We start from the raw sequence: 104,740 nt of genomic DNA, 5'->3' as shown, positions 1-104,740 counted from the left end.
GTTGACCGTGTCCAAATACGACTTACTGACGGGCAAATAGTGAGGATGTACAAATTCGAGGTGGACGTGATAAGTGTTTCCACCTTCCTGGTCATCGTTCGTGGCAGAATCCACTTTGAAAGGAATGACACGCTGTAACGGTACGGAGGTGTGTCCCACCACGTTGTACTCCACCACATCGGAGTACACAAACATCAAATTCAATCCCTGGTTCAGTTCTACCGGGAAACGAAAATACCTCGCAAAATGCGCGTTGTTCTCAATGTCTGCCATGTGAATCTTTTTGGTCTGCTTATCCGTGACCATACTGAGGTCTCCACCCAAAATGTCATACAATTGAGGGCAAAAATTAATACGTATACTTTTTTCCTCACTTTCAAATTTAATGAGTAGACGGTGAGACAGTTTGTGGTACTCAATGGTGACACGTTTATTTAGTTTGGTCAGAACTTTGTCAAATGCTGCATGGAATTTGGCAGCGATTGCCTCCACCAGATGTTGACCACTAAAATCATGGCCTGGGTTAATTTTAAAGTGATAAACGTAAAAAGGAGGAGAAGGGTCACTGCTACGGGACATTGGGGTCTTCGGAAGTGATTTATGTTGATGAGTGGTTGTCATGGTTTGCTGCACCGTTGGGTCCAGAATTTCGACGTCAAAATTGTTTTGAGTTTCAGTGATGTTTTTGGTTTGTGTTGGGTAAATCATTTCTACCAAAGCCACTTCCCAATGGGCTTCGTGATCTAATGGAATGGCCCGAGGTAATTTGGCCGTGTAACAGCACAACGTGTTGTGCGGAAACACCTCCATGGAACTGTCACTGGGTAAGGTTAAGTAAAATTGGTTTTGGTGACTCATAATTCCAGAGTTCTGTGGCTGTCCGAGGGGTTACTGGACGTCAGAGGTGTGTCTCCGCCCAAAATGGGGTTGTTGTTGTGGTTGGAGTGGTGACTGGCACTGACACTGGACACAAGGTTTCCGTGGTTCCCGTTCGAGGAGAAATTCAGGGAGGGATTGGGAAGTAGTTAACCGATGCAACTGCTCAATAAAATGGTCCACAATTGTTTGTCTCCTTGTTGCAAACTCAAATTGGCAATGGCTGCCCCGATGACACAATACACCACGAAGATTTGGCAGAAAAAGACGATTTGCGTATTAGGCACACGTTCTCCACACCACACCCACAAGGGTTGTTTTTGTAAATCTTGCAAAGAAGAACTGGGTGAAGGAGTGGTCGACGTAGCTGCTTCTGTGTGAAAGGGCATGATGGTCACTTCTTTTTATAGTCGATGACTTGCGAAGCGTCGATCCAAGAATCAAAACTGGGTGGATATCCTTTCCAACGTACTTTGACTTCTTTGACACGTCGTTTGCCCACTTTACGGGTTCTGCGTTCGAGAATGCTTTCGATGTCGTACACGTCGTCTTCTTTTTTGGTGACACGTTGTAACTCGGGCAAATAAAACGTTACTTTGAGCACTTCTCCGTTCATGTCTTCCAATTTATAGACGGCAGGATCACGGCCATGCACTCGTCCAGTGACACGAACCAATTCGGTCGTCCAGTTAGGTAAGTAACCTTTGTCGAAAGTGCGTTTGGTTTTGCCAATGCGCACCCAATCTCCTACGGCCAACACTCCACTTTTCTTGGGGACAGCTCTCGTCGGGGACGTACCAAACAGGCGCTCAAACACCAACACTTCGTTCTCGGGAGTCACTTCTTGCGGGGCACGTCCGATGCTTCGATGGTAAGATTGGTTGTACGCTTGCACCAAGTGCGGTAAGATGTCGATGTACTTCAGAGTGTGGTGATGCGTAAAATATTTCCACATGCGTTCTTTCAAAGTGCGTTGAAAACATTCCACGATGCTGGCTTTGGTTTCGGGATTCTCGGTGGTAAAAAATGAATATCATGTTTCTTTAATTCTTTTTGGAAAGCTTGGTTCAGAAATTCGGTACCTTTGTCTGTTTGCCATCGAAGAGGGTGACGACCGCTTTGTTTCAACACTCGTTGCAGGGCTCGCACTAACTCGCTGCTCGATTTGGAAGTCAAGGGCACGACCCAGGCAAATTTGGAAAAGACGTCGATGACACAAAACAAATATTTGTAGCCACGATTGTAGCTGGCCAAATGAGAGACATCGGCTAAATCGGCTTGCCATTGATGATCGATGCCTTCCACTCGGGTGCGACTTCTGGAAAACTTGCGTCGAATGGGTTTGTGTAAAGTGTAAGTAGCTTGTTCTTGTAACCATCGTTGCACTTGAGGTAAACGGAGACTTTTCAGTAGAGTTTTGGCAGCACAATACAATTTTTGAACTCCTGCGTAACCTGCAGGATGGGAGGGATCGTAGCAAATGCTGGCTAACACTTTTTCCATTTTTTTTTTATTTGTGTGTTAATAAGGCACCCACTCTTGGAAGATGCTACTCTTCTTCTCTTGGGGTACTTTCTTGGATTGCAATGTTTTGCGTGTGCGACCGGCAATAGGTGTCAAGGAGGAGGAGGAGGATGTCGGAACAGGGAATATTTTTTCTTGTTTCACTTCTGTCTTCACTTTCTTTTTCTCGTGTGATGAAGAAGAGGTGGTCATCATCTTTTTAATCCATCCAATTCTGGAGGTAGGTGGTGTTGTTAACTTGCGTACTTTTTCTGGTGGAGTTTGAAACCCTTCCTCTTCTTCTTCTCCTTTTTCTGTCTTGGTCACTGGTAGTGGTGGTGGTAGTGGTACTGGTAATGGTGCTGGACTTTTCATCAAGGTCTTAAAATCTTTCAGAGTGGGTAGAGCTGTTTCGTCTAAAGCTTTCTGGTGAAAGAGTTGCAGTCGTTGCAAGAGTTGACCGTACTTTTGCGATTTTTCTGTTTCGGACAAATCTTGGCGATCCATCAAGGACTGCAATTCGTGTTGTATCTGGGACATCTCGCTCAAATGGGGATTGGGAGGTAAATGCGGGGTGCGTTGTTCTTGCCAACGATGGTATTCCATCCATTGTTTGTAAGGCACTAAAGCTAGTATCGTCCTTCCATGGGGTTGTCATGGGTCGATTCTGAGATCTTGGGACTTTAGAGCGCCTTTTTATCTTGCTCCCACCAGTCCTCCCAACATGGTTCCCAAGACTCCTTTCAGCAATGGGTCTAACAAGAGGGGTAAAATACCTCCACGTTGGACCAACATCTTCTTCTTTTGACGAATGGGAATTTTCTTTTGAACCATTTGGCGAAGAACGTGACGATGTTTGCCTAAGCATTGTTTCTGGTGTTTGGACAAAGGGATCGTGCCTTTCAAGACGTTCAAACAACATTCGCACACGGTATCGATGACCTCTTTGGAGGCCGATTGAATGAGTTTTTTTCGTAGGGGTGGAGAAGCTTTGGACAGGACAGATAACATGTCCCCATGTTTGACTAAACGAGGAGGCAGTCCTTTCCTTTTCTTTCCTTGGGGTTGTTTAGAAGAGGGATGTTTTCTGGATGGGTGACATCTTCAGGAGCACCAAAACACTGATACCCTACTTGGTCACACACCTTTTTTTATACTGGAACGCGTCGCCACTGATTGTCTTTACGTCGTATCAACTTGAGGACAAGCATGACACGTCGTGCAGGGGTACGTAACGGACTAAATCGAGCCAGTTCTTGCTTGGACAAATCCAGTAAACTTTGTAACATGCCCGATCTTTCTTGGACTTTGATTTTGGGAGAAGGTACTTTGTGAGCAGCAGCCACTGCCGCTAAATTGGAGGGTCCTGCCACTGGGGAAGTTCTTGGGGTTATCAACGGAGAAGTTCTTGGTGTAATCAACGTCTCCAAATACTCTTCAGTTCTTGGTGACATCAACGGGGAAGTGAATGAACCTGAGGGTACCGGAGACGCGGTCACCGCCGTTGCAGGTCGTGGTTTGCGAGTGTAAGGTTGCGTCCTAGCCGAAGTGCCTCTCTTGCGACTAGTTTTCTTCTGTGGGCTTTTCTTTTTCTGGGGACTTTTTCTCTCTTTCTTTTTCTGGGGGCTTCTTTTCTTTTTCCGGGGTGGTGACGTAAGAGGAGGGTCCCGACACTGGAGAAGTTCTTGGAGACACGGGTCTCCTTGGGGACCTGGTCTTTTTCTTCTGCTTGGAACTTCGTTTGACTTATTTGTTGGGGAGAACTTTGGGGGCATTAGGATCCCATCTTAAGAGAGGGCGAATGATGACCCCTCCTAGAGTAACGTTCCCTCCAGGTTTCAAAATGATTTGTTTTTTGGTTTGAGTGTCGATGCGGGGATCGGCCAGCTGGGTCAAAGCGACTTTGTTTCGATCAAAAAAGCGTTTGGTTTGATGAGGAATCTGAATGATCCCTTGGAGTAATTGACGTGCCGTCACCGTGAACCATCGTAAGACTTCTCTGAGACTAGCTTCTAAGACACGAGCTCGTATTTGTGGATTTTTTTCTCGACTGATGCCATACAAGGCACGAATCAATTTGACGGGAAGATGCGACTGAAGGGACGTCATGTTGACGTTGTGTGAGACAGACGAAAAGGGTCTGAGGTTTTTATAGGTTGTTTTGTGGAATGAAGTTAAGTCGAGGACGGAGCCGTGTACAGGACAGGCCCTCCGTCTTGGCACCAGTGGTGAAACAAGTATGTACGAAATCGCAAATCATCGGGGGTCGTAGGTTTCAAATCGACGAGTAAATAGGCGTGTGGAGTTTGAGTGGCATCGTCGTACGCCTGAGTCAGCCAAGGTGTCCCTAACTGTTTATCTAAGACTTGCACTTGCGATTTATCTCGAGGGCTTTTAAACAAGACCACGTAATGCGCATTTTGACTGATGGTGCGATGGACTTTACTTTGTTGAATCAAATTTTGAGTGATGTAAACGACACTGGCATTACGATGATGCCCTTTGCGCGTGAACCACAGTTTAATTTCTTCTTCGTCTTCTCCTAACATGCCGTCGAAAATGACCAAATGGGTTTGACGGGAGTCAGAGACGATGCCGTCGTCTTCTTTAGGAATGCCTTCCACAAACACGATGGAATCGCCTTGACTTTCTCGCAAGAGGCTGTACGCCGATTGCCACTCTTTGTACACCACACGATGCGTTGAGGTGGACGATCGATCAAATGATGTTTATGTTCGATCAAACGTTTGACGATTTCGGTTTTGCCTGAACCGCTAGGTCCAGCAATGAGCATGTTAAAGGGATGGCGAAGATACAAAGCCTCCCAACTGGCACGATCTAAGTGTTCGTCGATGACTTTGACAGTGGAGGAAGAGGGAGTAGAGACAGCAGAGGTAGCCATAGTGTGAGGAATGTCACTTGCGACACGAAAACAGAGAAGACGAGAGTTTATATACTTTTTTCAGAACACGTTTATTGAATGTTTTAAACATGAACATGAAAGACAAAAATACATAAAAGCCAAAGGTTTAAGTACAACGATAAAAGGCACATGATAACCACTAACGTGGAATAAAAACAAGTGTCTGTACAACATGTTTTGGGTAATGTTCTGACCAGTTCTCTAGGGGGTAAGGTCACACAAGTGTCCTCCCGAAAGGGTCTTTCAGGCCTGTCCACGACAGTCCTGTCCTGGGTGACGGGTTCTTCTGGTACTGTCACTAACACAGGTTGAAAAGTAACTTTTTTCTTTGGACGTTGAAAGGAAGGATCACAACTTTCGAGCATAGTGGGCCACTTCTTGGGTCCAAGCCTCAAAATCCCATTTTTTCCAGGCACGGACATCTGTCTAATGGGGGTGTAAGTCACAAGCTACACACACATCGTCATACACGTCTTGGGTAGCTAAAAGTTGACGAATCTTTTTTTCCCGTTGAGGTCGAGAAGTATCCAGATGAAAACGTAAGGCTTTGAGCAAAAGGAGTCTCTCGTGAACATTTAAAGGCACCACTTTCATGTTGAATGGGGTGGTAAATACTGTTCGTAAAGAGTCCACAAGGAATTGGCTGGTAAACGAAATCCCAGAAAACAAGTCACTAAGACACACACTATGCGTCGTCCCAAATTGATTGGATACAGTTCTTGTAATAATTGATGATATTGATCCACGGTTTGAATATGGTCATTGAGTTCCTTCCACGGAATCTGTTCAATTACATGTGACATAAGTCGTGGCATGGGAGCCTGTTTTTATAGTCTCTTTGTTTCGGAAACAATACACGTACTTTCTTGCCAGAGATTTTCGTTCTCCAGTAGGGAATCTAAATCTTGCATACTGTAACCTAAACGTCAGAGTTTGTTTAGAAGTTTCCTCTTCCGCTAAGTAGATTCCACGTAAAATATGTTGGTAACCCTTTAACTTGTCTTACTCAATGCATTGCACTAGGTGAATCTCGAAGTAACCAAAATGATCAACACGTGGATCATCGGGGCCCTGGAAGTATTGAACAAGGTCTGACCACTGAAACAATTTCTGACGAATCAGTTGTCTTATACCATTCAGGTACCAGTGGTTAAAGATCTGGTGACGTAACGGATGCAACTGTTCTTTACGTTTGACTTGTATTTTGACCAGCTCTCGGTAAATGCGTTCTCTGAACTCCACAGGCAAAGCACGAATGTTCTCTTGTAAAGTATCCATGAATAGGGCATACTAAATCCTCTTTTGTCTGACACAAGAAATGTACCGTTTGCACAGACATGGTTTTAATTCATTGTCGAATCTAAATCGTTTCATCACTAATCTACACATTACAATTCGTTCAGAAGTTTCCTCTTTCACTAAGTTGACATTGCGTAAAAGATGTTGGTAATTCGTTAACTCTTCCTCTGGAATTGGATCCAGTGCGTTTACAATGTAGCAGATAGAATCATCCATACCAAACCAATTCTTTTTATAACCAGGGGGTCGTTGATCAACGTCTGTCCAATGGAACACTTTCAACTCAATCAGTCCTTGTATAGCATTCAGGTACCAGTGGTTCAAACACCGGTGACTTAATGGATGCAACTGTTCTTTACGTTTGACTTGTATTTTGACCAGCTCTCGGTAAATGCGTTCTCTCAACTCCACAGGCAAAGCACGAATGTTCTCTTGTAAAGTATCCATAAACAGATTATGGTAAGTTACTTCAATGTCTCGGTCCCACTAAGGGTAAGTAATGACAATTCGGTGACCATCGAGCATGTTCTACGTAGACCGAATCTTGTGGTTCCCAGTGGTGAAGTGACACACCGCAACTGAAGCACTTGACTTTATCTCCTTCGCCCAAGTAGAACAATCCGGCTCTGGCTAATTCTTCGGGGGTCGGTCCTCCCAGATACTTAGGCCATTTTCCTTTCAACGATTGAAGACGATTTTCAAAGTCGCAGTATTCCGACAAACGCACAGGAAACGAATATTCGTCTTTACAGGTTCGTTTCGATGAGGTTTGGGTGACATGGACAGGAGTTTGTTCAGGGCTGGATGACATCCGTAGGGAGGTAGACGTGAAGGTAAACATCCACCTTTAAAACGAAACCCAGTAAAATGTCCAAGAGGACGAGCGGCATCGCTTTCGCATCCCTCAGGTTTGACACGCACAGCATCACTTTCCATGATAGGGGTAGTGAGAACAAAGTTCCCATGATGCTTTACGGCATCGCTAAGGTCACAGCGTACGGCATCGTTCCCATCGCAAGGCTCACAATCGCATTCCACTTCAGAAGCCCCAAACTTGAATTGTGCCTTTCTAAACCTGTTTTGTGTTTCTCTGAAAGTATTCATCTTGTTCACTTGGTCTTGGTAGTCACAATGAACTATCGATCTTGCCTAGGGTTCCTTTTTATATACAGACCAATACCGACGTGTCCATACGGTAAGGTGAAATGATTGGGAAGTCGCACTCGTTTCTGGTACACGATTTGATAGACTTTTTCCAAGGGTCGACTGACGATGTGGTGAGTGGGTAAACGTACAATCTTGTTGGGTTGATAGGTGGTCACTTTAAAGTGTTCATCCTCTCCAGATTGCAAGGCTTCTTTCAATACCCCAAAGTTGACCACTCGACTGGTACGATAATTCAGAGTCAGTCCTTTCACTTTACACTTCGTGTGCACTTCTCCTTGTTTGTCCCGGTATTCGTAGCCGTAATTTTTTGGACCACCACTGACGAAACTTAAAATCTTGTCGTCGGGGTGATCGTCTGTCCAGGCTCCTAAACGGTCTCCTTCGATGTCAGGGTGCTGTTGACTCGGGTGATCGATGTAAATGCAATTGTCCGTGTCAAAGTACAGGACACGTTCCCCTAACAGTTCTAAAGCTTCGTACAATTTTAAGCGAGCATGAGCTGTCACGTAAGCCGCAATGATGACATTTCCAAAGGGGTCGACTTGTACAAAGTCCAGATCTTCTTCGTAATTCACTAAGATCAAATTTTCGCGAACGACGTCCACGTGTTTCATGAATTTGGTTTTGTCGTGAATGATCTGGAAGTAGCGGGAAGGTTCGGTCAAATATTCCGTCTTGGGTAAACACGGTCGTTGTGCCATTTTACCCCACAAGCAATTTAACATCACTTTGGCAAACGATCGCCTGCCTTCGTTTTTCTCGATGTCATCTAAAGTGATGCCTTCTTGTTCCCGGTATTTCTCTTTGAATTTTACTTGGTCTTCGGGAGTGTGACACCAGGAAGGATAGCCACTGGCTTCTTGCTCCAGTTTCAAAAAGGCATCGTCGGTGGTTCTTTCCGGGGTTTTCCCGGGTTCTTCCTCCACCATTAATACTGGCCGCCATGTATAGCCTATCGTGTGCTGAAAAATGGCGTTAAACCCTAAAACAACAACAACAACAACAACAAAGAAGCATCCACGTAGTCTGCGAAAATGCCTTTCTGCGTGGGGTCCCCCTTGTGGTATTGTTGCGTCTTGGGAAAGTGACAAATTTCGTACACTTCTAACAGTTGGTATCCCATGTCCAGAGCTTTGAACAATTCTACGCTGACCCAGGTTCCCGTCAAGGTCCGTTCTTCCTGGGTGTGATGACAAGGTTGGTCCTGGTTGCACGTTTCGGCACAAGTACGGCACAAAGGAAACATCAGTTTGCCTTGGCAATGGTGAGGTAAGACGGGATGGTACAAGTCCGTGGGAGGCAAAACTTTGCACTTGATCAAGCCTTCGTATTGTCGAATGTTTTTCAGGTCGATGTGTTCGGTGAACAATTGTGGGTGCCCTGCAGGAAAGCGACAATATTTGCACACGTAGGGATACAGCGAACACACGTCCAAGTATTTGATTTCTTCTCCTTTCTCTTCGTCAGCTTGGTACAGCAAACAGGTGGCATTGGTCCTTCCTCCGTACAAACTATTCCTCGGGTTCAGGGGGTCCATGAACTGGTAACTTTCCACGACACGTTTAAACTCGGGATCGGTTTTCAAACGGTGATCGTATTCGTGTTCCCACATTTCCACCACTTGGTATCCTTGCTGTTCTAACTTTAGGCGTCGCTGACAAGTGTCCTGGTACAAGTCTTCCATGGTTCGTTGTAAAAACTGATTTTTAGTGCCACGGGCAGGGTAACAGACGGGACATCCGTGAAATAAGCAACCGTTAAACTCGTACACGATCTTGGGGTTTTCTAAGTCCCATCGATCGACCGAATGCGTTCCGATGGTCTTTTCGCCCCCTCCGTTGCGGGCATGCTGAATCCATTTGTCTTCCTTGTCGCACAAGTAATGTAACCAGCGTAGGGCTTTGACCGAGTATTGACGTTTGACATAGTTGGTCGTTTGAGGACTGATGACAGCCACGGTGTTTTCAGGCATGAATCGTTGCCGGTACACTAAGGAACACGCTTTGGCAATGGTGCAAGCTTCTTTCAAAGGATCGACCCCTCCGTGTTCCATGAACAGTTCTCGAAATTTTCCACAGCAACGCCGTAAAATGTCCACGTCGGAACGACAATACTTTAGCATTTCTTCCTGAAAGTCGAAAGGGTCGAGGCGTGAGCCTTGTACCAAGCGTAGAAAGCTTCTCGTTGTTCGGTACGCATGTTGTCAGGGTCGTAATAGTGAGCCTCGGGCAAATGGGGTAGAACGGCATGTTGATTGGCTTCCGTATTGAAAAAGTGAGGAAAATGACCTTTAGCCATTTCTGTCATTCCGAATGTTTTAGGCATTCGACTCAAAGGCATGGCCAAGTAACTCATCGAATCTTTAAACTGTACTTGTCCCACTTGCATGAAAATGATTTTGGCTCCGTTCAAAGTGACTTTAGGACGTTCGGTGCCATGTTCCGTATAGTATCTCAAAAGAAATTGTCCATCGTATCCGGAGAAATTGTGAGCCATCACCGTGAAATGACGATGACAGTCTCCGTAACGTTCGATGTCCTCTTGGCTCCACGTCTTGTCGATGGGGTCTAAGACCCATTGTGCAAAATCGGCTAACGTGTTCGGTCCTCGAAAGATTTTTTCACGCCCTCCGGGAATCTTACTGCAGTGAGGGCAATGACTGAAGATAGGTTCCTGAATGCACTTCTCGCACGCTCGATGAGCCACGCAGAAATTAGGAATGTGAATACCGGTCTCTTGCATGCATTCGAAATCGAAAAAGATGAAATTGCCTTTCTTCTTGTGTCCATCCTCTTTCTCTGGTTGGTATTTTTGCACGTAGCACTTGTGTTCCAAGTCCACGATGTGATGACAAATGTGACATTTTTTCTTTCCTCGACATACGTGTGGCTTGGCACTATTGGTACGTATGTCTTGTCCACACGTAGGGCACAATCTCAGCAGTTGACAAGCGCATTTCTTCTGTGAACCTTTTGTTTTCAAATGCTGTTGGTAACAGACAGGGCTGACAAACGTGCGCAGACAAGTGAAACAATGCACTGGTTCTTGTCCTTCGCGCAGACAGGGTGGAGAGGCCAAACATCTTGAGCATTTCGATCCGCAATGCTTGTGTTGCTCTCGATTGTTATAGCCATAGTCACATTTCTCACAATAATAACCGTATCCCAGGAATCCGGTGATACTGGTAATGGTATCAAAATGGTCATCGTGATGATAGACGTGAATGTATTTTCCATCCTTAAAGTCTTTCCCTCGAAACAACAGAGGCCCACGCATTTCTTGAGGGCGCACTTTCAAGGTGTAGCGTGGAGCTAGGACATCTTGCAATTTTTGCATTTCAGGAATGCTGCTGGGTGTGACTTTGGGCAAGTCGGCTTGTTGCAACAGGAGTTCTGCTTCAGTTCGTTGTTTGGCTCGATCCGATTTTCGAATATTCTCCCAGGCTCTTTTCCATTCTACCGTGTCGTTTTTGTTGGCATAGGTTCGTCCCACCTCGATGGCCCTGGCTAAACACATCTGGTCTTGAGGGTTGTGAATTTGGACGAGGCTACGCTTAATGCTGCGAAGGTCGTTCACCAATAACATCTTTTTGCGTCCAGTCCCTTGAGGAGGAGAGGCGTGGGTCACAAACAGTGTGGCTTTTCCGTCGGTGATGTCAAACTGGTCATTGGATTGTTGTACGTGTTGAATTTTGTCCACGACTTTGGAAGGGGTCAATTCTGCAGGGCTACTAAACTCGATCCAAACAGGGGATTTCAAGCCGTCGTGTTGTATGGAAAGTCTCAAGCGATCGTCTTCTTTGGCTTGACATTGTCACTTGAGTGTGGTAAGCAAAGAATCCCACATCTCAGTGATGAACCCTTCTGCGGTACTTCAGCCTTGAAATCTTTAAACTTCACCGTGTATTTGTAAGCCGTGGTTCTAAATTTTCTAGAGGAGCGCTTTTCTGTCTCTCGAATGGAATAGTAATTTTCAGGGTTGACTAAGGGTGGTGAACTTTATTTAGAGGAAGACTCTCTGGGTTTGAATTCTGGTTCACTCATGTCCTCTTCAAAATCACTGGCATGAATTTGTGCCAAGACTTCAGCCCTGGTACGAGGCGATAGATCACGTTTCTGCCTCTTACTTTCTTCGTCTTTCTTCTCAAATGAACTGGATCGTTTCATCTTGATAGCAAAATGTCAAATGACTAAAGTTAAAACACCATGGACTAATTTATAGTCATGGCAGACAGCGTATATAAAAGGGTGTGTGTCTTGTCCTTTCACTATTCATTTCACTCTCAAACCGAGCACAACAGTGGAAGAGACTACCCAAATCGAACGTTTCATCAGAGCGTTGCGAGGGGTCATTAGAAAATTCTCTTCAGACCAGCTGACAGACTAGTCTCCTTCCTTGCGAGATAAAAGTGAAGATACTTGCTATATCTGTCAGAAGAAAGGGCATTGGTCTTTAGAGTGTCCAAACCGTCAAAAAAAGAAAAACAGGGATTAGAAAAGACAAAAGTCAAGATACCTGTTATTATTGTCAAGAAAAAGGAATTGGTCTCCAGATTGCCCAAAAAAGAAACAAGAGGAGTCAGAAGAAGAGAGGGATTCTTCAGAGGAAGAAGAGGAAGAAAGCAGACAGGTGAAGAAAAAGAAACAGGAGAAGAAAAGAAGAAGGGAAGAAAGTGAGGAGGAAGAAGAGGAAAAGACTGTGACGGTGAAGAAATTTAAAAAACAGAGAGAGTAAATAATGAGACAGAAGAAGTCTATGAACTGTTTTAGAATGTTTAGTTGTGAATTGTGAATTTAATTGTAAATATTTATAAAAGAATAAATTAATTATAATAGGTAAGTGTCTTTGTGATTTTGATTTTAAAATAAGAACGTACACTCACGCACTCATACACAGACACGTACTATAGGGGTAAAATGTATTTTTTTTTTTTTTGTTTCTTTTTGAGTTATTGGCAATTGAAAGTCTATCTCTTTTCGAGAGACGTGGGTGGCCCTGAAAAGGGCCTTTTTTCTTGGTGTAGGAGTGAGTTTAAGCAATCAACTTTAACTGCCTTAAGCCTTCGCCATGGCCAAGGCCTACTTCATTGATAATTGTTTTGCGATCGGTATTGCTTTAGGGGCCATCCTCGCAAATAAACCCCGAACAACATCACCGAATCCATTTCCGTAAGTCATCCTGTATACTGGCAATCGTGAATTTACCACCCTAACCATAGCTGGTCTACGATGAGAATTGTGTACGATCATTTTTATTTAATTATTTATTTATCTAACAACTAGTCACTATGATAGTCATCAACGAGCTCATCAATAAGTTCTCGGTAGATACTAGTATCCATGATACCTCCTTGAAATAATCGCCAACAGATATCAGCTGCTTCATTAATTATTTCTGGTGAGTTATTCACAGCTCGTTTTCCCCCTATGAGAACTTCTAACCGTTGCACGTCATTGAGGATATTGTCAGGACAGTCAATAAAACCACTTCCCAAACCACTGCCAGTTGCTCCTTCTTCTATTGTTTCCGCGCCTTTCTTACTTAGTCTTAAGGGTGATCTTTCTTCTTTTGCCTTTTTAAGTAGCTCCTCAGACCTTTTAAGTTCCGACATCAACTTTTGCTGCGGTGAAGAAGACTATTGTTGTTCTATCTGTTGCAGAGGCGGAGGAAGTTGATATGAAGGTTCCTGCTGGGAGAGTTGTTGTTGTTCTAGTTGTTTCACACTCTCTTTATAAAGTGTCTGTATTTCTTCAAAAAGACCTCTGTATTCTAAATCATCATCTCTGGCCTGTTTTTTGTTTTTATATATGCGATATATCCATTTAATAAGATTATCATCATTTACTTTTTCAAAACCGGGTTTTAAGATACTAGATTTATTAAATATACTAATTAATATTTTTTCAGGCAATTTTTCTCTTTTAGTATTTCAAATATCTTCGACAAAACTCTCCCTAAATTTTGCAATCAGTCCAATATTTTCTTTTATTGATTTAGATGCAAGTTCTTTTTTCACGTCGGCAAATTCAGTACGAATTTTACCAATACCCTCAAGTATTTCCTCGCCGACGGGTGTAAGTTGAGCTGCAGCTATATCAGTTGGAAGATCTCGTAGAATCTTTTTTGTTTTTTTAGTTCTCGCTGCTATTTTTTCAGTCTGCTCAGCGGTTTGTTTTAATACTGGAATAATACCCAGCTTTTTCCTCTCCTCCTCATCCGTAATATCTCCCCATATAGCTCTTTCAGTAGTCGCTGCAACTTTTTCAGTAGCTGTTGTTACGGGTTTAAAGAACTGTTCTGTACCCGTAGCAAATTCAACTTATGCTTGCTGACGTTCTTGAAGTTTTTTCTTACAGAATTACGAACAGAAAGAAATTTTTTGATTGCTTCTAGTCGCTCTCGAGCTAGTCTAGCGGAATGTGCTTCTCCGATATTTGCCATTATTGATATAATGATGATTTAATTCATAGCAGAGAGGGCGCGCCTCCAAATTGTCACCGACACTATCGCGTTTTTCCTTCGATGTATCGCAAAGAAAAAAAAAATCAGCGATAACCGAGTAAGACAATTTGTCATCGACGGAGTTGCCTTACGCTGGATATCGCGTTTTTTTTGCGATCTCCCAGGAAGGCGTATTTTGCGAAAATACGAGTGACCCATTTAGAGGCTGTTCGCCCTCTCTGCTGCTAATGCTATGCTATAAGATAGTCATTTTGAAATGGGCTGTATTTTACTTATTCATTCCTTATTTCTCATTGAGAAAATCTCTTTTTCCCCATCGGCCTGTCATCAATGTTAACATTTCGAAGGAAATTAATAGCTGTTTGTTTTAACTCGTACTGGTTCCACTTTGAGGTAATATTGTCATTCACCACATTATCACACGCATTTGCTACGTCGACTAGGTTTTCAGTAGTTTCTTTTTTTCCACAATATTTCCTAACATTATTCTCAGTATCTTCTTTTGTATAACATTCTTTGTCGTTTATACTGACCGCGCCGGTGGCCTATTGGTTAGAGCGTCCGCCTCGGATGCGGGAGGTCGTGGGTTCGATCCATGGTCGAGTCATACCAAAGACTTATAAAAGTGGTACTAACAGCTGCCTCGCTTGGCGCTCAGCATTCAGAGGTTAGTGTTAGGATTGGTCACTATAAACTGTCACACTGCAGACATCATAGCGATATGACTGAAATGTGTTTGAAGTTACGTTTAAAAACACACACACACACACACCTTTATACTGTTCTCTGTGGCATTTCTTATAGTTTGATTCAAGTAAAAACAGCATTTGCTTTCCATTGTTACTAACTGAAATTCCAAACGTAGCTGGCTAATTCTCAACAATTCTCGCTGATGCCTGAAATGGGTACTGTAACGTTGCATAAACCAGCATACGCGATGATGACGATAACGATGATACCAACATCCTGTTTTGCGCCTCGAATACGCCATTGGTAACGAAAAGATTTAAAGCTTTCCATTCTCCCTCTCCTTAAGGCGTGAAAAGATGTATTTTTCTTGTTGAAATATCCGCGACGAACCTTTTGAAAGCTAGAGCATTCACTAACGTCATGAAGGCTTCCGATCATATAAACACTTTGACGCCAGCAGTTCCATTTATATATGTCACGTTTCTACCAATAGATAAGACGCCGGAAAATGTGTGGTTATTTAAGCAAATCAGACAAAGGGTAATGTCTATTGTGAAACCTTGTGTCAGTTGAAAGGTGGGACTTCCAATCTGATTAAAATCAGATTTGAGAAACCACCTCATCCAAAAAGATCTGCAGCACAATAACTTTCATTTAAAGTTTAAAATCTTCTTTTCATATAATATAAATTATTAAATATGTCGCCAAGGTATATAATTGCTTGCTTTTTAAATCAAAAGTCTGTATTCGATACATCGGCTGTCACGTTGCCGCTGTCGGCGATTTTCACAAGTTATTGTAATCAAGCAAAACCGTAGATACTTGCCAAAAAAGCACATAAAGGAATTTGTTCTTCTAGTTTAGTGAATTTGCAATCTTAGAAATTGTGTATTACAATATTTGTATGGATAGAAACCTGCTAAATTACATATATATCATAACACTAACAGGAAAGAAACTGCAATGATGCTCATTAAATAAATGAACGAACTTTCGCGAAATATTACAGAGAATTTATTAATTCGTTAATCAAACTTAACATGATTACTTCGGGTATTAATTACTAATAAATCAATTTGTGAAATATTGGCGCATACTGTGGCAAGTAAATATTTTGTTATAAATTATGCAGTACATGTTGTCAATTGTCCTTCCGTGCGTTTGCACCTATATAACAGTTTTAAACAAAACAATTAATAACATATGAATTTGAGTGTCTGTAGATGATTATTTAAGTAATATTCAGACAACGGCTGACATGATACCTGGCATATAATGGAGAAATAGTAAGTTACAAAAACTTAGAAACTACCATAGGTTTGTCACGTGACGAGGTTTAACACATACAAAAATTAGCATAGTTATAATGTATCGCGCACATCTCGGTTATCTATGCAACAAACGTGCAAATAATTAACAACAAAAAAGTAAGAATAACGCGAATGACGTCTGATCTGATTAAAACGATCCAACCAGTGTGAAGATGTGACTGAAAATTAACTAAGTAACAAACCATAAGGACATAAATTTCTAACAAATATGAGTTATTTCGTATTAAAAAATCACTGAGAAAAATATAAAAATAATTTCGTGTGGGATGAATAAGTTTACTTGGAATCACGCATACCATCGTCAACAGGAGAACATTCGGAGCAAATGACAATTATGTTGCATTCCTGACAATGAATCTTTTATGTAGCTCCATGGCTCTGCTGCCATGAAGGTGTAATGAGCAAAGAGCCCAAAATACAAATGTCACATAAACGGCAAAGCCAGGTTAGTGACCCATTTTTAGCACGGTTAATTTACTCTTCCGAGAATGCATCAGAATCCAAAGCTTGAGGATTTTAGTTTTAATAGAGATGATGACACTGAAGGTGCAACGAACGACTTGGTGAAAACAATTTAGTCACTCAAGCGTGAAAAATATATCATAGTAACCTTGTTTTGGTATGATTTGAGTAACTCCGCTATATGTGCATCTTTCACAAAGTTTGATAAGTTTAGATACAATGTAATCAAAGATACTGAGAGTGTCAAGATCCATCGTTGCAAGCCATGAACAACAATCCCCAAAGCTATTGTCTGAAACGTGGCTGCTTGCGACAAGATTTCTTCGTTTTGAATGAACATGCATTAACAACAATATTTCACCAACATTCACCAACAAAACAAAGAAACTAGTTCATAGATATCATGGAAAGTGACAACTTTATCGAGTGACTGTTTGGAAGAGAAACTTTGGCTCATTCAAAGAACATGAATTGCCATTGCTATGCATATTTAATTTGCATTGTTTGTTAGTTCTTTTTAAGTTCTTTTTTTTACTTATTTTTTTCTTTCTTCATTATATGCTAGTGTAATAAAATATTGTCTGTTGGACATAACCTTGTCCAAAATCAAGTTTATTTTCTGCTTGACCTGAATTATTTATATTTGCTATTCTGTAAACAACTAATAAATAGTTAAATTATTCTATATGTTTATGGGTTTAAATATCAGAATCATTATTAATAGAAGTAAACATGTTTATTTGGATCTGGGTCGAGGTTATTGGAATTCCCCTACAATTTACCTGGCGTACCTGACATTGTCCAGGTTATATATTATAATTTTAATAACAGACATTCTAATTATAACTAACATTTTACTTTGTAAACATTAAGAGGTTTATAGAAGGTTATTTTTATTTATGTATCAGTATATTTTTGAAAACGCGAATTGTGACTTGAGGACGAGTAGATGACTAAACAATCTTGGCACTGGAAAGATTATTCATTCGTACTTTAACATCCGAGCAGAAACAAGTTATTGTTGCGTACAGTATTTGATTTTAAATTATTAAAAATTATTTCTTCTCTGGAAATACAAAGTACTCTGATAACATTCTTTGAAATAGAGACTTTAATTTATGCTGAAATTTCAAATAAGGATTTCTTCTTGGATTGTATTGTTGTGATCCAAGAAAAGGCTGTTGGTACATCAGCACTTTACGAGTCACCACAGGCACATCAATACTTTCATCTTTGGACCTAATTTCTATTTCCACTAACGTTTGTTCAGAACTTTCATTATTAGGACTCGTGTCTGGAATTCTATAATTATTTGGGATTTAATTCGCAATACCGTAAGTTCCCTTTTTGTACATTTTCACTTTGTATTCTAGGGAAATAAATTATTTGTCGAAGTTTACAAAGCTTGTTGCTTTTCACTCGTTACTGTTACTTATTTTAAAAACAGATCCTTAACATCATAATGTGTCGATCTTGCCATAAAATTGTACTGGGGTTCGTAACAATTGATTAAGCAGATTTATGAATATTCATTACAAACAATACAATCGTATCACAGGTAACCACGAATGAAAAAGAAACGTAATCGATTTTTCTTCTGACTATCGTAACGAGCAAATAAATTTGGCAAATTTATTCTGGTTTGGGGGTAGGGTTGTTCTCCAAGAGAAGCTGACACGCACAAAGCTTAGCGAGTGTAAATGTAATAGGGTTGAAGCTATTGATGTGTAAAGAATAAATAGCTGAAAATAAAACTCATCCGTGCAATGCAAGTCCCAGTGACCAACATTATTACATTTCAATTACTCTCTCTGAGATGCATCCACATATAAATGTTCACGAATAGAGTGCAATATATCGGGGTTGTAATGAACTCATAATGAACAAACATAAACGAACGAACGAAGCACTATATCTCACGTAGTTAAAAATGTGAGGGGCGAATAAACTTCTCTACTAAATGAAATCTAATAACACGTAATTTGTAGAGTAACCAAATTAAACTTTTTTTTAGCATGATAATGAGATTTTAGTCATAGTTGGGGGTAAAACCACGTATTCTTATTCAAGGAATTAATTTAGCACCCTCTTACTATATTAGAGACATTTATTTTTCTTCTGCAACAACTGTTAAATATTTTAAATGTAAAACATTGAAAACGGCTGATTTCACAAACACTACATTTAGATCAGACGGACGGATGGAAGGAAGGATGGACAAGTGCACTTCTGTATGGTTCCTACTCTTGGACGGAGTCCAATAGCACAATAAAAACCCCGAAGGTGTGAAAACTTTGGTTATGGGAACAGAGATTTCGAAAAATTCTGAATCAGGGTTAATGTTTTAAACACAGTAAATATAATTTTAATAGGTATTTAAATGTGTCCAAGAATGAAAAAAAAAAAAAACTCTAAATTTGACGAAAGGATCTTCGAGTTATGCATATGCCATTCCATGGAATGAGTTACCAAACCACTTTAGAGAATGATCAAGTTTTAATTCATTTAGATCGTTAATTTTTTATCATCGAATGAGAAAGACTATAAAAGTAATATCTGCAAATAATACCCCATCCTGTCATAACGACGACAGCTAATGTTTGTGTTGCTGTTTTATTTTTTTCTGTCCTTGTCTTACGTACTATTAAGTACCATGATGTTAGCTCCTTTCTTTTAAAGAAAGGCATAAGCTGCATGGCAGCATAATGTTTTGCTTGCTCATGTGTTTTGTCCAATTTTATCTATTTTTTATATTCCTTGCAAATCGGGATTGTTTTAATGACTCTTATGTTTTATGTACTTTCGGTAAATAGTTTATTAGACCTTATGTTGAATTGTTTTAAATCATGCCGACCTTAAATAAATATTGTCTTAGTTAAATGAACTCTTACCGGATCCTGCGCGCATTCTGTTTCTAGCAATATGATAATGCATTGTGGGAAAGCCTGACATACTTCCTCTGACGTCACATGTGTAGAGGCTGGCAAACTTGACGTGGCACGCCTATAAAATTACGATTTTTGAGCGTTTATACGGTCCTTAATCGAAAAGAGCACAAGTAAACTTAGTGACAGATCCTAGTGAACCAAATCGTTGTTAATCTTATCATATTTATCAAGAATGGGTCTCACTATATCAAGCTTGTTCAACCGGTTGTTCGGCAAGAGACAAATGAGAATTCTTATGGGTAAGTGCTGTAGGACTGTACATTTTATACTTTGTGCCCGAAATATGCTACTATAATTCGGGACGCCATTTTCCTATGCATTCTCACATAATCTGTCATCTAACAACGACTATATTTTGTTGAATAGGGAAAGAGAGATTTAAAATTATTGCACTCGTGACGAAGTACGATTGTTACACAGGTGCTCAACGCGAGCTTGATGTTGAGAAGAAAGAAGAAGAAAAAACAAAACCAATAATCTGAAGGGAAAAAAAAAGTTACAGACTGGCAAAATACATTAGATTAAACCCATGAACCGGTTCTGACATAGGATCCTCTCTATCATTATATACGAGGGAAGGTACGTAACTTCCAAATACTTCGTTCCACCCATTCCTCGATTTCCTTCTTGATTCTTTGTACACAGAGTTTACAGATTTTGATGGAAGTATGAAATGGTAAATATGTATATTTTTGTTGACAAGCTGATGGGTGCCTCACTTGAAATACAGGAGGTGGACACTGGAGTCAGGCTGTCAGATTTTGTAGAACTGCACACATTTAAGCCAAACCTATGTTGGTTCCAGGAAGTTTGATCATGTGAGACCTGACCACCATGATAGTAATGTGACATATATTTCTAAAAGGAAGAAATCCAAAATAGTTGAACCAAGATGAAAGTATAATAAAATGTTGATTTTTTGGTTTTCCTCCAGTATCTTCGGTAAAGCGTTTTTTATGTATAAATTTCTTGTTAAATGATATGTCAGTGTATTCTTCCACAAGTAAGCTTACATGGAATATCCATAAAGACATTAGTGAAAAACAATTGTGAAAATATCCCAAAAATGTAAATAATGATGTTCAAATTGTGAAGGACTGAAAATATCTATAACCCATATGTTTTGGGGAATTTCCCCCCCCCCCGCCCGTGTGTTACCTATTGCACTTTTAAAATTATGGTAGATAGTTTTTTTTTTTAAATATGTATTTTTCAACGTTATATATTATATAATCATTAGTATGTATGCATATATATAATGTACATAGTGCTTCAAAGTACTGGATAAAGCTGACATGATTAGATGCACAAATCTTGGGAATTTTGTAAACTGTAGTTTATTTTTTACCATGGGGATTATTAGGGTTGGCTGATGGAAAACAGGGATGGTCAGCCAGCTGGAAACACCTTTTTTTACCATTGTAATCCAAGTAGTTCTGGTTAAATTGATTTTAAATAATCAACTAAGATATCTCAGTTTTGAAATTATATTAACTAGTATACATTACGATTGAATTTCTAAATTTTACTCCTTTAATTTCAGTTGGACTTGATGCAGCTGGAAAAACAACCATCCTTTACAAGCTCAAATTGGGAGAAATTGTAACCACCATTCCAACTATTGGTAAGCACTCCAAAGAGGAAATCACATTGGAACAATCACCTTTGAATGCTATACATTTCACATGTATTACCTACCAGTAACACAATTAGAAAATGTGACCAAGATTGTAGAAGTTGATAGCATTCCTTTCTGCACAGCAAGTTAATTTTTATTGGATTTTAACCAAAATAGGTGTACAGTTTTGTGTTGACAAAACCTTGGATTATTTGAATTTGCATTGCTTGATCTGCATTATCATTGAGCAGAGTTGTGACACCTGCTGGGTTGATTCAGTACATTAACTCTCATTATCTTTTTTAAATAGCTGAGTATGTATGTATGTGTGTATGTATATATATATATATATGTATGTGTATGTATATATATATATATATATATATATATATATATATATATATATATATAGTGTTTTATATACCAATTTCTTCATGTAAATCCAAACCCATGAGTCTTATTCCAGTCTATGATCAGTTTTAAGTAGTTTTTAAACAATAATTATATTGTTTAAATGCACAACAAAATATTAGTTATATTATATTATGTGACTAAAGCCAATAAGGCAATTCCCCTACCAGAAGCATCTGAACATTCTATATTTGTTAAAAATCTTGCTGATGGTTTCATGTCATCAGAAATAATCTGAGCACATATGACAAGGCGTTTATTGTTGGCTGTGCCAGTGCTTTCATCAGCCATTGCTGTCATAAATGACAAATTTTGTAGGTTGTGTATAACAGCATCCTCAACAACTTTTTATAGGCTCTCCAGTAACTCTGAACAGGTAGTAGCCGAGTTACGCTGATTCTTCAAAATGCCAATTACATAAATTTTGTCACCTGTTAAGACGTGTATTAAATTAGGAAGAGATTTGTATTTTGAAAACGGGATGTCTTCTGCATTCAGCTAATGTACACACTTAAGGAGCACGTTCACTGCTATGTATTGTTTGCAAGAATATTTATGTAAACCTGCATTAAAATCTGCCTGGTGTTGTGGACCTTCAATCTGCATTTTGTGTTCTGGCTACCCAGAATGCCTTTCTAGTGTACTATTCTGAAAGTTATTGTTTTTTGCACATTTGGTCATGGATATTTTTTAGCTTTTGTACATATATGGCAAAACATAAAGGCATCTTCACTGTCACATTCTTCATGCGACTTAACTTCTTTTTGAAAAACATAGCCAGCTGTGTTCTCAACCATTACTGCACCAATTATGTTTTATCTTACGAGTAAGCGTTACTTCATCTTTGGACAATGAAAGCTCCACTCTGGGATGGTCCTGGGTTTTACAAATTTATTGCCAACCTCAGTATTTTCTCATCAATTAAAAAAAAAATGTTTGCCATGGCCACTATTTTTAGTCAAACGGCGACAGTATCTTGGAACAATACAAGGCACACATTTGAGCGAATGGAAATTGATGCTTTGTTGCTTGACAAAGGTGCCTCATTAAATAATAGGTTCTCGTGAAAATTACTTTAAAATCACTTGTTTATTTTCCACCTCATTCTTGGGAGGGGTGATTATATGGTTCTAACATCCTGTTGTTACAAATGTGACAGTGACAGGTCACATAAGGTCTTCTCCAGGCTCCATGCTTAGTTGTTTATGACAACCTTAGCGTAAGAAACTGATAGTGTTTTCCCTGTTTGGGAGAGTTGTAATCTAGCCTTTAAAGTAGTTAGAACCAACCTTAATTGTGTTAATCAGCAACACATAATATCAGTTTAAGTACCATCAACAATATTTAGACCGAATTTTTATTTTTTCTTAATCAGCAAAACATCACATTGGGGTGCGTCAATTTATGTACCAGGGATGATTTTATGCATCAGATTGGAAAAGTCTGCTTATATGATGCATCGGTAGATAAAACATACATACATATATATATATATATGGCGAAAAAGTTCTTTCAGGTGCTCTGGATCCAACAAAGGATCACATGTCTGGGATTGATATATGCAATAAACTGACAACAAATAGTGCAAAACAGTACATTACTATTACTACCGGAATAAAAGCTTGAAATTTTTTGTTACAAGTTTACTTCAGCTTGATGTGGATGCTGACATATTTGATACTGACCTAAAACTCGATGAGCCATATGGCCATCTGTTTTTATGTAAATTTATGTAAGCGCAAATTATATCCCGGCTATTTCAGATTATGATTTTGTACTCCCAACCCACCCACCCCCAAACGTTGTCATATTTTGAGAAAACACAATTTCCAGTAATCTTTATTAAAAAAAATGACAAAACAAACACAACACCACTTTCAGTATATCCACTTACATGTAACATGTATAAATGATAACAGTCGTGATTGGAGCTGATGTAAAACTGCCCCTTGAGCAGTTTAATTAACAATTAAAGGCAAAGAGGTCAGTTATAAACCACATTTTAACATATTACTTAATTGGCTGACGATATCTAGTGAGCTGTGTTTGAAGGCTGCAATGGGTGAGCCCACTGTGCTAATACGAATAGGTAGGATCAGGAAGTGAAACAAACCGTTACAGTTAAATCAAAGAAATGCTAGATATATGTAAGAACAAAAGTTATTATATAGTATTGCCTTGAATTAGAATGTTTAAGCCATATGTATTATTTTTTTGAAAAGTTTTGTGAACAGATGCAAAATTTCTTGGAAGTTGGATTTTGCTGCATATATAGAATACAAAAGTATCATCATTTAAGTTGTCGGAATATTATTCAAGTATAATTCATTTTTTAAGCTGATTTAGGTTAGCTATCAGCAACCCCTCCCCCCCCCCACTCTTGGTTGTTAGTTTTACATTGTGAAGCACGCCAGCATTGCAGTAAACACAAATGACACTTGCATTACCTTCATTGGACATTTTAGTCTGCATTTTATCCAGCCAGTAAGCTTCTTTAAAAGAAAGTGAGGCAGTGTTTTTGCAGATTTCTACTTCTCTGTACAGTTTCTATCTATACACATTTACCTTGTGTTCCCAACCATTGTCTTAGCTAATCAAATGGAGTTGGACATTTCTGTCATTGAATAAATTTGGTTGTCTTTTACTTTTTTGGCAACGAGTGCCATTTGGGATGTGTTTGATGAAGTTGTCAAAACTTGGCCATAATCTTTTTTTTCTGGTGTCTTTTGTGGAGGAGGGGGGTGCAGGGCATAGAGGCAATGGTATTGTACCAACAATAAAAATAAAACTAGAATAGCCTAAAATGAACCCTGTTTACCATATCACCATTTTCACTTTGCCATTTCCTCTAAAATGTAAGGCCTAGTGAGCATATATTATAGACATCTGTTTATTATCAATCAGTAAACATTCAGTTATAACCAAAATGGAGGCAATGGTTTTGATACCATTTGGAACATAAGTTTATATATCGTTAAGCTGTTCAGTGAGTTCATATGTGATAAGGTTTCATGTATAATAATGAGGTTATGATCATGGATCTGATTAGCTGAGCTTGTTACCATTCTGGAAGACATATTTCAGATAGTTTTGATCCGACTTGAAATACGAGCTTATATCATCAGAGGTCCAGAATTAAAATGGTGGCGGTGGGGGGTCAGAGTTATTCATAGACCATATTATCTGTGATAATAATTACAAAATGTTGGTGTTCAAGAAGGTGGACTAACTGCACGGCATTTACATGTAGATTGCTGAAAGGGTCCTGGGTGGTTGAGTGGTCCAAGTGCTTGCCTTTTTTGATCATTGATTTGATTCTCGGGTAATGCCATTGTGGTTATCTCGTAGGTTCATCTTGTGTGTTTAACAGGTTCTTTCTCCGCCAATTATACTGGCTGTCATGTGTTGAAAAATAGCATCAAGTAAAATATCATTTGATAAAGTGAGATCTGAGCATATTGTTGAGATTATCTGATTGGTTGGTTTTGTTACCTTCGTGATTATATTTCTCATACAGTATTTTTCTTTTTTATGTCATGAAGATCGTTTCTTTGATCATGATAAAGTGACTATGTTAATTACACTTTTATCTTGGATAAATAGTATGTGAGACAACTTGTCACTATTTTCCCATGGGTTGAAGATTCTTAATGGCATTGTCCTGAGTTTTTCCAGTTATACTGGTCACCATGTATAGTCTATCATGCACTGAAAAATGGCATTAAACCCAAAACAACAATAACAGTCTTGGATAAATGATTTTTTTAATTGAACCACTGAAGAACATGTAAAATGAACCTGATTTAAAAGTGTGGACTGTGTACTTAAAATTCTACATAAACCTGCTTAATGAAATGATCAGATGCTGTGTAAGCCAGCTGTATGATTATTAGGCCCACTTGTTTAGTTTTCAAATGGGGACATGAACTGGTTATAACAAATTATAGGTGGTCTGTGTCATAATTCACACACATTCCATATGTAACAACAGTGAATGCAACTTAACATATATTTGTACCCCTTGAAGTTCAGAAGATCTTATTCCAATTTTTCTTTATCCTTTAGGGTTTAATGTGGAAACAGTAGAGTACAAAAACATCAGCTTCACAGTATGGGATGTTGGTGGTCAAGACAAGATTAGGCCGCTTTGGAGGCATTATTTTCAAAATACACAGGTAAGTTTATGTTGTAATGTATGTGTAAAGAGTAGTGATGTGTGTACAATTACAAGCTTATTCTGAATCGCTGATATTATTTATTGTGGTTGCTCTTGTATAAAATCATACAAAGACTTTGAGATGGGTGATTTGTGTTGAAGGGAGACTGCTGGGCACTCAGCATTAAGAGGTTAGTGTTAGGACTAGTTGGGTCTTGTATCAGGATAATGTGACAGGTTAGAAAATCATACTACATGTCTCCAGTATAATGCCCCAGTGCTAGACATCCCTATAAACTGCTACACTGCAGACATCAAAGCGGTATGACTGAAAAATGTTGAAAGCTACATTAAAAATCCAAATCACACACACACTGTTATGGGGAAAAGAACTGTAAAAAAGTACTGTCTTAAAAAAATTGGTTGAATTTTGTATATGAAATATTTGTATGAATTAATTGATGACTAGTTCTTTCATTGAACTTGGGAAGAATGCTGATGATGTCCCAAAAAAGCTTTACTCTAACACACATGCCAATCATTTTGCTTTTGATGTAATCATTACATTTTTTTCCCCCACCAAATTACATTGACCCTTTCCTGTATATGGATTACGTTTTTTGGGTACATTAAAAATAAAATAAAAATTTGTTTTTATCATTTTATTATCACTTTTTTATCACTTTTTTAATTCCACTCATAAATTTGAAAATATTCTTAAGGTGATGGATTTGGAAGTATAGCATAATTGCACTTTCTTATTTGCTATTTACAGCAACTGTTTATGCTCCATTTCCAAGAAAACAGATGAGTTCTTCAAATTTGGACCTTGCCTCACAGATTCATTATATTGATAAACTAATTAATTAGTAGACCAGTCTGTACTTTTACAGAAAATGGCAGATGGGTATTTTAAAACATAAAAACATGTCAGATCAGAAAAAAGGACAAATCAAACCACATTACAAACTTGAACAGAAGAATGTGAGTGTACTGTAATACATTGCCCATAGCACATGATCATGATCATTCAGTGAATATTACACATGTAGACTAATTAAAGTGAGTACTGAATACAAATAATTTTTTAGTATATTTTGTGTTTGCATTCTGGTTCAAATCCATTCAGATTTTATCCTTTGTATAAAAATTTTTACCAGCTACAGAACTAGGTTATTAGCAAAAATAAAAGTATCCTTTACATACATGCTGTAATTTTGGCATGTAATACACTATTTACACCTAAATTATGATACATACACCTCTCCTTTGATAACTCGTGTGCAATGGGGTTCTAAAACTTACTACACTATAAGTGAGGGCAGAGTTACTGAGGGATCTTACAAGAGCAATAATTACGCTTATACCACTTTGGTGGGTGGTTGGGGGATGGTGTTTATGCTCTACAGACAGTTTTGTTTCTTCATATATTCATTACTGGTACATTCCATAATGAGAAATGACTAAAATAAAATGCATATAGTTTAAATTTTAAAAAATTAAAATTACATGAAACATTAATGTTCAGAAGTATCATTGGTTGATTGGCTCATTTTCCCTGAACTCTGACAGACCACACACTGACCCCAAATTGCCACTAAATTGCTCATTTTCATGAAAAAAGTTTTTGTATGTGTGTGGCAGAAATGCATTAAAGTGAAAAACTACTTTAAGATGAGAAAAACAAATCTACACTTCAAAAGTCATTAGGATCCACGTTGTCTCTTAAAGAATTTTTTTTATCTTATTCATTTTTATTTTTCCATCCTGTTACATAATGAACAAACTTCTCGTGGTAGGTATAGTTTGGGTTTTTTATGCACAACAAACATTTTGAAAAGAAAAGTAAAAACAAATGGCAGTTGGATTGAGAGTGAGATTCTTTTTAGTTGTGTATTAGTCATATGTAGTGTAATAAAAATATCATGAATATATTTTGTACCATTGTTGTATGACTTGCCCAGTGGAAAACCAGAAACTCGCTTATGTAGAATAAGTCTAATAACAAAGATGTATTGTCCTGACTGAATAGTCTTAAGTTTATATTTCTTATTAAAATTACTGTCAAAAAGGTTTTTGAAAAGCATTTGGGGGTCATGATAAGTACAAGTGTTTATTCTATGACTGTTCAGTTGCAAAGTATTTTTGGCAACTATTGTATGAAATGGAGCTTCTACTTAAAATTGATTCCTGCCAAAACTGGTTTTCATAGAAGAACAAAATTTTGACAGGTTGACTAATTTCTTCCTACTATGCAAAAACATTAGCCTATCTTTGTAGTGACATCTTCTGAGAGGTACCTAATAAGAGGCAATTCTACTGTACTGTATACAACAAGTACTGAATTCATTATAACGTTATATTAAAATTTCATCCAATATGACATTAGTAACTTTTGAATCTTGATAAAAATTTGCCAGCAAAGGCATCCTCAGAAAATACTGAGTAAGTTAGTATGAATGATCTGTCCTTTCTCATTGGTTCATAGAGCATTAACTTTGGTTTATGCAGGGATGGTCCTGGCTTTTAAAAAGCTGTCGCCAAAAAAATCGCCAACCTCAATATTTTGTCGCCAATTTTCAAAAAGTGTCGCCAGAACAAGTAGTGTACATTTTTCCAAGGGTTAATTTAGTCTATTAATGTAACAGGCAATGAAAATTACAAAAGATGGGTTACTTAATTCTTTAATTACAACAAGCATTAACAAAATGTTACAAAGTGTTACATGAAGATCCGTCGCAATTTTAGGGCTGCCCACTTGTTGAATGCAGTTTCAAAGTCTAATTTTTCACATCTGTACGTGCTGATTCTCATGAAATTCTCGAGAGACGAGATGCAGAGTTTATTTCTGATGTCAGTTTTTATGAGGTTCATCTTACTGAATCTACGTTCACAGCACTGACAGGTGACACCAGTAGTCTATCAGCAGCCCCCCCATGGCTAGCTTCACAAAGCTTGTAGTGAATTGCTTCCTAAATCCCAAGAATGATCACTGAATGCTGTATAAATTTTCTCGACAAACAAAATATGATCTCCATTCCCACGAATGAAACTTACACGAGTCAACACCTGGCAATATTGGACCGTATATATAAGCATAAATTCACACCCAATTTAGAGATTCTTTCACTCTTGTATTTTGAGAAATAAATAATTATTATTAATTATGCAAAACTGGTTGTTTTTTTTGTGCTATTTCTTGTTTCGGAGTTTAAGTCTCAGCAGCCGTAACACTGATTGATGGCCAAAGGAAAAGAACAATGAGTAAAATGCTGCACTGGCGACAGACATAATTGTGATTGAGATTTTTCCATTTGCTTTGTATTTATACACAGTAGTCGGTACTTCAAAGGTTATCGGTTTTCTATGAAGGTTCAGCAAAACTATTGTACTGGTATATGTAAAAAAAAAAAAAAAAAAAAACAACAGAAGATTTAGCCATTCAATTAATTGTATCTGTTCTATTCACGTCTTCAGAAGTCGGTCAGTTGTAGGTATAGTGCGGTAGCATGATTGACTGTATCGCAGCATACAGTACTCAGCCCAGATGTCAGCATAAGCAGATTATGATGTAACAATGCACTGTAAAGATGGGGTTGTCAATACGAACAAAGGATTGTTTGTGTAACAGATTGATTCCAATGCATTGCTTAGTCAAGTTTGTGGCTTCCTTTCGTTCTCCCTTTTAATTTATCCAGTCCAAATCTATGATTGTATGTACAAATTAAATAACCAAAAAGTCTGTCGCCAAAAAAATCGCAATTTGCGACATTGGCGAAGCCCAGGACGATCCCTGGTTTATGTATCAATTTTTGAAAGACTCAATTTAAAACATTTGATATGGCTAGGCTTGCTCCTTTTATAAATATAGTTATTTGTATTTGTGTAGTAATAGGAATTCATCTCACTAATGAATCATTTGGTGTGGGTTTCAGCTGTAATAAACATGTACAAAGGATGGATCACATTTACTCTTCTTAATGACTTATTGGAGGCTGATTTTCCTTGATAATATATTTGAATGTCCCAGAAAATTAAGACTGATTAAGTATCTTAATGAAAACAAAAGTTTACAGTCCTGAAAACATTTTCAACACTGATGTTGCTAGTAAACTTCATGCTGCAAGCAGCAAACAGTACATGTTTTCAGCTATTCCATGAATATTGGGGATGGTGAAACTTAATATTTTTAAATCAGTATTCTCATAATTATTAGCCAGCTCATAATTTCAGTCTTTGTATGTCAACCAGCTCTGATGATGCTTGGGCATTGTGCATGTTCAATTTGTCAGTCATTGTGGCTTTGGGTCCCCAGTCTTTTATTTATTTGTTTTAATGATTTCATTTCCAGGGGTTAATCTTCGTAGTTGACAGCAACGACAGGGAAAGAATACAGGAAGCACGAGAAGAACTTAACAAAATGGTATGATATAATCATTATAATTTTATATATTTAAAAAATAGGTGTCTTCCATCGATTTTTTTTGTCTTGCCACTGAATGTTTGGTGAAACATGGTGAGCACTTTTCTCTAAGTGTTGACATTTTTGCATTTAATTCACTTTCTATGATACTATTTGATGTATCTTGATCATTGTATTCATCTTGGAGGGTATTAGTCCAACACTGTAGGTCAGTTACCTATATTTCACTATCCATTGAGTACAGCTCTCCTTTGTTATAATGTCATTGTCATTACCACTGACCACGTTATACAGATGACTGTTATCTATGAAACTACAATATATTGAGAATAGCATAATAATTAGAACCATGATAGCATGCATGAAAAGGAAATTAAATTGTAAGACCAAATTTCAACTTTATACATTGGTATGATTTTGGTTGCAGGGTCCATAGCAGTGCCATGTTATATCCTGAATCATGTTTTAACAATGTGCGTTATAATAGAGGATAGCTGTATTTTCAGTTTTTGTATTTTTTTGACATTTGTATGTTGTTCTCCTTGGTTGTGCAAAGTTGCATTTAATTTACCTCTGTCCACTTGGATTGATCAAAATATGTGAACTTGTTACATTTAAGAGGGCATTGTTGGTTTGAGGTCGAATAATGTCCCCTGGGTACAGTTGTGAAACTTGATCGGTTTATTTATTTTGATGAGTAATACACAAAATGGACCAAAGTAGCTCACATTTGCCTACAATACAAACATGATTGCATGAATTTTTTGCATTTTTCTCTGTATCTCGTACACTGTTACATCTACACTTTTAAAAGTTAACAGGTCTATTCCTCACAGAAGCTACCACTCAAAGTGACACACTTTTCATGCTCCAGTAATTATGTCCATCTCTTCTTGTTGATCTAATAAAGCTTTTTTTATAGCTCAGTAGTAGTCCATTGACAACACTTTTTAAACAACTGTTGGAAGGCAGGAGGAGCTTGGAGATCTGGTTAATACAGTTTAGAAATGAGCCATGTTGCAGCCATATATCAATCATTCTTGCCCACAAATAACTTGAAAATACTTTGATTTGAAGAGGAAAATAACTTCTTATATTCTTTATATTAGTTGAAAATAAATTGTTCCAAGTTCAAGAAAAAAATATCCTAGTTTGATAGAAAATCAGGGTCCTCCCTCCTTAAAATTAAAATAGTCCTAAGAAGTCTGAACTGTGTAAGAAAGTACGGTTCGTACTTGTATGTGTGCATGTATGTGCATATTTGTGTAAAGTTTGGAGATGAAGGAAGTTAAACAAGGTTACATTTAAAATCCTCGTGCTAAGTCCATTTGCTAGAATGTGGAAATTTAGTGACAAATTTTAATAGAGAAAAGACTGCATGAACAGGTAACAAGTAGAAGTGTAGATGTATACTACTTGGATATGATATATATGTCTAAAGTCTGTTCCAAATACAACATATCTCATTTAGTGACTAAATATAGCCTGCAAATTAAATTAATTTGCCAACATGATGTGTCAAAAATGACTCAAACATGAAGTATTAAAACAGGCTGTCTCTGTCTTTTCTAATTAAAATGCACTTGGCCTCATTCTTGCACTTGTGTGAGCTATAACTAACTTGAGACTAGGAATAAGAAAAACAAATATACACATTGGGGGTTAAATCAATGAGTAAAGCTTTAGCAAGCAATCCAGATTCATTTATCTGTACAGATTTAATATTATATTACAACTTTGAGATTACACAACTTTTAGCAACTCTGCAAAGCTAAACTTCATGAATGTCAACATAAAATTCCTTAAACTCGAACACGTAAAAAAGCACCATGATACATTTTATACTTTCAAAGTGTGTTAAATCAGAACCCATTTATTATCATATAAAATAAGAGTTTGAAACATAGTTCATAAAAATGAAAAATAGAAATCAGAACTGTCCACATTAAGAATAGCTTCAGGTGTGAACATAAAAGAAAACATCAATGAATGAACATGCAACTCTAAAAGTTGAGGTTATGGTAAATTTGGCAGTGCAGGCTCAGACTTAGATTGTTACATAATGAGTGCATCCAGTGAAATGGGGGTCAACTTTTGCTTGTCAGCAGCTAGACACATCACAAGCTGATTTGAAGATTTAATGTTTTTGTTTTTGTTTTGATGAAGAAACCGCAGAATGTCAACATTTTCTTGTTCCAACCCCGAGATTGGTAAACTGGACAGACTAGATGGTTATGTGGGTTTGTAATTATTAACTATTAATTGCCAGTTAGCCAGGAAATCAGTTTAACCCTTAAAAAAATAATTGAAGATAAAAAAAGTATCATGTACAATCATTCTGAAGTAGTAAACTTGATTGCATTGAAAATGGCATCTTTTTTTACCACTGATTTAAGCTAGTGTTGGTCTATAATTTTTATTTAGTCTATGATTATCTTAGTTAAAGGCTTGTTTATTAATTTCAGCTTCAGGAAGATGAACTTCGAGATGCTGTGTTGTTAGTATTTGCTAACAAACAAGATTTACCAAATGCAATGAATGCTGCAGAACTAACAGAAAAACTTGGTCTTCAGTCTCTCAGAAGCAGAACTGTAAGTTGTGTGTGTGTATGTGTCAAACAAAATTGTTTGTCTCAGTAACTAGTAACAGTTTTAAGATTTACTATTAAAACATTGTGAAAGTTATAAACAGTTTTAAACATTGCTCAGGAGAACTTTTGCTTCTTCAGACTCATTTTGATCTTGACTTAATCAGCCATTCCAGGCAGCTGGTTGTCATTTTCTTAAGTGTGTTTTCAGCTGGTGAAGGTTTCGTGTCAAATTTTTATCGTTGACACTATTTCACTACTATCATAGAATAATCATAGATTACAAAAATATGGGAGGTCTCTCAAAAACAGAACTAAAAATATAATATATACTTTGCATAAAGGTAAACATGTCAGTCCTTTTTAGTGATAATCCCTGCTTCTTGGATCTTTAATTTTCTATTCACATACTCTGTCTCTAAAAATTGGTATAAATTTTGGTTAGACACTGGACTATAATTTTTAACAATTTTTTTAAAATAAAAATGTGACCCAAGACCTCCATTTCACCTTTATTACATTTAGATTTTATATATTTCTCACCTGCATTGATTTGTAAAGGTTTTTGTGCAGTTCAGTTTTATATTTTTTGAGCATTTACATTTAGTTGGCACCATATAGCCACTGTTGTGCTGTGGTGATATGAAGCAATACATTCCTTTTCAAAATAATACAAAGAGCTCTGTATAAGGTAGTTCTTATAACTTGTACTAACTTCAACTGTGCTCCATGTAGATATTCCCGTGACCAGGTTTTATCTGCTTATTTACATCATACGATGTGCATACTTGCCAACCATTACGCTTTTGGCATAATCATTACACTTTTCACTCAATTACGCCTTATGCGTGAAGTATTCAGATTACACATTTTTGGTATATCCCCCTCCCCAAAAATTAATAATTTGTTTTCTTGTTCTTATTAACATCCCATTAATTCCACAGACCGTATTCTAGAAAAGATGGCTTCTGTGTAACTACGACATAAGAGCACGCTAGTCCATTGACTTAATGCACTTTCCTAACAGTATTATGTTCTATTTATAGCAGTTACCCTATTTCCAAGAAATGGGCAGGTTCTACTTCAAAATTTTTGACCTTTGTTTCTATTTATAGCAATTGTATGGCTTAGTTAGGAGAGAACTGACTGGTTTTCTAATTTGTAATCTTTGCTCGCAGATTCTTTGTTAGAGGTTGCAACTGAACATGTCAGTTGTGCAGCAAAATCAAATAACTACCCTCTGGTTCTTGCCACTGTGCCAGACTTGCGATGCCATTAGAGGTTTGTCACATGGGAAACCAAGCTGTGGGATTGAGGTCAATTATTTACTGGATTGTCACACATCTGCTTTGCACTGAAAAAGTACATGTCTATATTAAAGTCATATTGATAGTGAAAATGTTCTTGGCAATACATATATTTACATAGATACTTTCAAACAAATTAAATGTAAGTTCTTGTCACAGTGTGGAGAAATAGAAAGTACATTTTGAACGGTCATGGAAATGATGCGCAGAAGAAAACCTAGCTACAAAAAATGTCATTATTTTAAGATGATCTTAATTGGAAAAAATGTAAATTAATATTATGAGACTAAGAGAACATAGAGCGAAGAGAAGTATTATAGTGGAGGGCTAAATAAATGTGTTTGCATGCAGTCCCAATACCACAAAAGTGTAATGAAAAAATTCTATTTTTATTATCAGCTAATAGTCCACTGAAAGTTCAGACATTCATTTTAGTGAATCCTCATATTCAGAGAGAGAGGTAGGGAGGGATGGAGATGAAGAGAAAGAGAGACAAAATTGCCAGAAGCACACTACAGAGATGAATTCAAGTCAGGGTACACAAGTGGTCTAGCTCTCACCTAGGAAATCACTGATCTTTTCAGAACTTGTCAAGCTTGCACTGTTAACTGTGGGATGTGTTTTGGGGCTGTAAAATACAATGCTCCAAGTCAGATGGCTTTGTGTTATATTCTTGACACCTTTCAGAGTGGCTGAGTGGTCTAAAGCGCTCTCCATTACAGATCACTGCCATCTCACCTCTGTCTCCGTAGTTTCGAGTCTCGGATTCGTCCAATGTGGATATGTGAGAAAGCTTGCCAGTAGCTTCTCTAGGGTCGGTGGTTCTTTCCGGGTTCTTCCTCCACCATTAATACTGGCCGCCATGTATAGCCTATCATGTGCTGAAAAATGGCGTTAAACCCTACAACAACAACTTGGCACCTTTCTGAAATTGTCCAGTTTTTAAAATCCAGCTGTCCCTAAACAAACATTTATTGAATGTTTTTCAAATTATGTTCTTTTAATTCTTTAAATTACTATTGGTTTTTGTTCACTGCAGGATTTATGTCCTGTTTTAATTACATCTAGAACTATGTACATTTTTTGTACCGAATAATTAATGACTTTTCTTGCATTTCAGTGGTATATTCAAGCCACATGTGCTGTGCAAGGAGATGGCTTGTATGAAGGATTGGACTGGTTGTCTAGCGAATTATCCAAGCGATGAGTGTGATAATGAATTCTAGTCTTAAAATGAAGACTTTACAAAGGAACTGTGAGGGGGGTGGGGGATAGTGAACATTACTTTCTGGGTGAACATTTTTCATTCTGAAATCATCCAACTGACCAGGATATTTGTAATTATTTATTTGTAATAAAGAATCCTTGTATATATGCACTTAGTGTTACAGAAACTTTTGTCACTGTTTGCTTTTCAATAATTTCTTTGAAAGATTCCACAAAAAGGCCTATCGTTTATTTGGATAAATCAGAGGACTGTGGATGGATGCTTAACTAGATCAGCATTCGTATTGATTTTCAAATTATAAATCCTATCCAGTCATGCATACTAAATAACTTTGAGACATTCATTTACTTATGAGCAATTCTTTGGTATACTTTGTATGGAGGAAAGAAAGGTTAGGGTTGGATGAGAATTGTCTGGATGATGTGGATTACACTGTAAGAGGCATTTCTTAAATAAGTATGATTTATAAGTTGTTAACGAAGAAAGAGATGTTTATTTATCTGTATTATATTGTTCTTTGATTATCAACATTTTCAGTACGTGCATGATCCTAGTTGTCGTTCATCTGACTTCATTTTCATGGGTGTTTTTCTGTATTGAGAAATTTATAATTTTGTAGTAAAGTTGTGGTTGGTATTGGTAATTATTGGTATTATGAATAGGTCAGTTAAAGAGGTTAAACTATGCTTACATTGTCTGGAAAAAGCTTAACTTTATAATTCTTATAAGGAGTCTTATTCCCCATTGTTTCCTTGATAGTTTCATGTCTGTTATTCAGACATAGGGAGGTCTAAGGCTTGCTAAGAGACATTATTAGATCCATTTGGGTTTTTTTATTATTGTTTTTTTAAAAATACTTTATATTCCTTTTAGTAACTTTTAAATAATATAACTATTTTTTTTTTTCTAATGAGATAAACTTTCAAAATGATCAGATTATTTGAGCAGTCTGATGAGATGTTTATCATGGGCATGCAAACAAACTATAGCTTTACAATGTTTGAAGTGAATGGATTTTTGGCAGTGTTCACTTGATTCTCATTCATGCAAAAATGTGCTAATTGTGTTTATAGTGTTAATGTGTTACTATGCATGGTAATTGATTTTTCAGCTGTAAGTGTTCACAGCCTTGTGTTTGTCAAAATTCCATTGTTTAGGATGATGAAAATAAATTGCTGTTTTAGGTTTTTCATGTAAGCAACTTTCAGGCTATTGTACTTTTTTTATTATTCGATGTAGCACTAAGAAATGGATGAATTTTGATAGCATATAGCCAGTTTACAGTATTCATTGTTTCTTTTTTCACAACGCAGTTTTTGTGGATTTAGTGGATACTACAAACCATGTAATACTGGGTGTAATTTGATCCACCTAGAAAATATCACCTGATCTTGTATAATCATCAGAGTATCCATGAAAAGTGACAAAAGAGGAATGAACTCACACTATCAGTATGTGATATTCATGTACAAACATTTATTAGAAAGAGCACACATTACTTCTGTTGTGATTCATTCCATTGTATGTAAATAAAGGGATTTCAACACTTTAAGCGTTTATTTTATTTATATATTTTTTTATTATTATAGCATTATACTATCTATTATTAAAGAAACAAAGAGTCATTGGCAGTATTATGTCATGTCAAAAGAAATGAAAGAAAGTAACTATTAATTTTGATTTATCAAGCTGCAGTTAATGAACAGTATTAACAAATAATGTGTGCAGTTAGACCTTTTTATAAATGAAAATACATTTGATCCGATTTTAATACCATTTGACACTGAGATTGAGGGAGTTGACTAGAGGTATTGTTAATGATAACTTGTTATTAAATGGGTTTTCATTTGATATATATTTTTTCAATAATTAAGTAACAGTTGTCAATTCAGAGATTGTATAATTTTTATTAATAGCTGTTTCTAACCAGAGAAGATGTGTCAATCCAGAGATTCTTGATCATATAGTATTGGTATTCTTTCAAAAAATTGATTTCGAGTTCTACTATGATATGATATTATGGTTCTTAATTTGTTTTGTTCTCTAAATAATTGATCAGATCTGCAAAAGATCTATTTCTGTAATCATATTTTGCAGATATTTATCAAATAAGGTCCAGCTTTTGATGGGGAATATTATTGGCATTATTATGAGTGTTACAGTTGTATTGTCTGTTCATTCAGACAACTGGGAGACATGATGCACATTTACCACAAGGCAATATAACTTGCAGACATGCAAACAAAAACTGAATTGGAATGGAATTTGGTTTTCAGTTCTATTGGTCATTGGCCAGAAGAGCTTATTGGATGGTCATTTATCCATTTGTCCATCTTCCATTAGCACGATTTTTTTCTTATTACTCCTCCTAAGAAACTTGGAGGATTGCCATGAAACTCTACACACACATTCATCCCAAGGTTTGGTTGGTCCTAAATGAAAATGATGCTTCTCAGACATTCAGTGTGACAGCCACAGTAGTCATCTTGAAAATCTTGTCATTACTCCTCCTGAATGGATGGTCATATCTCAGTATGGGGTTTTCACTAAAGGTCTTCTTATGATGGTGGTTCCAAATGAAAATAGTGCCAAACTGATGTTTAATGTGGCTGCCATAGCTATGATCTTGAAAATCATTTTAATGTTACTCCTACAGAGCATAAAGTCCTATCAGCACAAGGTTTAAAATTGTACTGATATCCAATACAGCCACTGCAGTGGCCATCTTGAAAACTTTATTCCTACTAAAGTCATATCGATATTGGGTTTCCACCAGAAGACTTTTTGTGTCTAGTTCAGGGTTCCCACGCTATCAGAAAAAAAGTCGGGAGAACTGATAAATATTTTCCCGACCGTGAAAAGTCCTTGAATTTCGCAAACATTTATGAAAGTCGGGAAAACATGGGAATTTTCTGTCTCCACTTGGCGTTCGAAACAATAACATAATTGAGTCATAACTAAGTTGATCATGAGTTAAATTTATCGAGTTCTAACCAGAATATTCTGAGGGTGCAGTATGGATCATTTGGGTGCATGCAATAAACATATCTGCTGAGTCTATCCAAATGCTCAGTGGATTAGATTTGTCTAGTAGACATCTATTTTCAAAGTCAGCTTGATATCCATATCTCTCGTTACATAGAAGGTATGAAAACCAGTTTACATCACAAGAGGCCCCCATGATCATGGCAAAGCGTAGCCACTTACCTTATGGCCAAGCAAACTTAATCTTTGTTAGATCGAGTGATACATGCATGAAATCGATACGAAAATTACCTATTTTCTCAGAAATTATGAGGATTAAAATCGTTATGTTTTTAGTCTGCTGAAAGATGAGATAAAACTACGGCATTGATGAAATGTTACCTTGCACTCGCGATTTGCATTGTCAGTCACAAGAGTACACAAATCTAACAACCCACATTTTCAAATGTTGTTGAGAAAGAAAGAAAAAAATATTAAATTAAAGTCGTATCCTGGTTGTAATAAAAAATAAATAATGAAAGAACATAAAATTCTCCATATTTATATATTCCGAGAACAACTGGAGTTTTGTATCACGTGACTACCACGTTGACCTGTCTCTTTGCTTGATGAATCAGACTGGCCTGATTGCTGGTTTTTACAAAAAGTATCTGACTTTATTTAAAATAATTGAATTTCAGTACAACAACATTAAAAAGGAGTTTGTTGTTGATATCCAGTGACTATTGGATTTCCGATATCGTTGTTTGAGATTTGTGAAGTCCTGTGACTAGTAATGCAAATGGCTAGTACAGTGTTAGGTTTCATTTATGCCGTATTTTCGCCCAGTCTGTCAGCGGATTAAAGACATAACGTTTATAATACTTGCCATTTCTGAAAAAAAATTCTGATCGATTTCATGCAGGTATGAGTCGATATAACAAGTGACTACCAGATGTCGCTACATGACGGCGGGATATTCCAAATTTTCGATATGCAGTTGCAATGACCCCACACCCCAACCTAAATGTTCAACTATGAAAAATGGGGTGGGAATATTCGGATTAGAAAAAGGACTGCTATTCGTTTTAAGCCAAACTTGTAGTCCAAATTGTTGAATCTCAAAGCTGAAATTAGATATTGTCGTTCCTTGTATTACAATGCTGCGAGGCATTTCTGTGCACTTAAGATTTCCGCCTCGAATACTGAAGCAAAACGCATACCGAATTTGATCGATTGATGAAAATAAAATACAGCAATGCTTACCATTTGAAAAGAGGCAGTTGTCACCAGAATACTCTGTTCAAAATAATGTTAATTTTGGACACATGGGGATATCCCACCCCCCAGGTTTTCCTGACTTGCAATGTCTGCCTATTCTGCGCACAGCTTTGAAAAGATGTAATATTTATTAATTGGCCAATAGAAATTAAATGCATTACTTTGAACTGTTTCTGTCAGCATTTCAGTCAAGTAATTAGGTCAGATTTATAGCTAGTTTTACAAAATTGAACGTAATAATGCCAATAAATGGCAAGATATATTAAGCAAACAAAACTGATCTTGTAAAAAAGTTAAGTTTTAACATTTTATAAAATAAATAATCTATTATGTGGAAGAGAAGCAACAATGAATAGGAATATAACGTGTTTACAATGTTTTACTGATGGGGAAAAATTACTTAAGATTTTAGAAACAGACTATACGCCAGTGAATTTATTGAGAATTTATATTCTAGCGGCAAGTTGACATGTTGGGTAGCAGATGATATTGTACGTGTGGGGCAACTTGCAAAACATTAAAAATGGAAACTTGGATTAAAATGCAGTCTTGTTTTAAGGTATTCATTTCCATCTTTAATATAATGTATTTATTTGTATGATTCTAAAAGATTTTTTGGGTTGCCGATTCAAGGAGGCCATGGAGTGGGTCTTCATATTGACATTTAGAAATCACATTTTCATATGCATTTCGAGTTGAAATGCCAGATATTGTGGTACACTATATGAATATAGGAAGACATAGCGTATCTTCTTTATTATGTATTTCATGCTGTGAAGGCATTTATTGTCATTCAAATACATATTGTGTTATTTATTAACAAAATATTTTGCTCCAGAAAATCGTGCAAAACAATTTCTGATTCAAATTTGTGAATTTAAAGACAATTCCAAATGTCTATGCACTTATCACCATTATCAGTGACAAAACAAGCTATATATTGAGCTTTCAATTACTAATATTAAATCGTAGTTTGTTATGCAGTTAAGAGCCTAAAGATGGGTACAGTATATGCTGCATCATTGTTTTGTTTACCTGGGTATTTGACAATTATTATCTTAATGGCCTGATTAGCTTCATGTTTTTAGCCAGATGGAAAGGCTTCCAAGTACCTTGAATTTAAATTTGGTTAAGCATGTACTGACTCTAAGTAAAAATTACTTTAATTGATCAGGAAGTATCAACTAATGACTGGCAGGTTTTGGCACTTAGGGAGCAACTATTACTCTGGAACCAGATAAAGTTTTAGCACATTTGTTGCAAAATCAATGGCGAGTTTTGGATTTGTGTCATAGTAGATGTTCTGTTTTAGGATCTGGTAATCTATTTGAAGAAAATTGTACCACCTTCCCCAGTACAATTGGTAAAACACTCTTAATTAGATGATATAAACAAAGTGTCTCATTGTGCAATTGCAAAAATGTCATTTATTAAACAATTTGTCACCTTTTATTAAACTTGGTGGATTGCTTGCATTTTAGACAAGGAGGACACCTGTTCAATTTTGCATAAAGAAGACAATTAATGTTCTGTACCATATGCTTTAACTATTTTTTAGATGATTTTGCAATTGAGATGAGGAAGACACCTGTTGATTTGGGGGTTAAAGAACCATGGCAAAGGTCAAAAGATGATAAGGAAAATAGGCATCCACAGCTAAACTCAAGTCTATATCACAAACCATGACCAGACTTTGCAGTTGGCTTGCATTCAAGTAAAGACAAATATGATTTTTTGGGGCCAACAGTGCTCAAAGAAAATGTTTTTTTAGTCATAGGCCCAGGACTGACGACTTAAATAAACTCACAAGTCCTAATGAAATTCCACAAGCCCAGACTCCAATTCCCACGTGCCCAAAATTTCCTTCTTTTTAATATTGTCCAACATCGTTGCAATAGCTACAATTCAGATATCAATTCAATAGGGTTCAGATGGGTTTGAAGGTAATGCAAATGTCATTAGTGTTCATCGCTATGCTCATTAGGGACTGGATGGTCCTAGTGTTGCATTTAAAATGAAGATACCTATTCCTTTGAGATTCTAAAGATCAAGAATCAGACCAGTGAAAAAGGGTTTTTCATCAAGCAATATAACGCTATATTATCTTGATGCTGAATGTACCATGAATGGATCATCTTGTCAACACAATTTGCTATCTAAAAGTGAATGTTTTTAGAAAATTCCCCTCATTTCAATTGGCTTCAACAAACGGGGCAAATTCTTGCTACCAAAAAGTCAGCAAAGGGAATGGTGTAATGCTGTTAGATTTTAGAAATGCATTTGACCTGGTCACAATATTTTACTTCTGAAACGATGAATTTATGGTTGCTCAGATTTAGCAATAATTTTTAAGTTAATATTTAAACAACAGATTTCAAACCATGTTTTAAAGGTGTTTTATGTGATCCATTTCAGGTTAATGTAGGAGTTCCTTGAGGGTAAATGTTACGATCACTGTTCTTTTTACTGGTTATCAACAACGTCCCATTGAAATCTCATCACACTAATATGTCTATGTTTGTGGATGACATTGCTGCTGAAGTTGTAGGAAGTACAAATATTGATAAAACTGAGCTCAGTTTAACTTATGACATTTCAAACTTTTCAGGATGGTGCACCAGCAATGCTTGTGCATAAAATTCTTAGAATGTCTAATTGGAAATACTCAAAAGAAAAGAAAATTGCAAATGGACATTTCTTTTCATTGCAGGCATGACTTATTTTGTACACTTTATGAATATCACTTTTCTTAATTAAATTGCGATCGTTCTTTCTTGATACAAAATGGAATTTTGACCCAAAATAAACGTGATCCAATGTTTACAGAAATGACGTATCAGTACACAGAAGTACCCGTCGCGCAAAGTTTGGCCAACATGGTGGTATATATTAAAAAATGATATGAGCCCTTGTATCAATACAAGTTTGGGGACTTGTTGAATGAATTACAAGAAAAGTTGATATTACAGAAAATTCAGTCCTTGTTTATACAACAGTATATAATTTTGAAGGTCTTTTGTCAAATGGATATTTCTTTTCATTGCAGGCATGACTTATTTTGTACACTTGATGAATATCACTTTTCTTACTGCAGCTTTAGGAGTCACCAATGATGATACATTTTCATTTGAAAAAACAAATTGACACAATCAAAACTTATTAAAGTTATTTTCCATTTGAAAGGCATCAAGCAACATTTAACACCAAATTCGAGAATTATTTTGTAAACTGTTTCTTGTTACCATTATATGGTTATTATTCCAATATTGGAGGATATAGTTCATCTTATCTTTTAAAATACACTGAATGCCTCTTTTGGCTGAAAAATATGCAGCATCCAGTGAAACTTTTTTGAAGTTGTCAAATGATTACCCTTTATGAACAGACTAAAATGTGATGAATCAGTCCTCATGTACAAACTTCAATACAACCTGGAACTATATAATTTGAATATACTCCAGTCTGCAGAGTTCTTAGTCAAATCATATACTTTTTAAATAAAAATGAATTAAATATCAAAAACACAGGACTCAAATAATTTAAATTGTTTTATTCTAAAATATTTTTCTCATTTCAAATCACGAACAATCTCTGCCACCTTTTGAACAAATGTAAAACATTCCTTTTAACTCAAAATTGAATTTATAGTTTTTATGAACTGTACATATTTGCCTCCAGTCATTGATAATAAATATATCTTTCTGTAGTTTACATATTTTATCATCCATAATGTGAATACTGCACATTTTAATACAGCTTGACACTGTGTGAGATCAGCATTTGGCTTAGCAGCCACTGAGAAGAATAAATGAAGCCTATTATTATTATTATTAACATTATTGTTATTATTGCTTAAGCACTGCAGTAATGACCCTTGATCCCATGCATTTTCTGTAAAAGGACTTTGATCCAATTGCGATAATAATTTTGTATCTACCTATATTACAACCACAAAACTTGTCCTAAATGACAACCTCTTCTGCTGACAAAAAGCATCACTCAAGACAGGTTGTGTCTCAAAACAGGTACCTGAATGAGGTCTGTTCTAAGATCGAAATTCAACTAAATTTTAGAATTATAATGCCATCAAATACTTTAATTTACTTCTTTATTCATAGCTCTTGTTCATTTCTTACATGCATTAATCTCACAACAGCAGTAAAGATATACATCTGTTATACAACAGTCACATTTTAATTTGTGTTGTGACTTGTACATCAAATAACTCCTGATTTGTGTTAAGTCAAAATATCTGTTTGCTTATAATGACTTTAACTTGTCTGTAATCAGGCCCTGAGTAAATATTTAATATAGATATGTAGAAAAATTAGATCAAAAAAATGAATTAAATTTTTGTGAGAAAAAAAATTAGAGAAAAAATATAAATATTTGATTCACCACCGGTGTAAATGGATTAACTAAATAAACAATGGATGTAAGTGGAATGATACATTGAAAATGTGACAACATCTCTGATGGTGGCACTTTCTGCTAGGTGGTGGTTTGTAATAATTGTTACATTAATAAAACAAAATATCAGGAACCTTAAAATTACTTTAGAATACCCCCCTCCAATGTACGTCTACAACACAGTAAAACCTAATATAAGAGACCAGCCCTTCTGCTGACAAAAAGCAGCCAATCAAGACAGGCAGTTCTCATTAAATGTACATGAAGAGGGTCAGTTTTTAAGGCCAAAATTAATCTAAGTTTAAGAACAATAAAGTCCACAAAGACTGTAAATTTATTTAATTCATTGTTCATAGCTCTTGTTTATATATCACATGCATTCATCTCAAATGATAATTTTATACAGCAGTAAAGATATACATCTATCATCAAACATTCGCATTTTACATTTGTACTGGGACTTGTACATAGAAATAACTCTGATTTTTGAGAAGCTGTCAAAACTTAAGTGATTGCTTATAATGACTTTAGCTTGTCTCTAATCAGGCCTTGATTAATATATATATATATATATAAAGACAGAACTAAATTATTCTGAAATAGAACAAAAAATACACAAAACACAAAGATTTAATTCACCATGGATGTAAATGGATTAACTTAATAAACAAAGGATGAACTGGCATGATACAGTGAAAATGACAAATCTCTGACAGAGGCAATTTCTGCTTGGAGGGTGGGTTTTAATAGTTGTAACATTAATAAAACAACAAAATATCTGGAACGTTTACAATAAATTTAGAATTAACTCCCCCTGAAAATGCATGTAACTTATGAGACGAAGAGGTCATTCACCCCCGGCATTACTTGTCATTACTCCACCAACAAATGATTTACTCGATGCACTACAGTGAAAGCCAAAAAATGTCTTACTATGACATCGTCAATGCTGTACAAGGTTTTTGCAACATGAAAACAATATAAACCTTTAAACTAAGTAACATCTATAACAGCTTCCTTTTAAAAAGGAATGGTTAATCATTTTGTGGATTTGCATGACTTTGGCAATTCAGTGGCAGTTAGTGACTTGTAATTTGGTTTATGGTGTGTTCAGGAAAACCAATGGTCTGACCTGACTACATTCTATTTTCATCTGGTGCATAACAATATGCAGTCCATCTAGAGTTTCCTTAGCAGTTACTGTTACAGTGGATAAAACAAAAGTGTTTATATCTGGTTTTGCAATGCGTTCATTCACAGCAATGTTAATATTATATTTGCCAAATGCATTCAACAAGTGGTTGCTCACAACAATATGTTTATAATGTTTATAATAAAACTGATCTGTGCACTTATCTGGAAATAAATGACAGGTGGTCACTCATACCCGAGGTTGCTCAAATTAGGTTTAACAGTACATCATAAAATAAATGGATTCTGGGGTGGGTCATTTTGGACCCTTACATTACCATTTTCTAACAAAATACATGAATATTGCAAAATTTTCTTGAGTTTTCAATTACTTTTGTAAATCTATCAAAATTAACAAAATTAACTCAAATCATAAATCAACTATACATAATTTGATTATCTGCTCTTATAATAGAACTGAATTTTTAAAAATAAAATTAGAAATATAATTACTAATAATTTGAATGAAAAACAACAGATCCCAATTTCACCAACATATACCTACAATTTAATTCTGGATATAAGATATATGACTGTCAATTAGCCAGTTTGTATTCTGGACTTTTAACGCAAAACTTGAGTTCTGCAGGTGAAACCCAGGCCAGGTTTATTGAGTCTCATTGCTTTGGCTCATAATCCTCCAATGCACACATATTTGATTTCAATGAAGTCATCAATTCCATATTTTCCTCCCTCTCGTCCCAAGCCAGATTCCTTAAACCCTCCAAATGGTGTTTCAGGTGCAGATATAATTCCCTCATTCACTCCCACAATACCGAAGTCTAGACCCTCAGCTACCCGCCATACCTGACCAAGGTCTTGGGTGTACAGATATCCTGAGGATGAAATAGGTATTGAAACTTCAGAATGTTAAATTTACAAAATTGCAAACTCAATAATATTCTGACATCCTTTTATGAAAAACCAAAAGCTGTCAAAGACAGCATTACTTACCTGTTTCCAAATTCAACATTAAATATTTGACCATGACCAAATTATTCCTATTTGTAAGGAAATCCTAGATTGCAAGACAATATACTTTCAAAATATTTTTTTTTTATCATAAAGGTTTAGCATTATAAAACTCTGCTGACACAAATCGCCTTTTTGGCACACTATTAATTAGGCATTTTGTATTGTAATTGAGTAAATACTGAAACAAACCTCTGACTACCTATTATTCTAATAAAGTGCATTTGCATATATCATTATGCATATAGATGATACACAATTTCCTTTTATTGGTTACATTTCCCTCATGTAGGAAAGTTTGTACCCCTGTTTCAAATGCAAATAATATCTGTTTTAACAGTTTTCGAAATGTGAATCTTGTGTAAAAGAATATAACTCATATGACTGATTTATTCAAATAGTCATCATCTGAAGAAATGTTTTTGATGCCTGGTTTGTAAATGATAGCGCTGTAAGCTGTCTTCACTTACTCTGAGCAGAGAAATAGGCAATTACATCCATTTTTTCCAGGGATAATACTCTGAATTTTCTTAATTTTTCCTTACCATTGTGATAAAACTTTGCCATTGAGAAACTACTTTAGTACTAATAATGATTGTAAAACTTCTCTTAAGTTACTCAATGTTTATTTCCCTCGTCATCAGATAAAAGTTTCCAGAGGGATCGGACTGATGACACTGTCACTGTGTCATCATCAACACAGCCATCTACTATCCACTAAAAAATCAGTATTCCGATTGGCATTATCAAATTTCCTTTTGAATTACATGTATCACTCTGAAGTCACAAATTTCTGCCCATCTTGCAGCTTTTGTGTCATTTGGATGTAGAAGTAATCTACACGACACAACAACACACTCTGTCGCTACAAGATGACAAAAGCTTTCTGTGAAAACACCATTTCAATATGATCATCCATTCAGGGATTGTAGCAACAAGGTTTTCAAGATGGCTGCTACTGTTACCATGGTGGAGGTATGATAAGATTAATATTTCACACCATTTACATACGAAGTCTCTTAGTGAAATTCCATATTCATAAAACCATCCATTCAGATTTTCAAGATACCTATCATAGTACAAACATTGGATGTCTAAAGGGAACCATTTTTATTTATGACCAACTAGACCCTGAGATAAACGCCCAAAGTTCCTCACAGTAATTTAGGAAAAGAGATAACAAACTTGTGCTATTGAACAGACAGACTAGTGGACATCAGACAACATGTCATCCCATAAATGTTCTGGTCTTTGGCCAGCAGAGCCATAAACAACAACTCACTGCCACTGAAACACGATAAATAAAATCACTATGATTATATTGTTTCCTTGTTGTGAGTGTGAATACACCTATCAAGCATTTTGTTGTTGTTGTAGGGTTTAACACCATTTTTCAGCACACGATAGCCTATACATGGCGGCCAGTATTAATGGTGGAGGAAGAACCCGGGAAATGCCCAGAAAGAACCACCGACCCTCGAGAAGCTACTGGCAAGCTTTCTCACATACCCACATTGGCCAAATCCGAGACTCGAACCCATGCAGACAGAGGTGAGATGGCAGTGATCCGTAATGGAGAGCACTTTTAACCACTCGGGGCCCCTCAAGCATTTTGAAAAAAGTGTTTGAAAATCTGAGCTACATGAAAAAGCTTAATCTTTTAAGCTTGAAAAGTGGGTTATTTGTTTGGTATAATACTTTATATTTTATTAACTTTAATTGATATTATAAAACCTTTATGGCACTGACATGCCATTTAGCCCATAATACATACATACTAAAAAGTAGGTCACTGTGGCTTATGTTTGCCTTTGGTGTGTATTACTCTCCAAAATGAAAATATGTCAAATTTCATGACTACACAAAATAATGTCAGAGAAACATTGTACAGGTGAGCTAAAACATATGGAGAGAAAAAAGAAGTTTTTGTTTTTATAAGGGATAAAAGTGATTTTTAACACAAGTGAAAAGCTATTATCACAACTGATGTATATATTTTGACTGTGAGTACTTTAATTCATCTACAAGTGGGTTTTTTTGTGTTGCTGTTTTAAATTGAAGCTCTGACATTAATTAAACAACTTCGATTTATACCATTTGTTCAAATATAAGGTAAGCCAAAGATACTGTAAACTGAAACTGACAGGCAGTAAGATCAGTGAAGCATTTTCAACACATGCATCATTTTTAAAAGGTTAATAAAAAAAAAGAATTCCACAGATTTGAGTAAGTCTCAACAAGAAGACAAATAACCTTCTGAATACACACTGAATCATCATACATTATCATGCATCTAAATTACAATCCAGTACCTGCCAGTCCTGCTGATGTTCCATTTGCTATTGTCAAAGCTTCTTCTTCAGTTTTGAACCTAAATAAAAAAATAAAAATAATAATAACAACAACAACAGATTGTATTGTTTCTTCATCAAAGCACCCAGTTTATACTGCTGCCATGAAAAAAGGACTACCTGGGTCACGGCTTTGTACCTTGTTCATGGATACTTGAGCTAAGAGCTAGTTGGATTAGAGGTTACAACAGTACTCAAGACCTACTGGTTACAAGGAAGACAATGTACAACTGGCTTGTATCACACCTACAAGCTCCTGCTCCACCAACATTAAATAAAGGTACAGAGATTCAAGACATCATTCTCTCTTTAGTTTGGTGAAGATAAGTTGTAAAAAATGATTTCTCAGAAAATATTTCATGTGATAGCATTAATTACTAAACTTGTTCCATAAATCTAATAACAAATGAATCCTTCCTTGTTCATGATTACAATTAAATAAAATTCAAATAAATAAATGAGAAACAAAACACAATTTGTTATTACCAGACTGGTTATATGGTAATGTCTATATATAGTGATCACAGTGAGGACTGGACATAAAAGGGGTCTTTAAAAATAAAGGGGCTTTGTATAGAGAGTCACCTAACCTGGCAAACATGAAATTGAAGGATGGAAGAGGAACCAACATTAGCAACAAAAAGCTTAGAAAGTATAATACAATATATATATATACACACACACACACAGAGGTTCCCCCCCTTGAAAGACCCCCTGAACACCAACCATTCATTTGCATTTTACTGCCAGAAAATGTTGACACTGATGGGGTTTGTGTACAAAAGTATCCCTCAAGGATGGCGACCCCTTTAAGGCTGCCACCATAACTGTGCCAAAAATATTGCAAAAATTTACCTGTCATGAGCAGCCACGTTTTTCTCCATAATGCAGATAAATTATTAAACTTTAATCCACACAAAGAAGTAAGTCATCTGATTACTGATGTATGTTCTTTTGATGCTTAGTTTTGTCACTTTGACAACTGCAGTTATTAATACTGTTGATAACTGTCGTGACTACAACATCATATAGCTAAGAAGCACAGTATTGATAAGACCAAGTCAGCATTAAAATGTTATGATAGTCTTTTTGTTTTCCCTTAGATGTTGAGATGCTGCCAGGAATTTTCTTAAGAGGGGGAGGTCCCCCATACCTACCTCCAGAGGGGGTGAATCAGGGGGAACAGTGTCAAATAGGAGCTGATGAGTGACATCATTATTAAAGTGTATGCATACCTAATTTATGATGAGCATTTAATGACTTTACAACACTTCTGTGACAACAAATCTAAAAGAATCTGCATACTGAATTTACTGTAATCTCACACCATCCCATCTGCTCGTACCCCATACCAATTTTACAAACTGAATCGAGGATATAAAAGTTGCATAAAACTTAGCCACTTCATTCGCTGATTTATAAGTTCTAACATGAATGTCAAAAGGAAGTCCTAATACCTTCAACTTATTGATCTTTCAAATCAAAAAGGAGTTTCTTTAGCAACATGGTTGCCATAATTGCTTGGTACAGTCGATGTTTTCAAGCAAAAGATGTGATGTAGTTCACAATCTTTAAAAATCTCAATAATGCAGCAAATTTTGGACTGACATCTCTTTGAAGACATGTATATACAAAAGTTTTATTTGTTCAGTTTGTTTTAGAAAAATTAAAACTAAACATTCTAAACAGTGGGCACAGATGACACAGTTTTTACTGAAAAAGACTAATCTAGAAAACAGAAATGGACAGCAAGCAGTTGTTTGCATGTTGATGTTGGGAGTTTCCATTTGCATTGAAACACCAATAATTCAACAGTGTTAGGGACCACTTGGCAACAATCAGGTTAGAAATTATAAATCTCAGAATGAAATGACTAAGTTTTGTGCATTTATTATATCTCTGATGCTTTTCTAGTGGGGTACAAGTAAATTGGAGGGTATATGAATACTATAGTTTGCTAACATGATAAATATTCTTCTCTGCATCTTATTAAATTTGCGTCTTCAAACCATCTAAAACAGGAAATGGTCTACATAACCCCTTTGTATCCGAATACTTGTAAGTTTTTTCACTGTTTCTGATGTTTAAGAGCACAGCATAGTCAATTTTGTTTTGTGAACTAAATCCCCTTCAGAATCTGCTGTTTGTAATAGAACCACAGCAATTTAGGTCAATTTAAACAAAATGGGGAATTGGTCTTCGAGACATTCAAACATGTTTTTCCACCACTCAATCATGCTGTTCTTAGGATATTTCTACTCTAGGATTACATTTCTACTGTAGGATTACATTTGTTGCAAGGCTGTATGCCAAGATTGCAGCCTTTAGTGAACATAGCTTAACTGTGCAACCATTTTCATACCAGAGGTTGCTCAAATTAGGTTTAACAGTACATCATAAAATGGATTATAGTTATAATACCCTCAACAGAAAACATATAGCATCCCTCGTTTTTGGTTCTGTGCAGTTTGCAGTTGGACTTGTACATATGGTTAGTAATCATGTGACTTACCTGATAAATTCAGTACATGTGACTTACCTAATAAATTCAGTACATGTGACTTACCTGATAAATTCAGTACATGTGACTTATCTGAAAAATTCAGTGCATGTGACTTATCTGATAAATTCAGTACATGTGATTTACCTGATAAATTCAGTACATGTGACTTACCTGATAAATTCAGTACATGTTACTTACCTGATAAATTCAGTACATGTCGAAGTTAAAAATTTCATTGTACTCACTTTACGATGGGAGCAACTGGCCCAAAAATTTCCTCAGTGACACATCTCATATTCAGTGTAACATTGGACAGCAAAGTGGGTTCATAAAAGTTTGGACCCCTGGGGTGTCTCTTTCCTCCTCGGATAGCTATGGCACCCTGTTTTATAGCATCCTGTACAAGATCATCCACCTAACATAAAAAGAAAATGTATATTAAGTTTGAAGAATCTGTTCTCTGACCTGCTCCACTTCTGCATGATGTCTAACTCACACCATAACTTTAAACTTAAGCTCTATGTCCAGCTTTTAATAGCAGTGAGTAAATAAAAAGACATAATGACATACCATGACATGTCATGAGAAAAACAAGATATCAAACTCTGAAATCCCATAAGATGATCCTGTTTTGAAAAACATAATCTTCAATAATCTAAGAAAAAAATAAAAAAATAACCAGAGACTGAAATTTTGAGACCATCACTATATATGCTCCTAGTATGCATTCTGTCCAAACATTAAACATTCCTGCTTAAAGCCCATGCAAAACTATCCTTGGGTCAGTTTATACAGCTGATTATCATATACACAATTCAAAGGTAAGGTGATCAGAGATAAGATAGCAACATTTTACTGATTATTTAACTGGCTGAGAACAACTAGGGTTATGCCCTTGTCAAGTCCTTTGAACAATGCTGTGGGAAAGCCCATCAGTCTAATTTGCATAGGTAAAGTGGAACAACTCAATTCATTTGAAGTTATAGGTAAATCAAAGAAATGCTTGTTGAAGAACAAAAGTTGCTACAAATCAATGCCCTGAATGAGAATATTTGAGCAATCTTTATTGAAGATTATTAGCAAATTTATGATAAGCAGGAGAATTTCTTTGAACTTGGTTTTTACTCCTTATATAAAACACAAGACATGATCATTTCAGTAGTTGCATTAGTGTACAGGTGTTGGAATACATCTCTGATTCATGAAAGGACGAGCCAACTGCAAAGCCCACCAAATTAGATTTCAGAAATTTTGGACAGAGTCTGACTTTTGCAACCCTATGTTCAAAGCAAAGAATAAACATTTTAAAAAGTGAGCAATTTAGTCTTTAGTATGCTGGCATTTACATTCCATGTACATGCAAATACATGTCTAAAAATAAGAAAACTCTCCTACTTTCTTGTGGTCATGGCAAGCTTGGATAGAACAGGCAATTCTTTGTGAACACTAGATGATTTCCTAGAATAGGCATATATTTTGAAAACCTATCTGCATCCATCTTTATGTCAATATATATATATATATATATATATATATATATATATATATATATATATATATATATATATATTCAGGAATCTTAGCCCAAATTTATTAATTTTTTTAAACAACAAAAATCCTATATTTCTTGACCTCCACAAAGTGCTTGTAATCTGTAGTTCATGTGTGAACAGTAAACAGCTAAACCTATCCTCAGAGCATACAGCTGATATAAGGCAATTAAAAGATAAAGCAGTCAGACTGAAGAACACAATTAGGTGAGTAGGTGATTTATCCCATTCTGTTACCTTTTCCACTACTCTGAACCATAGCCATTAAAAAATCACCCGAAATTGTGAAGTTTGGAGATCAAAACCACCTTCCAGAGATTACTTAATTGGCTAACAATAGTTAAGGTGATGTGTCGAGTCAAATTCTGCTATGGGAGAGTCCATTTAGCTAATTGGCATATGTAAATTAAAACAAAGTAGAACAACAAAAGTCGTACATCAGGGATGTGCTGAAGATGTTACTGTACATAACTGCACTGAATGAGAATGTTGAAGCCATCTTTAACACATTAACCCCTGGCGGTTTTTGTCATTTTCATCTGAAATTCGAGAAGGAAACACATTCTGAAAGCTATTTCTGAATACATCTGAAAACACCAACTTCCTGGTGATCTTCCAATAAAATAGTGCCTAGCTGTGTTAGAAACATTGTTTTTCATTGGCTATTTGGCTCGCACATGAGCAGAAGGGTAAAAGCAGGGTTTTTTTGTTGCTTAATGGACCCATTATTTTCGTATTGAGACCACTCTTTAGTCCAAATGCCCATCTTATCCTACTTTTTGCAAAGGTTCATCTGTCTGTTTGCAGTTCATACTGGTTTACCTTAGATCAGAGACCAAAAAGTCTAAAATCTGGACACAAAATCGGATTCCGACCACGGGCGAATTTTGTACTATTGTGAAACTTTACACTGTCTGTTGCAACTGGGAGTGAAGTGTGACAGATACAGTAGCAAAGCTGATGGAGATTGCATTCTTGATAATGTATTCATCACTCTCTCACTGCTCTCTGGCCAGAGTGAGCATATATGACATGTATGATCAGAAATGTATCCTACAGACAATATATACAGCAGGGGTCTCCAACATGTGGCCCGTGGAGTTATTTCCTGCAATCTGGAAATTGTAAAATAATTAATAATGCAAATTTTTTCTACAGTGATGCAGCCCTTGGCCTAATGTACTAGTCCTCATGTGGTCCTTGTGGTGATTTGAGTTTGAGACCCTTGATGTAAAGGTAGGATATCTGTTCTAGCTAGAGATTTTACACCCCATACATTACATATACAGGTAGGGTGGTAGACATCAGCTTTAGGTAGAGATGTTTACAGTCCCCATACACTACATGTACAGGTAGGGTGGTAGACATCAGCTCTAGGTAGAGATGTCTACAGTCCCCATACACTACATATACAGGTAGGGTGGTAGACATCAGCTCTAGGTAGAGATGTCTACAGTCCCCATTCACTACATATACAGGTAGGGTGGTAGACATCATCTCTAGATAGAGATGTTTACAGTCCCCATACACTACATATACAGGTAGGGTGGTAGACATCAGATTTAGGTAGAGATGTTTACAGTCCCCATACACCACATATACAGGTAGGGTGGTAGACATCAGCTCTAGGTAGAGATGTTTACAGTCCCGATACACTACATATACAGGTAGGGTGGTTGACATCAGCTCTAGGTAGAGATGTTTACAGTCCCCACCCACTACATATACAGGTAGGTTGGTAGACATCGGCTCTGGGTAGAGATGTTAACAGTTCCCATACACTACATGTACAGGTAGGGTGGTAGACATCAGCTTTAGGTAGAGATGTTTACAGTCCCCATACACTACATATACAGGTAGGGTGGTAGACATCAGATTTAGGTAGAGATGTTTACAGTCCCCATACACTACATATACAGGTAGGGTGGTAGACATCAGCTCTAACCAGAGATTTTAAACCCCATGCAGTAAAACATGTTCATTATACTGACACATGTAAATACAGGAAGTAGAAAAATGGTATGCACAGGTGAAATCAATCAAGCATCAAAGTTGCTGAGAAGAGAACATTAAAGATAACACACAGTGCTTATGGAAATTACATATCTGTAATAAAAGACAACTGCTGACAGAATTTAAAGACAAGGATGAGTACCATAGATGAATTAAGGGAACCAGTATGGGCTATTAAAATGGTGTTGATACTATTATCATATAATGATAACACTGGACAACAAATTTTTACAAAAGTCATGTTACTGAAATAAAATTAGTCAATTCTTATCAATTTTTATGTGCTGAACACGAATATGACAGTCAAATTGCAAAATTGGCTCTAGTTTTTTTGTAATCTGCAAGAAATTAATGTTTACATAACGAAATGCATTCCAATAGTAAAAGGTCAACTGTAATAGCCTACCTATAAAAAATCAAGTCATTGACTACATCTTAGATTTCTTCGCCTGTCTCTTGTACAGCTGTTCGGGAGCATCTCTGAGGAGTGTCCAGCAGTAGTCAGCCAGCATTGTAGTGGACCATTTTCCCTGGTATCTTTGTTCCATTGTTGCGATATCTTGATGAAAACGTTCGCCGTGTTCATCACTAACAATACCACAGTTGCTAGGAAAGAAATCCAAATGGGAATGAAGGAAGTGAATCTTTAGAGACATATTGCAGCCAAGTTTCTTATACTTCATCAACATGTCTTCTACTAGTTCCTTATAGTTTTCTGCCCTAACATTTCCGAGGAAGTTTGTAGAAACTAGGCGAAAAGCATTCCATGCTTGTTTCGCGTCACCTTCCAGCAAGTTGTTGAACCGGTCATCTTTGAAAAGCTCTCGAATCTGAGGACCCACAAAAACTCCCTCTTTAATCTTTGCTTCGCTGAGTCGAGGGAATTTTTCATGCAGGTATCGGAATGCTGGCAAAGTCCGGTCAATGGCTTTCACGAAGTTCTTCATCAAACCTAGTTTGATGTGAAGGGGTGGTAGCAAGATTTTCTGAGCCTCAACCAGAGCTGGGTGTTGGATATTCTTCTCTCCAATGGCTACATTCTGTCTGTGAGTCCATTCCTTCCTCATGTAGTGCATTTCCCTTGCTCGGCTATCCCACTCGCATAAGAAACACATGTATTTTGTATATCCTTGCTGCAGTCCCATTAAAAGGGCAACTACCTTCAAATCACCACAGAGGTGCCAGCTGTACTTGTTATACTCAATGGAATTCAGTAGCTGCCTTAAGTTATCGTATGTCTCTTTCATGTGGACAGCATACGCTATTGGAATAGATGGAAGAATGTTTCCATTGTGCAAAAGCACAGCCTTGAGACTCAGTTTCGAAGAGTCCACAAATAGTCTCCATTCTTGTGGGTCATGAGTGAATTTTAAAGCATTCATGAGGCCCTCAATATCGGAACAGAATATCAGATTACTTTCCTTTCTGAAGAAAGGCTCCAATTGCTGGTGGCGCTTTCGATATGCAGTAATTGTGACATCTTCTTCTAGAAGATTCCATTGTTGGAGTCTTGATCCTAGCAATTCTGCCTTGTTCTTTGATAAGTCCAAATCACGAATCAGGTCATTTAGTTCTTCCTGTGTTATTCTGTGTGGGGTTGATGATGCACCACAGTGAAAATCTGGATCACTGCATGCTGATGGACCAGGAGAAGAACAGGTCGACTCACCTTTGTCTTCGTCAGATGAATCAAGAGAATATTCTGCTGGAGGTTCTGGAATAGGAAGTCCCTCACCATGTGGAACTGGTCTCAATGCAGACGGAATGTTTGGGTAGACTATTCTCGACTTCTTTCGCTTCGTTATTCCGCCGGAAAGAGGAGGAACCAAGCAGAAGTAACAGTCATTTAGGTGGTTGCTTGGCTCTCTCCACACCATTGGGACTGCAAACGGCATTGATGACCTTTTGCAATTCAACCACTGTGAAAGCTGTGTTGTACATGTAGCACAGCATATATGCGGAGCCCAAGGCTTGTCTTGGTCACCAACCTTGCATCCGAAGTAAAGATGATATGCCTTCTTCACTTGAGAATTGATACTTTTCTTCTGGTTGGCAAATGTCACTTCCCCACAAATATAGCAAAAATTGTCCGCGGTATTAACACACTTTCGAGGCATTACTGTTCTTTATTGTACGTAAATGGATAAAATAATAAGTTTTATGTAACAGTAGCTTGAACTGTCTCGCACAACGTCTAAAATATTTTAAATGCTGAACCTATCTGATTGGGCTTTATATAGTACACTGCTTACGTCAGCTTCAGCAGCCGCCTGGCATTAGTATAATAGGCCTACACATGTATAGTACACTGCTGACGTCAACTTACTTCAGCAGCCGCATGGCATTAGTATTGCACTGCATCAGAAAATGATGCAATCAACTGTGGATGATGTGAGCATGATGGTATTATGCAATGTTACATCATTATTCCGGATGTTGCTGCAGTCCTACTGGAGAAATTTACACAGTGAAACATAGAAAATGAGGTATATGAATATCTTCAAAACGAGAGCCAATACAAATTTTTCACGGTTATATTCGTGTTCGGCACACCAAAATACTACAGATTAGGGCCTTTTCAAGTCAGTAATGATTTCACTGTTGACCAGTGTAATGAAGATGGGCAATTGAAATGTAAAATGAAAAACACGGATATACAAGATAACTTATTCTCACCAATTCAATATTGCTTGTTTGGGTCACAGGCATTGACCACAAAACAAACTTTTTGAAGCTCAAGAAAAGAAAAGAACAACATGTGGAAGGTCGGTAGATAGGTATTTCAGATTTAATAACATGCAATACCTGCTACTGATCTTGTAAAATATACAGCTTCAGAATAGCATAGTATCTCCATCATCTTTGGGCATTTTCATACTTTCTTCTCAACACTGCAGTTACACCTAAAATGATCTAAGGCAGGAATTTGTTTTAATATAGTGTAATGTCCAGGCAGTCTTATACATAAAAAGCGGTCTCAGGTCAAACCAGAAAGAATATGAAGTCATACAGTCTTGGTCTGAATGTTGACTGAATGACTCAGCTGTTCCTACATGATTGCCTTAGTCAAGACTCTTCAGTTCAACGTTGAAAATTTTAGAATTTATAGTTATAAAAGACAGCCATTAATGTTAATTAAGTTCATCATCTAATTATAAACATGATGTGGTTCCAGTCATGTATATACTATCTAGTCATTGCATCATTTATATGACAAATGATTTTAACTGTTCACCTGTTGTTAAGATCTTGTCATAAACAACTAATCAAAATTTGTATTAACTGTTCTTGTTATAAACAAATGAACTCAATTTTGTTTAAAAAAAGTATTAACCTGTTGTTAAACATATGAACACAAGTTAAATAATTTCTTTCTATTTAAAGAAATATAACGTACAACAATCTTAAATAACTAAGTCCTATTAAATTTTTAAAATTATAAATCAATTAGACCCTAGATTAAATTGATGCACTATTTTGATTATTTGTCATGCAGCAGAATATTTAATTGATTACTAATCAATCAATGATTGGTTGGTGTAGCCAACGATTGATCATGTATGTTCAAACGATTCCCAAAACTATTGTATACATCTTCAACCGAAGGAGAAACGATAGGATTTACATTTATGTATTAAGCACTAGTCAAGGTTCAGACAAGCGTAGCTGAATATATACATGGGTTATTCTACGTTGTTGCTAAATGAAAGGATGATGCAACCTGCAGGTGGCACACAAGCTTGCAATCTTGCTCACTGTAACTCATATGATGGCAATTACAGCTCTGTACATTGCAGTTCCTCCACCAGTATGAAAGTAACCTTATAAAGGAAGGATAGGAGAATAGTCTGTCATAATCTGCAATTAGCAAAGCCTTTTCTTGCCTACTAACTTGACCATCCAGTGGAATTTCCTTATCTCTCAACATGAATGCCCAGCAGGCACAAAAAGAAGGCTGTCATTCCACAATAGCAATGTTAATATTGTAAAGTCAAACCTATTCTCACAATTACAATATAGGGCAATCTTACCGTAACATGGAATAGGCAATCTCTTAAAATGAGTTCTACTGTACAAATAATGTCATTAAGAATGATCACCTGTCCAATGTTGGAGCACTTAACTTCTTTAAAATGGATATATTAGCATAGTCAAGGGTCCAAGCAATCCAATAACACTAAGAATATGAACAAGTTGGTGTTCATTTTCTTTTGCTACTTGTAACAGAGCATATATCTGCAAATTAGGTACATTTCACAGCAATACATGGAATGAGTACCCTGCCACTAATCGCTAATTAAATAATAACCAACCACGTTTTTGAATTCATCAAAAATTGTATGGACTCCTCTCATCAAATAGGCAGAGTAAATGATATGTTAGTGCAGCCCTGCATACCGGATGGTTTTGTTTGAAGTGTTTTGATTGGCTGATCATTTGGTCATTTAGCTCAATATGCAGAAATAGAACTCAAACACATGCAAATCCTATTGCCTGAGTCCTGGACTACACATTTTAGAATTCAGACAAGTAAAATTTTCCAGGACATGCGCTTTTTTACTATTTTAAAGCAAGTTATGCAAGTGTAAATTTTCATACTGTAATCTACCTTTATCTGTCTATACTGGGCATACTGAATGCTTGAATCTACCTCCATTGATTTACATCCTGTGATACTTAAGTATGTGGTCATTGATAGCTGTTGCATGTGTTTGAGTTCTTTTTCTGCTCTACTGCATATTGGGCTAAGTGACCAAATTATCAGCCAATCAAAACACTTCAAAACAAAAAAATCCAGTAGGATTAACTAGCAGTGTTTTAAGGGACCTTGTTATGTTGTGTTTATTCATAAGCATATTACCCGTTGACTTCAGGCCAATGAGTCAATGCAATGAAAATGATGAAAGACACATTATCAACAAATGTGTCTGTTTCCTTTATGAACTGATTCAGTAACAATAATGAGTCCTTTTTTTATTAATTATACAGAGCACAGGGGCTTGTAGAGTTACTTGCAATCTACCTACACACATGTACTATACATAAAATAATATACAAGGCAGGACACTTATCTCCATTTCCATGCAACCTATTTAAGAATCAACACTGATATTTCAATCTATACTACCACATAACATGGTCATAATCACAACTTAATATGCAAGTGCAACATGAATGGAATACTTTCTTCTCATTTGGCAACCGAAAATGACTATCTAAAAATGTAATTTTCCAGGAACAAAGTTATATACATGTCCAATGACCAAGACTGAAGAACACGAATAGGTGAGTATGTGATTTAACCCATTCTGTTACCTTTTCCACTGCTTTAGAATTTATCAATGGTCCCTGTGTTGTACCCTCCTCCATACCATCTCCAATTCTCAGTTCCTTGTCAATGGCTGTAGACAGTTTTTTCACGAATGCGTCATAAACCCCCTCCTGAACCAGAATCCTATTGGCACACACACACGTCTGAAGCATACAGAGGGAAAAATTTGGATTTGGGTCTTAATAATATACAACAACCTATTGTGACGTGACATATAATTAAAGAAAATATATCAGTCTAAATCATTTTTTCCATTTTTAGTCCTCCTATCATATGATCAATAAGGACAAATTAACTGTGAATCTGGACATTTCTGCTGTAGAGAAATTTCCAGCAATTTTGTGGGTTTCTTATGAAATGCAAAAATTGAAAATGCAAACTGTTCACTAATAAAACCACAAAATAAATGTTTGGTTTTCTAATATTTATATTAATATCAGACACTTTTTTTTACACAGAAACATTATGCACCATCAATTAAATCACTACTTTTTAACTTATCAGAACTGTGCAATCATGCATCAGGATACATGAGTTTTGATCAAAATAACAGTCGCTGAATCTGTCTTCAAGTCTTGCATTTCACAAGCATAAACAAGATAGGATTTGATTTTAAAAGCAAAATCATGTCTCTCTCCATTTCACCATCACAATTAACATTATTCCATGGCACTGGTACATGACAAAAGCAAAATCATGTCTCTCTCCATTCCACCATCACAATCAATGTTATTCCATGGCACTGGTACATGACAAAAGAAAAATCATGTCTCTCTCCATTCCACCATCACAGTCAATGTTATTCCATGGCACTGGTACATGACAAAAGAAACAGTGGTACATGACAAAAGAAAAGACAAACTCTTATAGGATGAATAAAATAAAATTTTGTTAGGAATACAAAATTTAGGTCTTAGATCAAAACAGTCCATTGTTTAACTTGCAAACTGAGAGTTTTGAATTGGAACAGGTCTGAAATCTGTTCAAAAGAGGGAACTGATAGCTGAAATCTTGGACAATATAAAAAGAGAATCCACATTTGGCTAGAGAACAGTTCCAGTCAAATGCCATGCTGGTGGCAACTCTTCTGACCTCATGAACCGAAATGTGTAATAAGTTCAACTGAGTTGGGATTATTTCTCAATATGCAGAGCGAACAACCCACATAATAAAGGACAAGATAGTCTGTGTTGACATATCCTCCTGTTCCTTCTTGAGAGGTAAAAAATAGCATGATCTCCCTCCATGCAGCAGCTCTGTTCTATTAACATACCACTTCAAAGCCTGAAATGGGTCTTGCAGGTGGCCTTGATCTGAAGTGTGCAGACCAGACTGAGGTTTCATCACAAAAGTCTGGTTACCCATGGAAGGAAGCATGTTCTTGGCAATGAAAGAGAATGCCATTCATGGGTAAAACTGACCCATCTTGTCGGAACTGCATGTAATTTGGGTCTGCTGATTGGGCATGTATTTCTCTAATTCTTCCTGCAGTCTTAATGTCATGAGGAGGTGGTTCAAAAGGTGTCTTGTTCAGCCAGGTTAGTAATCAAGATAAGTTCTACATTGGGCACAGGGCAAATATTTTTGTCCATATATGCTCAAAGTTGGACAGAAGGCTGAATAAGTCCTTGTTTTGCCTGATATCCTCTGTTTCATGATGATAAAAGGTATCAGTGACTGTGGAGTGGTAACCTACTATCATACTGACTGCCATCATGGTTGTTTGAGTAGATAAGGGAGAAACTGAACTTTCCCAGGAGTTTCCACTGCAAAATTGATGAGGTTACTGATCCAATTCTCCCACCTGAGTGGTGCTCTTGCTTTCTGTATCACTTTTGGAATCAGAGGGTTCATATCTGAGTGAAAACCAAGGGCTGGAAATACCATTCTGTCTGTAGTTGACTATTCCGGGACAAAGAATCAGCTAGTGTGTTTAGGTATCCTGGGATATGAAAAACTTATATGTGGATTTGTTGTTGAGAACATCACTTTAGAAAGTCCCACACCAGGACACAAAGGTCTGGGGACTTGGTCCCTCTTTGTCATTTGAGACAACTCACCACTGTATAGTTGTCTCCCTTTTAAATATTAATGCCACCAGTGAAAGGCTTTCACAATGGCCTTCATCTCCAAACTACTGACATGCAGATGTCATTCCTGAGTAGACCATACACCATGGTAGTATGTAGGCTCTTCAGCACTCCATACTTGCATAAGTACAGAATATAAGCTCTGGTGGTTGTACTTGCAGAGGTAAACCAGCCATGAGCCAAGTTAGGTTGCCCCAATTCCACAGATGGTGCCTCAGCTGTGTGCAGATGATGAGGGTTGGTTCAGTGGGCAAACTTTAACCTCCAGTGGGATAGACGAATCATTTGCGATGTGTGCACATAAATGAAACCTAGGGCGATGCGTCTGCTGCTGTGTCGAACAAGCCCAGTAGGCAAAGGAATTCCTGTGTGGATAGAGTTTTCCTTGAAAATAAAGAAGCCACTATGGTTCAGATTTTCCTTGTCAGTTCCTGAGGGAGACAAACTATGTTTGTCTGTGTACTGAACTCATACCTAGGTGAACAAATAGCTAAGATGGTACTAAGTCAGAATTTTCCTTGTTGACGAGAAAGCCCAGATTGTTAAGCATTGTAACAAGGGTTATGATGTCATGTTCTAAGATATAACTCATCTGCAGGATGTTGTCCATGTAACTTGAGGTTGCCACCATAGAAATTGTTCAGACATGCACCATTCATCATCAGATTAGTGAAAACCCAGGGGCTGATACTGAGTCCAAATGGGAGCACTCTAAAAGTTCCTACGATGTCACTGTAGGTGAATTGTAGGAACTGGAAGCCTTGAGAACAGGGACATGAAGTCATGCATCATTTTTAAGTCCACACTGACTGCAAGTCTCCCTCTTGGATGGCATTCAAAATACACCATGGTGTTCCCATTGAGAAACAAGGGGTGTGAATGAATTGAATCAGGGCATTTAGGTTGATGACTGGACACAGATTGCGATTTGACTTTGGGACCAAGAAAAGTCTGGAATAAACCCTAGAGAATTTGTTTCAAATTAATTCTACTGCCCTTTTCTGAAGGTCATTTATTTCTTGCTGCAATGTGGTCACTTTGAATGGGTCCATTGGGACATTTGAAACTGTTGGGACTCTGGACAGCGGAGGAGTAATGAAAGTGATACACAGTCCCTCAGAAACTGCTTGTTCAGTCCATGGATCATCAAGGAAAATACTGTCCCATTCAGCAGCAAAGAATTAGGGCCTTCCTCCTACCAGGATGGAAATTATGTAATTTTTTAGAGGAGAAGGCTGTTGGGAGGAGAAACTTTGGAGCAAATGATAGGATCCTCTCTGTGTTTTTCCCGCTTTGGTTTGGAAGAACTGGTTTTGCTCGGTGGAGGTTTGATAGGATGGTTTTACAGAGGTGTGTGCCCTATGTGTGCTCCATCCTTTTCTTGATTTCCCATAATATATCTGTATCGACACTGTGATTGTAATTGATTTCCCATAATATCTCTGTGTCGACACTGTGGTTATGCAGAAGGGAAATTGGTCTCCTTGGTGGCTTGTTTGCAGATGTCTTCAATCTGGCCATTAAAAAGAAGGTTAGAGGATAAAGGCATTACTCGCAGCTCAGCCCTATGGTGGTCCTTCAGGAAAGTTTAGGTAGAGAGCACCAAGTCACATTCCACCAACTGTAAATTTGCAGCTGCAGTTACAGCATTGACCAAAGTGTGTTGAGCAGCTCTGTTCAGTAATTGGGCCATTCTTGTCAATACAATTGGAGTGTCATATCCTCCACGACATGTTTGAGCTAGTTAGAATACATCTCTATAAATAAATCATTACCCCATTAGCAAAGAAAAATTCTGCATGTTGTTTTTGTTGTTGTTGTTGTCGGGTTTAATGCCATTTTTCAGCACATGATAGGCTATACATGGCAACCATTATTAATGGTGGAGGAAGACCCTGGGAAAACCCCGGAAAGAACCACCAACACCTGAGAAGCTACTGGCAAGCTTTCTCACATACCCAAATGGGCCAAATCCGAGACTCAAACCCATGCAGACAGAGGTGAGATGGCAGTGAACCATAATGGAGAGTGCTTTAGACCACTCGGGGCCACCCCAATTCTGCATGTGTCCTATTCACACTGTTGCAGTATCACAAGGGTGAGGAAACACATTACAGTAACATCTATGCAATGATCTATATTTGAAAATAAATGAAGTTTCAAAGAAATTCAAAGTTTTTATGCAACCACTAAAGTGGTCAAAAGCACTCACCTTTACCAATCATTAACATCTCAACTCTGTCTGCAAGGGTTTGAGTCTTGGACTCGACCAATATCTGCGAGGGTTCGAGTCTTGGACTCGACCAATCTGGGTACATGAGAAAGTTTGCCAGTAGCTTCCCATGGGTCAGTGGTTCTTAACAGGGTTTTCCTAGATTCTTCCTCCACCAGTTATATTGGCCACCATGTATAGCCTATCATGTGCTAAAAATGGCATTAAACCAAAGACAAATTAATGTGTATAGCAGGTAAACTTGCAAGAAAAACGTCTTGTCTAAATCTGATGCTTCCCACCTGTAAAATAGAATAACCTACTTATTTACTTATTTAACTTACATGTATAAAATAGTTAACTTTGAATAAATTTACGATGCATATTTATAAATTAAAAAGATTATGTTCACCATGGATTTTCCCCTTTATGCTGTTTTTCCTTCATTTTTATTTATTTTGATGAAATTCACTGCATTAGTTCTAAGTTCAGATGCACCAGGTCTTTTCTTTTTACCTATGTAAAACCCTAACTTACACACAACATATTAAACCAGACTGTAATCAACAATTTATACATACTGTATCAAACCAGACTGAGTACAGTAGCCTATCATGTGCTGAAAAATGGCGTTAAACCCCACAACAACAAAAATCAAACCAGACTGTTATCAACAATTTAGATACATTGTATCAAACCTGACTGTTATCAACAATTTAGATACATTGTATCAAACCAGATTGTTATCAGCAATTACATAGTTGGCCTCTATAGGCTATAAATAGACTCCAGCTGCCACTGTATCATTTGTTATCAGGCAGACTATAAATTCATTAAAAAGTGATCATGACAATGAAATGGTGGTACTTACAACAGGACGTAAAAAACACAAAAGAATAAAGAAAATGCATTTTTTCTATGATATTAAAGTAGAGAACTATAAAGAGTTGATAAAAACCATAGGTACCAGGGGTTCATTTTCTCAATATTTTAAAAAATCATTGCTCTTAAAATCTGCTTGAGAAGCTATTGTCATTGTACACACCTCGAAGTTAGATTTTACTTTAAGTCACGGGCTTTGAGTAACCTTGAAGTTACAACCAGTATGACCATAATTAGAAGCACTGATCATGCATAATACCCTTTATTAGCCAGTATAGCTGAGGTCTCACATGAAATGTATGCAGTCTACTCATCTAATTGCTATAGGCATTCACATGTATAAAACAATTAACATGTTAGTTGAACCTATCGCAGAACGCAATATATAGTCATTTATATGGAACGTTTACTGCTGAATAAACATACATTTCTACTTTTAACAGCACTCGTCAGAAAGGGCATTCTGTTTAGTCTAGAATGTATATATCATTGAAAAATCTATCTGTTCATAATCTAAATACAAATATTTACCCGGTGTTTGTAAGGTATAAAATCAAGGTCACAGCAACCTTCTTTGGTTGTAAGAGTGCAGTTGTTTAGCATATATGCATCCAATTCTCAAGCTTCATGATCTTAACATAAACAGTAACCAATAAATGAACTTTCCACAAAGTAACCAAAATACAAAATATAGGTCACAGAGACCTCATTTTCAATACAGGTGTAATACTTATCAAGATGCATTCCCTTGCCAAGTTTCATAATTCTAGGTGGGATAGCATGCATATACCATGCCTACATAAGAGCCCAAAAATTATTTTGCAAAACATAATTTTCTTCTAGCCACAATGACGTTGACACTTTACCATTTTATCTCAAACATCAAAAGGCCTCTTCCATACCTTAAGTACAAGACCTCCACAAATTATGCTCATTATCCAGAACGAAACTTATTATGCAAAAACCATTTTCTTCAGTGAGCATGACAATGACCTCTAAATTTTGTACCCTAAAATCAATTGGCTATTTTCTCATCCAATGTGTATTGTGACTGAAATTTTTGTGCTAAAAACATTTTTCTCCTGTCAGTCACAGTGATCATGACATTTGATCCTCAAATCAAAAGGCTTCTTCCTTCCCCAAGTCCAAGCCATCCACAAACTTTGGTCCAGTTCTGTGATGTTAAACTAATGTTATTATGCAAACACCATTCTTCTTCTTTAGCCCACAGTGACACTTACTTTTGACTGTTTGACCACAACATCAATAGGCATTTTCCGTACCCAAGTGTGAGCCATCTACAAAATTTGGTGCAGGTCTGTGTAACTGAACAAAAGTCATTTTCCTTCTTTCAGTCATAATGACCTTAACCTTTGATCTTTTGACCCTGAAATCAATAGAGTTCTTCTTTATCACAAAGTTTAGGTCAGCCATAAAGTTTGGCAACTGTTGAAAGTGAAAAAATAAAGTTACTGTGCAGAAACAATTTTTTCTTTTAATTGACTGACTTCAACCTTTGAACCCAAAAGCAACAGGGCTCTGCCTTATCCCAAATGCAAGCAATCCAGAAAGTCTGTTAGCTGTAAACCATGGAAAACTGGAGATATTTTGCAGAAATGTTTCTTCTTTCAGTCACATCTACCTATGACCCTGAAATCACTACTTTAAAAGCAAGCCATCCACAAAATTTGGCAACTATAGATGGTGGACAACTCAGTTTATTGTACAGATGCATAACTGGTAAAAGGTGAATGGAGAAATGGATGGACATCATAATAAAATTCATGATTCTTTCTGGCACGCACAAAGAAACTCATGTGTTCATGAGCTAAATGCATAAATATACCCCAAACTATTAAAAGCTGGAATATGGGTCATGGTGAGCTTGTTGTGAAGATGTGGTACTAACAGATCAAAACTGATTCTAGCATGAACAGTACCTAAGAAATGAACATAAAATACAAACTTTTACCCAATTCAATAAAGCATAAAATGAGCCATAATGACCAGCTTATGCAATGACAGAATTGTGATCACCAAGCTGCATCCCCAAAACAAATTTCATGATTCTAAATATGAAACATTGTACATAACATACAGAAAACCCTGTACGATCATGACATAAGTGCAAACATTTAATAACATGAAATGTAAAAAAAGTGACAAATTGCAAAAATGCCTGAATAAATTTAATCAAGTTACCAAGTTCTAATACAAAGATGCAAACAAAATTTAATTTCTCAGCCTGAAGTAACTTTAGATTAAAAATGCTTACATTAAAAATAATTAAAAAAAATAAAAAATGATTAAATATATTTTGTTAGAAAAGTCCAATATTTAATTTTTAAAAAAATAAAGGTCAGTCACCAGTTCTTAGTGCCCACTCAAGATATTTAATAGAATTTTGAGCTATCTTGCTTACAAAAAAGTGAAAAATCAACAGACAGATGACACATAGATGGACAGATAGCACAAAACTGATATTTCTCTCACATCAGGGGATGGGGAGATGTAATGAGAACATTACATCTGAAACCACAAGGCATGCAAGAAAGAAATCAACAAAAATTAAAATCAATCAATAATAAAATCTACACAAAAATAGATATAGCTTAATTAAGTCACATCAGCAATATAAAAAATTATGTGAAAAAATATCCCAATTTACAATGTTAGTAACTACATTCTTCTTGGAAATAAATGTAGTTAACTAAGCACATCAACCATCTAATGAGCATTTTTCTTTTTTTCTTCATCTTTACTTCACCTTATCAATAAGTTAGTATCTAATTTTATGAGTTGGATTTAACCATAAAAGAGCATGGATTAGACCCACTAAGTATTTCTTGTGCCATAACTGTAAAATTTACCTGTCCTGAACACCTGAACTTGCAAGCTATTGTTCCTGCAACTGCAGCATCCAAGTTGGCACTGTTAAATACAATGAACGGAGCATTTCCTCCAAGTTCCATAGAGCATTTCTTGACAGTTGAAGCTGACTGCTGTAACAGTATCTAGAAGAAAATTATGAAATAACTGAAGAATTTTGCAAATCAAAAAAATTTGATAAGCAAAAGTAATACATAATGCAATAATATCATTCTCACTGGAGGGTGATAGACACAAAATGTATGCAATGAAATTGTGAAAATATTTTGCACATATGCTGAATTTACTGATTACGTCATGAAAATTGAAAGATGTTAAAAAATATACAGATCAGTCTGCACCAAGTACTGGCCAAGTACGTGAGGTACAAAATATAGGTGAGACTGAATAGCAATTGAAGTATTCTTCAGTTAACTCTGATATGCTTATCTTTTTCCAATCATGGGTTTCTAACCTTGGTTTTCGAAGCATTATTTCCATGTTAGACTAAATATGTTTTACAACACCATGTTATAACCCTTGTTTTACAACACCATGCTATAATACTTGTTTTATAACACCATGTTATAATACTTATTTATTTATTAGGTAAATGGCTGCAAATTATTCAAAAAGATTGTCCAGTACAGTGTCCAAGCAGTCACTAACAGGCTGGAAAAATTTGGGCTGTGTAATTGAGGTGGCAGTTGAGGGAAAAGGGAAATCAGAACCAGGTAGGACAGAAGAGCTGGCTGTGTAAAGGATGTGAGTGCTATGGGAGGGATAAATGTATAACCATATTTATTCTAATAGATGCACACCCTCAAATAAGCACACCCATGAATTATTCTAGAGAATGGAATAAAGAAGAGTACCATGGGCAGTACATCATAAACCCACCCAATGTTTAATATGCCTCTATGTAGGTGAAGCAAAAGTAAAATGTGCGATTCCGGTAATCTGACTTATTCCATTTGAATAGCCATTGCCCTATAACTCTGCATCACATTCGCCAAAAAAAAAATTGGTACCAATCGTGCTTGGTTTTTGATCTTCTAACTAGTAACCTTAGATTCGAAATTTTGATGTTACCAACACAAACAAAAAAGTACTTTAAAAAATGTGTACTAACCTTCATAACCTATATTTTTCCACACCTTTACCAAAACTGCATATATTTTATTTTTGGGAAGGGACACATTGTTGTTACCTCAAACTTTAATCCAAAAATCAACCGGCCTCTTCTTTACTTCATGTGTATGCCTTTGACTAAGTTTGGTCCAGTTCTGTGATGTAGAACATCTGATTGGCAACAATTTCATTTAGAACCAACAAGACATTATAAGATGTCTTTTAGTGAAACCCAATGTTGATATGACCATCCATGCTGAAGGAATAGTAATAACAGGATTTCTAAAATGGCAACTGTGGTGACTATATTAGATTTCCAATGTTATTTAGGACCAACTAAACCCTGGGATGAATGTATGTGAAGCATAAAGCTTCATGACAATCATCCATGAAGCTTGGATGAAGTAGCAATAACAAACTTGTACTAACTGACAGATGAATGATTAATGAAGGACAACAGATCATCCCATCCTGGGAAATGACCATTAAATAAATAAGTTCAAAGTTAACCTTTCCTGTTGCTGAGGAACCTGTGAAGGAGATGGCAGTAACCAGAGGGCTCTCACAAAGAACCTTGCCAACAGATGGTGCATTACTGCGGTCACATGTCACAACGTTGAACACGCCAGGTGGCACACCAGCTTTCTCTGCAAACTGATAAAAAGTATTTTCATTTTACATACATTGTATAGTAAGCAATTTACATAAAGTGTCAATGTAAGTGTCCTTATCCAATCATAATAAAACTTCAGCACATCTCCAATACATGTATGTGCATCACTGGTATGTTGATAGTAAGTATGTACAACAGAACTTGTGTTGAGAGACACCCCCAGCACCTTCTACCCTAAATATATGGACTCCAGACAGGTGGTCTCCCTTGACAGGTTGTAACAGTACAAAATATTAAATCTGCGTTTGGAGAATCTAATCTTTCAAGACAGGTGGTCTCTCATGACAGGTTTTACTGTACCTTTTTTTCGCTGAACCTGGAATGTTGTCAGAATTTTTGAGGTAGAATCAAATTAGCAAACTTAAATCAATATAAACATTAGAAATTACAGTATGTATATGTAAGATACACTGAATTGGGTGGATCATTATCACAGTAAATATGCATGCATTTCTTCTACAAGATGTTTTATACATTTGTTTGTACTATTAAATGTGCCAGTTTTTTTGTACTAATCAAGCATAACAACTACATTTTACTACAGTACCGTTATTCATATTATTATTCGTACCCTTTAATTTTTCATACACCATCAAGCCATAAAAATAATAATTAATTCTATCATATTTTTTCGTACACAAAATTTAATATTTTTTTGGTCATCCTATTATTTTTTGTACATAAAACGATCTTCTGTGAAGATTTACTTTTGCCAATGTGATAAAAAAATGTATGGCCCTTTAAATTTTACAGCCTAAAATAAGAGATAAAATCATTGTTTTAGTTGCATTTTTATTTTTTATTTATCCATTATTTTTATTTCATTTTGTTAGAACTGAAGACAGGTTCCCATTTCAAATGGATTCAAAAATATACCAAAGTTCGATTTAGGTACATCAAATGACCAGGGTATTGTTTTGCTAAGCAAGTTATGTGTAATGACTAACTTTGGACATGTTCTTAACTGAGGTACAAGTCGTCAATTTATTTTCAACTGGTTGAGATATTTTGAAGAAGGAGTGTTCACCAAACATGAATCCAGGCGGGGTAAGTAATACATGTATGTTAATTTTGCTCATTGATCTTTTACTTTTGCCATCAATATATGATCTTTTACTTTTGCCATCAATACCATGTTATGACTCCAGTGTCTGAATCTATGCAACAAGAAATAGCAAAACAAACAAGTTTTGCATAATTGAAAATAATTTATTTCTCAAAATACAGAAGTGAAAGAATTAAATTAACTTACAGCTTGGTGAATGAACTCTTGTCTCCTAAAAGTCCTTTCAATTCCAAGAAATCCAAAAAATGCCCCTTCTGTGTTGAAGTTTCAAATGTACAGAAAGATTTCCAAAGAATTCACCAATTATAAGTGTGTAGAAAGCCCGTTGCTCAGCTTACTCAGAAAGGGCAACTGTTTTGTTAACTGAGAATCTATTCAAATTCATTTTATTGACCTTCTTCATCTTTTGTATTGGCAAGAAAATATAATGATTGATTGTTCTGTTGTTATCATTACAATATATACTGCTATTCATCAACAGCTGGACAGCGTCGTTAATGAGCGCTCTTGATTACGTCAGTCAGTGTAACAAAGCAAAGTGCGCATTTGAAAACGAGTTCAGAAGTCATTTGAGTTTATTTATCCAGTAAAAATAATAATATCTCAATACAGGAATACGTGAAGACCACAGACCATTTGGCAATTAATCTATCTGGCTCAATATAGTAATGCAGTAAAAAAACTATAAAAACCCAGTTACTTTTAATCATATATGCAAAAGTCATTCACTCTGTGAGTTCAAGTTATATATACCGGTAGTTAATATCTTCAAAGATCTTGGTCAGTTCATGCTTGGGCATGTCTTCATTATTAATTTTCTTCAAATAACATACTATGTTTATAATACAAAAAATATTTTTATATACACGTTGCATTGTTGTTCTCTCTCTCTCTCTCTTAAAATCATTTGCCCTTTTTTCAACTGGCTTCAGAACAAGGATCAGTAAATTAATATTTTTCTTGAGCTAATAGACTTGTCGTACACATTTTCAATACCCCATGGGTAGCCTCATTTCCCTACATAGAGCCTCCTTAATTTTATCTGTAGAGGTGAATCTGGTCTTCAATCCAATATTTACTGGAGAAGACCTAGCTAAAGGTCAAGCGTACTTAATTAGCATGTATATTACCTCTGCATAGCCACGTGGCACAGTGACAATGGATCTCATAATTACAACCAAAACGATTTATTTATTCAGGTTTTAATTGCCAATGGAATATAATAGTGCCCTTGTAGTGTTTACATAAAGAATAACTCAACTGACAGGTAACTGAACAATAAAGATTATTTTCTTATTTCTCTCTCTCTCTCTCTCTCTCTCTCATAATAACAACAGATTTTTCTTGAGTTGAGCAGAATGAGACCGATTTTGTACATTAGTTTTGTACCTTAGGTTGTCGAGTGTCGTGTGTTCCACAGGCCTTGTCAGGTATGATCCCTTTATTTTTCGTACACGGTAATTACCACAAAATGATAATTATTTATTTTACATATAATTTTTTGTACATTGAAATTAATAATTATTTTTTCGGTAGTCCATTTCTTATTAGGCCACCCCTATTGCAGCAGGGAAGTGGCCTTATAATGAGGGTGGCCTTTTATAGAGGGGGATGACAAACGCGAATACTAAATACATATGAAGAAAGTCACAAGTACATTTAAGTCTAAACCATTTAATACTTTCATTAAAAAATCACATGCATGTTGTGAAATAAATGTAAAACAAACTGTTTCATCATTTTCAAAACAATGTTATGAATAACCATTGATATAGTTTTAAAACTGTCTTTATAACTATGTTACAGATCACATCATCTGTCACTTTGTTAGTAACAGTCTAAAAGACAAACCAGTCTTGTCACAATTAAAAATATCCTTGCTGTCATATCCCCTGCATATATCATTTAGTCTTTTGTTCCAATCTTCGACAACTTCATTATTAACATCACTGATTCTCCACTAAGGACTGAACACTTAATACTGTGTCGGACTTGAAATCTGTGCAACCATCCGTTACTTGCGGTAAAGTCGTCATATCCCAATTCAACTGACAAAATTGTTGCTTTTTCTTGTCATTCAAATCAGGATACAAACATATCCTTGCTCAAACAATCTTCCTTTCTCCGTCCTTTCACCTTCCCACTTCTGCAGTATTGTTTTCTTATCTTTCATAATATTGTTATCTGAGTCTTTCTGACATTAGTTTTTTGCAAGGATCTTCGACTCCCCCCCCCACCTCTAGGTCAGTTGAATTAATTTCACTTTCTCTTCTAAACTGAGAAATTTTCTTTTGCTTGATGACATGTTGATCTCCTTGCAGTAAGTTATTCATGCTGCCAACTACAATACTGATAAAACAATTTGTTATGCATCTAAACAAATTGCTGTGTGTTTATAAAGGAAGTGATCTCGTCACGTGATTCATTAGTAGCAGTCTGGTACCCTATTGTTTTTATACATTTTTTTACACTAAGTGAGAGAAGCCAAAACGGTTTTGATATGTACCATTAACATCATGCAGATTTGACCTTGCGGCCATTAGGATTTGTAATCTTGACAAAAATTGTCAGTAGTAATAGCCACTAATTATCAAAGTCAACAAGCTCAACATCTTACTAAGGGAAGCCATAAAGGCTATCAAACCATTTTCCTGCTGACTTGTGTATTGTACATCAATACTGCCACTTCTAAACTGTTACTACTGTTCAATAATTGTAATCTTAACAATTATCAGAGTGACTAAAAAGGACATCTTATGATAACACAGCAGTAAGGCTAATTGGATTACATGTACTTACCTTTTGTATGGATTAAAATTTGAGTCTGTCTCGGGTTTATGGAATAAATGGGGCTTCTCTTGAGGCATAAATGATATAATATTAACCTTAGTGGTACATGTACTTTAGTCAACACTTCTTTCAATAACGAAACCCGACATTGGGAAACATAAATCGGATTACTTAACACACGTTATGAATAAAATAATGGTTCTGGATACATATTAAAATAAAATGCGGCCACTTGTGAGGGGTAAATTTTATATCATTGCTGGCTGCTGGTTGTGTTAGCCAGGTGGCCTTTCACGAGGGGTACTTTTGAACACAAACTTGTCAGTGCCAACGGATTCTGGCCATAAGGAGCGGGTGGCTGCTGGTCAGGGGGGCCGTTCAAGAGGGGACTACTGTACACTAAATTTATGATACATATTTTAGTTTATCATAAAAGATTCTAGAAATGTCACAAAAGGTAAATTATTATTATCACAGAGTGCAAAATGAAGGAATTACTTACATCACAAAGTGCCAGTGCTGACAGCGGTGTGTCTTCTGCTGGCTTTATCACCACTGTACACCCAGCTGCCAGGGCTGCACATGCCTTTCTAGTGACCATAGCATTGGGAAAATTCCACTGGAACATGAAAGAGAGAAACACATTGAACACGATGTAGGATTTGCATATTTATACTCCTGTGTATGAGCACTTAATGGAAAATTTACTAAAACAAACTACAATGCTTCTGGTCTTCCTAAAATTTTATGGATTTGCAATATTATTAGTTGTGTCGATTCAATCTCCTCTAATCCCTCCCAGAAGCTTGTTTGCATCCAAATAATCTTTATTCCTGCAAATATCAATTATCGCGAGAATGAGTCTAAAAAGTAGATATGAAGCAAATCATCAGTTTAATCACAGGATTAAAACAAATGCACAGTACAATCTGCACTCATCCAGCCAATGTAACAATGTGTCTGCCATTTGTAAGAATGAACTCTGTTTGCCGCTGTTACAACATGAGGTCACTTGAAAATCTGAATATTACAGTTGACTGATTTTTGATAACATACTCTAGAACAGAGGTCTCAAACATGTGGCCTGTGGGCTGCAAGCAGCCTGTGGATTTATTTCCTGCAGCCCTCAACAACACCCAGAATTTATAAAATAATTAATAATAGACTTTTCTTCATAGCTAGTTAGTTTTGATAAAAATTTGTGTGAGCATATAATTCCTTGCCACGAAGCATACCAGAATAGAATAATGTATTACTCTTTTCTTTTTCCTTCATTTTGACTCCACTTTTGTATCTCTGTATGAAAAGGTTTCAATGATATTGGACTTGAGCTGTGGTCAGAGTAGTGATTGAATTTGAGAATTCTCCTCTAGAATTTTCAATTTATTGAACTAGATCAGTTAATTGTTTTCAAGGTTTCACCAAAACAAGGGTGATTATAGCAAACTTTGAACACTGGACCAGGCTATATGCTAAAAATACCTTAGTGACACGTCTTTGCTCTTTAATCTTTTTATCCATCATTTGTGAAAAAGAGATGACAAAAGAGTCATCAATTTCTCGGATGTACCACATTATACAAACAAAGCTATTATATCCTAACATCTAAATTGTATCAACAGAAGCTGAGAACAGCTTTAAAATGGGTGAAATTATTTTCTTGTTGATAAAACTTTAAAGTGGGAATTGTTCTATGTAATTATGGATTTACTGTCTCATGCCATGGAAGCAAACAAATTCTATGGTGGATGCCTCAAGTTTACCAACTAAAAACAAAAGTTTTATTCAACAATCATCTAAGCATGCTCCTATTTCAAATCTATTGTTTATTTTTCAAAAATGATGAAATCAACCAAACAAAAGAAATGTGCTACTTAACTAAACATACTTCAAGTATGCCATTCCATTGGATCTTCTGTATGCAGTATTGACAAGGTTGCTCTCTCATAATTTTTCATTTTATGTACAAACCAGATAAATGTAGATGTACTAAAGTTGTCAGAAAGCAGTACAACACAAGTTCTAAAATCCCAACATCAAAAGTAGTAATTAACTAAGCATGCAAGTGCGTAAATTAACAAATTTAATGTAATGTAAATAGAATTCTTGAAATAAAAACATATTTTGCATGAACTAACTTGGAGAAAAAAATACACAACTTTACGGCAACAAGACTGAACTTTGAATTTAAAAAGAATATTCTAACAGGTATGAAGAATATCAAAGGAAATGTTTTTTTTTGTAGTTTATATAGCAGCACATTATTTTAATCTTTATGTATCAGTGGACATAATCAGAAAAATGTTGTTGTTGTTGTAGGGGTTTAACACCATTTTTCAGCACACGATAGGCTATACATGGCGGCCAGTATTAATGGTGGAGGAAGAACCCGGGAAAACCCCGGAAAGAACCACCGACCCATGAGAAGGTACTGGCAAGCTTTCTCACATACCCACATTAGCCGAATCCGAGACTCGAACCCATGCAGACAGAGGTGAGATGGCAGTGATCCGTAACGGAGAGGGCTTTAGACCACTCGGCCACTCGGAGCCCCCAATCAGAAAAATAACTTGTCATGTACTCTTTGGACTTAAAAACAGACAGCAAAATAAACAGAAAACAACTTGACAAAGAAAAGAAAGAAAGAACTTGACGTGCAACAGTTGCTTAAATAAATATTTACATTTCAAGATCTGACAGAAGCATCTTGTTTAAGGTTTAACTGAAAGAAAAAACTGTATTTAAACTGACCACATAACCTATACAAAAATAAAATTATATAAAAATCAAAATTTCAAAGAGGTATACAAGAGACATATCTCTGGTTGAAGGGACAAGTTTTTGAACATATGAAAAAGACCACACTTGTACAAGTATCTTGCAACTGAAGAACATACATTTGGTCACAAACATTATGCTGTAATTCATTTAGAAAAAGGAATGACAAACTTCCGCTAATCATATATTTTACATTAAATAAAACGTATGAAATTAATAGAAATTAATAGAAAATGAGACAGTTATAAGCATGCAATGATCTGGATTGAGGTGGGGGGTACTAGAAGATCAGAGGGAAGGGCTTTAGTGAGCAAAAGAAGAAAAAAATTATGATACACATTACAAAATTATAAGCATTTCATATGGCTATTTTATTATTGAATTACATCCCGCAAATTTGTTGACTGTCATGAATTCAGAAATGTAATTCCCCTTTTCTATTGACTGTCTCCAGTTTAGATATTAAACTCCTTCATGTTCATCTTGATTGAAAATTATTTAACGATGTTTTAATCCATGTGATGGTAATGATGATATTTGTCAAATTTTTACTTTCTCCAAATTAAATTTTGTTTAATGACTCCCAATAAGCACAACATTTAATATGCTAGATTAATCACATGATAACTGCACGTTTTCATTTTCACCTTAATCCACAAAGTAGAAGTGAAATGTACCATTTTTCATTTCCATATTTTTCTAAAGGTGTCAACATCTACCTGGGTACTTGGTAATACAATTAGCTATATGGTACCCATTTAGTTCATGTAAAAAAAACCAAAAAACAATAAAACTACATGTTCCCAAGTACAGATCAAAGGTTATATCTGGCAGTGTCCGGAGCAAGCGCGACAGAGAATAACAAGAACAGTTCGAGGCTCATGTCATATAACATTTATTCATCACAGACCTCCGTCTACCGATCTTATATTTTTTATATTGTATTTTTTACATGTGCAACCATTTGGCTATGTATGTAAAACAGATGGGTTTCCTGAATTTGAAACCATGTGTCATGGATTCATAATAGTTTCATACACACTTAAGCAGCAGACCAGTCTATATCGAAAAATAAACATGGCACTAAATATTAAGTGAAACGGGCTTAATCAATGTGACAAGTGAATATTATATGACTAAAAATGTTAGAGAATTTTGTTATTAAAACTGAAGAACATACTGCATCAGAAAAAGGACAAATTTTGAAAGAGGAATTTGACAGTGATGTAATACAGCATTCACAATTTGTGGACCTTGACTTTGTGACCTTTAAGTGAAATTTATACAGGTGATGTATACTAGTTAAAGTGAATGTTGTGTAACATACTGGTGTTATCATGCCACAGACACCAACAGGCTGCCTTAGTACCAACAGACGTTTGGTCTGGATTGGAGAGGGTATTATCTCGCCATAAATCCTGCGAGCCTCTTCTGCATACCATTCACAGAAGTTTGATCCATATGTTATCTCACCTAATGCATCAGCATAGGGCTTTCCCTGAAGAAAAAAACATAATTGAAAATTATGCATGCAGAGAAACTTAGCTATAACAATGCACTTTCTTATAACACTAATTTGCATATAACACTTTCTTATAACAATAATCTGGATATAACACTTTCTTATAAAACTAATTTGGACATAACATGGTTGTGGGATGGCGCCTGAATTGTTTAGAACCTCTACACTAGTTTCCCCCTACTCATTTTTGAATAGCCCTCTGATGATTGAACAATCATTTGGCATAACACTCAAGCACCAATGTTGTTGTGGAAGTCAGCTTTTATCATCAAAATTTAATTTAAAAAAATGACAAATTGTTTACCTATCTAATAATGTAACTGCGAATCTCCCATTGCAAAAGGTTGTTGAACTGTAGAGCACTACATTACCCCCGCCAAAAAACCCTATTACAAAACAAAAGCAACCTCATGTGGTTTCTGCATGTTGTCAACCAATTATCAGGCGATCAATCAAGAGGCAGCTGAAAATCAATCAAGTCTTCATAAAACAATAAACTCTATATACCACTCCCTCAATAACTATTGCCTTGATAACTTGCGAACCTGCTTATAATGTGGGGTCAGGCACGGATCCCATTTTTAAACCAGAATATACCCCCCAAAATGATCCCTACTGTTGAACTTGAAGAAAATTGTGATCAAAAATTGGTAACGGAAAATTTGATGTAAAGCTTGTTTTATCATCGAAAATGGTAGATAGGACCTGGAAATTTTAATCAACACTATGAAATATCATATTTAAAAATAGGTCATACAATTTTTTACATTTTCATTCCAAACAACATTCCTAGTACACCATAATTAATGATGTTAGGATTGATCAATGAAAATGTCACTCACGCCAAGTGGAGGCAGTACTTTAATAAATACAAATTAAATTTAAAAAATTGTATCAATTGCAATTTGTGTTGTAGTTCTATCTTTTAGTTCTCATTTTAAGCATAATCATCATAAATGCAATGGGTGCTCTTGTAATTAAATGTAAAATGTGTCAATCTACCATAACAGCTATGTCTGTGAGCATTTCTCTGAGAACCTAATTAAGTGCCGACCACGTTTTGATAACTGACTTCCGGAAGTATTTATTGTATTGTTGCACTGAATTAAATGCTGGCCTCCTTTGTATTATCATGTTAATTATGTCTTTTGAATTTAAAAAAAGGAGGTGGAATAAAAGAAAAGTTAAAAGGCACAAAAATCAGACTAACTTAAAATCTAGTGGCCTCGGTCATATGTCGGGTGAACTCACTTCATTTGATCAATCAAACACTGTAATAAATGTCATTGTGTATGTGACAGAAACTACCTTAAATTAACCGACTCTTTCATAACTGTAATCAAAGATAACAAGGCAACCAAGTGAAAGCGAAATGAATACTTCGTAAAATAAAGAGCTTGATTTCACAAATACGGACCATTGTGGGCAAGTGAGTTTCAGAGAATTCTTGAACTGGCATTTAGAGATATCCTCAGGGATGATAAGAAATTTCATTATTACTTCCAATGAAATCACAACATTAATACTGTTCTAAATGAACAACAAAAAATTGAGTTTCGATGTAGACATGTCACGAAATAAATGCCGCGTGTTTTTGAAGAAAGAAAAAGGAAACTTGTTTGATGGTGTATCAACAGTTAGTCTAGTTCCCAAATTGTGGACTACCAATTTGGCAAGATACTATTAAATACCAATATGGGAACCAGACTCATCAAGAAAACAAAAGGCAGTTAAGTAATACAGAGATTTTTTTGTGTACATGTGATGGATGTTGAAACCAGTCGGAACGATCTTTCGTATGTTAGACATTTTGAAAATAAATGTTATTTAAACAGAATAACGAAAAACTTCATTAGAAAAAGCACATTATTAAAAATTATTATCAACCTTATTGTAAAATGATGATTCAGTCAATAAACAGCCCAGTTCCCTAATGCTGCTCCATGGTTTTCTCAATGTCAAAATGATTTTTTTCAATTTTTGGAGGTCCCTCTGTAACTTGCACCTCACTTATAGTGCAGTCTGTTTGTGGACCCCGTTGTGCGTGAGTTATTGAAGGAGAGTCGTACCTGGTCTATATGTACATAAGGGATATCTTTTGTGTATGTATATACTGTTTCACAAGTTTGTGTTAGTGTATTAGCAAGTAATTATTATTCAGATATGACTGGACAGTAGAGAAATTTGTAGTGGTCTGAAATTTATACAACCACTGCTGATAACTGAAATGCAATTAGGCAATTTTTTTCCCTCTATTATTTTTAGACTAATTTATATATGCCAACTAAAATTCAGAGCATATCAGGTTATGTAATTCATCCAGCTGTCTGTTCCACATTATACTTCTGCACAATAACTAGTTTTAAACCATCTATCATTATCAAACTTAATAAGTAGCTAGCATCTGGGGCAAGAAAGAAAACCTCTCAATTCTGACTTCAAATGGTCCATGTCTCAGGATACCTGGGGATGAAAGATGGAAACATTATTTCCACCAAACTACAAAGTTCTGTACCACATGCCTTGAGTAAACTTTGCGGATGGCTTACATTTCAAGCAAGATGCCTAATGATTTTGAGGTTAAAAGGTCAAGGTCAAAATCAGAGCGTCCCCACAAAATAACTCAAGTCCTGTGCAACAAATACTGACATGAAAGGCACCTATCAACTTTGGGATCAACAGGTCAAAATTCAAGGCTACTGAAACTTAAAAAATATATTAAAGTCTGAGGCTGGCTTACATTTGAGACAAAAAGGCACCTATCAGTAGGCCAAAGTTCAAGATTACTGAAAATGACAAATACAGTAACTGTATATTCGGTGCCTTTTACCAAATTCTATGGCTGGCTTGCATCTGAGGCAGAGAAGACTCCCCCATTGATTTTGGATTCAAAATGTCAATTATGTTACCAATGAAAGACAGTTTTACATTACATGCAATATTTTCTTCATTTGGCTGATTTGTTTCAATCTTGCATGATAACATACATAACATAATGGCACTCTGTTTTTGGCAACTAATGTGTTATAATTAACTATAATACAAACTTGATTTAAGTATTTTTGACTCAAGGAAACTTTGCTTGAGTAGCACTCCTTGAGGTGCATCCATGTACAAATTTTTGGGTACCGTATATACTCGTGTATAAGCCAAATAATTTAGTAAAAAATAAAGGCCTGGAAGAAGGGGGGTGGCTTATCCACAGGCCAATGTCTAAACTTTACAATATTTAGGTTTTTTGTTGACTACTTAATGGCTGTAAAATAACTTTTTCCGTGTCCTAAGACTTGGGCATGTAAAAAAACCATTAACTTTCGGTGACCCGACGATTATTAAACTGTTACACAGTACTATGATTGATTTTGTTGTTATTTTGCATGTGCATATTTTCTGATTTCTCCAACATGAAGTTAATTAAAGGTAAATACAGACTTCATAATTCGCTGGCCGGTTGAGTTTACCAGGGAGACCATGCTGAACTATAATGAACAGTACTTATACAGTGCAAAGCGTGCATAGCATCACTTAAATCCGTATTTATTCCCAAACATATTAAATGCAGATTTTGCTTTATTCATTGTTTCAACCAAATTGCATTCTTCCAGCTAACATTTTAGCTAGTCCTTAATAGCTGTTTTATTTGCGTTAAATCACGCGCTCACGAGTTACTCATTTTCAATGATATAAGCGATCTTACAAATTGAGGTAATATTTTTAAAAAGGTACGTCTGTTTAATTGTACAAGGCACGTAACCATCATAATTCTCATATAGTTCAACAAAGATCATCATCAATCAATTTTAGTTTGTGTTTTAGCTGAACAAACATCATAACTTTTCACACTAAAACTCCTTGTTTCGGCGTCTCCTATGTTGATAGTCGGCGAATTTCTTAAGTTTTGCAACAGAAATTCAGGCCAGTTAATCATTAAAACCCTGAAACTGGCTTGTGATAAGAAAATTTTGACCGGTAACTATACAAGTACATTCATGTGTAGTTGCCTTTTTTTCCCTTAATATTAGCATGATTACCATAGTTTTGTAAAAGAGGGGCAAAGGCATACCAAAATAGCTAGCCTCAAGGTATCGTACATGTGGCAACTACTTTCCCCTCTTTGTATATCTGGCCATACTCCTTTATTGTAAACTCATAAAGCATTTAGTAATGATTATTATAAAACATGCATTCTGAATTAGTTTTTTGAAGACACATTTGCTGCATGGTATGTATTTTCATTCCTTCTTTCATAATTGTAACGATGGTAATTATCATTGGTATATACGGTATAAAAATGCACGTGTTCACTCGTTTAAGTTTCTTTCGTGGGAATGGCACTATAGGATATGAATTTACAGCATTCATAGTGATCATTCTTGGGATCGAAATTAATTGTGGACAATTTTATTGTTGTGGTTTACTTTTTTGTTCTGGTTTATATTTTTATATTTGTATTATTGTAGAGGTAAAAGAAAATCATTAATTTGCGCGAATAATGTTTAAACTTAACATTATATTTAGTGAAGAAGCGAATTCTTTATAGAAAAGTAATTATTTTGTCACAACAATAATTCACAGGTGATATAACAGAACATGTGTGACTTTTCTTGTTTAGAAGAAATGAAAATCGAAGACATAATGTAATAATTGGGAGTTCTCAGCAAAAATTAGAAGATATTATGTAATCAGGCGGTAGGTGTGGAGCGACCCCAAAAATCTGGAGTTTTTTTCTTCCTCTGGCATGAAAGTTGACAGGTATGGTCACTTACATCAAAGTGAACTACAACTCAGCTTTTACGGTATTAGCATCGAACAGTATTGTTTTTGTTCATTGTGCTGTCATACTGGGATTACAATCTGAATGAGTTAGGTATTTACAATTTCAAAGCAAAGTAAAAACGTAATTACCGGTGCACTGACACATAATTTCCAATACAATAATGCATAAACAAACAATAATCGAGTCAAAATTGAGAGGTGGTGTTACAGCAACTCGCGAATGCTAAATTCTTGCCATCGTTTGATCAAATTATACACAAATCTATATTAGGCAGAAACAATAAGAAACAAAAAGTTAAATAAATTACTTTTCAAACAAGTTTATACCATTTCTTTTTAATAATCATGCACGCTAACCTCAACATAAGTATACATGTAATTATTTTAAAATATAACTTTGCCTAAATAAATGCATTTAGAACTTACCTTGTGCATCTTGAAATGTTTTAGGTCAGTTTATATGCAGGTCATGCACTTTTTAGTGTTTATACCTGTTCAGTTTGGGGGGTCGGCTGATACATGAACGGGCTTATACGCGAGTATTTATGGTATGTATAATAAAGTACAAGATATCTAGAGTGTAATGAATTAATAGCTGAAAATGCATAAGTCATTAAAGTATGAAAATTTGTTTACAGTGACCTAGTTTTAGTAAGGTTGAGTTACTCTTCTTGAGATGCATCCTGAAAGCAATTATTACAAGTATAGGTGAAATAGGGTCTAAAATATGTCGTAATGAATGAATAGCTGAAAGTACTGAAGTCACTAAAATGTGAAAACAAGATCAAAGTAAATTTTTTTGGTATTCTTTAGTTACTCACTCTGAGAATCATTTATATGCCAACTTTTATGAATGCAGCAAGATGATCTGAGATATGGGTGTAACAAACAAATGGCTGAAAATGTGTAACATGCAAATGGCTGAAAGGTTTTGCCACCTCTTAATTCAGCCTCCAAAGTCACTTGTGATTCGGTTCATTACACACTTTTGAATTCACACTTTAAGATGCATTAAACACTTAACATGCATTCACATGCTCATTTTCATGAGTGCATGCGAAATGAAATAAGAAAAATCTGAGGGTGTAATAAAAGACATCTGTGTGAAAATTAGGTCACAGTGACCTAGCTTTGGTATGGCTGTGCTACTATGAATGAGATACACCCACATACAAATCTGAGTGTAGACGAAATAGGCTGAAGAAATTACAGGCATACTGAATGGATGGCTGAATTACTGGTCTCTAAAATGCATGCATGCATCAGTTTTCATAAGTGTAGATGAAATTTGGTCCAAAATCATAGGCATAATAAACAAACAGCTGAAAATACAAAAGTTATTTAAGCATGAAAAATTGGTAAAAGTCATCTAATCTGGTATGGCCAAGTTACTCCATCTAAAGATGCATCCACATACCAATTTTCATGACAGTGGAAATGGAACACAGATATGCAAAGCCCTGAAAAACATTGGTAAGGCAGTTGAAAAGTTTTAGTAGGTCATACCAGTTTTTAGTAAGATGTAATGAAATATCATGCGCTCCTATTCTCACCCTGGAAATAGGTCTTTTAAATGTTTAAGAATGTGGTCTAATTCAGTGAAGGCAACATTTTGTTCAACTAAAAAGTTTATAAAGTACTCTTGTGTCTTAATGACCTCAGTTCAGTTTCAGAAACCAAAATTCATGGAGTTCAATTACTTCAGTCTAGATCCATCAATCATATGTTGCTGTTTTTAAAATAAATGCATGTGGCAGCAGTAATCATCTCTGGACAATACTCATTAACATGATGTTGCCAAGGGTCTTAATATTCCGTGTCAACCATTTGGACTTCTATATTGCATTCAAGGTATTTTTGTTTCCATATGATGCTATATATATGTAGAAGCAAAATCCTCATCACAAAAGGTGTTTTGCATGAAAAACATGGGTTGAAACAATTATCTAAGGTACCTCCCATCAATTAAGTTTGATTCCTAACGAAATACATTGAGTCTTTTATGAAATCATTTTGAAGAACCCAATAACCAAATCTGACAGCATTGACTGAATTTTTGCAATTTTTGTTATTGTTCTACAAGTCTATAATTTAATAGTCATTTCCAAAACAGTCTTAATGTAAAACTGTAAGGACTAGCAGGTCTACGAATGTATCTAAGATTGAAGATATAGGTTGTCAAGCCAGTTTTTAAGTCAGTAAATTAAGTCAGTTATTGAGACATAATCCACATAATTGATCAGATTGTATATAAAACCTAATATTATGATTGTAAAGTTTCAAATAAGAAATGTCATATCTCAATCCCTTAATAATGTACTTCTCAAATGGCAGTTGCAGATGTTAACTTGTAAATTACAAAAGAGGATGGAGTTGTTAATAGAAACAGTACAAAGTTTCTTAAACAAAATTAAACCTGCCTAAATTTTAGAGTTTCAAATGGACATTATCATCAAACATGGGCTCATGAGAGAACTGAAGTAAAAGTAATTACACATTCTGAGTTATCCATGAAATTCTTACATTTTCCAGTGTTAACAAATGGGCCAAGTCACTTTTGTTTTCAACCATTATTGCATACCACTTCTTCATGATGGCACTTCTCTCCTGAAATAAACAAAATTTGAAATAGTATACAGTGTTCCCTCATTATAAATACTGTCAATAGAAGCCACTGAGTATACAACCTTATAACGTAGTATATTATAAAATAATCCATAATTATAATGCTGTACACAGCAAACAAAGTGCATACCACATAGAGTAAAACCACCAAATAATGATAATACTAATATGATACATGTACATATTGATACATGTACATATAAGTTTATTAATCAACTGGGATCCACAACCATACTTGCATGTGTTATAATCAAAGATCTTATAGTGAGGGAGTGATCTTTGTTTCATGATTGTAGTAGAGTGAGAATGTCAAAAATGGTATTTTTATATAATTATAAAAAATTTAAAATTCAGAATTGACATCATTACTCTGGAAACCGTTTAGAGCAAACTTAAGAGATTTTCTGTTGCAGAAAACACAACTTTGCTGGCCTTGTGCCTAGAGCATCCACCTTGGATGCAGGAGGTCGCGGGGTCGCACCCTGGCCAAATCATACAAAAAACTTACAAAAATCGTACTAACAGCTGCCTCACTAGGCACTCAGCATTAACAGGTTAGTGCCTGGTGTCAGGATAACGTAACTGGGTAGGACATCATGCTAAATGTCTGTGGCATGATGCCCCAGTGCTAGGCATCACGATAGTCTGTCATACTGCAAACATCATAGTGATATGACTGAAAAACTGTTAAAGCTATGTTAAAAATCTACAACACACACATGCACTGTTGCAAAAATCTTTAAATTTAGGTCAATATTACTGCATAATCTATATATTTTTATATTAATACCAAACATGTGATTTAACAAATTTTATATGTCCCTTGAATTGTTCAATAAAACAGGCTTTGCATTATTTTTTGCAAGAGCAGAACTAAATTCTATAATGAACAGACCTTAGTCTATGGCCCAAACAGACCTGAACATTTATCTTTATTTGATCACACAAAGTATACAGATTTTGCTACAAATTTATTTTATCTGGGAGTATAATGTTCAAAAGCATACTAATTATCCAGTTTTAACAAAAATAAAATCACTGAGTGATTCAGTCCACGGATGAACACGCATGAATTTTGGATCCACATGTGACTTTTGAAAAATCACATATCCTGCACTGTTCCATGAATTTATGAAACCTACGGCAAAATCGTAAGAGTTGACAGGTCTGGAACCCTAAAACTGATGCTGGACTATTATCACAGGCATGAGGTGTGAGACTATTCCATTCCAAACTGATGCTGTACTATTATCATAGACATAAGGTGGGGGCCTACTCCATTCCAAACTGATGCTGTACTATTATCACAGACATAAGGTGGGGGCCTATTCCATTCGAAACTGATGCTGTACTATTATCATAGACATGAGGTGGGAGCCTATTCCATTCCAAACTGATGCTGTACTATTATCATAGACATGAGGTGGGGGCCTACTCCATTCCAAACTGATGCTGTACTATTATCACAGACATGAGGTGGGAGCCTATTCCATTCCAAACAGATGCTGTATTATTACCACAGACATAAGGTGGGGGCCTATTCCATTCCAAACAGATGCTGTATTATTACCACAGACATAAGGTGGGGGTCAATTCCTTGTCTAAACTGATGCTGTACTATTATCAGTCAGGAGGTGTGGGCCTATACCTTGTCCAAAATGATGCTGTACTATTATTATAAACATGAGGTGGAGGCCTATTCCTTGTCCAAACTGATGTAACAGTTTGTACTTTTAGTTACTTTAAGACAGTGTTGCTTCAGAGCAAAGCAACACCGTTCATATTGATGGGTCAAATAAAGCAGAGATACACACAACAGTGTCAGCAGTCAGACTGTGTAATCCTTCACACGCATTGATACTGGCTGATCACAATCGTGGCTTTACCTGCATGTAACTGCTTACCCTCTGATGGCTGTCAAACTTTTCAATCAATACAACAAGCAATTAGAATGGGCTTCAGTGAGTATAGTATATTTCCATTTTTTACTTTGCCACCAATTTACACCCTACTACACTGTGTAATACATGTACCCAATTATCACAGGTTAAGTCAGATTCTGTCTTCATTGTTTTGTAAGGTGTTAGTCTGTGGCTGGAATAAGTGACTGATGTTATAAATATTGCTGTTTTTGTTGTTGCAGGGTTTAACGCCATTTTCAGCACAAGATAGGCTATACATGGTGGCCAGTATTAATGGTGGAGGAAGAACCTGGGAAAACCCCAGAAAGAACCACCGACCCACGAGAAGCTACTGGCAAGCTTTCTCACATACCCACATTAGCAGAATCCGAGACTCGAACCCATGCAGACAGAGGTGAGATGGCAGGTATCCGTAACGGAAAGTGCTTTAGACCACTTGGCAACTCGCGGCCCCCAATAAATGTTGCAACTGTTTGAGTTTACCAACAAAAATTCCTGACAATCCATAGAATGGCCAGTCACCCTCCATTCTGTACCTGTGATGTAAAGTTTCAGATATCCATATGATCTTACCTGGTCACTGTGGTACATTTAGTGCCAGATCTACAGCAAGAGTAGCATGGTTTATAAAGAATATTTTTTTACACTAAACCTCCAGATGCTATGGGTAAGTCTCAACTTGGCCCAACTACTACACTACAAAGACCTTTATAAAACACATACCTTGGCTGTGATCTTTTTCCAGGTCTGGAAGGCAGTGTAAGCAGACTGAATAGCGGCTGTTGTATCCTTAGCATCCATGTCTGGTACACTTGCAATCACCTTACCATTGCTGGGATTTATTACTACAAAAGACATTTTATCACATAATCAATGTAAGCAAATTTGAGTTTGATATAAAAACAATCATGGGCGACATAAACAGTCATTTTATAAGAAATCAGTGAATTTTTTTAAGATTATGGATGTTTGTTTTTGCCCACACCTACTGTGCAGCTGGATGATATTGGACTAACAGCTAAATGCATGAGCAGATTGTCAAAAATCTGAATCAGAAGGATGCTTTATATATAAATTTCTTCCACTGCTGTTGATTGCATGCCAAGAAAAAACTCTTTCAAGGTTTCTCTAGTTGTTATACCTTCATCCATATTTTATTACACACCAACATCATTGTCAAATACTGAAAGACCTCTAAGCTCAATGTTTCTGTTACAGTTGGTCAAATTCGGTAAAGCAAGTTTTTTTAACATGAAGTTGTATAAATGTTTTAAATTTTTTGTAATGGCCACCATATTTGATGGCTAATCTGCATAATTTCAAACAACCATGTTCTCTGTCAAATATTGTAAAGTGACTTTTCAGAAAAATTTATTTAAAGTTTCTATTTTTAGAAGCAGCAGCCATATTTGATGGTAGATGGACAACATTATTTTTACAAACTTACAAGAATTCTTGCCAAGATGCATGGTCAAATTCTGCTGAGTTTTTCAGTGTTTGTAATGGTGACTGTATGTAAAGGTAGATTTTCATCATTTTAAAAAATGAAAGCCATCTTATGCCAGAATGCTGTCAAATCTGGTCAAATTATGTTAAGCAGTTTTGGGGGAAAAGTCGTTTAAAGGTTATTCTATAGCATCTGTGTCCATAGGAACAAATCTAAAAGACCTTCATGCCAGAATACTGTTAGAGAATGTGATGTGTACACCATACCTTGTTCAACTTGTGACTGTTTTATTTGCTGTATGTCTTCTACCACTTTTATGACAGGATTCAGTTTGAAAGATCTGTCTTTGCCAAATACATCTGATGATTTCAGTAAAACATCCATGGGATCACTGTGATATTGCCACATATATGTGCATGATGTAAAAAATCAATAATGCAACCAGACATATTCCCTGGACAAAAGAATCAATAATGCAACCTGACATATTCCCTAGACAAAAAATCAATAATGCAACCAGACATATTCCCTGGACAAAAAATCAATAATGCAACCTGACATATTCCCTAGACAAAAAATCAATAATGCAACCAGACATATTCCCTGGACAAAAAATCAATAATGCAACCAGACATATCCCCTGGACAAAAAATCAATAATTCAAGCAGATGTATTCCCCGGACAAAAAGTCAATAATGCAACCAGACGTATTCCCTGGACAAAAATACAATAATGCAACCAGACGTATTCCCTGGACAAAAAATCAATAATTCAAGCAGATGTATTCCCCGGACAAAAAGTCAATAATGCAACCAGATGTATTCCCTGGACAAAAATACAATAATGCAACCTGACATATTCCCTGGACAAAAAATCAATAATGCAACCTGACATATTCCCTGGACAAAAAATCAATAATGCAACCTGACATATTCCCTGGACAAAAAATCAATAATTCACCCAGATGTATTCCCTGGACAAAATATCAATAATGCAACCTGACATATTCCCTGGACAAAAAATCAATAATGCAACCTGACATATTCCCTGGACAAAAAATCAATAATTCACCCAGATGTATTCCCTGGACAAAAATACAATAATGCAACCAGATGTATTCCCTGGACAACAAAAATCAATAATGCAATCTGACATATTCCCTGGACAAAAAATCAATAATGCAACCTGACATATTCCCTGGACAAAAAATCAATAATGCAACCTGACATATTCCCTTGGACAAAAAATCAATAATGCAACCAGATGTATTCCCTGGACAAAAAGTCAACAATGCAACCAGACGTATTCCCTGGACAAAAAATCAATAATGCAACCAGGCGTATTCCCTGGACAAAAAATCAATAATGCAACCAGGCGTATTCCCTGCACAAAAAGTCAATAATGCAACAAGACGTATTCCCTGGACAAAAAAATCAATAATGCAACCAGATGTATTCCCTGGACAACAAAAATCAATAATGCAATCTGACATATTCCCTGGACAAAAAATCAATAATGCAACCTGACATATTCCCTGGACAAAAAATCAATAATTCACCCAGATGTATTCCCTGGACAAAAAGTCAATAATGCAACCAGACATATTCCCTGGACAAAAAGTCAATAATGCAACCAGACATATTCCATGGACAAAATATCAATAACGCAACCAGAAGTATTCCATGGACAAAAAAATCAATAATGCAACCTGACATATTCCCTAGACAAAAAATCAATAATGCAACCAGACATATTCCCTGGACAAAAAATCAATAATTCAAGCAGATGTATTCCCCGGACAAAAAGTCAATAATGCAACCAGACGTATTCCCTGGACAAAAATACAATAATGCAACCAGACGTATTCCCTGGACAAAAAATCAATAATTCAAGCAGATGTATTCCCCGGACAAAAAGTCAATAATGCAACCAGATGTATTCCCTGGACAAAAATACAATAATGCAACCTGACATATTCCCTGGACAAAAAATCAATAATGCAACCTGACATATTCCCTGGACAAAAAATCAATAATGCAACCTGACATATTCCCTGGACAAAAAATCAATAATTCACCCAGATGTATTCCCTGGACAAAATATCAATAATGCAACCTGACATATTCCCTGGACAAAAAATCAATAATGCAACCTGACATATTCCCTGGACAAAAAATCAATAATTCACCCAGATGTATTCCCTGGACAAAAATACAATAATGCAACCAGATGTATTCCCTGGACAACAAAAATCAATAATGCAATCTGACATATTCCCTGGACAAAAAATCAATAATGCAACCTGACATATTCCCTGGACAAAAAATCAATAATGCAACCTGACATATTCCCTTGGACAAAAAATCAATAATGCAACCAGATGTATTCCCTGGACAAAAAGTCAACAATGCAACCAGACGTATTCCCTGGACAAAAAATCAATAATGCAACCAGGCGTATTCCCTGGACAAAAAATCAATAATGCAACCAGGCGTATTCCCTGGACAAAAAAATCAATAATGCAACCAGATGTATTCCCTGGACAACAAAAATCAATAATGCAATCTGACATATTCCCTGGACAAAAAGTCAATAATGCAACCAGACATATTCCCTGGACAAAAAGTCAATAATGCAACCAGACATATTCCATGGACAAAATATCAATAACGCAACCAGAAGTATTCCATGGACAAAAAAATCAATAATGCAACCTGACATATTCCCTAGACAAAAAATCAATAATGCAACCAAACATATTCCCTGGACAAAAAATCAATAATTCAAGCAGATGTATTCCCCGGACAAAAAGTCAATAATGCAACCAGACGTATTCCCTGGACAAAAATACAATAATGCAACCAGACGTATTCCCTGGACAAAAAATCAATAATTCAAGCAGATGTATTCCCCGGACAAAAAGTCAATAATGCAACCAGATGTATTCCCTGGACAAAAATACAATAATGCAACCTGACATATTCCCTGGACAAAAAATCAATAATGCAACCTGACATATTCCCTGGACAAAAAATCAATAATGCAACCTGACATATTCCCTGGACAAAAAATCAATAATTCACCCAGATGTATTCCCTGGACAAAATATCAATAATGCAACCTGACATATTCCCTGGACAAAAAATCAATAATGCAACCTGACATATTCCCTGGACAAAAAATCAATAATTCACCCAGATGTATTCCCTGGACAAAAATACAATAATGCAACCAGATGTATTCCCTGGACAACAAAAATCAATAATGCAATCTGACATATTCCCTGGACAAAAAATCAATAATGCAACCTGACATATTCCCTGGACAAAAAATCAATAATGCAACCTGACATATTCCCTTGGACAAAAAATCAATAATGCAACCAGATGTATTCCCTGGACAAAAAGTCAACAATGCAACCAGACGTATTCCCTGGACAAAAAATCAATAATGCAACCAGGCGTATTCCCTGGACAAAAAATCAATAATGCAACCAGGCGTATTCCCTGCACAAAAAGTCAGTAATGCAACAAGACGTATTCCCTGGACAAAAAAATCAATAATGCAACCAGATGTATTCCCTGGACAACAAAAATCAATAATGCAATCTGACATATTCCCTGGACAAAAAATCAATAATGCAACCTGACATATTCCCTGGACAAAAAATCAATAATTCACCCAGATGTATTCCCTGGACAAAAAGTCAATAATGCAACCAGACATATTCCCTGGACAAAAAGTCAATAATGCAACCAGACATATTCCATGGACAAAATATCAATAACGCAACCAGAAGTATTCCATGGACAAAAAAATCAATAATGCAACCTGACATATTCCCTGGACAAAAAATCAGAAGTACACACCTGGCAAAATAATAGTCAAATGGATTCCAATCTCTTTACAACAGCATATTATCTAATGTGGAGATCACATGTGCTTTTAAAGGTTTCTCACATACAAATAATTATATACTTCATACCTATGTCTCAGAGAGTGAAAGTAAAAGTGAAAGTAACAATTTAACAAACATGGCAATTATACATTTTTTAAAGTTTTGTACTAGTAGCATACTTGTTCAATCAGAGCATAAAGCCTTGAAAGAACGGAAAACCTGAACTAAATATTTTGGCCATATCACTTTAAGTTTCTATCATAAAAATTCTTTATTTGGTCACTGTGACACTGACTCTTGAACTGTTTAACCCAACAGCTGTAGCCTATTGTGAGTATTTTCTTCCAATAGCAGCAAGCTATCCTAAATGTTATGTGACATTATGCAAGCAACAGCTGTAGTTATGAATTTATATAAGTACAGATAGAAGAAAAAATATTAGAACATAAGGAAAAGCCAAGTTGAAACAAAATTCTAGGGTCAATAAAAATCTGCATGTTGCATACAATATTCAGTAAAATTATTGGAGGCTGATTTCAGGAGCCATTGTGGATCTGATGACACAAACAGTAATCACACCAATGCTGTAAACAAATCTATTTTATACAAGACATAACTGATATACAAATGTAACTTATAAACTACAAACTGCCTACATTATGAAATTTGTATTGCTCTTCACATTTATTTTATTGCTGGCATTTATTGAATAGCACAGTTGACACAAAATCTTAATTGTGTCCATTTTACTGAATTTGACTGATTAACTGATCCTATTCTCTGACATGTCCATGTGTGTTCTTAAAATGTATGTCCCTATTATATTGTCAGCAATTACAAGCATCTGATCCTCTGTCCTGGAACCAGGGCTTTTCTTGGTACATAATACATGTAATAATACTAATGAGGACTTTGTATAGTGCCTAATCTTTAGAAGCTCTAAGCACTTTACAACATTAGACAACACCTATAAGATAAAAAACATATATCATGATATGATTACAAACACAAACACTATGAAATTAGAAAACATAAAAAACATGCTGAAAATATTTAAGGTAGGAAACATTATTAAGTCTTTAAGTTTGTTCTTGCAGTAGAAATAAGTGAGTTCTGAGAGCACTCTTGAATGTGATCACTGTGTCTTTGTATCTAAGTTCAGTGGGCAATTCATTCCACATTGCTGGGCCCTGCTATGCAAAAGAACACTGTCCATATGGCTTTGTTTTCATAGTGGGAATAATCAGTATACAATTGTCAGAAGAGGAGCGTTAAGTATCTTGCTGGTGAGGTCGGATAGATATTTTGGACTAGAGTCCGTCAGTGAAACGTAGCACAGAGAACAAATTTTGTGTTTGATTCTGGATCGAATGGATCGCTAGTGTAGGGTACAGAGCAACGGGAAGGTGTGCTCTGATCATGGTACACTACGTATGATCCAAGCAACTGTGTTTTGAACTTTCTGGAGTAGATATTGAGATGAACCAGACAGAATTGAGTTACAATAGTCCAGTCTTGAAAGTACTAATGAACACACAACTGTCTGGCATCAACTGAAAGATATTTGCGAATGGAGCTGATGTGTCTCTGCTCAAGATATGCAGCCTTGCATATGTTCATGACATGTTGATACAATGTGAGAGTACTGTCCAGAGTAACACCTAGGTTTTGTACTGATTGTGTGAATTCAATGTTGGTGTTGGTGTTGCTAATATTTATTGTTTGAGGTAAAGGATGTGAATGAGAAAGTCTTTGTGTTGTAATCAGAATGGCCTCAGTTTTATCATCATTCATATGCAGCTTGTTACATGTCATCCATGATTTCACATCAGAAATGCACCTCTCTACACCTTGGATGGTAGCATCAACTTCAGTTGGGTGGCTAGATTTGTATATTTGGGTGTCATCAGCGTACAATTGGTGAGACACTGGACGATGATCTATGACACTTGAGAGCGGCTGAGTGTATAGAATGAAGAGAACAGGTATAACAACAGACCCCTGTGGAACACCACAACATAGATCAACTGGGCTGGAGTGTATTCCATTTGCAGACACAATTTGTGTTGTGTTGACTAAGTAGGACTTGAACCACAGTAAGGCTGTATTATGAATGCCAAATACATACTGGAGTCCGTGAAGTAATATATCATGGTCTATTGTGTCAAATGCTGCAGACAAATCAAGGAGGGTGAGGACTGTAATCTTTCCACTATCCAAAGCAGAGAGAATGTCATTAACTACTTTTAGAAGAGTGGTTTCAGTACTGTGGCAAGGGCGATATGCAGATTGTACATTACTAAAAAGACTGTTTGAATTCAGAGGAGATACAAGCTTGGATAAAACAACCTTTTCTAAGACTTTTTATATGAATGAGAGAGTAGAAACTGGGCGGTAGTTCTTTAAATCTTTATGATCTAGTGTTGGTTTCTTCAGCAGAGGCTTTACAATGGCAGTTTTGAAAAATGATGGGAATTCCCTGGATGAGAGAGAGGTATTAATGACATCAGTTAGTGAAGGCAATACTGGATCTAAGCACTCAAGCAGCAGTGATGTTGGAATTGGATAAAGTTCACAATACTTTGGTGCACTTTTCATCAGGATTGTACGTACTAAATCCATAGAGACAGGTTCAAATGCTGCTAATGGTTGCCGCTCAAATTCTGTATCCCAACTGTATGATGATGACTAGTCAATTGAAATTGTGGTGTCAAGCTTATCTCTAATGGTTTGTACTTTGTCACAGAAGAAATCTGCAAACATGTCCAGAAGGTTGACTGGAGAGAAGGTAGTTGGAAGTGGTGTTGATTTGTTCCTTGACATTAGCTTGTTAGTAATCTCGAAGAGCTCTTTGCAGCTGGAACTTTCCATGATCTTAGTAGTGTAGTGGGCTGATTTCGCTGCATGGACTATATTTGTGACATTCTTCTTAGCGGCTTCATAGATTTGCTTATGAATAGTGGGTCTGGTGGAAAGCCAAAGCTTTTCAGCTTTACAGCGGTCTCTTTTAGCAGTGTGAAGCTGGTCCCTAACACTGTTTACCATGGAGAATACTTTTGAATTGATACTCCGCACTTGGTAGCTGGGGCATGTTTGTCGAGCAATGAACGCAGGCAGTTAACGAGTTGTTCTGCTGTAGGAGGTTTGCAAGTTGTTAGGTTTTCTTGAATGTCATGCATTAGCTTGGTTATATTTATCATACAGAGGTTTCTTTTAGTAGCAGATAAAGGTGGAGGGTTAGGAACTGATACATCAAGATGGCATATAATGCAGAGGTTATCTGATGCAAGTTCATGGGATACCAGGAAGGACCGTAGAATGTTATCATCAGGTCTATGAAGAATCCAGTCTAAAATGTGACCATGTTTATGGGTGGGTTGGTTAAATGACTGTTTGAGGTTGAAAACATTAATGGAATCTATGAGTTTTGATGTGTTTGGGTTTCCAGGACAGTCAAAGTGAAAGTTGAAATCTCCAAGAATAATCAGGTCGTCACCTATTGAATTTCCATACTCCAGGAGATCTGGAAACTGCTCCAAAAAGAGAGATTCAGTTAGCTTGTTTTTTCTACTAGGAGGAGGGTGGTATAGGCAGAAAAAATGGACTGACCTTTGCTCCAGTGTGAGTGTGGTTTGGACTAGTTCAAATGATGAGTGGTCTAAACTGAATGTTGTGGTGTGGTTAAGATGTTTGATCATGGGAGTTCTTTGTGATGACAGCAATTCCACCTCCGCGAGAGTTACGGGGGAACGACTTGACGAATGTGTCAATCCAAAAGGCATGTGTTGTTATTTGTATATATTGCTATCTTTGTTGTCAAGATCGTGTCCAGCCAGCATCAACAGGTTGGTCTTTTATTTTCACTTGCATGTTTCAATACAACTCTGACAAGCCATTTTACTATTATTTATAACTAATAACAATGTTTGAAAGTTTTAATGTTAATTCAAGGTTTAAATGGCGTTTTAATTCAAATACCATATATAGTTGCTTACTAGTCAAGTCCAACTACACACAACATAGACCCTTATCTGTTGGTGCATTATATGAATAGAGATCTGGGTCTGTGCAGTTTGTAGTTGAACAAGATTTATAAGTGGATATATATAGTAAGTATTTATTAGACCAGTCTGCATCTGTATTTTATCTCTGAAGATAATACAATCTTGAAAATGAAATCTCTGAATGAGCGTACAAATCCTGTACATCTGCTCATTAAAACTTAAACTATTTAATATCAGCTTGTACAGTTTTAATATTTATATACAATGAAGAAGAAAATGTATATGGGTTTGCAAATTGTTTCTTATGACTTAGTTCTTGTTGAAACTGAAGAAACAAATTACATATTGAATTCAAGCAAACCTTTGTATGTTTTCCCACTGCTTGCTGATACCCATTTTCCATTGACATATGCCTTGTCAAAAAGAACCTTGCTGTAACTAGCAGTCTGTGACATCCTCAGATTCAACAGATTCCTTGTCAATGCAAGAGAGGCGGATAAAGGTTTTAAAAGAATCAAAGTCTGCATCTGAAATAATATAATATTATTTTAATTTTCCATAATTTTTAAAACAAAAAAGATAAAGTTGCCTACAGTTATTAGAATATTTTCTGGAATAATATGTAATGCAGTCTGAGCGCACAATTTCAGGGAAAAATTAAAGCAATATGGAATTCAAATATTCGGAATAAAGTGCTCATTTTAGGAAGTTCTTCATGATTTTTAAATATTTCTGTTGGGAATTTAACATAATTTGGTTTCTGAGACTAAACAAATCCATGATTATATAATCTACTATAGTAAAAATCAAACAGGTGACGTGTGCATCAAAAACCGACTTTTTCAGTAATGGGTGTAATTTTTTAGAATCTGATTCTACATAGATTTAAATGGCAATTATTCACTTTATTTGGATCCTCATGCATCCTTATTCCTTTGTAGGGTCATTATTTACACACATCCGCAAAATTATGTATGGCAAAATCAATGTACGAGGATATTTTTGGCCAATATAAACCTAAAACTGTGATCCAGTACAATCTGGACTGAATGTCATGTGCTGTGATGTCATAATGAAATCTACGCATGTTGTTAAACAAATTTGTACCACCCTATATTGTGACAATTAGACTCGATGTGCTCTTGTCTTGACCCAGTTTAGTACATGGCCACCACTGTAAAAGTCCATGGTGATCAATACTAACAGTTGCCTCGCTTGGTGTTCAGCATTAGGACTGGTCGGCCTGGTGTCAGGATAATGTGTCTGGGTGGAACATCATGCTACATGTCTGTGGCATGATGCCCAGTGCTGGACATCACTATAAACTGCCTCAATGCAGACAGCATAGTGATATGACTGAAAGTTTGTTAAAGCTATGTTAAAAATCCAAAACACACACACACACCCATAGTGATCAATAATTTTCATATGAAAGTTTCTTGATAACAGTTAAGGTGCATATCGTTCAATAATCAGGACTGAACATACTGTGTTTAAGCAAAATTAGTAATATATTTTAAAACAACAACTTATATTCAATTTGAGTAAATGCTCATACATGACCTGTGTGACTTTCAATATAGTCGTCTGCAACAAAAGCTTTCTCCTACGCTTAACAGACTGAGATATTCCATTTCTACTCTTAACTCAAGCCTTCCAAAGCATAAACAGATTAATTATTTTGGATCAAAAATTCAAACTGCCTCCTCCAACATCCAACATTATATGTTATGCTACGTTTAGTGATACATTTTAAAAATGTCACATGTGTAATGGAGTTAATATTTCAGTTCACTAAGATGTCTTGTTTCAAGATGATGTTAGGACTTTGTACACAGCACAGATTTTATGCAATATACAAAGTCATATGCCTCGTAGAAAAACTGTATTAGAACCATTATGACCTAACAGTATCAGAACCTTTATGAAATAGTACTTTCTGGGTTCAGGTGAAAAATGAAGTATAGTACTTCAGTATACTTCCCATATAACAATGCTCTGAATATGTTAATAACTGTGTTTGACTTCAGAACTGTATTTCATGTAATTTTTCTACCTTTTAATTTTTCACACCACTCTGGTGGAATAGCAGTTGGAGTGTCCACCTCAGATGCAGAAGGTTATGGGTTCAAACCCCAGCCAAGTCATACCAAAGTTTGTAAAAATGGTACTAACAGCTGCCTTGCTAGGTGCTCAGCATTAAGAGGTTAGTGTTAGGACTGGTTGGCATGGTGCCCAAGTGCTAGACGTCACTATAAACTGCCACACTGCAGACATCATAGCGATATGACTGATTTTTTTTAAAAAGTTACATAAAAGGTCCAAATCACACACACGCATTTTTCATACATGATCTAATTATAAAAATAATAGTTACATGTATTATATTTTTTGGGCATAGCACTTCATATTCTTCATAAAATCCTTTCAAGTTTTGTACATGAATGTTCTACTAAGAAGATTTACCTTTGCAAAAACATGATTGAAAATATTGCCGTTTTTATTACAAAAATCAATAATTGATTCAAATCATCTCTCCTTCTCTTACACACAAACACAAACACATGCATTCCCTAAAAGCAACAAGTATGGAAAGAATACTGATATGATCAGTTATTCTAAAGACTGAAGTAGTTATAACATGATTTTTATGAAGGCCACTGTAGCAGCCATGTTAGACATTAAATTGACACCATTTTCACTTAGGACCAACAAGACATCATAAGAACTCTTTTTCTGAAAACCTCATATATATGTCTTTCCATTCAGGAGAAGTAGCAGTAACAAGATTTTCAAGATGGCTGCTATGTGTTGTAGCCATACAGCACCACTTTCATTGAAGACCAAATGGATATCATAAAAGTGTTTTAGTGAAAACCCTGTCAATACAACTTTCTGTTCAGGAAGAATTCTGTTAAGATTTTAAAGAAATAAGTGATATAACTGAAAATTGTTAAAGCTATATTAAAATCGTAACTGCACAAACACGCTTGCACACACACACATTTCTATTAAAAAAAATGGCAATATACAATTTCTATTGTGTGGTAATATACAGTATTAACATTCTGTTGCTATAAATGGTCTGACAGTTACAGGTCACCTAAGGTCAGCTCCAGGCTAAGTTGTAATCCTATATGCCTTATGATAACATTAACGCGAGAAATTAGTGTGCGTGGGTATTCTCCGTTTGGAGTCAGTTGAACCTAGCCATTAAAGTAGTTAAACAAAACCATGTTTTGTGTTATTAAGCAAATTATAACATGGTGTCAGAAGTGAAATTTTTTTGGAATAAGCTGGCTTTATACCATTAAGAAGTATATCTCCATAACAATACTAAAATTTGGATGCACAAGTTTATGTGTTAATTGTGACGTCATGGTAAAACTCAATCAGCCACCTAAAATGGACTTTAATTCACACCATCTAGCAGAATCTTGGAGGAGGTGGAAGCAGACTATGTAGTTTTACTTAGATGTTGCACTTGCAGATCAAGAAGACAAAAAAAAATTCAGAGCTTTCCTATATACGACTGGTCTTGATGGTAGAGATATTTACAACGTATTTACGTTTGCGGCCAATAAAGCTGAAAAAATTGCATCACTTATAAAGAAGTTTGAGGACTATTGCAGTCCAAAGCAGAACATTACAGCAGAAAGGCACAGATTCAATACAAGAATCCACCAAAAGAATGAAACCATTGACCAATATGTAACTGAACTTAAATTGATTGCAAAGAACTGCAAATTTGAAAATCTACAAGATGAAATGATTAGAGATAGAATTGTTTGTGGGGCTAATTCTGATAAAGTAAAAGAAAGACTTTACGAGAGATCAACTGACATTATAAAAAGCACTGGCTATCTGCAGAGCAGATGAAGAATCCAAAAAGCAGATTCAAAGTATGCAAAATGAAACAGCTGCATCAGAAGTTCATGGTGTTAAAATGAAGAAAAAATAAAAGAAAATGGCACAAAGAAAGCAGAAATGTTATATATGAAATCAGGCTCCAGATTATTCAACTGTGGTAAATGTGGCAAATCACAAACAAAAGGTAGGTGTCCAGCATATGGAAAAACTTGCTACAGGTGTCGAAAACAGCATCATTTTCTGAAATGCTGCAAGACAAAACAGGTGCATGGTATGCAAGAAGACTCAAGTGAAGAGGAAGAAACATCTTTTGTAGGAACAGTGACAAAGGCAAACAATGAAATCAGTGACAAAGAATGCTAACTCACTCTGACTCTTCATGGTACTGATGTCAAATTTAAAATTGATACCAGCTCGCAAGTAAACATCATTCCAAATCACATTTTTGAAAAAATGAACATGACAACATTGAAGTAAAACCAGCCAAGAACTGTCTCACAAGCTACTTGGGTGACAAACTAACTGTCATAGGCAAATGCAAATTAAACTGCATGAATCAAGAACTTGATTTTTATATCACAAAAACAAACCAACTGCCTATTCTTGGGTTCAAAGCATCTTAGCATTTAATACAAGTAGTGTGCAATGTTCACAGGAATAAGGACAATCATATCATGAAAGAATTTCCCAGTGTGTTCAAATGTCTAGGATGCCTGAAACAGAAATATCATATCACAATTGACAAAAGTATGAAACCTGTCATCAATCCACCAAGGAAGGTTCTAACAGCTTTACAAGAACCACTTAAGTCAACTTTGGAAGAGATGGAACAGAAAAATATAATACGTAAAGTAGATGAACAGAATGGGTCAGTTCATAAGAAGTTGTTGAAAAACCTAAATCAGGAAAACTACGAGTTTGTCTAGATTCGAGAAACTTAAATCAAACTATCAAGTGAGAGCATTATCAACTTCCTACAACTGAAGATATAACCACAAGGATGGCTGGAGCTAAGGTTTTCTCCAAACTAATTGCCAATCATGGTTACTGGCAAATACTCCTGGATGAGAAAAGCCACAACATTTAACACGCCATTTGGTAGATATTGCTACCTGAGAATGCCTTTTGGTATTAAATCTGCTCAAGAAGTGTTCCAGAAATGTATGGCACAGTGTTATGAGGACCTGCCAGGGATGGAGACTGAAAAAGATGACATAATTGTTTGGGGAACTTCAAATGAAGATCATGATGGAAAACTGAAAAATGTTTTAAAGAGATGCCAGGAAATAAATCTGACACTGAATTTGGAAAAATGACAATTTGGACTAACATAAGTGTGCTACATGGGACACATGTTGACATCATCAGGTATTAAACCTGACCCAGAAAAAGTAATAGCAATCACAGAAATACCCACTCCGATGGACAAGAAAGGAATATAAAGATTACTGGGTACAGTCAACTACCTAGTGAAATTTATCCCAAATATATCTACAGTGACAGAGCCAATCAGAGCACTTTTGAAAAGTGAAACCAAATTTGTTTGGGAAACTGCACAGAAACATGCATTTGAAGAGATCAAACAGATTCTAAGCAAAGAACCTGTGTTGAAATACTTTGATGTTTTTAAGAAGCCTGTCGTGGTTAGTCGTGATGCATCAAAATGAGGAGCAGTGTTGACACAGTCAGGCAAACCCATAGCATTTGCATCAAGGTCTTTGACAGATGCAGAAAACAAGGTATGCACAGATTGTGAAAGAACTGGTCTTGAAAGATTTAATCAATATACTTATGGTCGTCAAGTACAAGATGAATCGGATCATAAACCTCTGGAATCAATCCTCATGAAATCTCTATCTGCCAAACAGCCTAGACTTCAGAGAATGCTTTAAAGACTGCAGAAGTACAGCTTTGACTTAACCTATTCTCCAGGAAAAGAGTTTATTGTAGCAGATACATTGTCGAGAGCATACAGACAGATGAACATATATGAGATGAACATGGATAGTGAAATTGAGTGCTATGTGCACATGATCATGTCAAATATACAGACTGCAAACACAGTTAGAAGCAATAAAGAATGAAATTAAACGTGATAATAAAATGACCAAATTACGAGAAATTATTAAAAAGGGATGGCCAAATTATAAATATCTCATACCTTTTGAAATCTGAAATTTCTGGAACTGCAGAGATGAACTTTCAGAAATGGATGGATAAGTTCTAAATGGAGAAAAGATTGTAATACCAGATGCTCTTCAGAAAAAAATGCTAAAAGAGTTGCACAAAAGTCATATGGGCATTGAGAATACAAAGCAAAGAGCAAGAGACATTATGTATTGGCCTGGCATGAATGCACAAATTGCGGACACAGTATCAAATTGTTCTACTTGCCAGGAATAAAGAAAGTTAAATAAAAAAGAACCAATGTTGTCTACACAGCCTAATGCACCATGGGAAATGGCTGGAACAGATTTACTTACATGGAGTAGTTACAACAATGTCTTGATAGTAGATTATTCTTTGGATATTTTAAAGTTGCCAAGTTAGAAAATACACGAGCAAGCACAGTAATCACACACACAAAGTCAGTTTTTGCAAGACATGGAATACCATTAGAAGGAGTGATAATGGACCACAGTTCTCCTCAAAAAAAGATGGTCAGTTTGCAAAATCCTGGGGATTCAAACACACTATGTCAAGTCCCAAGTATCCACAGTCTAATGGTTTAGCAGAAAGAACCATTCAAACTGTCAAAGGAATTCTCAATAAGGCAAAGAGAGATGGAAAAGATCTATATTTATTGATATTGGAATACTGAAATACACCAATTGATGATATAGGATCTCTAGTACAAATACTGATAAATCAAAGACTTTGATCAACTTTACCTACTACCAACATACAGCTACATCTGCAAGTTATAAAACTTGTCAGAATACATATATTGTTTACTATGTCATCCAGTGTGCAAAACTGTTTATTTTCTCAAACGTTAACCTTGATGTCAACCGAATAAATGAGTGGTGCTTTATAATTTCACGATTAAGTTCAAAGCCAATTGTCAAAGGGAGATAACATGGTCCTTAAATTATTGGCTCTATTGACCCACATTCAGTTTATTAACCTGAATTTCTCAAACCTTTACATGTTATTTGACAAACCCGTTGAATATGTACCTTGAATTATTATAAGTCTGTAAAATGCCGTCCAAAGCACGTTTTTCGGTTTCACTCGTCAACCTTGTATAGCTTCTCCAAATTATTACCCAGTTTCGGTTCGTGAGCGCTTTGTCCCGGCAAGTTACAGTTCTATGGTGAACACTGTTCTACTGCAGTCTATTTGTTGGCTTGCAATAGAACGTGATTGGCATCTGATTAAACAGCTACTATCTAAGAGCCGCAAGCTAAAGTAACAATTCCAATGAAGCAACTTCGGCCTTGAACTGTAATTAATTGTGCTTCTGGTGATGTGTCCAAAGTTCAATCATCACAAATTAGTCGTTGTATAACCAGTTTAAACAGGTTATGCGGCAAGAGATGACTGCACGATAATATAAAATAAACAATAAACAGAATACTCAGATTCAACTGGGAATTATAATACAAGGAACGGAAACAAGGGCTAATGTAGAAATATAGGCCTTTATGCTGATTAGCGAGAGTTTACGAGGAACCGGTGATGTGGTGACTGACACAAAATATACGAGACCCAAGGTAGATTTTTTTAAAACGCTCTAAAAGGAAAATAAAGTTTTCAGATTTTCATCTGGAACAGTAAGATGCAATCCGATAAATCAAGACCCCCTCCATATTTGTTAATACTGATGTTAAATTGTCATCGACAGTCAATATAAAATAGACATACGTAAAGCATCATGAAGGTCAGTCTTTATTTATATAATCGCCGATCGCTAACTTTAAAACCTGCGATACCATATACATACATATATATATATATATATATATATATATATATATATATATATATATATATATATATATATATATATATATTTGGCATCCGTTAGTCTCGAGAGACGATGGAAGTGCACCCATGAGCAGCGCCGTCTTAACAAAACATTGTAGGCCCTGGGTAAAGCAATGCACTGGGGCCCCCTACCGGCCAATATTCATTAACAATATGGGCAGCATAATGCCCCTAGAAGCGTGAGGCCCTGGGCAACTGTCCAGTGTGCCCATGCCTGTCCCCATTGGTGGATGTGCAG

General features: G+C 36.1%; 2 protein-coding genes across 3 annotated transcripts; one reads left to right on the top strand and one right to left on the bottom strand.

Moving 5' to 3' along the window:
• The first annotated feature begins 19,655 nt into the window (after positions 1–19,655).
• LOC149787877 (ADP-ribosylation factor 4) lies at positions 19,656–36,943 on the top strand. The gene is made up of 6 exons (XM_089974115.1): positions 19,656–19,900; positions 21,205–21,285; positions 25,756–25,865; positions 30,198–30,269; positions 32,735–32,860; positions 35,284–36,943. Exons 1-6 carry the CDS (start codon positions 19,834–19,836, stop codon positions 35,368–35,370), a joined length of 543 nt encoding a protein of 180 aa, XP_089830241.1. The 5' UTR covers positions 19,656–19,833; the 3' UTR covers positions 35,371–36,943.
• On the bottom strand, positions 28,318–104,156 carry LOC149787876 (succinate-semialdehyde dehydrogenase, mitochondrial-like). Of its 2 annotated transcripts, XM_089974114.1 has the most exons (13): positions 103,692–104,156; positions 97,004–97,169; positions 88,017–88,138; positions 85,270–85,353; positions 77,776–77,946; positions 74,173–74,289; positions 69,652–69,795; positions 68,013–68,156; positions 59,943–60,101; positions 51,309–51,478; positions 48,522–48,580; positions 45,873–46,073; positions 28,318–28,333 (listed from the first exon to the last, which is right to left on the bottom strand). In XM_089974114.1, the coding sequence occupies exons 2-13, from the start codon at positions 97,167–97,169 to the stop codon at positions 28,329–28,331; spliced, it is 1,542 nt and encodes a 513-aa protein (XP_089830240.1). In that variant the 5' UTR covers positions 103,692–104,156; the 3' UTR covers positions 28,318–28,328. The 2 variants fall into 2 exon arrangements, with proteins under 2 accessions (XP_089830240.1, XP_089830239.1); XM_089974113.1 differs by lacking the exon at positions 28,318–28,333 and having other exon boundaries at positions 43,172–46,073; positions 103,692–104,155.
• Between the last annotated feature and the right edge of the window lie 584 nt (positions 104,157–104,740).

This window comes from Sinohyriopsis cumingii, chromosome 11 (genome assembly GCF_028554795.1).
Source record: "Sinohyriopsis cumingii isolate HCF-2022 chromosome 11, ASM2855479v2, whole genome shotgun sequence".
Lineage (NCBI taxonomy): Eukaryota > Metazoa > Mollusca > Bivalvia > Unionida > Unionidae > Sinohyriopsis > Sinohyriopsis cumingii.
This window is presented reverse-complemented; position numbering and strand designations above follow the sequence as displayed.

Bases quoted from the DNA above. Each gene is read 5' to 3' on its own strand.
- LOC149787877 (XM_089974115.1), top strand. From the start codon at position 19,834: ATGGGTCTCACTATATCAAGCTTGTTCAACCGGTTGTTCGGCAAGAGA. The intron at 21,286-25,755 runs GTAAGCACTCCA...TTTATCCTTTAG, and splicing joins AACCACCATTCCAACTATTG to GGTTTAATGTGGAAACAGTA. The intron at 25,866-30,197 runs GTAAGTTTATGT...TTTCATTTCCAG, and splicing joins ATTATTTTCAAAATACACAG to GGGTTAATCTTCGTAGTTGA.
- LOC149787876 (XM_089974114.1), bottom strand. From the start codon at position 97,169: ATGCAGACTTTGATTCTTTTAAAACCTTTATCCGCCTCTCTTGCATTG. The intron at 85,354-88,016 runs GTATGTGTTTTA...TGTTTATTTCAG, and splicing joins GGAAAAAGATCACAGCCAAG to GAGAGAAGTGCCATCATGAA. The intron at 51,479-59,942 runs GTAACAGAATGG...TTTTTATGTTAG, and splicing joins ATTCTAAAGCAGTGGAAAAG to GTGGATGATCTTGTACAGGA.